This window comes from Trichoplax adhaerens, genomic scaffold (genome assembly GCF_000150275.1).
Source record: "Trichoplax adhaerens TRIADscaffold_9 genomic scaffold, whole genome shotgun sequence".
Taxonomy (NCBI): domain Eukaryota; kingdom Metazoa; phylum Placozoa; class Uniplacotomia; order Trichoplacea; family Trichoplacidae; genus Trichoplax; species Trichoplax adhaerens.
The window spans coordinates 2,339,919-2,445,188 of record NW_002060951.1 but is presented as its reverse complement, the minus strand read 5'-3'; the positions used below and the strand labels follow the sequence as shown (position 1 = coordinate 2,445,188).

Below are 105,270 nucleotides of genomic sequence, written 5' to 3'. Positions count from 1 at the left end.
ACACTGTAACAGAAATTAAATTTCAAATTGAAATTACTGTACTGTGCATGTTGAGTGACCACAGCATATTTTTAAATTTTCCGCCCTACGCGTGCGCGCTAACTGCCACTTTATTAAAAATCAAGAGCATAACATTTTTTTTTATCTACAGTATCTACAGTACAGTACTGTACTGTACAAATGATAAAAAAACGCCGGTAAGTGATACTGTATCACATGTTAGCTACGTACTGTACTGTATAGTAAATGAGGACAAGACCGAGTCACGCCTGAAGTATTATTTTAAAATAATATTCTAGAAGTACAGTATAATATTATAAGAACATAATCCGTTAGCAAAGCGACGGAAGTTTGTAATATTATAACAACGTAATCCGCCAGCATAGCGATGCAAGGCCGAGTCACTTTTGAAGTATTATTGTAAAATAATATTCTAGAAGTATAATATTATAAGAACATAATCCGTCAGCAAAGCGACGGGAGTTTGTAATATTATAACAACGTAATCCGCCAGCATAGCGATGCAAGGCCGAGTCACTTTTGAAGTATTATTGTAAAATAATATTCTAGAAGTATAATATTATAAGAACATAATCCGTCAGCAAAGCGACGGGAGTTTGTAATATTATAACAACGTAATCCGCCAGCATAGCGATGCAAGGCCGAGCCACTTTTGAAGTATTATTGTAAAATAATATTCTAGAAGTATAATATTATAAGAACATAATCCGTCAGCAAAGCGACGGGAGTTTGTAATATTATAACAAAGTAATCCGTCAGCATAGCGACGGGAGTTTGTACTAGTAAAACTTAAAACTAGTTAGTGTTCTACTGATAGTACGGTACTCCAGGCCAGGCTTCATACAGTACTGTACAGCGCTGTCACTATGTGTACAGTACAGTGACCTCTCAAGTAAAAAAATTTTAAATTATCAGTATGCGTAAATGGCTAGAGGTCCCTGGCTTGTTTTAGTTGATCAACTTGCAAAGTCCATGTAATATCAATCACTAATGATAAATGAATACTATATTATCTTAACTTAATATGGATATCTGACTATTTAGCAATCATTTTGATCGCTACAAAGTAAATCAGGATATCTTCTCGAAAATAAATGCTACAGTACTAGTTTTCATATCATTAATATCAAGTTTACACATACTGTACTGTAGTGTACTGTATCTTCATCTTTGATGTCATACTCTGCTGGCTATATAGTACAAATACTGTACAATAGACCAGTTAAGTTTCACTGGTTTACTGTACGTAAAGTAGATAGTATCACGGACTATTAAAAACTTCAAAAATCATTTTCTGGCAAGCCATGACAGCAATGACAGTCCATACTATCCCTACTGTACCGTACAATGTGTTCTGTACATTCTGTACATTTGATGTACAGTACTGTACAGTACAGTAGAATAGGCTAACTTAAAGGTGATACTATGTATTGTACGTAGACGAGTATTCTCTACTTCGATATGGTCAGGCGTTCTATCATTTGACTCCTTGAATCAGAGACGTTGTCAATTTAATACCGTACATCGTGCGGTGTTTATACATTTACTTCATTTATTTTCGCTCATAAACATAACACAATCAAGAAATATGTTATAAGTTCATACAAAAAACTAGCCATATAAAGTACAGTAATAAACCTTTGTTGGCACGGCGGATGGTGTCATATAAGCGATCATTGCAATCAAATATTTAATATCAGGTAAAATCGGTATATCACACCCTACCGAGTATTCTTGTAAAGCGATTTATACAGTATACCGGCATATGTATACACATAGTGATAGCTATTTGTATACAATGTACACTATATCTGAAGGATGTAACATAGAAATATCTAATAATTATGAAACTCTTTGCAGTGCATGTCCGAAGGGTGTCTTGTCAAATGAATGAGTTAACAGAAAGCAGTGTATACAGTTAGTATGTATTTAGAACAATACATTACAAATACCGCCATCAAATACCGTTCAGTTTAGGTGTCATCCGAGATAGCATTACGGTTTACTTCTTCTAAAAATTTATGGCATTTTTGCCTTAAGATTTTCACAGATTCACGAAAGATATCAGCAGGAGGGATGGAGCCCGTAGATTCAATACAAACTAAGAAATAATAAATCATGAAAATTAGCAAAGCGCGCAATTTAACATCGTTCAATTTATCAATTCGAATGTCATTGTAGCTTACATATGAAATGATCACGAATTTTATTCAATATTACATGTTCTTTTAATTCCGGATCACGTAATACCTGCCTACTGCAAGTATCGAGACGAGGTTTATCTATGTAGGCAGTCTTTATACCTTTTGTTTGAAGTAGAGAAGAAATAATGGCTGTTACGATGCAGACAATCCAAAATACTTATATGGATTTAAAATACGATAACTATAAATACATATGTTACCTTTGATTTCTTTAATTCCAATAACACCTTCAGGAAAACATTTTGCTAGTCTTTTAGCTCGCTTACCAGTAACTGCTTGTTTTAGGATAATCTCTGGCATTAACCTATATGAGGCCGTAGCTGAAAAGAGATAATTCTAGATGAGGTCCTGCAGTGCTTGGATACTATTATACATGCATTGCATACGATAAAAGTGAATAACTTGATCACCATACTAATAGATATAAATTATTACCAACTGGAGAAAATTTAGCATGATCGGCACCAGTTCCTTTAACACATATCATCTCCAAGTCAATTTCCTACATTGAATCACGAGTCATTAAAATTACTGATGAAATGCAGCATATGATCTAGGCACAACCAATTTCTATTACCTGACCAGGTCGTAATTTTGCTATGAGGATATCCTCATGGACGGGACGTATGTCCTTGTTAGGAATCTGTCATACAAAAAAACAAAATTTGTGTGAATAGATGTAACATCTATCTGTAACGTAGCTAGTAATATAATAACGTCCTCAATATTTTGACTTACCGCATTGTCTTGATCTTCATTGTATTTCAATTTTAAATCCTTGGTGGTTACTTATTGTAGTAAGAATAGCAGTTAAGTAAAGTAATAGAAATTTAAAGTAGCTAGTATGCACATTTTAACTGTGTGCTATAAGAACATATTCTGTATAGTAAGGTCAACCGAAAACGATGTAGACTTATTCATCATAGGATATAGACTACGTGATTGCTAATACTAGTATACCTTTAGAATTAATATATAATTCTTCTGGATCAGTTGCATCTGAATGTGCCGAGCGATTTCTGATACACTTAATTTGTAATGTGAAAGTTATACTGTTCTTGTTCGTCGGCGTATCCCCTGAAATATATAAACACTATTAATAAACCTTAATCATTACTCAGAAGCCATATTACAAAGTATGCTATTAACCTATGAATGCTCTATATGGTAGTAACTAAGTGCATAGGCATTGAATACATTCAAGTAATAATTTTTGTTATTTTCACTGAAAGGATGGTATAGGTATTAATTGATAGATTTTCATATGTAAGACTTGCCAAAAAAGAATATCAAATAGATATCAATATCCAATTCGTGTCTTAGAACAATAATTAAAGTTTCAATTTGAATTACTATCGCGCCCAATACGATAATGGGTGCAGTATGAAGGACTGCCGTTGATATTGATTAGTTAATTAATATATTTTAACCTAAATAGAAATAATCTGAACTGTAGAATTTATTTTTACTAATTTATTGTACCTGGATTAAAGTTATCAAATAGCTTTGGATCAGCTGCGATAGGAATCAGACCTAATCTATGGGCTAATACCTTAAAGATTGAAACAAATATTCAGAAATTGTTATACAACATGATGTTTATAAACATTATAAATTCGCTGCATACAATGCCATGTGATGACGAATTATATTAGATGTAAATTTTACAAAATTTTATTATTACACTTTTGTGACACGAATCGCTTTTTTGTAAACACATTTCATCTAATCACAGAACATGCCAAAAATGAAGAATTGAGAGCGTTATACCTCATCTTGTATAATTGATGTATTATTATGGATAACGACCTTTTCTATTGCCATTGCGGGAACCTAATATAAAGGTATGATTTAGAGCTCTAAAGCAATTTATTTTGTTCAGTATAAAAGTTAGATTTTAAGATTATCTTGGGGTACAGTGAGATTAAGTTACTTTTGAAACATGTACGTATGTAACTACCTCAGAAAGCATAATTCTTCTATAAGCATTGGCAATCGATGCATCAATGCCTATCATGTCAAATTCCATTTCTTCATTGTCTACCTTTATGATTTCAATCTTGAAGTTCTAATTATAATAATAGTTAATAATAATACGTAATTATATACACATATATATATTCATAGTTACACTGTATATAACTGATGAGAACTTTAACTGACAAGCTATCTGAAATAATAATTTCAGTAAAGTAACGTAAATAGGATTCTTATTAGTTTGTAGAACGCATATGCATACGATTTGGCTAGAAGTTTTCATCAAAATTATTTATTGATACGGACCTTTCTAAAGCTATTGAGACTCCAGGCATCGTCATAACCGTGAAATGCACCGGGAAAATCAACGGTGTGTGTCTAGAAAATTGGCATCCGTTAAATCAAATAAGTAGATTATTTAATTTATATAATACTCTAAATGTGTAAGCTAACCACTACAATCGAATGATAAGGTTCGTCGGAACAAGATGTAAACTACTCTGAATTCATTGACATCTACCATTTATTTCTTGCTATCTGTAAATTATTATTGAGCATTTGTAAACTAGAAATCATTGCATTCTGGTATGCATTGCCATTACTACATTCGCATATAATGTATGTGTTACAAGAACTATACACGTTATAAGTAGAAAGTGAAATAACGGTAACAAGTAATGAGAGGCGTAATAAATTACAGGAAATCTATTAATACACGTAGTTCCAGATACAAAGATGATCTTAATTAACACTTTGATATATAAGTTCAGTATCTAACATTTTTAACTTGGTATTCTTCCAATTGAACACGAGTCCGGAGCTGAGCTGTTTGCGTAGCCATACCACATGCAGTATATAGTAAGTAAAGACTATGAACTTAAAGTTGATTCGGCATCCGTACTGGCCAGTTTATTAACAAAAATTGTGCCTTTATACAGTACAGTATGTGTTCTGCACAGTTCGACTGGACCAGGTTTATTTACTGCAGTATGCAGCTGAAACAGTTTTAAAATCTTAGACTTCGATGATTTCAAGTCTATCAGATAAAAGTCACCGTATTATCATTAGAACTTGTATTGATGAAATTGTAATTTTATGGATCTTACTTTACCACCGGTGCTCTTCTACAGTGTACACTGTACAGTACAATAATTAATCACGCTAATGGAAATTTCAGGTGTACAGTACAGTACAGTACAGTACAGTACAGTACAGTACAGTACTGTAGGTTTTTTACGCTATGATGATCCAAGCAAGGATCAGGTAGCCATATCGAGTGCTGTACTGTACACTGTACATTGTACAGTACATTGTATTGTACTTATTGTACTGTACTGTACAGCTTACAGTACAGTATTGTACTTGTTGTACTGTACACTGTACTGTACAGCAATCTGTACAGTAATGGGCCACCGTAGTAATCTGCACGCCGAACAAGAGTACCGTAACGGGTAGGCAAAAGGCATACTGTGACTCATACAAACTGCAACGAGTGAGACTGTCGTATCGTGGCTACCGTCGATGACGATAATAGCGAATGCTTTTTTCAGTACTGTACTGTACAGTGTACAGTATGTACTGTAGTTAGTATTGTACTGTACACTGTACAGTATTCCGCAGTTTGACCATTCACAAAGTATTCCGCAGTTTGACATTCACAAATTTTTTTCAAGTTCATCCCTTGCTCTGATGTTAGAGATTTCTCCTTAAACACTCCAAATATCATCCAGTTACGCTATAGCAGACAGCATGGATATCATTATGTATCTGTAGAATGACATTATTAACTGATAATTAAGATTATGATCGTTTATTGTAAATCAGTACTATCCTGTAAAGATACGAGCCCAAATATTAGAGTGTTTATTATTATTTATAGTATATAGTAATAGCGTATTAGTGTGTGTACATCTCCAGAATCTGACCCACCGGCGTCATCACTGATGGCTCAAAACTGTGAAAAGGCCAGTAAGGAATTCCCATTACATTGGCTCATTTGGAATAATCGTGTAGCTGAATTACAAGAAATGTTATGCAAAGGAGAGGTTAGTAGTTAATACAGTACAGTAAATATAGTACACAATATTCAAATACCCTTAGTAGACGTACGAGTAGTACGGGACAGTACGCTTTACAGTACTGGACAGTACTACATTTATCTTTATCGTTAGCTGATAAATGATACGTTCACAGCTACTGACTGTTCTATTTGCTACTAATATACACAGCTGTAGCACAACCATAAACTTTTATTAAGGATCCTCCTTCCTTGGATCTAGCATTTTTTATACTGCTAAACTGATTTTATTACAGTATGATTTTCATCCGAGTTCATTTCTATGTAAATTTGCAAAGTAAAAACATGTCTAAATTTTGACTGTACGATTAGTGTAGTCCAATTTAATTTCTAGTTAATAATTCTATACACTAGTACAGTACAATCAGTCCTTATGATATAATTTTTAAATTGTAAGAAAGATGAACTAACATTATTATATTACTTAAGTTCAGAAAGAAGTCTATCATTATATTACATGATAAACCTACTGTAAGCCGCAATTTCTGCTTCTCTACATAAAAATTTTAGGCAGTGTTTGCTGCCATTTTTTGGTGCTGAACTGAGCCGTACTGTACTGTACTGTACAGTATTGTAAAAATGTGAAAATATTATACTGTACGTATGCTTGTATTTTCAAGGAATGACGTAATGGCGTGCAGACTTGGTGCTAAAGTCACTCAGCAGTCTGCACCATGCAGAATTTGTATTGTAATCAATTAATTTTACAAAATTGACATGCTGTATAAGTATATATGTAATGTATACTATACAGTACAGTATTGTACGTGCATAAGAATATTTAATTAAGTCAACGTTTTTCTTATTTGTTTTGGTCATTAGCATGAACATGAAAAACTCGACAAACATGGGCGAACACCATTACATCTTGCAATTGCATTAGGTCATGAAGATTGCGTGCGCGTATTACTCGAAGCTAATTGTAGCGCCAGTGCCCTCAATGCTATGAAATGGACGGGTAATATGTAATATTGCAGTCATAATATAATAGCACAGAAACAGATATTATCTAGTCTTAATTGACTATTTAAAAGGACCAGTAATTCAGCACAATTATCGTTTCTTTACGTTAGCACTACAAGAAGCGGTTTGTCTGGGTAAACCCAATATCTTGAAAATGGTGCTTAAGTACCGTGATCGACAACAAATTTCTAGTAGGGTAGCTGCAATCCCAGAGTTACTAGATATGTTGCAGACTGTAAGTATTATGTTTATAGTTTTATCTACTTTCATACTATATTAGACCGAATTAATCATTATATTTACAGTTGCTTTTAATTTAAATTAGACCAGAGATTTTTATATTGAGATGAAATGGGAATTTACAAGTTGGAGTCAGTTGAATATGATCTTTATTTATATAGTAGATAAAAGTTATGCAAACAAGTATTATACTGATACTTAACAGTATCTATTAATTTTAGTTCCCCTGATTTCTAGAGCCTTTCCAAACGATGTATGCAAGATTTGGAAAAAAGGTACTATCATGCAAAGACAGCGATCTACCTAAAACAAATGGTCACTTGTTACTGATACGTTAGACCGCGAAAGTTGTTCTTATATTCGTACTATTCATGCGCAGACTCTGATTACAAATTGATCATGTTTTTGTGTTTGTAACAGATCTAAAGATCTAATTAGTATCTGGTTTATCAGTTTTTCCTTAATAATGTAACAATAGTACCTAATTGTATTCTTTCCAGGTGCGTTTCTTCGAGTAGATACAACGTTGCTAAGCCTAGACGAAAATATTGGTAAAACAGGAAATAGAAGTATTATTTTTAAAGCCGCTGGTGAGTTTGTTTGATATTATCTTACAGAAGTGTATCATCATTTTATAAAGGAACTGTGACCAGTTGGAGAGAATTATTTACAGTAAATCACGAATACTAATCGATAGTATTATCTCAGATAATAATAATGCATTTTTGACAGATAATGGTGCTGAAATCATAGAAGTAGATCATGAAAAGCGTAAAGCTTGTTCGGAAACAATCAGTCTTGAGTACGTATGCCTTTTAGGATGTTTTTGATTTTCCTAAATATAATAATCTGAATTTTAAAATTTTGGAATTATTTCAATTATAGCGAAATTGGTAGACGTTTAGGATCGGAACCCTCATCGGAGCTAGTATTTGAACGATTGAGGATGCCTGTCACATCTACTATCATCAATATTGATAACATTGAATTCTCAAGGTAACTAGGCTATTACTGTATGTTGAATCTGTCATGGAATATTATAGCATATCTGAAAAACACATTCAATAGGCAAAAAAGTGGAATTTGGGGATGGAGAACGGACAGAACTGAAGCTGTTAACAATTATGAAGCAAAAGTAAGTATCTGTTGCTATAGAATAAAGTATACATACGCCAGGCATGACACAATTAAAGTAAGATGTTTTTCGTGTAAATTCAATAAAAGTTATCGCTATGCATAATGTAGTGATACTGATTTCTAATATTAGCCTAATATTTTAATTGTTTTATCATACGAGTATTGTCTCTTATTAGTATATTTTAGCATCAAGATATTGGATTGCATAAATACAAAGTTAATTTTTGTATCATTTGATAGGTATACAATGTTTCAAACGTAGTCGTTATCGCTAGGACCCGATATGAACACCTTTCTGAAGAAGATAAAGAACGCAATAAAACTGAAGGTTTGCTTCTTATTACTTGTCAAGGCAATAATAGATATTCGTCAAGTCGCAAGGAAAGGTAAACTCGAATGTTTTATTAATTCTGGTTGTATAAGGTCGATCGTTTTTTCATTCCTTGATGGGTGCCATTGAACAACACTCGAACGAGAAAGATAAGACTGATGCAGTTCCGGAAACGATTCAGGTTTAGAATAAGCTAATTTAATTGAATCATGATTTCTATTCAAAATATGTGCTGCATACGCATACACAATGTATATAGACCATACACTTAGTAACAGTAATTGTCTAATGCTGATATCTGTCAGCAAGATAAACGAGAGGATAGTTCTGAAATCGAACAGGCGGATCTGAAATCGTTATCATCTCAAGATTATTTTTACCCTACAGAAGAAACTAAAAAGCAAGGTTCATTAGCTTAAATCTCATTTTATTCCCATGTCCACCCTATATAGAAAGTCTTATGTAAATATCGTTACTCGTTGATTCACTGTAACCGCACTTCTTGTCAATGTATTAGTACGTAAAAATCTTGGTCAATTTCTCCCTAGATATTGGTCGTCCAAAGGAGATGTCTGTAAAAGAACAGCGACTTAAAGCATCTTTATGGCTTTGTGATGACTATTATTTATCATTACAAGAGCAAGTGTTACCAATTATAAATTTGATGGTAAACCTAACATTTATTACAATTCTGACAGCCTGTAATCTTTAAAATCTTTAACATAAAATTAAATACTACCTTCATATGAAATTCCTTTAAGATCTTCAACTATGGATTATCATGTCCATTTCGATTAATTATAACAGGCAATCAGTAATCCTCACTTTCAAAAATTACGCGATTTTATCTCTATGCAACTTCCATCTGGATTTCCTATCAAGATTGGTAATTATAAGAATTCTTACATATCCCAATTATAGTTAATATGTAATATTAATTAGTTTAAAAGTCCATTTTCCTAGAACAACAAAGTGGAATGTTTCTGAAAGTTAACTCTTCATGTTATTGATATTTAAAACAGAAATCCCTCTGTATCATATCCTTAATGCGCGCATAACTTTCGCGAACCTGAACGGCGAAAACGAGGCCGTCCAAGGACTATCTCCGTTGGAAGCTAAGCTAGACACTACCGATGACGTTAAGCAAAAGAACTATTTAATTGATGATTCTTGCTTTGACATTCCGAGCAGTTACTCTAAAGTACTGCAAAGAGAAAGCAATAACTTCGGAGCTGATGAGGAAGATATGCTATTGCAATATGCTTTGCAGAAAAGCTTAAGCGATCGGCAATTAGAAGAAAGCTCAGAAACTACAGTTAGTGTAAACAACTACCGTATTTATAAATAACTTACTATCAATAAATCTACTATGTAGCTACTCGTCTGATCCAATTAGTATTTCCTCAGTAGTCATTTTATCCGGACTTATAATAGGCAATAGGAGATGAGTTTGTATATAGACCGTATCGGTATGAAATGAACGAAAACAATGATGCTGAATTATCATGGTAATATTCTATTCTTTTTAATCTTGATGAAAGATACCTGTTAGACACCTATATCTAACTTAATTACCGTTGTAATGTATTGATAACAGGGCAATTGAAGAGAGTCTTCGAGCTACTCGAACCAACGATGCTAATGTTAATGTTCAAGATCCAGAAATGGCTGACCCAGTAATGGATACTTTTGTCACAGCTAACAATTTCGACGATCAATTGAAAATGGCTATGCAGCTATCTACTCAAGTAGCTAATGAAGATAGTAGTAGACGTATTAAAGAGGAAGAGGAATTGCGTGTTGCGTTAGAACTATCTTTATTAGAAAAGTGATCTCTAAGTAAAGACGAGACAGTTAAGGATTTTAACTGATTCGTCTCGGATGCTTATGTAATTGCAGGTTACGTTACGTATTTAAAGGTTGTTCCAGAAAACTACTCATACATGCACTTCATTTTAATATTTAATAATGTAAATTTAATAGATAAATCAGGGTGGATGAGATAGTGCTAGAGCTGTCTACAAGGCATTATTTAGCTATGTGATAATCAATATTCGAACAGTAATATTATTCACACTAAATTAAAATATTTAAATGAGATCTATGTGAACGGACTGTAAAATTAATGTTCTTTGAACTATTTAGTAAATCATTGAAATAAAGTAAGTTATATTGCTTAAAGCATACCTCTCCATTAAAGTATTATCGCAATAGATGTTTAAATCTCGATTGCTGATGAATGTTGTAACGTATCTCTTATACTGTAATCTGTGTTATACATTTTTAAAACGATAGCGATCATACGGTGATGCTAAGCACTAAACTTACGTTTGACTTCTTTATAATTTTTAGTTCCGTGTGACTCGATTTAAAGCTCGATATTCTAAGATTAAATTATAAACGGTATAATACAAAGACACAGTTTAGGCTATAAATTAATGTAAATTTTCGAATCTAAATTTCATATCCCAATCTGATAGCTGTCCCGCAGATGAACTATAAAATACAGCGTGAACGTACTCTATGTACTGTATTCATAATCATTTATGTATTTGCTCGTCGTACTTGAATTTTATGTCGTGCTATACCCCGTAATGAATGCTGCCACAGTATGAGTCTTAAAATTATTTTTTTATTATAGATGTAGGGCCTCCATAGGCTTCCGGATGATTTATACTACAACAGTTACGTACAATAACTAAACCACTCATAAATAGTACTAAGTACTGTACTTATCGACATTTAATTAGCGTATTATCATCTGCAATTCACGATAGGGTAAATTATTTTTAATGGAAATTTCTTGAATATACTTTTTAATACTTCATAAAACAGTTCTGTACAATAAAAAAACATAACTATACATTTTTTGACAGTTTAATACCAATGTAATACAGTACAACTTACTCATTTATGCTTTACTAATAGCTCAGTGCTAATCATTGCATAGAATAATTAAATAAGAAGCTACATTTGTAACTTAGTAGAAATTACAAATAGGTCGGTTGTAATAAATAACATGGACTAAATCAAGCTTGTTTTCTTTGCTGAAATTAAAAGTATAGAGAACAAATCGTATCGACAATATTGTTTTATACGACGGTAAAAGACGATAGAAATCTTAATTCAAACATAACCACATATTATTATGCATCAATCACAACGAATGCGATGGGCAGTACCCTAATTGCGTCGCAGTTGAATACAGGATGCCATAAACGTAGCACTATATATTTTTATACTCATAACTACAGTATAATCTTTCTGCTTATGGCCAATGCAACGTCAAGGTCGGTAATTTATAACCGATAGCGTAGAGTATAAAATACCGGAAGGTATACAGGAAGGGATAACTGCGGACCCAGGTGGATCAATGTCTTCGCATATGATCTATGTTTTCTTATATTATACAATTCAAATATTGATAATAAAATATTAAAAATTATTTTGTAAATATGCGCTACTGATCAAAGCATAAATAATTTCAAAGTACTTTTCGGATCAATTATTATTATTACTGAATATGACTTAATAAAGTTCGAAATTGATACTATAAATTATAGAAAGATTGTAATACATATACAATTGTGACAGGATTCAATATTGCCAATGGATGCCACAACAGAGCCATCCTTTAGTTCATCAAAAATGCTATTATGTCTACAAACCAATTGTTGAATTAATCAGTTAAACGTATCATCTTACTGACCATTGCTTCAATATGTAAGATAAAAATTAAGCTTTAGGGGCAATTGTCAAATTTCATCGCAAGAATCAAATCATACATCAGAATCTCCTGGTAATGCGCCTAATTAAAAAAAACTGTAACAGCTCAAAGATTTTAATCAGACAGATAACACTGTGATAGAGAACATAGTAAAAAGAAAGAATTTCTTGACTAAATTTTTAGAGTTGCAATAGAAAATATTTGAAGGTGAACTTAAGCAAAATTTATCTCTATTGTTTCCTTCTTAAAAACAGGCAACATATTTGATTTATAACAGTGTACAACATTGACATAGAGGCAGAATATAATCTGACAAATAGTATTAATTACTAATCAGATTTTTAACGTTGTATTTCCATATTTATGATAGTAAAATCTATATTTCTCTGATGAATAGTTTGCATAAAATTTCTGTGGTCATGATACAAGTATAACAAATTTTCTTTCAAAAATTTAATAATATTATATCTAACAGTACAATAACACCAGCATTAAAGTATTAAAATTCGGTTTGATCAGTTTCTGCTTAAATCATTCACAAATAGTAAATTAAACTTAAAAAAAATGATGCATCATACAGATATGCAGAAATTTTGCCAGATTTGTTTCCTTTAAGTAAACTATCTTGACAAAGTTAATTTAAATAAAAATTATGATGCACGTGACCGTTATGTTATAATTAAGTCAATACGGTAGCTGGACTATTCAATGAGAAATACTATTTAAATGTGGCATTTGAGACTGAGATAACACTGGTAAACTAGGGTTGTTACTAGTTTCGAACAAAGGCTGACTTTCTTCAGGTAAACATCCTTGCCGTAACTGTTCGTTGTTAACTTGTGATTTAATACTCGATAATGTATTCAATTGGCGATTATTAATTGCGGTGGCAAGATTAGAAGCAGTAATAATAGCTTCAGATCCTTCAGTTTGATTAATTGATAAGTCGTTCTTCCTTATATTTAATCTAAAATGTGATATTCCAGGCAGCATTACTTGCTGCATATTTGAGCTGTTAGGCTGTATATCAGTATCGTTCCTTTTCGTGTTATTCTGAGAAACTTGCATAAAATCGGAAGTTGCAAGATTTTGTTCTGGTATGCTCATACTGACTAAATTTCTACCCCTTGGAGGAATACGACTCATTGAAAGCGCGCAAGAAGTACCAGTAGGAGAACCAGTCAACCCCTGTAATTGCTGGGTAAATGCACTACCTCCGTTACACTCTAAAAGCGTAGAACCGTCGGTAGTGTTGTTATCTAGATGAGTCGATTCCATCGAAGGGTTAAGACTAGTTGGGTCTAATTAATCACACAAAGTAAAATATTTAGTAACGTCAAATAAATCATGTTCGCTAGTATTTCTATTTGAAAGTATGGTTTGGAGAATTATTATTATATTCTTCATACTTACTATTACGATATTTTATCTTGAAAGTATCCTCCTTGCGGCGGTTGGCAAACCAATTGTATACCCGAACTTCAGTAACCAAGCTAGAACCTAAAGCACTCTCATGATTTGGCAGCAAGCCGCGTTGAACACACTCAGCATGATTGCAAGCATCAACTAACATATCACGTTCCTCCTTTGAAGGATTTGTATTGTTAGCATAGGAATCATATAAAATACGTTTGCTAGCTGAACCCCATTTAAATCGACTACGGCGTTGTCGCTTGGGGGAAGGAGGGCTACTCGGTAGATCATCTATAGTTAAGTTTACTGTAGTATCATCTTCTATATCGCTTTCGTCTATTAACGATTTTATAAAGATAGACAATTCATTACCATACAGATATATACAAAACTAAACTATATGAATAGAAATAGAAGCCAAAATGAGAGAATATCAAAAAGTAAAGTGTAATAGTAACTTACGTCTTTGTAGTAACATAATTCTCTTCACATACCACAAGTAAAGCGCAGATCTTTTACGTGTTTTCATTGCTGTACCTCTGTTTAGATGTTGTGATAAATGACTTTGATTCAGCGATGTAGATTCAACGACTTCACGCTGAGATACGCTATGCTGCTGCATAAAAGTCTTGATCATTTTGGCAACTTTGTATGGGTCACTACTGTAAATTGTAATTAAACATTGTATTTTTGTCAATCCCTGCTGAAGTATGATATATTTTAAGTCAGTATAAAAATTGGCTTTTAGCCTTAACAGCTAATGTAGAGCAGATTATTGAAAATGACATGCTAATACTATCACAGAAGTAAGTACAGTATAACTAATAAACAACAACACCAAAGCACACTCAAATAATACCGTTATCATATTTACTTACAATCGAAATTAGGCAGTGGGCAGATAGCATAAAATTTAGATCATTACAGGATAACTGATACACAGTAACCTGAGTTTCAACTAAATTTTTAGCTGAGTGCAATAAATACTGATATGAATGGTTAAATTTCGTTGATATGAAGAATCAAAACTTTTAAGGATTTATCTCTATGTAATGCCTTACTAGCTATCAGAAGATAGAAAGCAGCTATATAATACAGGTTAATTTTGGTTATAGTTGTGCACTTTCGTATTTAATAACTCTCCATTATTTAAATGTCATAACAGAAAGATATTTGTTCCAATTTAATATGTACAATGATTTTAAAAATGTAGATTCCCTAAAAAAGTAAGATTTAACTAGAAATGTAGTTTCTGGCATATCTAATAAGACAATAGCTGTTATTAAGTATGCTCTTCGTTATAACTGATAATTGAAGCAATACAACTTCATCAACAAGCGTTCGGAATACCGCATAACTGTACCGTATAATTTTCGATACCGAATAAAAACTTGAGAGCTGACTAGAACAACACTGTGCAAAATATTGAAGTGGTGCAATGGTTAGGGACAGAGCGATAATTACAATCGAAACGGTCGGGGTGATTACAATAGTATTATTGTACATAATAGAACGCGCATTTAAATTAGAGAGCTTACAAATTATCTCACGATTACATAAGTCGAATTACTGTACGTTCTGCCGTGCCTATACCGGAAAAAGGTGTTTCATTATCAGCTTGGAGCATAAAAATATTATATCGCTTTACCTTAGTAAACGTTCAACAGCTGCCAGAGGTCCTCTATCCTTTAGAACTTTTACAATATCAGTCACGTTCGCATCAGTTATAAGATCTATGGCATCATTATTAGTCGGATACGTTGAATCTAACTGTAATATAAAAGGTAAGAGATGGATTAACGCTAAATACATCCAGTAATGAAAATTATAAAGCGATTGGGCTTTTATATAAGAGAAGATATCAAGCATTTCTGCTTTATTCGAGATCCACACGTTAGCAATCAAGCCGTCTGTGCTGTCTGCATTGTACGCGAACTCTACAATATCATAGAGTAAAGAGTAAATACAGTATCACCAGTACCGCAATTTTAAATTAAAGCATGCTTAATATGGATATAAAACAATTACAACACTGCGAACACCCTATAAACCGCAAATACTGTACATTAAATAGATTAATCGGGTCTTAAACAGTTCAACGCATGCAAACCTTCATTTGATATATAACTACAGAACTTTATTTATGAAAGACAATGTCGAAGTCATTCATGTTAATAAAATTCTATTCCTTCAGTATTTATGTAGATGCGCTCGTGTACAGAATATTAATCGTCACATTGTATAATATCGCCATATAATCGACATCATAACGTTGTATATATTATAATATTTTAATAACGTTTATCGCATGATCGAAATGAGTATAATGAACCAAGAAAATTATTGTATTTACATTTAATAAATTACGAATGATGATATTAGGTATCAATAGTTATATAATATAATTAAATAATAAATAACAGTAATTATATAAAACTCAAAGATGGCAATCTTAGTCATAAGCTCCGCTTAAGAACCATAACGGTAGATTTCGTAATAAGGAATTGTACAGTATTGCATTACTCCAAACAGCATGATTAGGGTCTACGCGTATTTTAAGTAATCCTGGTCTCCTGAATTCCTGGTCGCATCCATGTCTCGGCAGTCAACACAGACCTCCATCTACACGTATATCTGTGTAAATTAACTGGCTAATTATGGTTACATCCCAGCCGCTTTGTAATAGCCTTTCGTATCGAACTATTATTTTGTCAACATTAAAATAAGCTAATATATTCTGGATATGAACGAGAACAACATTTAAGGTAACTAGTTTTAAGATCGGCTATTTAAGCAGCTTTATAACCATTAATTAATTGTTCGTTATGGAATAATTATTATAGGCGTATATACTTATATATAATTATTAAATGTGTAGTATTTTCATTCTCTAGCACGGTCAAGTTTAGCTGTGTTACCGTACTGTACTGTACTGTATGTGTTCTCTAATGACAGTATGCTCTGTGATGTACAATCGACGTCGCACGCAAATTTTAATTGATGAACTACGGTTGTTTAGCTCTTTCTCTACCGATTGATGTATAATTTAAGCAGGATAAAAAGAAAGAATCATTGATTTTTCTTGTTCAAATATCTCAGAAATACAGTACTGTACAGTAGAGCAAGTCGCGATGTTTACAGTACTGTACTGTACAGTGTACACTGTAGGGTGTATCGCAAATTAACGATTTGCATACCATCTTTATTTTAAACCGCAAGGGACAGCTTTTAGCGGAAAGATACAGATGATTATAATTATTTACATATCTCTTGGTTTCAAGAGTTGGGGCATAGGTATTACTGATCACTCGGCCAAGAAATCTGTAGATAGCGATACACCCTACAGTGTGCTGTACAGTATGTACCAGTCTCCTGCATAAACAGTACTATAGACTCACAGTCGTCTCGTAGTACCGGTACTCCTTACGATTTTGTTCGCTTTTGCCACTATCTGCCATTGCATATTGCGGATAAGGCGGATCTCCTATGCAAGGGTTGCTACCGCCCTATACTACGCTTTTGTTTCGTATTACGATTGTGCACGTTTATATATTACCATGTGCCTTGCAAGCGTTTACGACCCTATACTAGAGACATTTCACAGCTGTTGACGCATTCAATTTTGTATATAAATATATGTTCAACTGACTCTAATTTTATTTGAAGAACTTGAAAGATATTTAATAGACTGATCTAGTATTATGTATTGATAAATTTTTAAAATACTGCGTGAGTTATTAGGAATATAAATGCAATAAACGTTGTAGGGATTACTATATGGGTTACGAACTATTTAAAACACGTTGAAACGATTCCAGCGCGCTCTTCAAAATGTGCAGCCACAGATTAATACTCGTTACCTGACACAAGCAGCAGCCTACGGTTAAGTATTGCACACTATTGTACAGTATGTACGTACATTGGCTGTGTTCGACTTCTCTGCTTGGATTGGTATTTCTGTGTTATACTGTCCGTGCTATACTTTACAGTATATTGAAATAGATGAAGTATTCCTTTGCAGCTTCGAGAGCTAGCAATCACATTCAAATGCATTATCGCACAATTCTGCCTTGACCCTACTAATATTGATATTAGTAACCAATATATCGACCCCGTTCCTTTACTATGGATTTTATCCGTATTACAACCATGTAAAACACTTTCCCGCCGAGCCGATGTGCTGTTTATAGTTACAGTACTGTAATAAGATCAAGTAGACTAGCCATAAATATTGACTGGAAGTAAAAATGGAATCCATAGTAGCATATTAAATAAATGATACCAGTACTACTGTATATACTTTGTATGTTATCAACTAATATAGTCGTGAAAACAAATATATACCACACGAATATTTCTACTGTGTCGTTGACGGCTGTGAAATGTGATCATGATCATTTCTATAGTGATGTTGTATTAATTAATTATACGTAGTGTAGTACTATAGTGCACCTTATGTATCATGTAATACAGCAAGACCAGCACTTAAGCGCATGAAAATTTAAAAAAACGCAAGTAAATAATAGGTCAGTATGGTTCAATGCTAATTTGCGAAACGAATAATTATTTATAATATATTGTATATGTTATACATATATAATTACAATTATTAACCAACTTGATGAAAGGTCCCAAAGGCAACATCACCATTTCCAATATATGAATAATCCCGTGAGATGCTATTCGAATGCTCTGGCATAGTCAGAACCTGTATCAACGTTGCTTTACTGACACCACTGTCGAGCAACGCAGTGAGCAATTCATGCTGTAGCTCTGTCAGTGCCATGATCTTGGAATTTCTTCTTACGATATCAGTTTTAAAAGCAGTGGAAAACTGCAATATAAATAAAACATGAACGAAAAGAACCCAAATGAGAACAAAAGAAAGGTTTGTGTAGCTGTACAATGCAGTGTAAACGAACAAAAAATGGTCAGCACCACAACTCACTCCTTGTTTAATAAGTCTAAAGCGCTAAATGAAATTATCTGCGCAAGTGTAATCTACGTAGTCCCTTCTGGCTCTTCTGGTTGCTGTTGCAGTACTGTAAACTTTAGTACTGTAGTCCATAAACTGTACCATTGGACTGTGGCCTATGGGCGTACTGTAAAGCAGCACTGTACAGTACAGTGTACAGTACAGTAAACCTACAGTACAGTACAGTACAGTATCGTAACTGTACAGTACAGTACAGTACTGTACTGTACTTGGACAGTGTTTCACTCTACCGGTGCATTTCGATCGCAAAAAGGAACGAGCAACTAACAAATCAAATATCTTTTTATGCTTGATCACAGTCATACCTAGTTGCAGAGGGGCCCTTACCATAATTGGATTACTAAATTTTGATCTGTAAAGAATTATAGAAATGGCTGTAACTAGACGAAAAGCAGCCAAATCAGATGACTCCAAAACTGATAAGATAGAGAAACCAGAAGAAACTAACCAAGAAAGTAATTCCAAAGGATCAAAATTAGTTCCTATCTTTATCTTAGCAGCAGCGATTGCTGCAGGTGTATTCGCTTATAAACAAGATGTTGATTTACTAGCGAATACAGCCGAAAGCTATCAAAATAAATATAAGGATGAATCTAAACGACCGGCTGTCGGAACTGGTTCTGGATCTAGTACAGATCTCAGCAATGTCATTGCGCCCGATGGTCAGATATTTACAGCTTCTGATCTAAAACAATATAACGGTGATGATCCACAGAAGCCAATCTATTTAGCTGTTTTGGGCCAAGTATTTGATGTAACCAAAGGAAAGGAACATTACGGTAAAGGTGGTGGATATAATTTTTTTTCCGGTCGTGATGGCACAAGAGCTTTCGTAACTGGAGATTTTAGTGAGAAAGGTAAAACTCATAAACCTATTCCATCTCCTATCGCAGTCATAACAGTATGAATACCTTACTATTTATTAATTATATATTTAGTAGAGTAATAATCGTAATTATTTCATCAATAAACACTCAATACCAGCTAACAGTGCGATATATTATCACGATCTACGGCTAAGTTGGCTAAATGTCGATATTGTATTGGCTACAATTCAAAGGAAATGCAGTGCTGTACCAGATTAATCTAGAATGCGGGTAAAATAGTATTTGTTTTTTCTTATATTTAAGTTATATAATTATTTTAGGTCTAAATGATGAAATTAAAGGGTTATCTCATGAGAACTTCATAGGTATTAAAGAATGGATCGATTTCTATCACAAAGGTAATATGTAGCAACTTATTTATTGATGCATTGCATTTAGTTTGTCATTAACCTGATACAAAGTCCTGGGCAGCACATGTCCTAGGCGTCGTCCTAGTATCTTAAAATGAAAAGCCGTAATTAAATTAATTATTAAAGGCCTGATTTCAACTAAGAATTATGTTTACTTTTCATAGATTATTCTTATGTCGGCAAATTGATAGGGAGATTTTATAATGCAAAAGGCGAACCTGCTCCAATTTTGTCTAAAATCAAAACCAGGCTAAGTAAAGCATACGCATTACGGAAAGAAGCCGAAAATGAGAATTTTAAAATGCCAGGATGTAATACACATTGGACTAAAGAAGAGGGGACAGTTTATTGGTGCGAAAAAAAGAGGTATAGACAAAGTTGTATCTATTTAGTAAAACTATACTAACATTCAGGATAGCCATGATACAGTTACGTATATATTCATTATATCTCATCCAGGTATACAAAAGTACATAATTATAGTCATTTATTAAAAATGCTTATATTAACTTTCTGTGTGATATGGATTCTTAAATTATCGTTACCCTCTCATTATGGCAATTTCATTTCTTAATATAGTGGGGGCATTGAAAGAGATTGGGTTGGTGTTCCGCGAAAACTGTTTTACGAGAATGGCAAATTTAAACGATGTGCCTGTATTCGAACCAAAGGCCCTTCAAGTTTCGAGTCTAGTAAAAATAGCAACAATGGAGATTTAGACTATCATCTACTTAAAGAGTATGATGGTTGTGCCTTTGCTTCCACAACTTGTTCAGCTAATGATGCTGAATGAACAGTTATAGCTAAAAGAATTAATAAAGGCGCTATGACAAAACTAACTAATAAATATAATTGTGCCTACTTGATACAGCTAGCCACAGGAACAACATTGTCACACTTTTAAATATTAACAAGATGTATATTTTTATAGCATATAATCGCGTAGGATACTGAGTTGGTGATAATTTGCAAATATAAAATTCATCTTAACAGTGATAAAGGATAATCCGTAGGTGATCTGAAGTAAATAAATAATTTTACTAATTAAAATGATCATAGGCCTATAGTCCTACTAATACATGGTTATCATGTGAATGTAAAACATACAAAATAAATACGTTCATATTTTTTATACTACTGCGGCTAATTCATTCTAGTATATTTACTCTGGTAGCTGTCATTAGGTATACCTATATCATTCTGATGCGCTTGCACCTTTCGCGACTGACCGGCCATATACTTATATTCGTATACATGCTACTTAATTAGGTTTATGCATAACACAGCTTCACCGATATACGGTGCCACGTTTTACCTCAACAAAATCGTTAAGCTATTTCCTTATACATGCAAAAGGCAACTTTAAAAGGATAAATTTATTAAATTAAATTGTAATAATAATATAAAAATCATTGTTCGTAACTTCTTAACCGTACCCTATATGCCTATTCAATTCACGTATGCCCTAATTAATTCTATGCCGATTAAAGTGCTAGCACCTTTAGAAGTGAATATTTTAAGAAATTTAACTGTGATTCAAAGATACCTCTCGCGTCATAGCATTATTACATAATCACGAGATTGTAGTAAGATCTTTCCTTAATACTCATATTCTATCTGCAATTATAAATGCATAACTAACAACACAATGGATAATTATTAGTACTTATTTTAAGACTTCATTTAATGTATAAGCTATATTAAATTTAATTTGATAAATTTTATTGCTTGCTTTATACGTCCCTTAATTCAGCGGCATCCTTTCGTTCATAGTTGAGAGTATCATGTGCAAAAAGTAGGCTTACATAGAGTTGATACCTAAATTAGAATCAGAAATTTTGCATATGTTAGTATGTATAGATGCAATTTAAGTTATTGCAGACGATAACTCTTGCCCCTCACTTCACGTATAATATATGTTTCTGTAAATTGTAATTTTTATAAATTTCAGAATGGAATTTCAAATCTAGGGAAATGATATCATAATAATTTTCTTTCAAGTCCAATTCTCAATATAATATGTGCAAAGATAGCCAGTTAAAATTTATCTACCTAAACAGATCGATTGTTTATTAAGATTTATCGAGTACCGTGAAAAAACTAAGCTGTTTCGTTTAGTTATGGTTTCATTGCAGCAGAATATAGTAATGCTAATATAATATTTCGTATGGACTGATAGAGACACATTTGTAGGGAAGTGATAAGTAAAATAAAAAATTTTACTACGTGAAGAGGTAGTGTCGTAAATTATTAACATGTTATACTCTAGCTTTACGTTATAAAATCGACCAGCTATAATTATGCGTTCGTAGGTGCATACGCACTATAAACATTTGAGAACACAACCGATTAAGGATATCCTTTATACTTTAACTTAATTAGAAATTGTATTTAAGGAGTCTTGGGAATTCACCACAAAATCTATTTTATATAAATCCATAATATTACGAATGATCCTACTGTATCTTTGCATACTAGTTTATATTTTGATGTACTTAATAAAAGGCAAGTAATAGACGAAACATAGTTGATATTCTTGATTTTATACCAGCGAATTAGATTACAAGTACTACAGACCACTAAAAATAACTCACACCTTTAACCTTACCTGTTGCTGTAATTTTCATGTACAAATAATAATCTTGTATTATACCGTATGTTGTCAAGTATAAATCTACTCGATTAACATATCGAGGTAGGGCTGCATAAGGAGAATATTAATTAGCATTAGCGTAGTTATAACGTTTACATTTAAATGTCGCATGATTGCCACCTTAATATTTTATACATTAAATAGCGAAGGTGACACGTATAAAAATATATAGTGTACAAGTGATAATATTAATTAAAACTTTAAAAATTACTTATCTTTCACAAGATAGAAATAACTGGCCATTAATATAATATCATGAAATGGTAGGGATGAATAACTTATTATCTATAAAATTTTTGTACGATCATTAATATTAAAGCGAACCAATTAAAATATCAGCTACGATCTTCCGAAATTACCAATTCAAATTAGCTCCTGATTTCAACTATTCTATCATTTGATCATGAATTTTATTACATATTATTCTTTTCGAGATTTTAGCCATTGGTTTTAAACAATCGAGGTCTGTGAATGTAATCATTGTTCGTATCACACCACTTATTGACACTGATTGTTAATCAAATGTTTTTGATCGTCACAATTTTAAAGAATTCGATAAATTATTTACATGATAATACCCTTTCAGTAGGATGTCTGAATATCTAAATGCATTGCATCAGATATGGTAAATTAGCAATCAATTAACGTTATACAAACAAGTAGCATAAAGTTGATATGATAAGTGATATTAGATTGTTAGTAAATGTACTTAGTCATCTTATTCAGCAGCTAAAGACATATTAGTTACGTTATTCATTATTGATTGAAACGAGTCTTACGGATATAAAATTTACGTACTATTCAAGGCAATAGACTACACTGCGCGCAGAAATGAATTGAGTTGTTTCAAATTATACCAGTACTTTAATAGTTTTAAATTTTAGTGCTTTCTAATTATTAATAGGATGCGTAGAATAGTGCACATTTGCATTTTTTAGTTTATTTTCTTAACACAATATAGGTACCTATAATAGTACATATTGTCATACGTTATAGCATAACACTAATATACCGCAAAGAGTCAACTAGAGGATATTAAATACTGTATGTTTTAAATAAAGATCTGCCTATATTTCTTCCTCACAAATCAAATCAAATAGCTTCATATGAATGCAGTTCAGATTGCCAGCGTTATTTCGATTCCGGTTGGCGTATATGTGATTTTAGGAGTTGTAGTTGGTGTTTTAGCCGATAAATTGGTCTGTAAATACTCTTTTGATATTTATCTAATTTGAAAATTATTGCGATTGAATTGAAATCAAACCCTAAAGGAAAATTGAAATTGTTTGCTATTTTTATAGGGACATAAACCATTTATAATTATAGGATTAATATTACTAGGGATATCATTGCAACTAATCGCTCCATCCCCATATTTTCACTTAAAATTGTAAGGAATTTGTCTCTAATGGCCTAGAAAGTTTATCAGATATAGCATATAACAGATTATTCTTTAGCTTTACTTAGATTACAGTTATAAAAGGGAGTAAGATTTACTATTTGAAGTGTTCCTAAATAGATCCATTAATTAATTAAATGCAATACCATGATTTTATGTATTCATTTATTATTTGGTAAGCGTATATTTATACCTTATTATGGTACCTGCTATGGTATTTTAATTTAGGAAACTGTCGATCATTATAGTCTCAATGATTATTCTTGGTACAGCTATGAATTTCGTTTATATTCCAGTTTTTGCGGATTTACTTTCTTCAGCCAGGTACAGCATTGTTTACCTAAAAGAAGATGTGAAAGATTATAAGATTATTTAATTGTAATTCAATCTTGAATTGATATGATATCACTGAAAATATAAGATATGGATGTGGGTATACTAAAATTTTCTTACAATACTATAGGTCATTGCTTATATCGTTACTATTTTCCGTCATTTTTTTTCTAGCTATTGAGTACAGTAATACGTGATAATCGTGGTATAGTAGACGAGGAAATCATCACTGCTAATATAGCCGCTAATGGTTAAGGTTGACTTAAGACATAATTTGCCATATAGTTAAAAATGAATAAAACACATTAGTTCATGAGTTCGTTATACATTGTTGTATCGTTGATTTAAAATTTTTTAAAACTGATTCAGAGACGAAAATGTTGGTGATAATATAGCTGTCTACTCGGTTGCATCTTCTTTGCTTACCTTATCACGTTGCATCGGGTAAGTTACTTGTTACACGCTATTTGTAATGAGAATGCTATTTATTAGTTAGTATGAGACATTAAATTGCACTAGTACAGTATCTGATTTGTCGTCTTATTATTTGGCTCGGATTTTACCAAAGTTGCCTAGTATTAATTACTGGACCTACATTCGGCAGTTTCTTAGCTTCTTTGTCATCTCTTAACTTTTGTTGGGATCATCGGTAGGTACCGTACTTGAAATAATTGATCCATTGAAGCTGTTTGCAATTACCGATCTAAAATAATACATTAAGACCTACAAGTATATTCTGTTACTTTAATCGATGTCAAAGTGCTTGAATCGGTGCTACCTTTTATGGTCCTTTATTATTCTTGTTAAGGAATTATTTTATTGGTGCTAAATACTTTTAAGGAAATTAAATGTACAACGATATTAATCTTTTTTTATTACAATTTTAATAGATTTTTAGGATTTATAGCTATTTCACATGTGAGTTATCAATTTCATTTAAATACAATTGTAAGGAACTTAATACGGGTCATTATCATTTTCGAGTTTGCGATTGATAATATCATTATGTTCTAAAGTCGAACTCTTGACTTACGATTTAATAGGCTCTGCTCCTAATTATTTATTTAATATACCGTAGTCGAAAAGAAACTGCTTGCTGTAAGGCATATCGAAAAGTTTACTGTTAGAATGAGTTGATTAATGCTTCAGCACTTTGTTCTATAATGTAACTGATATCACGGTATTCTCGTAATATTTGTATATGCTCTATTTTCATTATATTAGAGGATCTAATAATGAATATAGTACGTTGAACATGCATGATATCAGAGAAGATGAGGAAGATATTTCATTATATAAATTATTGGATAAGGATAAGAAAGACAAGAGCAATGAAAAAGATACGAGAGCGAAGTGTCCCTGATAGACTATTGAGCCATTAAGTTAATGCTCTAAAACGCAAACCTGATTTGTTGAAATTAAGATCACGGATTAAAAATGCTTGAGAAAGAGTAGATTTAATGGCTGAAATTACTTTTTACTTGCACTTGGTTTCTTATAGGTGCGATATTGATACTATTAATTTAATTTAATGTTTCTTAAGGACTTTATGGAAGTAGCGATAATGGCTTATGAAATACCGTGCTTCATAACAGCTTATTTGAGAAATACTTGGCTATTTGAAGTTGAGCTTATTCAATGCCGAACAATCATGCAATTATTCGTAATGATAATATCAGGTTTCGTCATTAACATTAATTTGATCTCACTTTCAAGAACACACCAGATCTTGGTCTTTGTGCAGTACAGTATACTGTAAAAATTTAAATTAGAACTCTTAAATTTTAAGCTGCAAAGGTTTACTGGAACTGTTGATAGTAAGGTTGTGTCCATCAGTAAATGTGATTTCGTTAATAAATTAATTTTTACAATGATATTGCATAATCACGGAGCCTAGAGTATGATTCGCAATCAAATAATAACGAGTAAAATTGTAGTCTAAGACGAAAACTAAGACAAAAGCGTCGTTGTCGAATTACATCTGTACGGTACTGGAGAGAGTGAATTTACTTACAGTAATGTCATGGATTACTAAAGGTATGTCTAGTAGATAGTATGGGACCATTTAGGGACTAAAATTTAAACTAAAGGGTATTTGTAGTACGCTTACTTAAAAGATCATGCATTCACTAATATTTCGTGTTATATTTTGGTCAAATTGCAGTGCTAAGGCATTTTTTATTCAGTAAATCATATCTAATTCTTTACTGGTATGATGGGGCTTAAAAATAAGAATGGATATAATTGATCTCTGCGTATCTAATTTTAATTTCGTATGATGGCATGTATTTAGAAGGTCGCTGTTTCATAGTCAGCTATTCGCACTGAATAATATTTAATTAATTAATTTGTTTACTGTTAGACACCTATTGATTGTAACAGAATAATAAGTTTTATGCATGGAGAACATTTAGCCGATACCAGAGACGATACCGATAAATTTTCGATCATATATACGAATACGTATTTACGACTTAAGAAGGGTTTCAGTAATTGCTGTTAATGGTAGATATTAGATCGACTGATTATAGTATATATATTATACATAATACACACTATGAATACTGTATACTGTATGATGCATTTTTAACATGAGTAGTTATTCTATAGTAAATACCTACAAAGAAATGATTCTTAGTTTTATTATACTTAGTGAAGAACCGAATATTTCATGTATAATAGTCAGGCGAATTTGCATACTGTGCTTTACAGTGAATCAGATAGCATATCTTATTTTATAGCCTTCTTTCTCAGACTCAGTGTAATTGCGGAAAGTATACAATATTAGGAAATATTATCCAAAATAGGAGTCCGTGATCATAAGTACGGGAGTAACAATGATACCGTAATATTCTATAAAACTGAAAAAAAAACTGATCTACTACTGGAATGTCCATATCCTTTATGTATGTCACGGTTACTTTAAGAAATATAGGGCTTTTACAAAGTAATTGGTTACTTTGTAAAATAACCAAAAAGAGAAGGTTTGTGTATATGACGGCTATAGAATCAAAGCTGAAAGGAATCATCAGCAAAAAATTGCTTTAATATAAGTAGATTCCCATGCGAGAAGTTTGCCATCGACTTTAAAACTGCCAAAGTCTTGATATTAAAAGTTTATTTTATGAAAATCTCTAAATTTCGATAGTAATTGATATGTAACAGTTGTTTATGCATTGACATAATTATTTATTATCTAACTAATAGCAGTAAATTCTATACAACGATATAGTTAGTATCCATAACATGTAGGGTTTCTTGTAATTAGCATCAATAGGGTGCAATAGATACGTGAATAATCTTATTATATCTAGAAAGATAAAACTCTCAACACTTAGAATTAAAGCTATTATGGAAAAGATTATATAAACACCCGAAACAAATAGTGAGGACACAATTAAAAGCTTCTAATCAATAATGCTATGGATTTTCGATAAATTACGTAATTTTTTTCCACAAAATGCATTTTACATACATTTAGTTTAGGAATAAATTAGATTGCTTAATATTATGTAGGATCAATAATCATAAATGTACAAGCCAGGTTATGGAGACGAATATGATAGGTTAAAATGATTTAATAATGCCAAATTGTTATAAAGCATACTCTACAGAGCTATTATTGAAGACCCGAATCTTTAGATCTGTTGGGATAAATAGCTTCCAATGCTCGGCTTATATTACCGTTTTTAGCCTCAAGTAATCGAGTAAGCCATCCTCCTTGATTGTCGAATCCCATGGCTTCCATTTGAGTTATGGCTTGTTGGATGTTCTCATTTATATCAGGATTATGATCTTGATTGATTTGCTGTGATGGTTTAGAATTTGCAGAAGATTCAGCAGTTGTAGCGCTTGCGCAAGCACCATCGGCTAATTTAGAATTCGTCTCTTCGTCCTTTCTGTCACAACCCTTATCACTTTCTCTATTTTGTTGATCCGGCTTACTCTCGTTTGATGTGTGACAAAATCCTGACAGATCAACGCCAAATGATCTTAGCATATTAGCAGCAAAAGAGTTAATAAATTCGGGGTTGATTTGTTGAGGACAAAACGCATTGAAAACGTTTCCAGAATTTTCATTCTCAGAAGATTCGTTAGTGTTTTCATTTAATGACGAATTCTGTTCTTTGTGATCTTTCCAACGTTGGGCTTCCTCCATCCATGATTGCCATCTACGAGAGCCATTACGCCATCTACAAGACCCTTCCGGCCTTCCACCACAGCGTGGTTTCTGACCAGGGTATCCCCACCACCAAGCCTTGCAATGAGGTGGATATTCTGCTTGAGGGAAAGGAGCTTTCGGCCTGTCTATATATTAAATTTAATATGATATTAATTAATTTTAAAAAGATTTATAACCGCTGAATCGTTACTGTTACGGCCGATCTTTAATCACTTGTATAAGATAATAAATAAGCCAAGTGCCTTCAGTGTTTACTGACAATGACGAAGGAATTTCGGACCAGACTAACATATCCGAAATTTCCATCCATTGTGTCTATGACTTATCATATAATTACTATAAAACAAGAAGTGTCACACTTAGGTTTACCTTTGATGTATACGCGGAAGATTTCATCATTCCTGTTACTTAGAGCATCAATCAATTCATCATCAGACGAAAAAGTGATAAGGTCGCCATCGGTATCTGCAATTGTAAATACGATTTTGAAACGAAATTACGATAAGTGACCGATGGAAGTGATTATCACCTATACAATGTATATGGTCCTTAAGAGCCAATTACTGCACGATGCAGCATAGCAAAGTAGATGTTGCTTTTACATTATAACTCTTTTAAGCGGATATATTTTGTAAGTACAGTAGAGTCCACACAAAGTGAGATAAGATAGTCAAGCAATCTTTACTGTGTCTAGAACCTAAATATGTGAAGGATTAAGGACTGTATCCTTGTCAAGAAAAATTCTTAACATCATTTTCAATTTTCAACTATCGGTTCCGTATCAATGAAGAGCGTAAAGGTATACGCAGAGCATGTAGCACAATACAATACATGAAGTAGCAAAAATTTTAAATTTCATATCCTGAGTTTGATTAATCGAATGATTAAAAATATTGTAAAGCTATGCTTAATCAGGCTAAATACGCTATAAGTGCTTACCACACCACTTTAGTACATAGGAATCTCTTAGTAAATTTGGAAAAAGAGTGCCAATCTTTTGATAAAGATAGTTGTAACTAGTTGTTACGTTCTGGTCCAATGCGAATCGACGGATTTCGTCGTCACTATAAGCTTTAACGATAAGAGACATTGCGGATGAACACGGGGATACTTGAAAAGCTTAAATTTGATGAATGAAAGTCTTTCCAGAGACCAAACAGGAAACGGAGTAAAATCGTAAGTGTAAATGTCAGCGCCGAGAGTTCAGTATATAAGCACTTCGCCCGATATTCTAGAAAGTTCTGGACAGTGGAGATTTCGCTGAATCAACGACAGTCAGCGGAAAGAACAAACGCTTTAGAAATATACATATACGTATCTGCTCTAGGATTTGAAGCTTCGATGCTTTAATGTCTTTAAGGTCTATGTTTTGCTGAATCAATTACAGTCAGCAAATATAGAAGTTATTATACAGCATATAATACAAACCGTCCATATTATACAGTACAGTAATGTTTATAAATAAATATACAGTATACAGTACTGTATTGTACAGTATGTCACGGTCCATACTGTACAGTACAGCACACTACAGTATAGTACTGCACGGTACTATACTGTACATTATGATGTAATACGTAAAAATATTAAGTGTTGCTAAATGTTTTACAGTTACAGTACGATACTGTGACTCATTGAATGAATCGTGTCTTTACGATCCCGGTGAAATTTGTGAGGTTTGAGCGCTACATCTTGTTTTTAATGGTATTGTAGAATGTACATTGTCGGAGTGGTCCGTTAGCTCAGTCGGCAGAGCGTCGTGCTGATAACGCGAAGGTCGTGGGTTCGAGCCCCATGCGGACCAGTCATAAATTTTTTTCAATTTTTCAATTACATACTGTACAGTGTACAGTACAAGACACTACTTTTCTGTACTGTACACTATAGTACTGTACAGCACGTTACTTGCATCATACGCAGTGCTCCATACAATCCTATTGTTCGTTGTAGCTTACTGTACTGTATTGTACAGTACAGTGAGTCTGTGAACTTAAATTATTGGGAAAAATTTTTACTAAATTTTTTTACTTTTGCAATATCTAGTGAGTTCTAAGATTTTATCCGTAGATGAAAGAGAGAAATATCTATAGTTTTATGTCCTTTTTTACTTTACATCATACTATACCTCATGCGATAAATAAGATCTAATGAAAATAGTGGTGTGCATTAAAAAAATTTTAATTTATTGCGTCAAAATTTAATGTTCAAGAATTTATGAACAGTCGCTTTAAATAGCATATTAACACATATGCAGAAAAATTATATAAACTGTATAGTAGTAGAATATTAAAAAGAAATGTACAGTAACATAATTGTAGACTATAGCAATACAAGGAGTTATTTATTCCTTGTGCCATATGCTGCACAGAGTGCATAGCATATTCAGAAAGAAGTATAGTACTGTATATCAAACAGATTCTAAAGCATACTGTACAATTTACATATGCGATTGCTACTTACTGTACAGAATAATATTAAAACACTTTACTCATGAAATAATACAGCTTATAACTTGTAACGATTCTCATTAGAGTTTCGTGTCACAATCTATAGTTTGTATATGACATATATATATACCGTTACATTTTAAGTAAAATTATTACGGATAGACGGACTATTTGAGCGCTATTTAGAATTAATAACTTAGTATAATTATAGTATATAAGAAAATTTACAGAGGATTTTCAGTGTTCGTTGCACTGTAAGATAAAAGAAGATACTCTGAATATTCTATACAAATACAATTCTAAATTTATAATTCCAACCATGGATGAGCTTCAATAGATTTTTTGCTATGATCACCATAATCATATAATAATTCTTCACCTATTCCAATATCCCTATACGCTATCAATACAAGGTGAGGGTTACCGTTTATAGGTATGAGCCTGCTGATAGAATTATAGTTCTTCCTGCTGTGGTTAACAAGGCGCCCTAGTCGATCAGTTTCTTTCGTTGCGTCGACACTAGAGAAATTTACCGTAATGATTAATATACGTACGTTTTCGAATGTTTCTATTGTAAACTTACACAAAATAGTATTATCTCAGAAATAGCATATTTATTAATTAGTTAGGTAGCTTTCGTTTCTTACCAAAAATCAGAACCTTTATATGAGAAAAAGTACATATAATTTCCAATGTTTGGATCTTTACCATAGCTAACTTCGCGTTGTAAAGCTTCTTTTCGAGAGATTAATTCTCCTGCATACTCACATAGGAAATCACCTTTCTTGAAGGGTTTTGTCGTTACAATACCCCTACCTTTGCCTTCAGTATAAATCATCTATATATTGTAAACGTGATTTGATCTATTATTACTAAATTTGAAATAATTTAAATAGAAAATTTGTCGCATCGTGCGACTAGATGACGCCTGCATCGATGAAACGCTACTTTTAAATTGCTTTAAGTATGTAATCAATTTAATGTACCTGTATTCCATCTTCTTTATTAGTGAGAATGTATTGTATCATGAAAGCTTCTTCTGCGTTCTTTAAATCCGATTTGCATTTTCTTGTACTACGTCGTACAGGAAATAAATCTGTGATTTTTGTTTGTAGTGGTGGAACTGATGGGTGACTTCTGCAAAATTGACAATAACAGTGTCTTTAAATTCATTTTGAAAGAAGCAGTACGTTATGATTTAAAGATTGCAAGTGCGAAAGGTTTCCTACATAGCTTAATGAAAGTACAGTAAGCTTTTAAAATCTGTTCTTCAAGTACTGTAGGTTTATAGTTTATTTAGTCCTGCTCGTGTCGGTAGCATTCTTTTATATTTGTTTACGTAAATTTTATTAGTATACCTGCCATAAGATACGAGAACCTAGTGTACTGTAATCTATTAAAGAGTACTATGACAAAGAGAGGATTTATTAAAACGATAAGACACGTACATATTGCAAGTATGAAAGATAAATCGATGACAGCGTGAGAACACAATAGTACAGTAGAAGCATAAACAGATTAGAAGATTCTTGTCATTTATGCAGCGTATGATTTAATATCCACGTCGATCGCTCATATACTCGCATAACCGAATTAATAATACAATAATATTTGACTTGATGTGATTAATTATTTTCAGAGTGATATAGCATTGCAAGATCATGTTAGTTAGTTATGATAGGTACAGTACTCTAAATCGCAGATATTATGGCACTGTCGAATAGAGGTAACAATTTCTTGAAATCTAATGTTTTTTACCATTATTCTAAAGGGAGAATTTACGTACGCGCCTTGCTTGAGTGGTATTGACAATATATAGCAGTGGATTACTAATTAATACAGAGAATGTTCTCAATGATCTTATTCTATCTATCAGTATATTGTAGAATAAAAATTTCCATTGAAGAGATAGCACAACGTTATTCAAGAAACTATTTAAAGCTAGTTTAGTGTCAACAGTAAATCTGCAGAGATGCGTATAAAATATCTCGGTACCTTTACAGTGGTGAATGTAGGGAATCAGCTGCTGTATACAACACGTCTAAAGTGCAGAACTGATGCATACTCGTTACTGAAAATCTACTTCCGTATGCGTCACGAACAAATATTGTACCTTTTAAGGGCTTCTCCGTTGGCTTTTAAAGGCAGTTTTTTATTTTCTAAATGAGTATGAGCAATTATAATTGTTACTGCAGATACTTATAAAAATTTCTAAGTTACATAAGCAAAATTGCAGTACAATAACCATCGGTACACTTTTAGAGAATACAAGATCTGCGTAGCCACTATTTACGTTTTGATTTATAGATATCCAGAACTGCAATATAGTAGAATATTAATCAATTACTTAACTACTGTTAGTAACTACCAGCATTAAAGTTACTGCGTCAAGAATTTCGTATTTCTTTAGCATCTTAAATTTGGGATCACTTCAGATGACTGTAACTTCCTAGTACTATGCAAGCGTACTACATTACAGTCTTCGTTTAAAAGAAGACCTTTTAAGTAGTTACTACTCGCGTTATTATGTACTGAAAAGTATACACACACACGGACAAAATTATCCTAACATAATAGATTTAAGCGGTCTGTACATTGACATTGTACACTTCAACACGCGTTTATAATACAAATTAATCGATCGGTGGCTTAACTTCCAGTCGCTTCGCAGACAAACTACCATGGTACTACTTTAAACTTTTAACCACTTTTTGATACAGTATAATGATTTGATACGAAGGCATCAAGCCCGAGCGAGCTACAGTTCTTAGCGATACTGAGATGTGTGCTGTTAACAGTTCATATACCGTGCAAATTGCAATGTAACACAAGTAATAAAAATATCCTAGATTTATACATCGAAAGATCTACGTAGATGCTTCGAAATAATTTAACTGAATAAGCCATAGAACTACAGAAGTATTAGCGCAATGATCGATACTTATGATTAGTAATTGTTACAGCGGATTATTGATTACAATTATAATTATAATAAGATACATCGTCATTAGGAGACTTTCAACCTACCAGATTTAAGTAGTTTTCGACCCATTGTGGATCCTGTTAACTTTGGATAGAATTGATCTAAGTTTCATAATTTCAAAATTTTAAGGTAAGTAGAAGTAGAAAACGGCAGAATAGCTATTATATACGATCCTAATAAAGTTGTGCTACAGCATTACTTTAGTATACTAAAAGCTACCCTAACATGGTTGAAAATTGGTGTAAATCATGATTACGAATACTGTACTGTACTTTTGGTGTTACGGTAAGAAATGTGGGATCGAGTTGATCTGAAAGGTGAAGTCGCTGCAACTATGGCGATTAACAATTATCATTAGTTACGTGTTATTTACAATAATTGCGTACTGTATTCGTAGGTCTTGCTAACCAAGGGTTCAATCTGCAAGTTCTAGCAAATCGAGGCTGTAAGAGTTATTCTGATATGATAGCAGGATCTAGTTTTAGAAGACCAGGTTAAGGTTAATAACACTGTACTTACAGTACGTATACGAAATTTTGAATTCATCTAGGAAAATAGAAGAGACAAGTGATAAGTACGTACATTCAGGTGGACACACGAACGTTTGGAGCACTTTTTTAGCCGTTATGTCAAATCTTGGAACGTTTTCAGAACCGAAGTTATGTGAGCTGCAACCGATAATAACATAACTTTTATATTACTATAAAAATTAAAGAAATTTTTCACACATTCTTTACGTTGCCACCCCCACTCTGGAAATATCGATCGTTGATTGGTTGCATTTGTTACACCAGCAAAACACATTTGTACACTGTATAGTATAGACTGTATAGTACTATACAGTACAGTACAGTATTACAGAGGGATGTACAGTACTGTACAGTACTGTAGACATGCAGACAAAATGAAAGCAATCCTAACACTAATGCTCACTAGTCAGAACTCTGCTATACGCTTTAATGTACAGTACTGTGCTGTATCGAGATTTCTTTTACAGTACAGTACAGTACAGTACTGTACAGTACTACGGAACGGTACTGAATAGTGAATACTGTACAGTACTGTACAGTACAGTATAAAGTACAGCACTGTACTGTACAGTACTGTAGGGTCTCTATTGAGCACTACAGTACAGTACAGTACAGTACAGTACGAAGATTACAGTATTTTAAAATTTTGTACGACGAACTGTACACTGTATACTGTAGCGTGTATGGCTATTTATAGATTTCTGGGCGTGTGGTCAGTAATATGCCCCCAACTCTTAAAATCAAGAGATATGTGAATAATTATCTGTATTTTTCCGCTAAAAACTGTTCCTTGCGGTTTAAAGATAGTGGGGTGGAAGAATTCGTATTCCTCCATGTCAGATTCGCTAGCAATTACGTACAGTAAATTCGTAACCACAGACGAACCAGCTGCAATCATACTCTTACCGTACAGACGGTACAGTAGAGTACAGTCGCACGGTAAAAGATATTTCAAGTGTACAGTATAGTACACACTATTACAATTACTACAGTACCGTATGTAATGCATCACTGGATCAGGTTCCGGTTTAATGTTAAACGATTTGAGTTAGTACAGAAGTAAAAATTCCTCAATAATAGAAATAATCTGTTAATAAATCAGAAAAAGATAATGCCCTGCCGGGCCACTGTCCAGTAAAATGTCCAATTTAAAAAATTTTTCAGTAAATTCTGGAGAATTACTGTTTAAGCTGAAAAGAAAGATTGACGACACTGAATGCTGTACAGTGTACAGTACAGTACAGTACAGTATGGATTTGGTTATTGCACTGTGTCGTAATACTGTACTGTATGCACGACGTGATCCGATGGATTCGATATTACAATTTCTGCATCAATTTGTACAAAAATGATCGCAAATGTATGATTTTAATATATAATAAGAGATCTATCTGTATAGGAAGGTTCATAACGATTAATCGTTTTTAAGCGTTTTACCTATAGTTTTTAGTTTTTACTATTCAAACGCATTGAAGAAATCGGATCCCAATGTACAGTACAGTACTGTGCGCTATACTGTACTGTGTATAGTACTACTGTATTGTATTATGATGTACAGTACAGTACTGTAGAGATCGTGCAAGGAGCATGCTGTACTGTACAGTAGTCTTTGATCTGGTAAAAAGATAAAAGTTTTTTCTTTCTTTTTTTATTATACTGTACAGTGTACAGTAGTGTACTGTTCAGTACAATACCTACTGTATATCAACTGAGTATGACGTCTTTCGAATGGTTGTTAGTCCGCGGTATCGTACTGTAATAATTATAGTAAGTACTGTACCGTATTAGCACAGACAGTACTGTATATTGTATAATTGATACAGTAAAAACAAAACCGTGTCGAAATAAGCAGCTTGCAAATCATTAATGATAATTATAATCAGGATATTGTGTTGTATGTTGTGTGACTTGCTGCCGTTACTGGTGAATGGTGGAATAACAGTTTGACAGTATTAATATAAGAAAGTAATGAGTAATTTTGGACAATTGCTGTACCCTTCAAATACATTGTAAAAGATGCTTTGGTCTTACGGTAACTTAATTAACTAACCAATCATTCTACGTAGTACTGTACGATACCTTGCTTTACTGAGTAATAATTTAGTGAATGGTTTAGAGGGCAGATACTTTACGTATACGAGTAAATTAGACTGAAATCGCCTTATATCCGGCGTTCTAGAAGCCATCAACTCTTATGATTAAGTGGATGAAACTATAAAGTAGAGGATATATCTACTACTGTACGTACTACGATATCTGCCTAACATAAGAGAGAGATTACCATTTCATGTCATCGGACATCCATGGCGATCATACCTCAGTGTAACGAATGGGTTCAGGCAATAATCGACCGATTTGATAAACAGGTAAAGACTGGATTGTGCATTTATTTCGGAATATTTTTATTGATTAATGATACTATCATATTTTATCAGTAATAATTGATGAATTACGGTGTAGAAAGTCATATTTTGCACTGTATGGCATAGTTAAATGAAATGCTATTCAATACAGTTACAGTTACTGGATGATTTAATCAGTTCAATTCTGCTGACTAAGAAAGTTTTGTTATATACGTATATATTATAGATATATATATATATATAACATATACTGTATATCATTACGAATATTCGAAACAGTATCCTATGTTTATCTATTCCTACAATTTTGCCTAATCCTTAAATCTAGCTTATCAAAACAATCCCCAAAAGGTACACTACTACTGTACACTAACCGTTCTTGTTCATGTATGACCGATATTAAGCATTAATTATTATTTTATTATAATCAGACATTCAGGATTTTAACTAACTTAAGCTACCTATGGTTGGGTTTTGCAGAAATAACAGATTAATTAACAGATTAAGATTGGATAATTTACATTATCACAGTTAATTTACTATTACTGCAAGATAATTAGTTTGTTTTTCCCTCATCCGAGGTAAAGTGGTCTTCCCTGTTAGTTTTAGAGGTGATAAACTTACATTTAATTAATTTAAACTTTGATACCGTATGGAACTCTAGATTCACTTTGTGCTTGTATATTTCGGTGTGCATGTTACTATGCATCGTACAACAACAATAATATAATTATTACCTCACAAACTGTGAAGCTTTGAATTGCTTACAGAGTGAATGTGTGATTGGCTGAATTTACTTCATCTAAAAAGATATCGAACATCCACTGACAAAGTAGAGTTGCAGGATTACGAACTTGCTGGCTATTATTATGTTGTAATTACGGTATTATTGTCTACCGTACAGTACAGTGTTTGATAGAATAACATCGTGCTCTGCATGCCGTTTCTGTTATAAAAATTAAATTCGTTTACAAATGTGTACATAAGGGATGTGAGTGTCAATCCTCATTTTTTAGTTACTGTATATGATGTTATAGTTATGAGGTAAATGAGTGAGTGTGTTGCAGTACCTTATGCCGCAAGTGAATGTACAAACTTAGCTTTTAAGAAAAAAAAATTTATTAGTACCCCTTATAGCCTGTACTACTACTACTTTACGATGCTAAAACTCTCACAATATGTAATATTATAATAAATCAGATGATGTCTTTGGAGTGTCGAGAGAATTTTCGCTATACTGTATTACGTTTTTGTAATGCACGTACTTTCTTCTACTTTGTTCAAAGAGCAAAACTACTCAATTTTATGCTTTCGTAAGTGATACACCATTGACGCATGGTCTTGTAATAGTGTCGCCAACTTGCTGCAGTAGATTGGCCTCTAGATACCGCAGTGTTGATAAATAGGTTTTATTGTGAGCAGTTATGCCTAGTTTACGGTTGCACACAAATCGACTAATACTAACAATAAAAATTTTAAGAAAAACTCGAATTCATGTTCAATGTACTTTCACTGACAATGCTCAACTTGGTGTGCAGGATCTGTTTAATATTACGGTTACAAGATTAATTTCAATTACTAGAAATTTAAGTTTTCATTCACTTTGCACTTCTACATTTTGACATTGGGGTGCTGGTGAACTCATTATAAAGTACGATTGAAATACTATGTATAAGTGCATAGGTAAGTAATATTCTGTACGGTGACGCTATTCAAGTGCCGTTTAACGTTGCCAAATCAGATCAGACAATCAGTTTTAGAAGCAAGTTTTTGTCATCATAATTTATCTATTGTAACTACTGGCACGTTGACTCATCCATATTCTAATGTGCGTTTGTACCTTTAACTATAAAGGCATAAAACTATTCTATCATCATTGTCATGTTACTAAATCAACCAAAAATATTCTTTATTTAATTATTTTTTTTTAATCTGTTTCCGAATAGAGTAGCAGAGTTGCTTAAATCTGTGTCGGTAATACGAGTATATTTTTATATCCATACTATTGTTAAGTAACAATAAATGAATTACCCTTACTCATCAATAATAGTGCAGTACATTATTTCTACGTACGTTATTATTTCATTGGGCTTAACTAAAGACCCTATAAGATAGTTAACTTTTATAATCAATTTATTTAAGAGCTATTATTTAGTGTTACACGTTTAGACTTTATTTAATAATGTGCTTTCCTGACACTATGTCGATTGAAGAAATACGCGTATAGCGTACAGTACTGTATAGTGTATAGTAGATATTTACGATTATGAGTAATATGTAATATTGATTCTTAGGTGTTTTATCATTCTCATTTAGTTCATTGTGCATCTCGTTGTCGATGACAAAGTACAGCACAGTACAGTCATCAATGTACTGTACTCGTCTATTACGCTTAACGATTGCATGACTACGCGCTACAGGAATCATTGCGTATGTGTATTAACATTCAGCGGACTACCAATGTCCAGTAGAGTACGTACATCAGTCATTTGAGCATCCGGCACAGGTGAATATCCTTTGTATGATAATATATATCTATCCCACGGGATTGTATAACTATAATAATTTTTATTTATGTAAGTCGTATTAGTTGGGTGAAACCCTAGAGACAAAACAGTACCTCTATCAATCAAATACGCGTATTGCTCGGTCTTGATGTTGTCTAGATCCTAAAATTGACTCATTTTCCCCCGTTACATTATGCAACAAAGGATTACAATACAAACACATCTCAAAGCAAATATTGCAATATCTAATTCACGAACACTAGCTGCGAAGCATTTTGACCAGCATTATCATAAAGAACTTGCTATTCAAGTAATATACGTATATGTTTATTAATTACTGTAGGTCTCTGGTACGTAGTATTTACAAACATATTTATAATAAATACGTATTACAAGACCGATTTGATCAAATTTAGGATATATGTTTCTGTCTTTATTAAGTGCAAAATTGCTATACATACATGTTAGTGTGTCGGTCAATTGCAATGGGTGTTATTCCGAAGCGATAGCTATAATCCATGGTATATTATATCTTAAGAATGCAACGATTCAATTTATGGGTAGTTCACTCAGAAATGGTATAAAATACGTCACTATACATTCAAATTCCGATTTGCTACTTTTCACTAATGCATAGGATCCGTATACAGTGAACGCATACACATTCATATAAAATGTATTGATTTATCTTTCTGAACTAATTTAATGGCTATGATATTTTTTAGTTGCCTTACAACGTTGGTAAGGTGAACAGTCAAGCTAAAATAAGCGCTGAGCAAAATAGGCGATGCTTGCTGACTGTAAGCCGTAATGAACTAAAGCGTGTAATATCAGGTTTAACAACAACCCTACGGAATATATTGCTTAATAGCGAGATAGTGGTAAGTCTATTAAATCCTAAAATCGCATATTTTACGTGTTATACACGTATTTAAATCGGTTACTGATGCCTTATAGAATATCATTATAATACTATTACGCTATGATTCTGCGTTGGAATCAAGTCCTGTTAAGTTATAATATAACTAGATTGCAGATTACGAAAACATAAATATTGTATAGTAGCTGATGCATCATAGAGTGTTTTGAGCATAAATGAACCGAATATTTATAAAAATTTATAAGAATTTACAAATAGTTAATTTTCTCTAAATGTTACTAATTTAAAGAAAGAGAATCCTAACAGTAACATTGACTTAGAAGATATTAATGAATCTAAATCGATAACTCTCAATACATTGGAAGAATGCTTCAAAGTGGTGAGAAGACTGTCGAACTTAAATAAAATTTATTTTAGATACAGTAAGATAGTCTAAGTTATGAAAAATGCTCTACGATAAATATAATAATCGGCTTAGTATATACAGTTGTGCTATAAATTGCTGGATTTCTTAAATGAATTTCTGACATAAAATAGAATCAAGATTCAACTCTTGACAGGGAACTTATCGAAGCATTATTACAAACTCTTGCTCAGGTACTTGTTGTTACAGGTTTATTGAGACATCAAGCAGTGTTTTACAAGTAACTGGTCAATAATTTAATCTCTTATTACTTCGAAAGTTCAAGTGGATATTGATATCTGAGCCTTCATACTTATTTGCCAATACTATTTAAAATTACATAGATTACGGCGAGATCGCGAGATTCCAAGCCAAGTTCCCGCGAGGCTGCAGGTCGCATTATTTTACAAATAAGCAACAAATATTGGACAACGGTTTTTAAACACGTTTCTTCCAGGTATGATATTGTTGTAGTGTTTCGTTCCATATGCTTTAATTTAGTTAATTTCGCATTAATGTCTTATCGATCGTTTTTTAGTATCCAATGGCTATCACGAGGAACAGACGATCATGCAGACACTTGTGGAATCGAATTAACACAATATTTATCTCTTTCGATTACTAGAATAATTTTACTTTTTAAAGGTTTGATTTTTACCGACTGCCATAGCTTTATTGTTTATCATACAAGGTAGCTTGTTAGTATAAATTTTAGGTCTGCAATATATGTTTATTGTAGAGTCTCGCTGTTTTATGTCATTGAAAAGAACTCCACAGCAAGTGTTATCGGACTCCATTAGTAAGGTACTGAAAGTCATTTGGTTGTTTACTGCACGGTCTATCAAAAAATTATTTGTAATGAAGGACTAGTAGTTTTATTAGATGTCTAAGTAAATTCATATTCGCTTGTAAAGGTCATGTAAACTATGCATCTCTGCTGAAGTGCTATAAACCATTACTCGTTTTGGTATCATCTGAAACATACTATTTTACAAGTGAGGATACTAAATCACTTAATTAATTTAGGGCGTCTGGAATTGGCTGAGAAATAATCCGAAAGAATTTTCACAGTTGTACCGAGATAGAAATCCGGAACTTGCAGGTACAATAACATTTATGATTATCAAAATATAGAGAATGAATTTTTTTCGAATAAATCTACTCTATCTTGTAGATGTATCTTTAGTTCTATTTGATAAAATGGAGGAATATGCTGACAGTATAAAGAAAAAAATAGTTGTTTGGCCGCTACAGACCTTACTCTTGGCACTTGCCCCTGTATGTACAGTATACAGTATGATGCAAACTGTTATAGTAATCTACCTATCAGTAAGCTTTTCCGAATTGAAAAGGCTCAGTATGTATTTCACATTGTAGAGAATCTTTATATCTCAATCGTTAATATTACTTCTTCTTCAAATTGATTTAGGACGCCGTAATAGAAAATACAAAATTGAAAGCTAGTAGAAAATACGTACGTGGATTTAAATACAAATCATGAAAGTGTTGTAGTTCATGTTGTTCAAGGAATGAATGAAATTATCATTTTATTCTTGTACAAATATACCCACATTTCCAATTGAGTAGTTTTTATTATTTGACTATATAGGTCTCATTTTTCTCAAACTTACAGAAGTCCTTGGCTGGAAACAAACAGTTAGCGGAAGGGGCAGCTATTGCTTGTGCTGATTTGTGTAAAATTGTAAATTATTTAGATGCTGATGTCAAAGCTAATATAATTCTTGCTGCTGCAAAGATTATCACTGATCTAAAGGTTTTTCTCTGTCATTTATTTTAATTTGCACTACATTTCATGATATAGCTGACAGCGACACACTCAATTACAAATAATTATTAATTTTATTCCTTTAGCAAATGTTTCTTAATCCACAAAAACCCTTTGGACGAATTATTGGAAGTAGTACTGGAAGTGCAAGTACTCTGGAAATACAAATTATTAGCGATGTCTTTTTGGCTAGTTTCCGCACAAAGAGCTTGAGTATACAATATATTGAGCAATGTTTGCTGCCAACAGCGCCTACAAACTTGCATTTGGCAATTGTCAGGGGTCTCAAGGCTATTGTTACGGAAGTATGATTGATATTTCCAATACAGTGTTATAACGTTACGTACAGCATTTGTTTTTCTTTAGTAATTTAAGGCGGAACGGAAGATTCAATATACATTTTATTCGGTAAAAATTGTTTGCCATTTTAAATTCATACGTACATCATTTAGAATTCCATGGCTTGGTGGCCTCCTGCTTCTTCTCTCTATGTACTTGCTTCAGATTTAAGAATAGTATTTAGGGTAAGAGACTTTGTGTTACTTATGCAAATAATGGGTTAATTTAGGGGTGCTATAATGTGGCATCGATATGATGTATTCTAATAATTTAAAAATAATTAGGAAGCGTTGACTAGAATGCTTCAAACGGAAAGGCGTAAACAGGTATAGTGAATTATTATCATCTAATATATAATATATAATTTTTTGGAAGTTGAGCTAGATATCTACTATTTACTATCAGAGGGATATAACTGAATATATTGTAGAAGTATGAAATAATTTCATGTAAAAAATTTGAAATCCCTGTGTTTAAAAGTGTAAGGTTGCATTAATATAGCTAAAATTCGTTACAGACTTTTAGCAAGAATAAGGATAAGAAACAAAAGATCGAAGAATCTAACCGAGATAGAGACTTAGTTTTATCGCTAATATTACTATTTGACGATGATCCTGCATTGGCATTAAATGTAAGTATACGGTTAGAATAGTTGATTTCTCTGATTGCAACCTTTAATATTGGTATTTGTGTTCGTATATGTACTCGCTGAAGAATTCTAAGAAAAGTGAGGATTACTATCAGGAACTCCAAGAATTAATTCGTGGTCTACTTTTGATAATTACTTCGATTGACTTGTTGGAATTATCTCAATCTGCTTTCCAAGTATTTTCTATTTTACTAGATCTAATCTGTAATTAGCTAAATAATGATTGTCGAAACTTTTTAATAGACCTTGCGACACTTTCATCAGTTGGAAAATGTATTGTACTTAGATACAGCAAACTGGACATCTACTTTATGGAATTTCAAGTAAAATCCCGTTTGATTGCTTCAAATTCAGGCGACGATTTTACGATTACAGTGCTAACTCAATTTTATTTCTATCAGCTCGTTAGTTGTTTTAACACTGTCAGGAAAATTGGTTGAGAGAGTACTGGAATGTGATGTTTTACAGCTAGCTATGTGGTTAAGAGAAATTCTTACTTTTCGTGGTCGTTTATTGGGAAAATATAAGGTTGTTTTAGTCTGTTCACAACTTTCAAAATACGAAACAATTTAACGCTTTTTGCCATAGAATTACCAAACCTCATCTTAGGCTAAATTTCTTTAGCTTATGTAAATTTATCATTTCTCAATATGATCTTTAGGATGACAGAATGATTGTTAAGTCGTCGATGTTTACAGTTACGCTACAGAAGTTGGAGGTTTGCTGTGTCAATTTACAATATAGTATCTAGATATAGATAAGCCTATTATTGATTCTATTTACGTAATTTTTTTGTAGACTGCACTACTGTCATGCCTATGGAATTCCAATATTGAGACTGTACTTACTGCTTTATCCTGCCTTCGATATTTGCATAAAGAAGCAGAATATCAACTGTCAACGTTGGATGATAGTAATCAATTGCCGCTTTGCTTTGTAAATTATCAAGAATTAGCTAGCTTAGCTGATGAGCTAATAACAGGTTGGATAGATTTATTAACGAAGATATTGTATAAAAACGGTATTTCTGTTATTTACTTTGATCATTGTTTGCATAATGTTGTTGACATTAAAGTAGTAAAATAATGAAGACGTGTAGTAATATATTGTATCGTAACTGTATGTCGATAAATATATACTGCGTAGGGTTAAGCATGATCAGTTAATGACATATTCATCATCGGAATATTCTTTGCATATGCTATATTATTGGTTTGTGAATAATCACGATTTGTTTTAGTCTTAATCAGATATGAGATTTACTGCATTATTGATATGTTGACGTTCTATATCTTGTATGATGTATCAATTATACTGATTTCTTGTCCGAATTTAACAAGTATATGTGTTAACTGTAAAAAGTATACGGTACAATGGTAGACATTGTTTGTAATGATTGCATACCAGACTAACTGTAACTGGTAATATTAATAAATGGTCGAATGTATTGAAGCACGTATGGTGTTAGATTTGGTATAATCATGTAGTGTTCCTTTTATCAATAAATTTCACCTTATATATTAAAGGACGAGCTGCCATTCAAAAACGAATAGGTGCCATTCTGATCAAAGTTGAGGATCATACTGAGGGAAACTTTCAGGTTAGTAGATTGTGACTATTGTAGTTATATAAAACTTGGCTATTAAGATGACAGTATTTGATATTAGATCAACACCTTTGTTGATAATATATATAATGAAAGTTAAGGAAGCGATTTCTGAAGATGCAAGCGTACTTATACTGGAAATATATATATTTAGGCATGGAAAGAAGCTCTTAAATGCTGGCAAAAGTCAACTAATCATCTTTTAAGACAACTAAAAGAAGAGTCGGGACTGTACGATTTTCTTGCTATGAAAAGAAGGTCAGGTAGTTCTTATGCTCCTACTCAGGTAATTACACAGTATTTTTCCTTTTAAGTACAATTTTTGTTATTTCTTTTAACAATTTATTGATTTATCATAACTCGTTCGTAATTTATACAGGATGACTTTAACGAGTGGGCTAATGTGACAGGTTTCTTGTGTTCTTTTGGGGGTATTGTTGTTAGTAACGCTAATCAGATTCTGTTAAGGTATTTTGTTTATCCGTAAAATGTTATATTAGTTAATATGTTCCTACAGTAAGTTTGGTTATGATTGAAAATAGATCTGGAAATAAACAGAAAGAACGCGAAAGGGATAGTTTAGCTTATGCTAGAAAGTATGCATTATATCCTCAGCATATTTATTTTCAATGATATATCACATAACAATTACAATAGGCTTTAATTAAATTAAAATTAAAAATTTTTGAGTTAACGTTCGATTTTAATATTTCACAGATTCATAATTGCGTTGCTAAACTTACTTGATTGCAACAACGATCAGTTTGGAGCGCAGGTTTAGCTCTAATGCAGAAACTTTTATTAAATGTAGGTGTTTCTGAGATGAATTAGACTACTAATTTATACTGATCTTAAAATAGATTCGCGGTACTTTGAAAGAAATTATCGGACAAAATATGAGTCCACTATTGCATCCAATCCTATTCGAACAAATAGAAGAATTACTTTCTACATTTTTTCCGCAAAATAAGCAGGTTATTATTATATTATTAAGTTATATCGCGATATGTAAAAGAAATATCTAATTTGCATACTTGATGATTTTTATACGATCCTAGGCGATTATTTTAGAGTCGAATACATTATTTGCTGATCAGGTAATGACCATGTTGTTTAAAGGACGGTTCATTATACGTTTACGTAAAATTTCACGGTATTACCCGTTATTTGTAACTATATGCCAGATAATATCGATTATCCGAGGAATATTAAATAAAGGATCCGACGAGCAGCTTTATAGCTACTTAAGAAATATAAATATTGAAACTATTATGTTATATTTAATCAGGTGAAACCCGATCGTAACTTTTGAATATTGTTATGCTTATCTAGACATCGAAAAAATTACAATGACTCATATTATTTGACTTATAGGTATATAAGAAATTTGCCGATGACAGCCCATACAGTTCCTATTAAAAAGAGGCTTTGCCAACTCGTGCAAAACGTTATGAAAAGAAAGGACGCCTTAACATTTACACAACAAATAAAATTTCGTAATAAATTAGTTAGTTACCTAACGGAGTGGGTTATGAATGTATCTGGATCATCCTCAGATGTTTCAAGTGAAATTAAAGGAATGCTAAGGTATTTCTACGCCATTTTTTTTGTATGAACCTAATCAGATTGCATCTCTTATTTTCATATGGCTTATTGGCAAAGAAATCGTACTGCATGTTAGGATTACCGGCATTGTGCTGATCTCAGTTTTGTGATTCTATGCGCATATCATGCAGAGATTTAGATTTAGCCTGCATGCAGGCGATAGCAGTCCTTCTGGCAGATTTACCCTTACAACCGGATGAAACTGAACCAAATACTAATGACACAAAAATAAAAATTTATCTAAAGTATGATAAAATATATAATATTAGAATTATTGTCGCTTTACTAAATATTAAACTGACTGATACGTGTAAATTTAATTTTTCCTTAGATATTTCACCTTATTTATGAACCTTTTAAATGAGTGTAGCTTGCTACACCAAGGGTCTCCTAGGAAGCAAGAACGCCTCTTATCCGATTATTATTTGCTATTACATGATTGCACTGTAGCTGCAATGTCGAATTTATTGCAAGCTAATATCGATTATGGCCTCACGTTATCGTTAGGTTGATGGATATAATTGGAATAAAATTACTGTTACTGTTAAGAAATATTTACTTTTGATCATTTATTTGTAGGGCTCGGCTATCATTCTGACTTGCAAACAAGAACAATTTTTACCGAAATACTTACAAAAATATTGCGAGAGGTCTATTACCTACGCTGCCAGCGAGATTGTATTATATTTTATTTGCATAATTTTTTAAATAAGTTAGCCTTTATATTGAGTATTATTCCTGAAGAATTTATTGAAATTTTAAATTGTATAGGGCACTGAATTTGATACCCTAGCGGAAACCGCATCGAGTGATAGATTTGAAAAGTTCATAAATCTTTTTATGACCACCCTGAAAGATTCCAAGTTACCTCTTGTTCTCGCTCTGATAAATGGGGTTTCACATTCGCAACTCGTTAGTTTCGATAAAGTTTATAAGAAATAAATACTCAATTACGTTGGTGGTCATCTGTAGTAAACAGAAATGTAATTTATACTTAGGATGAACTATGTCAAGCTTTGATTCCTTTGTCAGAAGCAAAAAGTGAACTAGATACCCTTCTTTTGAATGTGTTTGGCAGAGAGGTAACAGCGTTTAAAATCTCTAAATTGATATGGCTTAATGCATGTAGCAAAATGTGAATAAGGGTGTCATTAATTCTAGGTTACTTCTTCTGATGACGTAAACACTTTGTTTCGTGGTAATACTGTTGCTAGTAAGATGATGACTTTTTGCTGCAATACGTTTGGTAAAGAATACTTGGTCAGTATCATAGACAAAGTCCTAGATTATATTTGCAGCAGCGATAGAGTCGATCATTCATACGAAGTGGATCCAACTCGGTTAGTCATTGATGCAAGATGATAAGTTTAATAATACAAAAATTGTGATTTAGGGATTATTAATAGCATCCGCAAGCGAAATATGCTGTACCGCTCTTTAGTAATCATCGCTTACTTCAAGAGATTAATTCAATGAATTAATATAAATTTCATTAACATTTTAGGATTAACGGCGAAGAAAATGTTGAAACTAACAGCGTCAACTTAATCAATTTAGCTAAGAATGTTCTAAATATTATTCTAAGCTCAGCGCATATGTAAGTATTTAATCGTACTTTCAAGTATATGGAAATACTTTGGAACGTAAAGGTTACTAATAGATATACCTAATTTCACTGACTGTAAACGAATAAAAATTATGTTTACACTATAGGCTGCCTAGTCAACTCAAGAGTGCATGTCATTGTCTATATGAGGTCAGTGCTATATTCTCTAGAAACTTGATGGAAATAACATTGCAAACAACGATAAATAGTGTTATTTAAGACTGTTAAAGAATTAGTAATTTATCAATTTTTCAATTTTGGACTGTAGGTAGCTGAATCGCGCTTTCCTCAGAGTGGTCTTAGTGCCGTTAGTAATGCAATTTTCTTACGATTCCTAAATCCAGCTATTGGTAAGCAAAAGTTACAGCATCAGGCAGCGATGCGTTATATGCGATTTCTGTCAGCATAGGTGTTATATTTAACATATATATTAGTAGTAAGTTTTATTTCCATCTTAGTTTCTCCGTTAAGCATTGGTTCTAAGAAAAGGGAAATATCATTAAAGTCTGTCAGAGGATTAAAGCTCGCATCCAAGGTTAGCAATAGATGTAGCTATAAAAATGCTACGCTGTAGTCAAGCCCTCTTAGTAAATTTGCTGGACGTCAAATCCAATATGATATTCTAATTGTTTCGAATTATTTACATTTAATTTATTTTTGATGCATACGATGTTAAGATATTACAAAATTGTGCAAATCAAGTCTTATTCGCGAAAGAACACCATATGTTACCTTTCAATGATTTTCTTACAAATCATTTCAATGCTATTAAGGAGTAAGAAAATAATTTTAGTCTCGATATTATTCTAGTGTTATCAATTTATTGATTAGATATGCATTATATCCAATACCAAATTTCTAGATTTCTTTTAAATATATCATCAGAGAAGGGAAATAAAGTTGGAGACAAAGCGGACTTAGCCTTCGTAAATGATAGTCTGATATATTCTCTTTATTCAATTGTATTTGACAACCAGGAACAAATAACTCAATATTTTGCAGCAAATAGGTATGCCTCCGGTAGTACGCATATGCTATTTCAATACCGGTTTGGCTTAGCGTTAAGGACAATAACCTTTTCTGATTTCTTTGATATAGAGGATCACGGTGTAATAAGTCTCGTGAGCTACTAGATCAATTATCTATTTTATTAGCACAACTTGGTCCTCCAAAGAAACAATTTAAGCAATCTTATGAAATACAGTAAGTTCAGTATAGCCATATAAAGTTTGTATATAGGACATCAAGTGCAACATTTTGGTGTTAATTTTTGACACTTTTTAGACGAACTCAAAGTACCGAAACTGAAAGTGGTTCTTTATTCTACGAATTTATGGCGAAGCATAAACATTATAACGAACAGGAAATGGAAATTATCAAAGATGCTAATTTTTTTTACTTGGTGATTTCCGTTATAGTTATATATATTTAATATCATAGACCTGAAATTGTGTAAATCTAAAATTGAAAACTTTTTTGGATAGGAGGGAAAGTCTCGGAAAAAGTATCCAGTATTTTACTATATTTGCAATAACTTGTGGTAGGGCTTGATTTTTGTTGTAAAGCTGGAATAAATTTAGGTCTTACTTTACTTTTTAACTGTTTGGCTGAAATTCTTATAGCTGCGAACAAATGAATGAAGAATTAGTAATTTATTATATCATGTCATCATTGGCACCTTATATGAATAAGCCGTGGGAACTTGTAATTGATTGCACAAAATTCGGTCCACCGAATCAGTTAAAAGTAATTCTAACCACAGCATATATTGATATAAATTCGTGATAAAATTATTGATTAATATTGACCTGCCATCACATATTGCAATTTTAATTTATCTTTTTTGAAGGGAAATTTCATTTCAAAATGGTTTCATGTCTTTCCTAACCAAGCGACTGATAACTTACAAGCAGTATATATTTATAACTGTAACAAATGGGTTAGAAATTATGTAAAATATCACGAAAGAGTATTTCAAAGAGTTAAGGTACCCTTCCTACTAAACAAGTTCTTTAAATTTTGTATGAATACGAACCTGGTAATTGTAACTTCTCTGCATGTAGGGAAATGAAAAAATAATAGTTATCGATGAATTAACGAAAATATATGAGTACATTGAAGAAAATGAGTTAAAATTGCCTTCAGCTACAACTTCATTGCAAAAAGATAACAAAGTATCGTAATTTTGTTGATATTATGTTTAGATTGTAAATTTTCAATCGAAGGCATTGCGAATTACTACTGTGATGAAAATTTTTTATTTTCTAATTGTATTAGTTATTTAGTAATATTGCTCAAAAGGTTAGAGTTCCAAGTCTTTACTTACCGTCCTTAGCTTTCTTGGTAAGAGCACTGTCGTATATTGGCATGTATTCTTTTTAGCCCTGAGCAGTGTTTGAGTTATTTTTTGTGCTCGTCTTTAAAAATCAATATATTCTTCGACTTCCTGTAATCAGTATTTTTTCTCGATCATATTAATAGATAGGGCCATCTTCATTACAAATACGCAGTGCTGAGAAAGTAAAATTATTAGGTTTTGCAACTACTCTAAATGATGTCTTTCTGGCGTCAGAAATTGAAGAAATATCGCTTCGTAATGAAAATACCTTCACATTAAAATGTACCAATTATGGTTTAAATATGGCCTTTATTAGTGGAGAAGCAGAACAAATAGTTAATGCGATATCACTGATCAAGCATAGATGGCAGTTATCCCAGCCGGTAGGTATTTAATAACGAGATTGTTAACAAGTTATAATATTCTTGCACCTACAATTTTCGAATCATTTCTTATCGGTTGTAGTGAAGCTTATAATATTTACTTCTAAATTAATCATACTTTCCAGAATTCAATTAACGTATATAAAAAAATTACACCAAATGAAGTACCTGGGACCTTACTTAACATGGTAAAGTGAAATTTTATATCGTTTCTATATATTCTTTGTAGCTTGTTCTAGGATTGATGTATTACATTATGGAATATTACAGGCTTTACTAAATCTTGGAAATAACGATTCAAAATTACGTTCCTCAGCGTATAATTTATTATGTGCATTGGCGACCGCCTTTAACTTACCACTAGAAGGGCAACTTCTCGAAACCAGGGGTTTGTCGAATAATGCTACTTTACACAAAAATTTATCAAATTATACTCATTACATTACTGAACATTAAATGTTATGGAAATTTACTAAAATGATGTTATTCGCTCTTTACTATTTTTGTCATATAGGTTTGCGTATTCCTGCAAACAATTTAATCTTTATTGTTAGCATAAGCCAGCATTTAGCTAAGTGCGAACCTTTCCTCACGCTTCAGGTTTGATGTTTATGATCTCAGCGGAAACCGTTCAAACGATCAAACTTTAAATTATTATTTCAATACGTATAAAACTTTCAATAGTTCCTCGAAGAAAGCATTGATAGCTTTGCCAAATCTAAAATTGAGTTGAAGCACTTGTGCTTACAATACATGTCACCCTGGCTTCCCAATCTGGCAAGGTAAGTAGTTTTGTTCTTACGGATTACTAAAGAAGCTTATACAGGATATGACTTTATAAAATTGCTATTCGGTTTCTCACTTAAGGTAGTATGTTTTTTGGTATTTTACTGGATATTTTTGTTTATCGTCAAAGGTTTATAACTACAGGAATAACTGAAAGACAGAAAGTTATTGTTATTATAGAAAAACTGATTGATCTAACAATAAAAGAGAAAGAGGTACTATAATGATTGAATTAATTAGTTAATTATGTGTAACTACACATTTTATAAATGCTACTGCAATGCATGAATTCTAGATGAACTCTTCCGTACAAGCTGCCATCTGGGAAAAAATGGGTCAAGTTAGAGAGCTAATAGATTTAGTTCTTGATTGCTTTATTCAGGTAACAGAAATTTATATAATGCATATCTTAGCGCGTGGTCGCTTAATTATTTTATCAATTCGTTATTCCTATCAGGCTAGCGGTCAAAGAGGCCTAGATTCTCCAAACGCGGAAGTCATGGCTAATGCTACTGTTGCTCTAGCTGCAGCCAATCTAGAAATTGTTTCTAATAAGATTATTGAGCGTATTAGCCAAGTTAGTTTGATATTCTAAGAGATAAAACCGACATAGAACTATAAGTATTAAAGCATAGTGTTTTTTGACAGTATTTAGACAGAACATTTATTTCTCCTGCACCGAGCCTGGATTGCCATATATTATGGGATGATATAGCTACACTAACCAAGTATTTGTTGACGTTATCTTTTAACAATGTATTAAATGGTTAGTGTTTGCTTAACGTATGGAATATTAAATGTTGATCAATTGGATATTTCATAAATGTAAATTGTTTCTAGTAATTCGTAATGCTACAAAAGTGTCATAGCGTGCGAATGTAAGTACTAATAAGTGAAAATCGGTCTGTTTTTATTGATAATTAGTGGTTAGTAATTTTCCACATATTTGCAACGTTATGGTACTCTTGGTCGGCACTGGATCAATATCTGTAAGATCTACGATACATGGTTTTGCTATAAATATTTTACAGTCGTTATGCACCTGTCGAAATTTGACCCTCACTGGTGAGTACTTACTAAAATTTACTAGATTTTAAGTTGTTGATGTGCATACTGTATTATCTATTCTCACATAATGATCATCTGCAACAAACAGATGAAACATTGGAATTACTTCGTCATCGATTAGAAGAATTGTCATCTGCAAGGCACTGTCATCTTTTCGGTATTAGCCTAAGAGTAAGAATTTTTGGTGCTTATGAAACAGAACTAACATAATTATTGACTTTATTAGGGTTATCAAGAGGCAAAGCCGATTCGCTACTTTCTCTAAAACTTTCTAAAACTTCTCAAAAATCTATATCGTCATCATCTTCTTCACAGTCCGAAGAAAGAATGTCACTTAACGCGTTAGAATCAATAACAGATCTTTTGGTTGAGGTCATGAACGCTTGCAATCGCGATTTACCTAACTTGAGCTGGCTTGACACATGGATAACATTGGCATCAAAGTTTGTCGTCTATCATAAATCTTATTCTTGGACGCGTAGAGATTTACTGGGTTTATTTATTTTCCGTAAATTAGGTTTGCATACGACTATAATCCGGCTCTTCAGCCCCGTGCGCTGGTCGTGATAGGATGCCTTGTTAGGAATGTTACTGATGAAACTGTTTTGAGATTAATTAAACTTTTAGTTGATGTACGTATTTCTAGAAGTTACCTATTTTGTTTTACTTTCCGTAATATCCATTCTATAACTATTGACGTACTCGCTAACATCGGATTAGTGGTATTCGTTAGTAATTTGAGCTTATTTCACATCTAAGGTCACGCAGAAATGCAATGATATCATTATAATGGAAGCTACGATGATATCCCTAAAAAAGCTACAGTCCCGCCTTGATAAGGTTATTGCTTCCTAAGTGAAGGACATAGTTTTTATTTTATGTGAATGGCGTGATTATGGCAATTTAATTGTACTGATCCTAACTTAAGCTTACATGCCTTACTGTTACATATTTATAGAACTCGAGACTACACCAGCTATTATTTTGGCTCGCAATTTCAGTACTACAGGTAAGTATGCATTACGAGTTAAGAAATATACATGTGCTGTTAATAATCAATGCCTTACCTTATCGATAATTCGTAGTTAGGGGAATCATCGTTGTATGCCTCAGGATTAGGACTGCTAGAAGAAAGTATTTATGCATTGGATAGCCAGGAGATTTTTACAAATCAGGTGTGTGGCATTTTTAAGCTGTTCCTTCTTATGTGCTTATGATAACTCATTGATGATGATTTTATTTCGAAGGTCCTACATATTCCTGTGTTAAAAATGCGTTTACCGATATTGGAGGAATGCGGACGCTTTGATAACTTTACGAAATGCAATTTCGAAAGTAACTTTCACTTTGCCATGGTTGCAATTCTGCTAAAAGGTACGGCTAATACAAGCCAGTGAATTAACTACTGTGGATCTTGAAGTTAATAAATGATCTGTATTATTTAATAGGACGTCATCATCCGTCTCCTGAAACCTGTGCTCAGAGTATTAGGCTGTTAGATACATTACTCCATCTAATTAATCGTAGCAAAGAATGTGGCAAGTATGATGTAAACGAGGAAAGCACTGCTTACCTTGCAGGTAGACTTCGCTTGACTTGTGATAATTAATGTTCGACACTTTAAAGTTATTATTTGTAATTTATCAGGCATAAATCTGTCTTTATAGCTTTATATCCACTAGTGGATGAAATACCTCAGAAACTTGCTCGCAAATCTCTCGATGCGAGCTCCACTTCGCTCTTTAGCGCTGATAATTCAGGTGGTTTCCTTTGGAATAAATTGCTGGATCCATCGCTGTCAGAAAAGACTAAAGTGTTGTTACTCTGCACTCTTGTTAGTAGGCTGCGATACTATGTATTAATGTATATACGAGTATATATCAGTACAATGCACAATTTTCAGTTAACTTTTTCGTTTTTGGGTATGAAGTATTAAGCTTATTGAATTACTTTGAAATAGGGTATACATTTCCATTATATACATGATGAGCCTAAGCTTAGGATCCTTAGTGAAATTATCGAAGAAGCGTCAAGAGTTATGCCGTTATCTTTTCCTATATTGTTAGTAATCACATTGATAGTCCGTCAAGTATTTAGTTATATTATCAGGGAATAAGTAGATAAAATTTATAAAATATTCATCATCGCTCTGAATTTCTTTATGTAGGGGCCATATCATAGATCAAAAAGTTGGTTCAATTTTAGCTCATAATCGAGATTTATACATATTGGGTTATGTGCAGTCTATTGTACAATTTATGTTAACTACTAAAGCAGACTATCGTAACATTATTAGTAGTGATTACTTGCAAGGTTTGTGTTCCGCGGTATTTTATTTAATGTATTTTAAGTGTGATTTCTTTCATGCCTACATTGTGATAATTCTTACCGATATCTTGCTCATGAAAAATGTTTTTAATAGAAATTGGATTTGACGGATATTTTAAATTCGCCGGTCCTTTTGATCAGGTAGTTCAAGACCTTCATGATTTGTGATTTTATTTTAAGCCTTTAAATTCATGATCGATTGATTATTACTATAGTCAAGTAATTATGGCTATTTTGGTTTTAAGTTAATGATATTATACAAATCTGCATTCGTTCTAGGATGAAGATATCGATAGACAGACAAATTGGTTTCATCTGTTTACAAAACTGTGTCAAGCTTTTCTGCGTACTTACGAAGGTTTAAATGATTTAACTGAAGAGAGAAAACAGGATAATTCATCTACTATGCATAACCCACAGATACGTAGGACTTCCAGTCAAACAATTGTATGATTTAAAAGTCTTTCATGCAGATGTATTTGCAGATCTGCAAATATTTATATGTGCATACGTGTATAATGGTGCCCAGCTGCAAGTATTGACTGTCATTCATCTAATATGTAATTCTTTAAAGTTTGTATACAGTATATACAGTAGCAGATTGTTAAAATCGAAAGTATTATTTTCTAAAAATGTAGCTTATATTGTGATGTTAGCTAGACTTTCTTTCAAGTCGTCCCAGTAAACATCCTAGGGCTACCTTTGCACATTGATATAAAAGCCTTAAGTTGAGGTTACCAAATTGTGTTACCATGAAATAGATATTGTACAATTGATACAAGTTCAGAGCGTATATGCTATTATTTTGTTTTATTTTATAAACCTTACTGTAGTATGTATTTATTTAAGAGCTGTGTCCTAGAGCATGGTCTATATACATACTATGTTTGATGTATGTGTACTACTATGAATGAAAAAATTTAGATATTCTCCTTTTTGGGCTGTTTGAAAATGAGAAAATGCAGCAGAAATTATACTTCATTTTATTATTTGTGAATATTATACAGTAGTTCGTTTGCTTCGGTCATGATACACGGTCTTCTTATATTGTACATATATGGGAGTAAAATTGTGTTTGTGTACTAGTTTTGTTTGGTACGACAACGAACAGCATTCGAATAAATGACACTAAGACCACTTGTAGCGCTGTGAACATTATTGCAAAGTTATCTTAAATGCTGTACACACAAGTACTGTTGATATTGTTCGAATTTATAAGGTCAGACGATTTCAAGTTTAGATCAATTAACCATCGAGCCGACTAGTCCAAAATACATTCTGTCCAATGCCTTGATTAAATGGCCAGTTCAATTAGCTTTCAATGCTCGTTAATGACCTCATCCATGTCATCGAGCTCTGTAGAACACTGATCTACGGTATGGCTTGGCCGCCGGTAAAGCCGTTGCCGTTCATCTGTACAAATACAGTACCTGTCACCCATCGGGTAAAAACTTAACGTTCAGTAACAATCGCATAACAACCTCTCAACGTCCTATATTAAAAACCATGTTACGAATTTAGTGTATTCGTATTGTACTGTGGGAGTAATACAGTAATTTAGACTACAATTTTGATCCTAAAATAGCAACGTGTAACGATTATGTCGGGGCATCATTACAAGAAAACAAGAAACGCTTCCTCATTGGCATAGCTAGGAAAATCGTGGGGATTAAGCCATTGAACAAGCGTTTTCTTGCTTTCTTGTAATGATGCCTCGTCATGAATGTCAGGCCAATGAGCAAACGTTTCCAGTTTCCTTGTAATGTTCCGACATAATAACGATAGTACAGTACGGTATTACTTTTCAAAATTTAATAATATCGATGTTACCGTACAGGTGTTTATAAAGGCATGATACCCGGAGTCAACTTCGAGTCAAGGCGTGGGGATAGGCGAGCTACTCAAAAGTCAGGGACAAGTAATCCAGCATTTGTTACAGTTTTCATCGAATACCCTTCCCATGGCCAATGAAATTAGCTTGTAATGATGCTAAAACATACAGTACACTACATAATAATATATAGCTGTTGTATCATTAGTACTGTACTGTACTGTACATCTACTCTTATCGTCCTATGTAAAATTAGCTTGTAATTTGATGCTAAAACATACACTACATAATAATATATAGCTGTTATATCATTAATTCATTAGTACTGTACATCTACTCTTATCATCCTATGTAGTACTCTCTTGAATACAGTAGTTGTGAACTATTGATTTGCAGCCCTTGTACATAATCAGGGTTAAATTAGATTCAATTCAATGAAATAAACATTTTACACAACGATAGGCGATAAAATAGAACGAGCGAGAGTTCTACTCCCAATACTGTACAGTACAATACTGTACTGTACTGTACTGTATAGTACTGTATGACTTTACAGTGTACAGTGTACAGTACATTATCCACACTGTACAGTACGTACAGTACAGTACAGTACAGTACAGTACAGTACTGTACAGTACAGGATGAGTTTCTTCAAATGGTCTTGATAGAACGCGATACAGTCCATCATACTGTACTCTGTACAGTACGTACTGTACGTACGTACCGGGACTTTCTTTTGGCAAGTCCTTCGCGACATTAGACAGATGGTAGTAAAAGACGCATCTCGGCTTGTGTATACTGTATATAGTCATATACAGTAGAATCACTGCAATGATTTGTAATCCGATGATTGTATTATCAGTCAAGCCTTTACAATATCCTCGTCCTTTAATTTAGGTTAAGTGAACTAAACTGATTATCCCATCCCTTTAATGATTGATTACACTGTATAGTATTCTCTACTTTGTGATAAAGTGTTAAAAAAAGGGGTGAATTAATTGTAAGATAAAAGGTATTGGCTAAACGAGGCGAGCCAAGCTGAGAATACATTTCAAGAAATCCTAGTATCGTATTTAATGAAAACTTACATACGCATTATTGGAGGCTGTATGGCATATCACATTTATTGTTAATTCACAATGAAGAGATTATTTAAAAGTAAGGCAGGTAGGAACAGTTCTAAGAATATCTGTTGTTAGGTTAGCATGAGATTATGATCACGTTTAATGTTACTTATCATTTGCAATGCTTGGCGTCGTTGCAGTGCTGTGCTGCAAGCGGTAAACAGATTATGCACTACAGCACAATACTGTACACGATAGTCTACGGCAGTATTTTTACTGTTTGTGAACTTCCTTCTTATTCACTCTGTACTTGCCTTCACCAAAAATTGATCGTGTGCAGGAAGAATGTACCCAGAAGTTTTGTCTTACAGCTGTTCGTATTTGTGCTTCGTCCCTCTTTATCTACGATGTAAACTACGTTCTGATTTCGTAGTCATGAATTCATATCATGCTTTTAATGGTGAAGAGTTCTCTCAGTTAATCTAAATTCATTTAGCAAAGGACTAATACAGGATTACTCTTACTGTGGACTTTTTACTTAGTAAACCAATCAGTTTATTATCGAGGCTTTTAAATGCTTTTTATATATATTTATTTACAGTAATTATAAATAATGATTATTATCTTCAGGTATTGAAAGAGTGCTATAGTCATAACAAATGGCTAACAGACTAACAGATTATATAATCAAAGAAAAAATTAGTTATCCAATAATAGAAGCAATGCAGCGCGAAGCTACTATAAAATAAAATAGAATATATTGTGCGAGTATTGCAATTACGATTGCTACTGTAATTTCTACTTACTGTTAACTGCAGTATGCTGTACTGCGAATTTGCCTCAGTGCCTGAGTGATTGATTCGGTAACGTAACTTTAGTCAATAGTTTAAGTGGCCACATGTACACTGTACAGGTACAGTAACATAACCTTAACCTTCTCGTTAATGTCATAATCATGTCATCATGCATTGATATGACAGATTTCACCGTGTTGATGCTACGGTCTCGTATGTCATAAATCGGTACTTTGAAAGAATTATTAAATGCCTTATTAGATTTGTTACCAAACTGTTCTACAATGTGACCTGTTTATGGAATACTGTAGTTGCTATTGATAAATCGTATTTACTTCATGAAATATTAGCTATCTTATCCTTGATAGGTTTACCTATATGATCAGTTTCATTTACTGTCTTAAAATAAGTCTTGTTTAAATGCTCGGATTATCTAATTGTTTTAGACAAAACTACCGATGGCGTTAATACAGGACATAGAAGGCGAAATAGTGAAGGGCATAGCTTCGACTGGCTCGAAGGTAGCCCGTCAGCGGAAGTAGTTAGAATTAGTAAACAAGATGATTTAAGGAGAAATGGTAAAAGTAAAAGTAGAAATAGACCTAAGGATCATAATAGTAAGTCTCCCAAAAAGGATAACCGCGCCAACCACAGTAACGTATCCGCGTCCGCTATTAGCAATGACAGTGCGGTCTTTGACAACACTGGATCCCAATTATTGAACGTTAATGACAAGAAATCTCCAATTATGAGAAGCAAATCGACAAGTTTTGAGCCAGATGTTAAATTACTTGACCAGAATGAAGACGAAAGCATTACGCAGACTGTAACGCGTTCTTTGATGTCTGCTATTTCCAGAGAGGTCTGTTTATGTTTCCATTCCACTTCAGCCTACTAAAATGTGCTTAATTATACCATAATTAGCATATATCTGTAATAAAATACTTTTAACTGAGGTATATTATAGTTATGTCTGAATATTAAAATTTTTCGTTGTCAAATAGGATAACAGTGGCAAAATAGACACAGCTTGGGTTACTTTTTCTCGCCTGAACAAAACTCTAACCGAAGTACTTCATGATAAAAATTCTCTACCGTATTTTATTGAATTTATGGATAGTATAAGAGCTGTTAGTTTACTACGTTTTTGGCTTGCTGTCGAGAGCTTTGTTTCTTCCCATCCTCTGGTTAATAGTCAAGCAATAGATGAAGATTGTAATAACCATGAACAAGTCGACAAAAATTCGATATTCAAGTGTAAGACAAATCTTTATCTCTTTTCAGATTTAATACGATTAGTCGTATATATATTTATGATGGTATCATTAGAAGATCTTCTATTCATAATTTCTCATTCATAGCCATCCAAAACGATGCTATAAGCTTATACGATAAATATATTTCCCTTGAGGCTACTGAGAAAATTCGATTAAGTGAAGATATAAGAGTAAGAATAGAAGGTGAATACAAACTTTTTAAAAGATTATAGTTCGATATTAAGATCTACTTATTAACAAAATTATGCCTGCATTCAATTAGAGGTTTAAAAACATAAATGGACTTGTTAATTTCATTATTGAATATACATTTGATTATCATTCTCCAGGCAATATATGTTCCGAGGACGGACGAATTTTGCCTGATTGTTTTAAAGAAGCCCAAGAATTTTCCTTTAATAAAATGGAACGGTATATTACAAACGTATTTATGATAGTGATGTATTGAAGTACTATTGCTCTTCTAATTTATATTTAAAAGTTAAAATTTTAATTATCAAAATCCTTTCACTAGACTGAATGCATATTTCTCTATATTTATTATTAGGATTTTTCCATATTTTTTATGCAGTGAAATGTATAGTAATTATCAAGTAGATATATTAACTAGTACGCGAATTAGCGTTGCAGACATATTATATAATGAGATGGCAATGTTCTACTTCATGGAGGTATATGCTGATTGAGTAATCTTAAATAAAATAATGATAATAGCTTATTCAAAGTTTAAGGATTTGTATGTGTTTAACACAACACACCAATGAATATTGTGCTGTTTTCTTATTTTGTATGCCTAGTTCATGGAGCAAGAAAATGCTTTAAACTATCTACAGTTTTGGCAAACATCGGAAAATTTTCGACAGCAATTAGTAACGGCAAAAGAGACTGGCAAGTACTGTGCGAGTGAAGCCCAAGATGATGCAATGATAATATATAATAAGTAAGCAAAAGCGTTCATATTTCAAGTGCAGCGGCTCACCAATTTCTGAAACACTTCGAAAGAGAAGCCATAATATTATCTTTATTTTTCTTCAGATATTTTTCTTTGCAAGCTACGAAATCTCTTGGCATTGATGATATTGTACGCTTTGAAATAGAAAATAACATTTGTCAGGAATCTGGGCCTACAGTAGATTGTTTTAAAACACCTCAGAAATATACTTACTTCATGATTGAGGAGGTATGTAGTTTATTTACAGAATTATCAAGTAACTATTAATATTTTAAATATTTACATCTTACTAGTATTTTATCTTCACTTTTATTTAAGGTTTTTTTACCAAGCTTTTTGCATAGTAGCCTTTATTTCAAGTACTTATCGGAATTGGTTAATTCATCACAACGAATGAGTGATATCATAGCGGGTGTCAAATTGATTATAATGGAAGGTAGTGACGAAGATGATGAGGAACTGGAAGCAATTAGTTTGCAAGCCATTGGACGTAGGGTTGCTGATATTTCTGACGTTGCGCCGAACTTGGTAGAGAATAATAAGAATAATGCAGTGGAAGGTTCTGCAAAAATTGAACCATCTGCAGCAGAAGCTACGCTTCACAGGTATATTTTTGATCAGTTACTTTCCTTTAGCTATTCTCTGGTCCTAAGTCTACTGTTATCTTTGAGGCCTCTATCTTTTGGTTATGTTGACGAGTATGGTAGATTTGTCACTGAAGCTGAGCCTGAACCTGGGCTAAAGAAGAAACCTGGTTGGGGATGTTAAATTATTCGAAATAAACTTTTTAATCTACATCAATAGCCGGCTAACGCCTTTATTTCTTGATAGGTTCACGATTAACACGGGCGATGCAAAAGATTACTCGAGCACCAGACCAACAGGTTATAATATTGCAATCTGATTGTAAATTTTTAATATGAAATCGTTCGACATTGCTGTTTTAAAATTACTAATTGCAAGTATTTAAGACCGAATAATCACTTCGTTTTTACAGAGTGAAGACGAAATGGCTTGGAAGGTTGCGATGATGATTCTACGTGATGTGCAAAGCGAACAGCGTATCGGCGAAAAATGGTTACTACAAAGCACAGAAAACGAAGGAGACGAGAAAACGAATCTGAAATGAATATCTCACGGTTATTCTGAACACAGTTATTTTAAATTTACGAGTTCATCAACATTTTGTACCATGTAAATGTTATAGTTGTTCATGAATTATTGTTACAAAGCTAACGTTAGTAGAGATAAGATCACAGTACTGCAAATTACTACTGATTGGAATTAAAAATTTTTGAAAAGCACAATACGTATAGTAGATTAGTGATGTATTGGTCACAAATATTTTTTGACAATGTAGATAAGCGAGAATCCATTACTCAAACTTTCGGATGAAAAGTGATATTTTCATATGTGTACAATATGATAGCGAAGTAGGAACTAACCAAATAAATTCTGTTTTCATGCTCGTATGTATCGCAGGAATAATACTATGCGATGCTGGATTTATTAACTTAAATTCGCACTTTTTATATGTATTTCATCAACAGACTAAAGTTTTTATTAGATTTTTGTAAAATATATACATTTTATATATTAAATAAATTTTTAATACCAATGATGTCGAACGAACATGTATCAGTTACTATGTTGACGACTTGAACGTGATTAGTTATTATACAACTTATATTAAAAGATCGTTAATTTTGGCCCTATTCAGAGAGAGGGGCAGGTTATAGCATAATAACGATTATTTTTATCACTAGAAATGAATCTGCGTTATAATTCGGTAGCTACTTCACAAATTACGTTTGGTATTGTAAACGTTAATCATAAAGCAGACCTCTTTTCTTCAATCTACATGAGGTTATTAGATAAACTGTCAAGTACCCAATTATTATGATCAGAGAGGTATTTTAAGATTATAGTAAATATTAAGTAATTTTTATAAAATCTTCGTATATGCGTATATATTCAGTATCACTGTACATCAAACTTTTAAGTCATGATCCTTACTTGTCCAAAGTTACTCTTACCAGTTGCTTACACATATCAAAGGTAAAAGAAAATTCTAACTCTGCACCCGCTCACCAGTGGGAGTCATGTATGTTTAAGCCAAAGTTGCGTGGTTCAACGATATTTTATGAAACGTGGTTCGCGTTCCAGGCGTATATTTGCAAAAATGGAAACGCGTTTTATGGTTTTGGAACATGTTTTGAGGATTTTTGAAACGCGGTTCACGGTTTCCTACAGTGTGTGCACTTGTACTAATTATGAACAATTAACACTGGTCTAAGCTTATTCGAATTCATGAAGTCAATCAGGCTACTACATCGTTTCGAAGAAAAAAACTTCGTATTTGACTTTATTTTGTTACAGATGATGACATTGCATACAGACAGGAGTGTACCTGTATTAGAACGGTAGTTTACCGCCGCTCATCGCTTTGCGACATTGTTAACAATAACACTAATCAGTAAGTATCATAGATTTATGTTTAGTTCATACAGCTTCATAGATTCTGCACTTATCCGAATCCAATGATGTCTACAGCATATCATTCAGCAATTTCAGTCCAATCTTACCTTGAATCAAGAGCTTTTTTTAAATCACTTTAGGCTGTTGCAGAGTAAAATAAAACTAATTCGATTTCCATTATCATCAAAAATTTTATTATCCTATTTTTTGTGATTTTACACATCTTAAGCTCCTTCAGGGGTCATGCACAACGCAGACTCACAGCTTGGCATGCTGCATGTCTACGCATATGCCATCCATTTCATAGAGAGCGGTCTCAGAGAAAGCCTAGATAGATATAAAGGAAAAGATTAAATAGATTAACGATGTTGTGCGACAAGCAGTGGATTACAGTAACAAAACGGAAATGCTTAAAGTTTACGCTATTTCTAAAATGAAGAATTGCTGATTATTATTATCAGCTGAGCAAAAAGAGTTAATAAATATCAACACGAACTTGCCATAGAATACTAAATGATTTTCACTGATTAACTTAAAAGAAGTCACGATGCCCATCAGGTCCGATTACAGATATTTATGCATCATTTACTGTAAGTTCAGATGACCGTCGTGATTTTCATCATGTGGAACATCCATGACTCCTTAAATTATATATTATAGCTTACACTAATCATTTGCTTCATGCAACTTCAAAGAAAGAGTTTACGTCAGTAGCCAATATTGGCAGATAAATCATACCTTTTACAGTTGTTGTTGCGATGATCTCAGAGTAAACGATTGGAGGTCCATTTATAAACTTTTAACTTGAAATGCTTATTAATTAATGCTACAACATCTTTACGTTGTTGTAAAAATCTCTGAGACTAATAATTATTATTATTATTACAATGAGAGAGGATTTGGATATATTTTGTACCGTATATTGTAATCGGATCAATCTACAGTAGAACAAAAATCTTCGTCGTGTGATGCATCATTTGTATAGTACTGTATATTAATATCAAATACAGTAAATGTTAACAAATTTAGGTCAAAAACATCACTTTTATCTCGATGTAGTTGTCGACATGACAACATACGCGGATTTTTTGTAGATACATATGTATATGTATATGTAGACTGTACTTTTCAATAATAAATTGTAATTAATTGTACAGTGGTTCACGAATTTTCGAATCCGATCGCGGCCACGTTGCCCACTGCCCAGCTCCTGCAAGCTACCATGCATTCTGAACTGTTGCAAAGTGTTTTATTTCGGTTGTAAGCTGAAAAAGACGAGGCTTGACTATTTAGAAAAGTCAGAAGAAATCAAACTGGAAATATGCTCAAAGTCGAAATATGTCGATTTACGATTTAATTAACCTAATAGTTAGCAACGTACCATTTTCACTGCCAGACTCCATTATTGTAGCCATGTGCCAAGGTGGCGTGCCTGAAACTGGTGCTGTACTGTAGCAATGTTGGTGTTTTTCTTTCTTTTACTCGAGTAGTTACCGTATCAGATCTACAGGCTGTAGCAGTAGTACGTACTGGACTGTACTGTACGGTACAGTCCTTTTTAGTTCTTACAGTTACAGTACAGTACAGTATACTGTACAGAACGTACTGTACAAGATACCTGGTAACAACGAATATAACGGTACTCGTAGTTTCGTGCTCAAGCTCAGGAGTACACGAGCGAGGGATCTACAGTAACTAGTAGTTAATAAGGCAACGAGGATAGGATGGCATTATCAACGGTACTACATTTCTACTAGCAGTGCACCGATTGATAAATTTTACACATGACCTACTCTATACTGTATACTAGTATTACTATAGAGTGGATCGTCTTGTTAGAAAATGTTTTTAAGTTTTTAATTACTACAAAATCGAACCTAGGTTTTCAATATCACAGCCAACGTGAACGATTACATATCATTTAACATGTAGTTACCGTATTATTTATTAGACGAATGTTTGTATTAATGTCAATGATACATTCAATTGTAATCGTTATTTTCTCGTATATAATATAAAATAACTACTGTCTGTAAGCCATACTTATAAATTATTCATTTATTTATGAACATAATTGGTCTGGATAGTAACAAGACATCGGCATTATCTTAGACCAAACACAACTTAGTGTTAATATTCGAAGTAATCACATCAGTTACAGTATAATAAACTGAACAGATTTAAAGGAATTATACGATTTCAAAAGTAATTCTAGGTACGAGTCAATAATTAAAATTAATGATTGTCAGTAACTGAGCTATCTGGCATCATATACATTTACAAGCTAATAATATCATTAACTATAATAACTTTTAACTGTTATTAATTAAGCAAATATACTAAATGATAATACGTACAGTACAGTATAAATCAACAGCTATTCGTTGCAGAGTACTTCCGTAGTTCTGTGCAAATTAAAAGAAAAAATGTACGAAATTTTATACGAGATACGGAAGAAATTTATAGACCCTATATTCATAGTTACCAGTGAAAATGCATAAAATGTAAAAAATTAGTGATGTAATCATTTGTCAAAGAGCGGCCATTTGATTTGATCAAGAATAAATAACGACCATGTTAGTACTGAATAGTTTGGATATTACTCGTGTCCAAATGATCATATTCTAATTCTCAAGTCCTGTTAACAGTATACTTTTAAAATGTTAACCCTAACATCATACGTGTAAGTGGATATTCCACTTATATTATTGACTGCGAAGAATATATCTAAGAGAGTCCCGTCCCATAAAACAATGACGTATACCAAGGGATTACAATACATTTACATTATATACGCATTGGTGCAGATTGTAATCGCAACTAACAATAACAATCGCCAATATATAAGAAATTGCTGTCAATAGATCGATTCAAGAATCATTATCTTTAAACCGTTCTAGAGGACTGGTAACAGAATATAAATGAGATTATAGCCGTAGTTAATCAAGTTACGATACAGTTGTCTTAGTCATAACTAGAAGTAGCTGACTGTAATAAAAAATTCTTACATTCATTTGTGGTATTACATTACTTCTACGAGTGCCACAATTTATTTATTACAAGGTGAAGCACCGACGTTTTAGCCGTACTGTAATATAAATAATAATAATACAGCTTAACACTTAAAATAAATACAGTATAATAAGGAAATACATTATTTCTATCGAAGTCAACGAATATATTTCAGAGGTTCGCAATTATTGTTTAACCATGTCGATATGGAGAACATATGAACTATGTCAAATGCCACGGTATTCTCTTACATTTTAAGTGATGGTCATTCCATACTTTCTCCTAAAATAATATAAAAAGAATCTATCAGGAAATCGACTGTAAGACTATTGTAATAGATATTTATAGACTGAATCTTAGTAATTAAGAAAAACGTAGAAATATGATCGGAAAAATAAGATATTTTTACTTCATGTATTTTATGCTAAAAGAAGGCATAATATTACCTCATAAGCATTATTATAGCTACTATAAAGCATTACCAGGTAGTAGAGAAATGCTGATGCGTACGTAAAGTTAATTACACATGTGCGCTAACATACAATAGATTCAAGAATTTAACTTGCGCTTAGGCTAGATGATTTGCGAAAGAATTATTGAATTTACTCGCCTGGCACCGTTGACTGCAATACCATGTGGTTTTACAGCCGGAACAGAGAAAGAAGGCGGGTTGATTACAATTATCACACATACGATGGGGCTCTACATCTACATTAAGGGGTCGTACAGTGTCACCACTACAAGGAGTAGACTTTATGTTATCCAATGCACCACGAGCATTAGTTTCAGGATCTGTCAATATACGACCTGTTATTAATGTACCACACTAACCATATTTACAGTATGTCTTACACCTATCAGATATTTCAAAAAATAATACGTACTATCCGTATTTTCATATATTAAGGCCGCACTACCTACTCCTTCTGAATTTCACTTTGCCAGATTTTTAAATTAAGTATTGATAGTACTAGTATAATAGGTTATTATTTCGTATCTACCAACGTATAACATCTACGTGTATATCTACACCTTTTACAAGTATTATACCATACATCTTATAAGCTTTATAAAAATTTTCTGCTATTACCTCTATGAATATCCTTATCGTAATTGTTTGACTTATTATCTACTTCTTCCAGGTTTCGCTGTTCTTTGGCATGCTTTAAGCCATCTTTAGAATCTTTCGTGGAATCACAAATTTGTTGATTAGGTTCATTTGTTGCTGACTTATCACTAGAATTTGCTGTGTCGTTCATTTTATTTCTTTTAGAGGAAGCGTCCGCTTCTATTTTAGATTTAATTTCATCGGCATTGCTTTCGTTTTTAGATTTTTCGTTCTTACTAATGCCATCATCGGACTTAAATGAATCGTCTTTCCCATCTTTCTTCACTTTGGTTTTCGGACATATTTGATTTTCTTCCAGATTAATCTGCAATTACATGAGATGTAAAAAGGATACTTTATCAGCTTTGATCAGTCTAGTTTAGATTTTATGATGAAAGGTCTTTATGTAGATGAAGAATCCTTCTATTTTCTATGAACTAAGAAATCATATTACAGCAATAGAACTGCAAAAATTTATTTATGTTTACGAGTCTTAAATGCATCTTAATTAACGAAGCTAGTAAGTTTATTCACAAACACAGATGAATAAATTATAGGTAGTTTTAATAAGCTAAGATATCAATGCCATATCGGAAGGCCAGGTTGTGTTCTAATGTTCGAAGCCGAATAATTTATCAACGCAAGATTTCTTACCGACGTTTTGTCAGTCTGATTCGGATTGCTAATAGGGTTGTCCGATGATTCCTTAATGACAGAGTTTCTATTACCTTTAAGATTATAATCCAATTTAGAAAAAGAAATTCTTAATGGATTTTGCTAAACACCAAACCAATATAAGTGTAAATTATCCAGTGAAAACTACATCAGAAATACAATAAAAATACTCCCATTTAAATACCTTCAGTAGCGTTAGATAAGTTCCCAGATGTCTGCTTCTGAAATATTTCGGTATTTAAGTGTGATACATCTTTATCGCGTTCTTCTCTATATCTCACTGAATTTGATTCTTGTAGATGGTGAAATTCAACTGAGTTATGGTTATCATTCTGTTTATTTTTTGGGATATCATATGCTTTAACTTGAGATTTTAAAGTTTCGGCTGTTTCAAACTGTTCTCCTGTAGTAACCTTGGTAACTGTTTCCTTTTCAATACTACTATCAGTATCTGATTTCTTACTTTGACCTCGTATAGTCGGCGTCTTGGTGGCAACGTCTAAAATACTGGCTTCAGTTGATATTGACAGTACTTCCTTAGTGTTCAATTTATCTATGTTATCTTTTGTTTCATTGCAAATTGCAAAAGAATTGCTTGCATTAAAATTTGTAACATTAGGTAGGTTATTCGTTGATAATTGGTGGTCAGTACTATGCGACAATTTTTGTGATGGTGCTTGTTCAGGCTGTCCTATAGAGAACTGCTGATTGGCAGGTCCAGTCATACCAAGACTGCCGCTTACGGATTGTATCGGTGACACCGCATACTGAGATGATGGCATGTGCTGTATTGTCTGGGGCTGCTGTGGATGACCTAACCAATGGTACTGATTATACTGAGAGACACCATACGGAGCTACTTCTTGTGATGGCATATTGTGAAAGTTAGGAAAATGTTGATAATGAGGGTCTTGACTATGAATCATTGAAGGCACGTGATGAGAATGATGTTGAGAATAAACGTGTGAAGGATTTGGGTACTGTGGGGTCATCTGAGGTGATAGTTGCATATGCGATGGATTTGTAAAATTTTGGGCAGATGAATTGTAACCAGATAAAGGCTGTGATTGATAATCTATATTGTTAATCGCTTGCGGCTGAGGCTGATAGTACGATGGTTGGTTTACATTACTGCATGACTGAAAGCTTTCATTAACAAAGGTAGGTGATGTCTGCATATCATTACCCATGGGTGAGGTTAAAGTTCCTAAAGTTGGTGAATGAACAGGAGGCGATTTCATAAGGCCATTAGCCATATTAAATATTTGATTCGGATTATTATGTATGGCATGATCGCTTATCATGCTATTCATTTGAGGCATCATAACAGGAGATTGAATTCGTACTCCGCTCATACTATAGTTATTATTTAAGCTAAGATTTGGAGAAGTTCCAAAACCGCCAGATGATGCCATAGGAAAACTACTTGAAATCCTATTCTCGGTTAATAGTCCTATCCCTACACTACCGTGTGTATTAACAGAATTTATATTAAAATCGGCATCGTTGTTTTTCTTGCTGGCATTTGCATTCTCAGTATCAGTATCGCTAGCGACTCCAGTTTCATTCATGTATTTTTGGACACGTTTCCTGGCTACTACTGCAGCTCGCCTTCTCTTTCGGAATGTATCTTGATAATCAACATCTCCATCTTCCTCTTCGTCTTCATCTTCAGCAGTCTCTTGTTCAGATTCATCCGTGTCTAGATCTCCTATACAGAGTTTGCCAATCGAATAAAGACAATTTAGAAAAATTGATAAGAACTATATTTCCGAAGAAGTCCTGATTTAATACGGTGCATTTATACAACGTTAACTATTATATATAGTTGTATACTGTACGATAACCAATATGCCCTTAAATACATACGCAGCAAGTAGACAATATTTATATACACTTACGCTTCCGTTTACTAATGGTTTTTCGTATGGACACTCTTGTATTCTTAGTAGCGCTTTTCTTCGGGTCAATCACAGCATCTTTAGGTGAGGTTAAAGTAGGATCTGGAAATGGATTCTTTCGTAGCTTTTTATCTATTGGCTTTTTCTGATTGTTACAAAAATATCATATAAATCCCGTCGCTCGCTAATTATAAGTGAAATATAGGATAATTTTGTACTTATACTGTAATTTTAATTTACCTACAGTAATGTGCGTTATCTTGAGGTTAATTATTGAATATAACATCGATGCATATATGATACGTTACCTTATTATTAAAATTTCCTCCTTTATCGTCAGTAAAAGGATTTTTTACAAAATATGGGCAAATTTCACTCGACTGACAATAATGGCATAACCACGGAACGTCCGGCTTCAAAACCGATTCTGGTATCTGTGGTGAATGGCACTGTTGATGATATCCTAAATAGAAAAAATGACCAAATTGTCGTAATGTCATCTGTGACATATCATCCACTACAACTCAATCACTCAGCTATACTGTATTTAAAAATTTAAATTAATGTTTTTATCTATTAGATTTTATTTATTAGAACAAAGTCTACGACTTTACGTATTGATGGTAAATAAAAAAATTATTACCTGTATGCAACAGGTAACTAACTAATGTACTGTACTAATTCTGATACCACCTTACGCTAGAACTTATAAAAGATATCATGCAGTATAATTTTATAATGTGATACCATAATATACGCGCATGTACGTATTCCCATCAGCACCAGTACTGTTACTTAATTAATTAAGATTAATGAAATTTTTGACTACACTAACAGTAAATACTTTTACATTGACGTTGTAATAGGCTAAAATTGATTGCCATAGGATTAATTGATACTTTCTTGTTTATTAAACGTTTAAACATGTAATGATTTCAAACTCTTTTGCGCTGCATGCATGAAGACTTCAATAGAATATAGCACTAAAATTTTAATTAATCATTATTACTTACCAATACTGCATCGATCACATAAGACAATCTCGTTAGGTGATTCAGAAGAGCCACTCTTACAAACGATGCAGACGATTTCCGTAGTGGTATCGCCAACTTGAGTAAATAGAAAATCCGAACAACAACAGCCCCAACATTAAAAATTTATAGAAGTAACGGCAAAAATTGGAGTTAATTGCCCTTCTAAAAATTCTAGCTTTAATGAATGAACACCGATGCTAAGTGGATTCATTGTAATACTGTACATCGCATTCAGTTAATAGTAATATTTATTCCTAATAGTACAATGGATGATGGAATCAGTCACTCGCAAGCTCACAACTCCGGCAGTCAAGGATAAAGAAGTTGATGTGTGTGATGCGTTATTTTATTACTGATACTAACGTTAGTTTGTTATTAAGCGGTGCTGATTGATACTGGAACAGATACAATTCACACTATCACTATGAGCTAGCTTTACGTTACAGTAAAATCCAAAATACAGTATATCAATAAAATGTACAGTACTGTAGACGGTCGTCCAGAAGTAACCGAGAAGGAATACTGTACTGTACAGTGCACAGTACTGTACTGTATGGTGTACTGTACTGTACACTTTGCACAATTAATATACTGTACAGTACAGTACTGTACTGTATTTTCTACACTACTGTAAGTTATCAACTTGGCAGTTCTTCCAAGCTGAGTAATGTGATAGCACACAAACGCTTTTAAGATCTTCAACTTCATAGAATAATTTCAGGTATATATTATATATTTATGGTATATACTTTTTTTACTTTTTAATAAATAAAGAAATAAAATTAGCCAAGTCTACAAGCACGCTGCATTTTACGTCTATTGTTTAGCAAGCAATAGTGCAAAGACAAAAAAGATGTGCTGCACTCAAGGCTAAAGGCTGTAGTTATACTAGGTAATGCATATAACGCATCTACTCTTATAATACAGCCACACATCTACAGAACAAAACCGTATAGTACCGTACAGTACGTACGGTGTGTACAGTGAACATTGAACAACTCTTTCTCTTTGAATCAATGCGAGCACAAAGGCTATCGATGACCTGTACTGTACTGAACGTACAGTACAGTATACAGTATACCTGTGCACTGTGCAGCATGTCCACTGAAGTACTGTAAAAGATTGTACAGTATCAGTATGGAGCCGTGCAGTACCGTACGACACTCTTTTTTACAAAGGTGGTTTTATGTACTCACAATCTGTATAGTAAAATTAAATAAAATAAATGTCTAATTGTCTGATTCGAAGTAGTTTCATGAACATTGGTAAAAACGACATATCCTATATTTACTGTTACTCTACCAGTATTATACACACTTATTCGGTATTCATTACATGTTGAAAAGCATACAGTAGAAAAGGAAAATGAGATACTAACGGTATTACAGAATGCGTATGTCTAATTATATATTGTAAACTCGAAAGATACTGATAGAAATGACAAAGACAATAGAGAGTAAAGACTAGACTTGCAGCTGTACAGTACTGTAATTATTGGTATCCACTCACTGCTAACGTAAAGTAATACTGTATGTCACCAATCGATGGAATTACATTGAAAATATTGCACATAATAGTACAGTAGAGCAATATCACACCATTCAAGAGATGCTTTATAATGATCCACCATTAATAGAAAATAATCTCAATTTGAAATGTAATACAGTGCTAAGGTACTTTCTACATGCGACGCTGCAAAATATTCTCGAGTAAAAAGAGACACAATTTCTGAGAACATTGGATTTAGTGGTAACTTTTATAACAAATTATTTGGAGTCGGCGATGAAGTGAGTGAGCACATATAATATGAGGCAATATTGCAGTTAAATGAAGAACTTACCGCTGTAGATATCACTAAAGGGTAGATCATCTGTAGACTTGTCATCAAATAAGACCTTACACTTGCGACGTCGTTTGTCGATGCTTTTTATTTTCGCATAATAGTAATTGTTCTGGCATTTGACGATAATAACATCATTGATAGCATGTGGAAATTTCTTGTTGAGGTTCATATCATCTTACTACGGTGTTAACAAAACCTGAAATATGGCGCGATGCTAAAAGGTCTTCGTCCTGTTTTAGTAAAGCTCTTGAGATATAATGTTCACAATTAGATAAAATATAGATATTAGCGATTAGTTGATAGCTGATGCTGAGTCTGATGACTGTTTTACTGATATTTAATGTTCTTGATGGACAGGACCACTGATAATAGTGATAGTGTCGAGTTAAATAAGGAATAAAATGCGATGCGCATTCGCTCTACAGTACTAAACTCAGTGTAATGTACTGTACTGTACTGTACAGTACTGTACAGTATTCAAAATTAGTGTACTGTACAGTGTACAGTACAGTACTGTATACTGCATTATGGGCTAGCCTAGAGGTAAGAAAAAAACCTCTACAGTATACAGTACTGTAACCATGTAGTACTGTACTGTACAGTATTGTAGACTACAGTACTGTACAGTACAGTACAGGCAGTAATTTTCTTTTACAGTACTGTACTGTACAGTGTACAGTGTACAGTACAGTACAGTAGTAAGGATCACCACCTTATTCAGTACCGTAAACAGAAAATAAGGTGTTGTTTCAGCCATGTTTACGCTGTAATGTACTGTACAGTACAGTACAGTATGCTAGTACATACTGTACTGTACAGTATGTACGGTCAGTGACAGAAAATGAATCGGAATTTAAAGTTTGCGCTATCCGTCTCTTTAGATCTGATATGGTCTCTCATTTCTTGTTAGTGTCACAGTTACTCCTGTTCACGGTTTAATATAGGACTAGATGGATTATATTAATTATAGTTAGTAACTGTGCTGCATTTAGAATATATACTGTGAGTACTGTATACTGTATAGTACAGTCTCGCATTTGTATTTCAGCAGTAATAAAATGTTTCTTTGAACTTTGCGTGGTACTGCAATTTTGCATTATAATCATTTAGCTGCCTATATCTCTGTCGGCGAAGCGACAGGATGTTTAGCTAGTATGTTTCAAAAAGCAAGTATTTTGTATACTTCGCGTACTGCTGTTTATTTGTACTGTACCTTTTGCTTTACATTATTTGACTGTCGCTTATTATATTTATTTACATTTGCTCATTGTCTGTCTGAGCTCACTGCAACATTTCAATGTGTCAGAATTATTGTTACCCCGTCTAAACAAGTACAGTACCAACACCAACAGCACAATATTATTAAAATGTCTGTCTAGAGTACTGTACTGACCAGATATCGCAACAGGCCTATGATTATAATTATAATAACTGATGATTTACAACCAAGCTGTAATCAGTTTTGTTAATAAAGAATGAAAATATTTTAGGAATAATAATTATAACAACCCATATTTTAACTGACTGTTGAAGATTAATCACATACAGTGCAGAATCTAGGAGATTGCTCAAATTTCTGGCTCTAAAGCAGTTGTATCTCTTCGCTTACCAGTTTAATAATATTGGAGTATAAAGTTTTAGTGAGCTATGGCTAGGGCATATTATGATATGCCAATCGCGATACCATAAAGAAGTGAGAATTCGTAGCACAACAGAAATAGAGTATATTCAGTGTTAGTATATAATTAAATAATGACTGAGATTTTAGATTAAGTTGACAGTACCTGCGTATTTGACGCTATTGATGATTTCGAAGTTAATATAATATTTTATAGGTTACCAATTAATTTATCAACTATCTCAAGAGCAAAGATTATCAGCTATAAGAAGTATAAGTTTGCACATGTTCAAAGATTCGAGAACTTTAAACATTTTCTTATTTTTTTAAAGGGTTTTGTAAGAGGTTTGATTGTAAAATTTTGTGATATATCTCAATTATCTTTGTAATTTTACTTTCTGTCGTGTTAATTTCCGGTCTTAAAGATAAACAATGAAAATCCATTGTTCTATGGACATATTTTTTAATGCATCAATGCAGCATCGACGAGTGTTGGCAATTTGCGATCCTACACGTTTTAAAGTAAAATTGAATCTCTCTCAAAAATCTATTTTTACATATTGTAGCTGTTGAAGTGATGATTAGTTAAAATAAAAACTAATCCAAGGTCTCTATTTTAAACTAAGTTCCTAGTTAGGCTGGTTGTTATTTAACCATTGTCAATTTCAATCAAATTAATATTATTAACAAAATTAACATACGTAATTATCTACCAGTGATGATATTAATTTTGTGGTTATGCAATAAATTATTAATCTTAGGTTACATATCTGGTCTGAATATAATCAGCGACGGAAGTTTCGTTTAATATTTATCAATAACTTATTTTTCACTACTTTTAAAATATATTGTCGGTATGGTATTTGGACTTTGGAGACTGCCAGAGCGGTACTGTACTGTACAGTATGGTCATCATTGCTACAGCTGTATGTATGACAGACCTGTAACGTCTAGGAATTAGTGCAGATAAACTGCATACAGCACAGTAGCTGCAGGGCTTAAAACAATGATATTAACTTAATACCGTAATTACAGTACATATTGACTCGTTCACTAGCAATTCACTAAAGTTGACTAGTAACAGTAAATACAACACAAACCACATAACATTCGATAGCTAAGTTTATACTGGTTACAAGTTTAATCTTGGCCCTAGTAGCCGTTACTATATTCTTGACTGTGTCCTGATTATCCTTACTGAGTAATGGAGGAATAATTAGTTTGGTAGTTCAACTATTTGAATTAACGTAAAAGTTTTTTTATTCTGCAAAACAAGTGTATAGCTCACAAATAATGTAAGCAATAACTTGTACTATTCAGATTAATAACTGAAACTAACTGGATGGCTAAACTCATGCGTATCGCTCACAAATACTGTGAGCAATAAAGCTTGTGCAGTTTCAATTAACTAGTGAAACTAACTGTTAGCCCATAAGCACTATAAGCAATAAGCTTGTACTGTTCTGATTAAGAACTGAAACTGTCAAACTCCTTTGTGATCATTCAGATTCAGTTACATTAGTTACACTAGTTCATACACTGTCTGTCATATTTTCTCCGTAACGTTTTGGTGATGAATAATACTGTATACTGTACGAGTATTTCAATTTAGATCCAGGTTTATCATTCGCTCGTCCTATAATGTTAGAAATGCTATAAAATATCATAGATATTGTGCAATTTAACTTGTAAAGTATAATTTACGGCCTAGAATGGAATCAACATTAATGTTGTCATTATTTTAACAATACAATACAGTATAGGGCATTTTTGAACTTATGATCAATGTGGAAGTTAGTTAGCTATACTAATGGATAGATCTACTGACTCAAAATATTATCACTACCATACATCGTTTACGTATATGTGTACGTGTGATCCGCGAGAAAAGTCATTGATGTTCTCATACGAACATACTGTACACTATGTGCATTGCTGACATGGCAATGTGGCTTGCAGTTTAAAGACTAAAGATTTTATTATATTAGCTTTGTTACAAAATTGTAAACATAACATCCTATTAAGACAGCTCACGGAAATTTACAAATTCAGGTACCATCATAATGCAATCATTATGGCTTTTAAAAGAATATACCTTAAATAAGTACACACGTATGTCGAAGTATTTCATAATTCAGCATCTTGCACTGATGATGCTTTTGCTGTATGGTGTACGTCGATTGGATACCAAGATAAACTTAAGCTAGTTTGAATGCGCACAAGTAGACTAAATATTGCAAGCAATATCTAGTACTATATTGAGTAAAAATTTTTGCCCAATATTCTTTCGGAGGATCAATTCATTTACTTTCGGGTTTCTTTTTTAATGTTTCCTTCGTGGTGGTATCGTTACGGATGATATAGAAAGGTTTGACTTCATACTTTGAAGCTCGCTGTCTAACGTCTTCCTCTATACTTTTGTTAATGTTTTTTTGCAAAGTCTGTGTTGATGGAAATGCAAGATCATACGCAGTTAGAAGGATACACGTAAGTTGATTTTAATGAATAAGTGAATAAGTACTGTATTTGTAAATTGGTATTCGGATCCGATATATTACACTAAATTTATTTGATCTCTTACATAAATTGATATACTGTAATGGACTGAGTAGAGAATTTCAGTATAGAAATTCTGCATCACCTGTTCTCACTTACAGTTGTTACTATAAAATACGCGTATTCTTACATTACAACTGCATCCACTTGCAGTGCATCAAGTTTTATGCCATATTATTGGCAAGTTTGCAGTATTGGAATAATCTTATCAAGTCATCCCAATAACTATATTATTAGCTTGTTGCAGTAATGTACATTTGTTGAATAAGCATCCAATAATGTAGGACGTGTATCATATTAAGGATACGAGCTTTACTGATCATGCAGAAATTTTAAGAATTAATTGATTTCTAGCTTCATTCAGGAATATTATCTCCCAATTTTTCAATTCATATACCTTCCTTAATTTGTCAGCACCAGTTACTTTCGTACCCTTCCTAGGCTGCTTTGCATTCCCTAAAAACAGCCATGATCAATAAATACGGAGTGAAATAGGCATAAAGATACAGGTATACGCCTCAGTCCATAGTAAAACTACTCCTTGCATTTACTATACAGCACTGTCAAAAAATGAAAGCAGTAGAGCGTCAAATTGTGATTAGATAGAACTCACTTTTTATCGATGTTTTAGTTAATCTTTTGACTTTTTTACTATTATTCGCTTTGGATAATTTCCTAACAGGACCTTGTGGCATTTTTGTAATTTCGTCTTCTAATCTCCTTTTGTGCTTGCAAGTTGTGATGGCAGTAGCACTGCTGCCGCTGTGCTACTGTCTTCAGTGTCCTACAGTACTGAGCATACCGTGTACAGTGTATAGTACTGTACTGGACATACCCGTACTGTACCCGTATACAGTACAGTACTGTACAGTGTCACCATTTACTATATTAAAGTCCTGTACTGTATTGTACGGTGTACTGTAACTGTACAGTAGAGACCCTACTATAAAGATTTGATTTAACTCACTTTACAGATATTGCTGCTACTAAACCGAGCTTCTTTTTATCTGCTGCTGTACCTTTCAAATTTTATTAGCCAAAATTTTTCAAAGTTTTACGCCTATCAATGGACGAACAACTAAAAGATGCTCGAGAACAAATGGATGGTGTTCCTAGAGAAGTTCGTAATCTAAGGGCTTGTTTGGTTTGCTCTCTCGTGAAGGCAAGTGTACAATAATACTGTACGTGCTTCTTTCATCCTGATTTTCTAGTGGGCCATGTATTCGTGTGTTAGTGAGAGACTAAGAGCAGCATTTCAAGTATTGAAATTATTTAAATTTGTTGATAGATCCATCACTACTACAATATATATATATATATAAATAGACTTACAAAAACAGCATACTGTGATTTAAAATGATAATATCAGCTCAATTTTGTAATACGCACACTATAGGATTATCAAGTTCTATTACTTCATGTCTAGATTTCTACCTTAATATCTTTTGCAATACGTACGCATATCTTGGACTAACACTGTACTTCTTTTCATGTAGCTTTATTACTTTTCGCCTATTTTAACTTTTTGTTGTATTATAATGAATACGTAAAATTATCAGACCATAGATCAATTTGAGTTGGATGGATGTGAAAACTGTGATAAGTACCTGCATCTCAAAGGGGATAGACAGAGTGTTTACGAATGCACAAGTCCAAACTTTAGTGGGTAAGTCAGTAAGATTTTTTTGTTAAGATCATATACGTGTACGTATGAACAGCATAATTAAAGTAAATGGATAAAACTGTATAGGCGTATGTACAGTGTTGGTTGGTGTTATGCCTGAGTAAGTGCTGTCGTCTAGAGTAAAACACTTATCAAGCGTGCTATAGTCTTGCAAGACGACGCTAGAAAGATATTAAGCAATGTGATAGCAGTTAATGCGATTATGATCATAATTTGCACGTCTTCTTTATTCTGGTACTAGACAAGGTACATACGATGGGAAATGTCATTAATTCGCTTCTTTACCTCTATATTTATAATAAATGTTTACTTTTTGATCCTTTAAGTGGCTCTTAACGTCGTGATCAATGGAAATGTTTTATCAATGTTCAGCCGTACAAAGCTTATTTACATAAGCTTGCTAAATTTTTGGATGTTTCATCTCAAAAACTTAGTATTGCGTACTAAGAGATATTTACTACCCTTGTAGCTTACTGTAACTATACTAGGATTAGAGTTTGTGCGGAAACCGTTGCAAATTGTTATCTGCAGTACAGTATGCAGTAGAAGACGTTAATGCTCTCATCTTGTAGATGAGTAGCTACGTAGTATTGCAAGTATAATACGCTTTTTTTTGCTATGAAACAAGCCATAAAAATATTAGAATATCAATATTCGATATACGAATTCAATAGTAAATTTATTGTTATTGCCCTATGTTGATTAAGGCTTTAATTAATTGTGTATAATTAATCATAGATTATTCAGTAAAAGGATTATGAGGTAGATGCTACTGTTGCCCATATACATAAATATTCTTACTTTGTCCTTTTTCGTAGAATGATTTCACTGACTGATCCAAAAAATAGCTGGGTAGCAAGGTGGCAAGGAATAGGTTAGTAATGACTTGTTGATCTTTAGATAGTATCTATAAGAGCAATTCGTTTGTGTAACTATTATACCATGAGAATATGTTAGCTCTATGTCAAAAATTCAATTTTGCGTTTATTAGTGGTTTAAACTAGATCTAATACAGTTTTTGGGTACAGTATATACCGTACAGTATAGATTATAACGTATTGAAGTCTCTAACAACATACGCGGTTTTTGCTTTTGCGCAAAATGGTTCTTAAATGCTATATTAATTCGTAGATTCTTTCACGAGAGGATGTTACGCAATATCTGTCACAGGACGATTGCCTCAACATGTTTTGGAAGAATTACAAGACGCGAATATTACGTATCGATCGCGAGATATAAGTATAAATAGCTATTCATAAAAGACTACAAATACATGCGAATGCTATACTTACGACTTAAATTTCGTAAACAACCGAATATAACAAGTAGTCTGATCCTTTATGCAATTACGACTGCTAGTTCGGGCTCTGGTTTTTAATGTGTGGTTGATTATGATTGTTATTTAAGATGTGGATGTGAATGATTTGTACAGTATTAGTGTATCGATACGCATATCTATCTGTCTATATATAGTATACTCAGCATATTTTTTGGCGAACTTACGTTAAATATGCCTGCTAACCTTATTAAAAAAGTTGACTCTATCAGCAATATCCTTACTGAAGATTTCGTACTTATTTGTGCATTTTATACATGCTGCATGGGATAACTGCAGCTGATATACCCTTGCAGTACTGTACTTTAATTTTATATTATGTACTACACTGTATCAATATCTATTACCTTAATTGTAAGTTTATTAATTTATGGATTGAGTTTTTATATTGAGTACCGATATGACAGTTCAACTTTAGCATCTAGTAACATGAGGTTAATTTTATTGTACTAAAAACAGTATCATTTTAATAGTTTTAATCAATTGACAGTGAGCAACAAAACTGCTGAAAGTTATTGTACAATGTACAATGCAAGCATTGACGCTTAGTGCTAAAGGCTACTAAAGGGACAGGCCTTAGACCCTTTTCATCTATTTTAACAATCAATTTATATATCCAGACGCCTAATTATTTAGCGGGCAACGATAGATTCCGATTATAAAATTTCTTCAATGATTAAACTATCCTAAATATCATGGTGCTTGCTTCTAAATACTCGAAGTAAATCTTTATCAAATGTGTACTGACAAAGTTATTACACTTTTCTTACAAAACAAAGAATTTCATTAAATTATTAGGTACTGGCTGACTTAGTAACATAAGCTAGATAAATCGAACCTTCTTTATAACCGATTCGGCAACTACCACAATATATCAACAAAAGCAATCAGTTCTATATACGCATTGTGCTGATCGCCCCAACAATCGGGCAAGCAGTTAAATTATCTTGCTCTAATTAAATTATTATTTCTAACAATTACAAAATACCACTAATAGATTTATCTCATCCCCATTGTGCATTCAAATCAATTTATACATTAATATATATATAATTGTATGTGATTATTAAACTATTCGAGACCGTGTTCAAATAAGATATCAGCTTCCGTAGATTGGATAGATATGTAGCATGCGTGGTCGTACGCTAGATTGAGAATTAGATGCGATCACTGTCGAATACGATGCGGAAGAAATTCAGAATTAGGATAGTCTCTATTGCAATCTTGCATAAATATCGGAGAGATCTAGATAGATCTTAAGGGATGGCCCAAACATATATCATCTTAATGCAGCAATTACCGAGTGCAGTACTTTGTATTGCGCACTTATCAACTCATTCTACTGTACTTTACATATAATGTCACAAGATTCTTACATCTAGAATCAGTCTTGTTCAGATGATTGTGTATATCAGGTAATTCCTTTCGCCAAAAAAAAGATGAGAAGCCATCTAGAAGCAAAGCCCTAAGAAAGGCTACTTTCGATGTTGTCTAAGTTATGCAATTTACTTCAATTTGGTGATGTTAGTAGCAAAGTACTCTGATGTACAGTATACGTACATTAAGAAAGGAAATGTAGAATTATACTAAAATTATTTCCTTACCGCGTTGGCCTACTACAAGTATAAATTTCATATTGTATCTATGCAAACATGCAGCGGATGGATTTTAGATAACAGAATTTCGGAGTTTATAATAAACAACTCGGATACAATTCTCTAATAGATGCGGTAAGCATTACAATTTATGAAGCTTTCGTGAAGTGTAAAGAAAAACGAATGATCACGGTATTATATAAATTTATAGTAGGTTCTAGAGTAACGATATATTAACCGCAAGTTATAACTGAAAATCAATTAGATTATGTAAAACCTTAAGTTCTAAAAAACTTTGACAGATTTCATGGCATTCTAGCTGAAGCCTACAGTAAATACCTCCTCTTATACGTATTCAATTATATTTCGAAATCTGAAGATACAATTGTACGATCCTACATTGTTAACTTTACATTAGTATGCACACAGTACTATTATAATATTAAATTATTGTCTACGTTAAGCATGTTTTATATATAGTATTGCGACCCAACCGTTTGCCGAACGATAAAAGAAAGAATTTATTGTAAATCTTGTAACATAAATACAGCATACGTATATATACGCGTATACAGCCACGATGCTATAATAGGGTGAGGATGCGTGCATATCAATTGTGTAATACCGTATGCATACTGAATTCGAAAGTTACTTTTAAATATCTACTATCGATTTCATTGTAAACGCTTTGTGAATATTATCATGCATAGCGACTTGACCGACTAACTCTAGTTATTAAAAATACGAACAACCACTTTAAGCGGCAAGTAACTGACTATAACGTTTATATGTACCAGTTATCTAGTACATATACAGTACATATATTTTTATATATACAATCTTTTACTTGTTGTCCATTTGGTACACTAGTTATATTAAATCAATTTTTGTATCTTAATAATTAACACAAAAGAGATAGAATTAAAAAAATTAAAAGCTGCAACACACAATTGATGTTATTGATATTTACATGAATATATAATATTAAATTAATTAGAACACCGGTTTGAATCATCCAGATAATAGTCTAGACTGTTGTGGCAAAGCTATATGAATACAAGTTACTCGTAAAAATTAATCCCAAATTAAATTTAAATTTACTTTGTGATTAATTTTCAACTAATAATTTTTTTGCAGCTTCTACAGCCTGAACAGGAACTAATGATGGATTCGATAGTATATCCGTATCGGTACTTAGCTGACAAAGCGCGGCCATGACAACTGAAATGAAAGGAAACAGATTAGTTCTTGCATTAATCTTTATGTTAAACAGATAGCAATTACCTGGTCATGCAATCATACCTGGTCTCAATTGAACAAGAGTGCAGTGCTGATCCATCCATGCTTGCATTGTTCGGTAGAATTCATCATAGCTTGATGTTACAGCAGTGTTGCTATATGACTCGAACAACGGCCTAATAATGATGCTAAACTGTAGCAGTTTTATATCGTTAAAGAATCACAGATTGCATTTGAGAGTAAACATAAAATATATAAACAAACAGAAGAAAGTAAATTCTGAGGGATTGCCACTCGAAAGATGTATAATCCTAAGCGAAAAGGATACAATCCAGAATTTATAATTGCTTAAAGTCCTTTTTTTAACGTATTCGTCAAATTTTTGCCGTAATTGATCAGCTCGCTGCTGGGTAACAGTAGCACCAGTCACAGGTAATTGTTGATGACATTTACTATACATGTAACGTATATAAATTGGTATGAGTAATAGTATCTCCGTTAAAACATTACGCTATTACAACATAGAATTTTACGTACTTTATACCCTCATTTAACTCTAAAATTCTACTTTTAAGTCTCTGAATTTCAGCTTGCATCGCTTGTTTTTCTTGGGTTAAGGTTTTACAATAATCAATTGCTAATTTAGGCGACAGAAAATAGAAAAAAACTAGGATTACCATTACTTAGCCATATTTCATCTAAGAATACTCATAAATTAATCTTACTGACATTTTTGAAGAATAGTTGCTTTACTGTTTCTTGCATTGTGCACTGAAGTTAACGATGGTACTAGAGACTGCAGTTTCTCAAATCTTAGCTAATAAATTAATAGTAATCATTAGTTACGTCATCGAGATTTATATTGTGCTAGTGATTTCATCATAAAAAAGGCCGAAAACCTTAATATTGCCACGGCGTTTCTGCTCGGAAGACTGATGCGATCTCCTTCGATATTCCTAAATGAGAAATGTTTATAACTATCTAAGATTTTACCCATATAGTCTAAAAACAACACTCTTATCCTGCAGCTTGTCATTTTCGCTATTATAAACTCAAGGTTTAATTAAACAACCTCATTAGTAACTGACGGCTTAGTCTGGCTTTCCGACGATGTATTCATATTAGCTTTGCTGGTCATCTGAATACTATTCATATAGCCACTATGCGATTCAATCTTAGCGAATCCAGTCGGCTCCACAACTAAGGGACAATAATAAAAGATTACATGGGTGCAAGATGGTGAATAGTTAAGTTTACAGCGTTGCTTACTTACCGTGTGCTATGGAGCCAGTATGAGTAGGGCTAACCGGCAAAGACGTAGATTCATTCTTAATATTAAGCAAATCGTAAATTAGTAAGTGATGAAGCCTTATGGGTGTAATACAACCAAAAATGGCAAAGCATTCAGTAGATATAGTTACATTATCTAAGGTTTTCGATGATTCTCGCGTCTGATTCCAGTCATACTGTAAATTTCCCAACGAAGGCGAGTTGTTCATCTGTACCTTATTTTGAGCAGGCGCAATTGGTACTGGCTTAGCTACGTAGTGTCTCTCGATTGAATGACGTTGATATTGTCTCGATTCTTGAGTAAAATTTGAATTCGTAAGCAATCGAGCTAGGAAAGAATTATCAGTAGCGGTGTTGGCGACAATTCTTTCCTGACTGGCGGCGGCTGGCCGTTGCGATAAAAATTTATCACTAGAATCTTGAGTTTGTTCATTCCAAAAGGTATAACTTGATTGACTGGGAATAGGCTGATTTTCTTTACTAAATCCGCGGCCAGGAGATTCTGGAACAGCGCCTTCAGAAACCATTGCTTGCTGATTATTTACAGGATTGTACAAAATATGGGCAGGAGTTGATGGAGATTTCGAAGATTGATCTGGAGCTCTAGGTCTAAATCTCGTTTGAATTTCTGAAATATTGTTTAATTTAGGTGGATGATTATTATGATTGGTAGTTCCGGCTCCTAGGTTTGGATGACGTTGCCTGTTGTCGACGTTTGGGTATACATGAAAGGAATCCTGGGGTAACTGATTCTCTAATTCCGATAGCTGATTGTTAGATGTCTTAATAAAAGTAGCTGTAGATTCCATACTTATGTTATGTAATTGATAGGATTGCTGGTTAAAGCGGTTCTGATGCATAGCTAAATGAACATTATCAGCACGCGGTACATTCTGGATAGAGTTGGATGATCCAGTAGCATTAGTGTCGATGGCGGAGCAGTTATAGTTACTAACATTCATAAGCCCTAATTCTTGATGACCATGGTTTGCAACATTTTGATTAATTTCAACATTTGCTGGCACTACATGTTTGTAATGCTGCTCGTCAATTGGATGATATGAAATTGGTGCTTTATTTTTTTGGGATTGTGTCAGATTTTGAGTAGCTGCTAAACCTTGAGGCTGAGCGGTAAAGGAAAACGGAGGAGTTTCGTCCAATTTTTTTAAGAAGTAGTTATCTGTTTTTGTCGTAAAGACATGGTTATATGGAAAGAAATTTAGCTAACTGCAATTCGCATTAAATAGTCAATTGTTAAAGCATGCATTTTTTAATATCGAAATAATGCTCTCACCGTTATCTTCCATCGTAGCCAATAAATCTGCAACAGACGGCTGTAATTGATCAAGGGTTGGTTGGATTAAATCTGCTGTATCTATATTAAAGAACAACGTAATCTATTATTATTCTTTTGCTACGTCTTCATGATAATAACTACCGAAGACTTTCTTACCCATAAGTCTTTCGTCGGTAGAATTGAAGTCGTCTACAGGTGCTAGACTGGAAAAGAGCGTATCTGGTAACATGAAAACTGTAATGAAAGATTCGAAATCAGTACTCGACTTACAACTCAATACGAAAAAAAATCTAAAAATTACAATAACTAGCAGTGAATACCCGTTACGATAAATTACTGCTGTTATACTACCTCTAATCTGCAGCTGTGACACTTACCATCTGCTGAATTTTGGAATATTTCGCTATCATTCCCTGGCCTAATTAAGATTATCAATGAAAATACTGAAATGATTATTCTCAGCAGTAACGGGGGTATTCAAGTTATGAAGCAGCTTCAAGACCTATTGCTTACAAAATAATATCTTAGTTGACTAACCCTGTCAATTGTTCTTTGATCAATTTATTGGATGCATCATTCAGTTGTTGCGATAATTCATCATCCTATAGAAGCACATAAAACGTAGCAATAAGGTAAAAATCTATAAAACGATATCGATTTAACGTTATATGATGATGTAGACAAAATATAACAGACATTTCCCAGAATGACTTGTGTCTCTGTTTCAGGAGGTGTAACAGTCTAAATTTCGAAAAGATCAAAAATTACAATTAGCTAATAAAGACAAAAATCTCATTTTTAGAGGTAAGATTCGTAATCTAGCGACTAGATCATACAAGTACCTGCCCAAAATAACATCTCCATCGTTTATATTCTGACGCAATGGCATCAAGCCTTCGACGCCAATGTTCACCTTCTACTACGATTGCCTTCATGTAGAAAAATATTTAAGAATATTTATGATACGCTCCTGTCATTGCTTGATGTAATACAGTGATCAATTATTAAAATTAGGATAGATTGGTAGTCATGGCTATCCATACAACGGTTTACTTTAATTCTTTAAATATAGAGCTTTTTATTACGTCAATACCTGAGGTTTATTGTGCATATTTTCAAGGAAAGGGATGGCAAATTTACAGAATGGCAAGTTACGATGCTTTTGAACTGTTAAATAGGAAGACCTTGTTAGTCGTAATGTCGAACGTAGCACATCAAAACCGCAACGATAGATACGTTTCTGATAGTATACTGTGCTCTTCTCTTCCGTCCCAACATAAAAACTGTTATCAAGATTATGTAATACCGCACAGATTGTGGCTTTTTACTAAAGATTCTACAATTAAACAGGTTCAACAACTTCATGTACATTATCCAAAAGATCAATAAGATCATTGGCAGCTTCTAATTATATTTATAAACTGTTGGATACGATTCACGAAGCGCAGCATATATGGCAGCTTAGTACTATAAGGTACTTCTTTATCTTTTATCGGTTGGCATGTCTTGAATCTACCACTTCGTATACTACTTGGAACTTAATAGTATATTGGATATTTCACACATTGCTAACGACATTTTTTTACATAAAGATAAGTTACGGCAAAAGTGACTAATACGCGTAAAAAATGAAGCAGTATAGCGCAATAAATCTATCTAACGATTGCAGCATAAATAGTGAATAACCTCGGGTTATGATACAATCGTACTGTAATTATGTAGTCATAAAATTTTGAATATTTATTGAAAATTGTATAGCATGAAACAAGAACATTATTGCAAGAACTTTGCGCTGTTGTAAGTATCAGAGGGTTAACTTTAATACAACTTACATTGCATGTGCCAGGCTCTCCAAATGATGTTGTTTAATCTCCGTTTTTGTTCCCATTTTAGATTTTGACTTTTGAAGTTCTTCCATCTCGGAGTTAGCAAGGTGTCACTAATATAAGAAAAAAGGGGTTTCAAACCAGTCGATAATAGTCCATAATAAAGATTTCATGATATGTTAATATTTTGTGTTTATAAATGTGCTACACGACAACGTTAACTTAACTTAATTAATGTACCACGAATGTAGACTGTACATTGTACAGTCTACATTAACTAGTCTAAATATCACTAAATATAGGAGAACTGGGGATTTGCGATATACTGTAGAAGGGGCTAATGTCAGAAACAAGCCATCGTATATTTTAATGATAATAATTCATTGCAATTTTAGGCTAGTAATTCATTTTGTGACAGCAAATTGCGTATTAATAATTTTGAAATACTTAGTGTATGGCAATTACTGTACTTAACTATAAGGAAAACACTTGCAGTTTATGACATGGCAACCAACTAGTGCATTGAATACGTGATCATAAGGTGAACACTGTACTGTACAATACGGTACAGCAGGAAGCACAGTATGATACAGTTCGCGTGCTGGTTAAAATACAGCTATACTGTGCAGTGTACACTGTACTGTACTGTACAGTTCTAGTGAATGCGTTCAGACATCAAATTTGCCTAAATAATAACTAAAATGAAAAGAGTTGTAGGTTTAATAATTAACTAAAAAATTAGGAAATTATTAATTGGTCGATGTTATATTTCTATGAATTTTTCGAGCTGAATAAATTAACCGGTCGGTCCACGGTATAGAATACAGTACAGTAAATTATGAAACTGTGCCCCTTTGTAAGTACTGAACATGCTGAAGTTTTCGGGACATACGTACAGTATACAGTACTGTCTAAACTACAAAAATTGCTTATTACTACACGTACAGTACCGCAAATTATGTACTGAGGCGCTGTCCTTGAAATCTTTTTAATACCTTATACTGTATTTGAAATGGTATAATTTGGATTAGAATATACATCACAATATACCTATATTCCAATCTCAAACAGTCGAGTAATTGAGCTAAAGAATCACCATCGGCAACCTTATCGGACAGAGTATAGCGATTGAAAAAGTTGTATTGCTTCGGCATTTGTCCAAAACGTGCAAAATTGTAGCCAGAAGATAAGTTGCCATTATTAGAGTTTACTGGTCGCAAATTTGTATTAAAAATTCGTTCCATCTGTAAGATTTTCGTATTCCTACTAACGGATTTGCTAATCAAATTTATTTCTGTTTTCGCGATAAAAACAGAAAGAATAAACTACATACTGTACAACGACATAAATAAATAGTGAAAGATTAGATTTCGCCGTTTACCTTGAGACCTAAACTGATGACTGAATCGGATATGTACTGTACAGTACATGGTACAGTCACTACAGTGTACACTACTTCAGTAGTATCGTATTCTACTGTACAACAGTGGACACCTTTTTTTACTGTGCGGTACAGTACAAAAATTTCACTAGCCTGGGAGTCACGTCTACAGTACAGTACAGTACAGTACTGTACGCCTAGGCGGCCTAGCACAATAAAACCTACAGTACTGTACTGTAGATGCAGGCGCGGTCTTTGGTCTCTTGTACTGTACACTGTACAGTACAGTACTGAAGGCCGGCCGAATGTCCCTCCGTCTCGAACCAAGCTAGTGCTAGTTACACCTGTCGAAGGTTTGTACATTGAGGCAGCAGCAGGCTAGAACTTGTCAAGCTGCAAATACGCTTATTATGTACTATACTTTTTATTATCACCTTGGCATAGTGGGCAGAGCTCCAAACAATGATTTTCCACCCAATATGTACAGATTAAGATTTAAACTACTATACAGTACAGTAGTTTAAATCTTAATCAAACTTTATGAAACTTGGTATTAGGTTCAGTAGAGGCAAGAGAATAGATAGAGCTGCTTCAGCGATGAATATTGTACAGTGTACTGTACAGTAGTACCAGGTTTTTGCAAGCTGGGTTGGCCTGGCCTACTGTACTGTACTGAATATTCGACTAAAATTAGTGGTTATAGATTTTTAAGTAGACAAGAACTTTAATCAACATAATATAGTATAATTACGAATATATAATAGCTGCGGGAAGATTATAACTACTGTAAATTAAAACGACTTACTGCACAGTACAGTACAGTATGCCTTTGAAACGGAATACTGTACTGTACTGTACAGTATACCGTAGTTGTAAAGATAACAATAAAATAAGACTTTAAGACTTGTTTGTGTTACTAAGGGCTACTGTTCTTATAGTAAAACACAGACTTTTATGGTAAGAGATTTTCTTCGTACGTGCAGATTTGATCTTTGATACTCAGCGATAGGTGAAAAATACTACTAGCTCCATTTAGCCGGATAAAAAACCCGGATAGGTATCCCCGGGTGCAATCACTAGCTTTAACTGACGCCATAATGTAAATGATATGCAATTACCATAATCAGATGGTTATTGGTATAAGATTTGCTATTGAAAGCTTTAACATCAGAAATATTTTAAAATCAAATATATCATAAAACCTTCTACATGGTTATTACAAAAGGTCCTTTTATAATTATGATAGATTCGTATCTGCTAATTATATATTAAGCACAGCACATTATCTTCTAATAGAGATCGCACTTTTTCTTACGTTACTATGTAATGAAGAATAAAGAAATCATCTTATTTAGCTACATCATTTAAAGTATACTGACTATTGGCGAAAAGGCGTTTTAAAATGTATATACGTATAGAGAATAATTGAGGGAATAAAGTAGCATTCTAATGCTGTACTGTACTAGCAGTGACATAAATTCCATTAAGGTTTGATAATACAAATAAAATATTTAGATTAACCAGTCAAGGTCTAAACGCCGAAGGCCAATTTAATGAGTAGTCAAGATGAAGAGTAGATTCACAATGGCGAATCGAACTATTTCCAACGAAATTACTGACTTTGTATTTCCAATAATTTTTAGTGCTACTGTAGCTTTTCTCGCTTTAGTGGCGGTTCAACTGCACCGATTAATCCAGATGCAGTGTTAAAAAGGTTAATTGGGTTAGAACCATCAGTAATCAGAGTCGATTGTATTCCAAGAGACTGCAGAAGCTTAACCTATGAAAGAGGGTAGGAAAATTAAAGACATTAAATTAAAAATCTAATAATCCTGTAAAGTACCTGATTTTCTGGCCCAGCAACTGCAATTGCACGTAGAGTTTCAGAGCCAATACTTTTAACCATATTTCCGAATTTTTCGACTTCGATAATAGCAGTTTGTTTGGATTTTGAAATTTCCAATTCATTTTGCTCTCTAACGTATTTAATTTCGGCTTCGCGAGCGTGAGTCAAACGTTCGAGTTCAGCTGTCTGTAGTTTTAATCCCAGAAAAATTATGGTCATTTTGATATCTAATTCTAGGTGAAGTATTCGCTTTACAGTATACGCGTATATTCACATTACTAGTGGTATATCGCATTATGCTATAAGTACCGTTTCGATATTTAGGGCTTCGGCTTTGAGTTTTGCTTGTTCAACTGCGGCTTCGCCCTCAATTCTAGCTGCTTCAGCTCTAGACTGAGCCTCGGCTTTCGCTTGACCACTAGACTCTACAGCAGCGCTATAGTAAAGTGTGTGTTAGATTTTGTAACATTCTACTAATGGTTAGTAGTATTTTCAATACCTTTGAGCCTGTAATTCTAAGAGATTTTTCCTAGATCTCTCAGCTTCCGCCTCATCGCTTATCTTCTGCCGCTCCAAACGACCCTTCGCTTCCTGCTCGAGTCTTTGAGCTTCATGCCTGATATAGACGAGATTTTAATCAGTTTCTTCTAAATAAGTTACAAAGTTTGGCCGTTACTGAGGATACCTAGCTGCAGCCTCCTGGGAATTTGTTGTAATTTCAATAGCTAACTGTACAGATTTTTGAAGGGCATCTCTGGTTCTTTGATCTACTGGTTCTGCAGACTGTATATCTATGCTTGTAATTGCTAAGTTATTAGCAGGAAAGATAAAACGACTACCAAGCTTCCGATCGCTATCGTATCCAAAAACTGCAGCACAGATGATTTTTGCCGAATTCTATAACATTTCGTTATTGCTTACAATTACTATCACGTATCACGAGTCATTAAATCTTAATTTCTTAAAAATTTTGATAACGTTTTACGTTCACCCATGCAAAAAAATTACCTTATGGAAATCATCAAATTGTACACTGGCAACTGCCCCTCGAATTCTTGATGCAATCGCTTTACAAGCATCTCCAATAAAGTCCGGGACTGCAAAAAGCTTTGCTAAACTAGTTTGAGTTTTATCAGATATTTCAAAATGCCTACAATCGTTGTTAAATCTTTAGTAACGCGTTCTCTAAACGTGTAACATAATGAATCAGAAAATTTAACTGATTTACCAATTATAAGCCAACTGTAATTGCAGCCTGGCGTGATCTGCTGTTTCAATAGTAAGCACATCAGTACAGAAATCCGGCCCCAGTAAAAGACATAAGGATTTAATCTGGTTAGGTCTTTTCGGTTTACCACCAGATAAGCTAATCTGCGTAAACTGTTCGTCGGGGCGGAGCATGACCAAGTCTGGTCCAAGAACTACCCTAAATATACAACAAGAAATTACGTAATAAAGAATGCAATTGCTTTAATTGGCGGAAGTTAATATCAATATAAATACGAAGCATTACGGTACCTCGCTTTTTTTTCCTTATAATCATAAATTTGTACCGCCGCATTATGTGGCACTCTGAACGTGACAACCTTAGTTTTGTCACGTTTAGCTGAAGAAGTTTTGGTTGCATAGTTTCCTCTGTCGGCAAGTGGGTCTTTATTGCTAATTAACAACTCTTCGACAGTTGGTGGTAATTCTTTAGACCATAATTCCTCATCTTGAGAAAGCATATAAGTTTTGCCGCATATAGACCTAACCTAACATTTTTCGAGCAAGCGAAATAAGTGTAGGATATTTAAACTAAATTACTCTAAGCGTAATACGAGAATTTGCTACCAAATCGCAGCGACGTTCAAAGATATTTATATAACGAATACAAGAATGATATAAAAATATGTAGTCTATGCTAATATTACCTTGCCTGATTTTACGTCGCGGACATAAATACCTTCATTTTCATCCAGAGGAATAGCTTTCCTTTTCGATACAACGTCAACCTCAACTGGTGGTACATATTCCATAGGACCACGGATCATCCACCTATCACCAGGCTTACGAGGGGTCTTATTATCTTCTGTATCAAGAAATTCTTCTTTAGCCTTAAGTATCAATCCTTCATCTTCACCAAGAACATACACATTTTGAATTCCACTCTCAAGGCGTTCATTTGGTTGTAAGAAAAACGACTTTTCACCCTAAAAAGCAAATACGCGTATTAATATAAAGTTAAATAACTATGCCGATCGTTTGCTTTGCATTATGATCTTACATGCAATATTAATTAAGTTACTAACTTTGATTAGCTTTTTTTGACCAAGTTGTGGTTTCCCGTTGGCGCCGACGGGATCTAGGATAACTGCATACTGTCGATTGGTTAAGGTAGTGATATCTACCACTCCTACAACCTAATGAATAAGAAATTTTCCGTTATTTAAATAGCCAATAGAGGTGAAGAATTTAAAAAATAAATATCAACTCCGTATGAATCAAAGTAAGTACGACCTCTTCGTAAACATCAGGTATATAAGCTTCAGATTCAACCATGGTAACAAGCCATTCCTCACCATTTTTTCTTTCTATGTCGAAGCAATCACGGAAAGTGCGCATAGCACGCAGGTGAAGTGCTTTCTAGTAATGTATAAATAATAATCATGAACAGTGGTAACGAATTTAAGATTTGTTCTCTATCCACTACAGTTTGCTTGATCTAGGCCTCAATTATAATTATACAGTAGAGTAGCCAGAATGTTGCATTTTTAAAGCGTCATAGTTTAACTGTATCGAGCACCTTTTCAGTCAAGACGTAGGCATCTAATGTTCCCATTACTTCTTCATATGCACCGGGTAAGTAAGCACCCACTTTTTTAACCGTCCATTCTTCACCGGTGACGCGCTCGACACCGTTTCGATCCTGACGATTAATCAATTACGTATATCTTATTAATTAGCTAAAATATAGTTCTCTTTACAATGTAAGATATTCTATCAAGTATAAACACGTTACCGTAGTTTGTTTACGAGCTCTCAGCTTGATTGCCTGATTCGGCTGAATTATAGTAGCACGAACGGGTTCGATTACTTCTACTTCCTTTCTTGGCATATAAGTCCCTGAGTGTCAATAGAAGTCCATTCTCATTAACAGTGCAGTCATGTAAAAATCAATATTTTCATGACAATGCATCCAAAAAAATACCTGGCCCTTCAAATAGCCATTCGTCCCCGGCTACACGGTTCACTTTTGTTCCCTCTTCTTCAAAATCTAAAATAGCTTTAAGTCTAATAGCAGAGTTCGCAGCGACAACCATAAGCGGTTTGGGAGCTTGTTTATAAACTTCTCCAGGGTAAAGCGGAAATGGTTCTTGAGAAAAGCGAATTTCAAGATCTGCGTGTCGTAGCTTAGCTTGCCCGTAGGTATCAAAAACCACATTGCCATCTTTATTACGTACGACAGGGCTCTCGACAATGCAGTAATGACGTGGAGGTACTGTGACCATCTTTTCCGGTCCAAAAATTACTTTCTCATTATCCTGTCGTATGTAAGTCTTTGGTCCGTTTACTACTCGCGTCACGTTGGTATTCAGATCCATGACGTGAATATAGTAATACGGTGCAATACGAAAGATGTTCATTTCCTCAGAGGAGCGTGAAGATCCTTTCGAACTCATTTTGCTACAACCCAGAATCATATAGATGCATCTTCAATTATAGTGCCAATTTATTACTGATAAATATAATCAATTTACTCATGAATACTCATAAATACACCGCTGTTAGCAAAAGATTTACAAATAACTCCTTAATCAGTACTCATTTTACTTTTAAGCGTGTTCTACGTCGTCCACAATTACCTATTAATTACCGTACCTAAATGCTGCAATGCAACTTACGGTGCGTGCGTATACAGTATATAGGAGCTTATACCGTAGCTGGCAACAAAGAACAAATTGCTTAAATTCAGACGTAGTGTAACAGCCTAACTACAGTACGTCATATCCTGTAGATACGTACAAATCAATCATTTCTTGAAATAATGCAATTAAAACAACGCCGACTACTAGTACAGTATATCACCTACTTCATTACGCTGTATATTAACAGATTCCTGTCGTATCAATGCATTACAATGTCCCTGCCGCTGAGACTATAACTTAGCAACGGTGGTTTTGTTCTACTGTATAGTAACAGTAATACTGTATTCTGTTCTGTACTGTACAGTGGTACAGCACTGTATCTTTTTCGGACGCGGATCATGGCGTCTCATTTTTTAGCTAATTTTGATCTGATGGGCCTAACTAGTCCATAGCGAAATAGTCTAACTAGTTACTATTATGTATGCAACTTGCTACATGGATGATTCTGTATATCTATATCACGAACGGCAATGTAATCCAGAATAAAAAGACGATTTTGCGTTTATTAAGGCCACTTTGACGTGTCTAACCTTGTCTAGCGTGATTGACCTAGTGTCGCAATATAACACGAATAATACATAACAGATACTAGACTGTTATAGTAATAATGACTACGCAATGTAAAGAACTGTAGAGTATTAAAATTAGGCGGATGATGTCAAACTTCTATCGATCGACTTCAAATTCATAAGCTTTCGTACGGCCTGACATTAAAGTGATATCGAAAGAAAGAAAGCTGCACTTCCGCAATCAAAGATTCTGGATGCGTATTCGATACTACGGTTTTTATCGTAATTTAGGTGAAGTATTATACTATTATTTAAAAAACGGAAACGATGAGATTAGGCTTATCTTACTTATGGTATTACAAGCTAACTCACAGGGTTGATTTATTACCTAAATTAAAGATTTTTCCTGCAGTCACCAACTTGTAAAGTGTTCTCGCAAAATGTATAGAGCAAAGAAAGAAATATTTGAGGGCTTTTACTGGTTGATATACCGTATAGTACTGTTCAGTACAGTACAGTAGCAATGTCTGCTATAAGGCAGCTCCTCTTGCTACACAACAGACACGCCCATTATTGCATCCTACCTACGCGCATGTACAGTACTGTAGATTGTAGAGTAGGACTAGATTATGTAATGTTTTATTTTTATACTAGAATTCGTATAAAATTCAGAGGATGCGCACATACGTATGACGCAGCATAGCCATTTTCTCATAGAGGGTAGACAAATCGTTGCTACTGTACAGTGTACAGTACAACATTAAGAATGCACTGTTACTGGTGTACTGTACTGTACAGTACATTACCCTGTAAATGAAATCAATCAACCAATCAAATTCAAACACGATGCAAAAAATAAAAATAGAATTCAGTACAATACTGTGTATGGAAGTAAACATACGATATGCCAATGATGCCATTCTCTTTACTATTTACTTCTGCGTACATTTTATATAACTTGTAACTTGCATGACGCAATAGAACCTTTTTGGGGCTGGATAAAAACACTTAAATAGAAGCTGCAACACCGAAATTTCTCAAAGACTGTCTAAGTACTTTGTAGAGCTTAACAACTTAATAGCCAGTATTTCGGTTTTATACACAATCAGTTAAACTCATTACCGACAGCACTCCTTATGAACTTTGTTAGTTAATGGAAAGCTGCTTTTAAGAAGAATCAATATGGAAGATTCAGGATTTTCAGATAGTAACACATGTAATTCGTCATGCAACTCTGAAGATATACCTTCACCAGTACGTAGGAAAAGAAAGCGCAATCCAAACCTGACACCCGAAGAAAGAAGATTTAATCGGTAAAATTGAATTTTCTATCTTGAAGTATATATTCAGGCAATGTATTGTAGTATTGGACGCTGTAGTTATAGTGCATCTTAGTGATGTAACGATCATGCAGTACTGTACTGTACAGTATAGTAAGATATTAGACCGCTAGATTTCTGTATCATTTTAGGCGCATTTAGTAACCAGTACAGTTACAGGTCATGTATTATAATAATTATCATTTCTACTGTACAGTATAGTCTTCATTGGCGTTCATCAAATTAAAATATTGTATCTACTATACAATTAAAGCTGTTAAAACCTAATTACTCTGCACTATATAATACGCTAATTAAGTTATTGAACTAAAAGTTAAACATTGCCGTTGTAGAAAAAAATCAAACAGCAGCCAGGAGCTGCTCTTGTTGTGCTGTGGTATATAACTTTTAACTAAAATCTCATTGTTGTATGGGAAACGATTTCATATTTTATTGAATCTTTTTTGTTTGCAGAAAAATTAAAAATCGTATAGCAGCTCAGGCAGCTAGAGATAAAAAGAAGGAGCTAATGAATTATTTGGAATCGAATGTAGATGTTTTACGAAATGAGGTAATGTATAGTACTGTACATACATTACAAGATGATAGTCATCATTAAGATACTATCCATGTTTAGAGGTTAATACCGTAGCATAAGTCTTAACATTAAAATCTAATGTGCATATATCATATTGAAAAGTTAAACAATTACTTTCTTATAGTACACCTGATATGAGATCTGCATGGAGATGTACATTACATACTGCATCATAATTGCTTAGATTAGTTACGCGTATGTGTGCTATACGAAATACAGTTACTATAACGAATTATTGACAGGACCCACTTGGCAGTTTACTAAATTACAATTAACTATTTCTAGAATCAAAAACTAAGAAATGAAAATGATATGCTTAAAATTAAAATTGAACAACTGTCGCAAGAAAACTCATCTTTAAAGAGCGAGTCTGAAATAGTCCTCGCAACTATGCAAGAATATATAGAACAATGTGACCTTATTGACACGAAAGATTTATCAGGTCCTGTTGAAATGCCTGCTGAGCCAGCAGTGCTCTACGTTTCTCCGCAGCAGAAAAGGGCATTACTTCTGTACCTGTATCTTGTGTCAGTTATAATGAATTTGAGGTACGTTGTAATTTGCATATCTTCTTATGGCAATCTGTGATTAACTGTATAAAAGTAAACTAGAATACTTTACAAATTTTTTAATTATATTTATACTAATTGACGATAACACACTTATCAGAACTATATTATAGTTATTAGTTTATCGTCCTCGATATTACGTATGTAGAAGATTTCTATCACACTCAATCGTCTTGCTGTATCCTGAACGAGAAACTATTGTAATATTTCATAAAGTAAAAATTCTGGCAGTGTTATACATTCATAAACAAACAAGCTCGCATATGCAACTGATATGATTTGCACTTACATTTTAACGATAGGCTAAAACAATTCTATAGAATATAATTGCCAAATGTGCAATGTATTTCAAATTTTTACCAATAACCAACATCTGCAACGATTGTAATAGTTCATACTCACTTATTCGAGGTTTTATTCTATTTATAGTTTGGATTGGATAATAATGAATATCTACAAGACGATACTTTCGCAGACGATTTCACATCACTATTTCACACTGAAGACCAACAGAGTTTTAACAGTAAAAATGACGTACCGAGGGAACATATTACTAGCGATGGTTACCTGAATAAGTTTTCGATGGAATTGGAAGCCGTTATGCAAGATTTAGCTCAAAATGATTATGACTATACAACCTTTATAGCTCCTAACAGTCATGAGTCCATTGGGTTACAAAAGTTAAATTACGATGGATCTGTAAATATAATTCGCTAATATCGACCCGTGATATTAGAAATACCTGGTGATAATTTCAATATAGAAACGGAATTCGTCAGGAATATGGCAACTAATACTACAAAAGTTGAATATTAACAATTTAACTATAAAATACTATATGCTTACTAATTTACTGTTTGCCAAATGTACAGTACTAAAGAGTTATTACAATATTCATTCCATGTGTTACTTCAGTAAAAATGACAAGAATAGTACATTATATTTAATCTACACATTAGCCGATTAGATGCTCTGGCGTAGTTAAATCTGGATTGCAGATATATCACCAATTGTACATTCATAATTCTATCTATAATCTGTACTGTGGTCTGTAGTTACTTTAACTGATAAATTGAAATAATAAATATTCGTATACATTACACAATACGCGTATATGGAAAATGGAAATTGAGTGTAATTGTAGCGTAGACGTTAGTAAATTTTTAAATAATGCTTGTTGGATAAATTAAAGAAAACAAATTCAATAATACCGTGAATCATAAATATTACAAAATGTGCAAACGCACTCTATGTGATGCGCTATAAAACATGGGAATACAGGTTGTAGTTATTATCAGGAGCAGTACAGCTAGAGTTTATAGTAATGGCGCTCAACTGGGTGTGTAGTAGTTGGTTAGTAACCAAAAATTATTATTATAATAAGAAAATACGCGTTAACACTGTATGGTATACAATATTATAGTATGAGTTATATTAGAATATTTAGACGAAGCTTTACGACGGACAGGCACCACCTTATGCTATTGCTTCAGTAACCATGGCTTACGTTACTGGTATATTCGTATACGAATTACAATACAGTACCTAGTAAAAAGTTATTCGATCAACGATCAATAGTTTTCAATTACGAATTTCGTCGAATGATTAATGCATAAAGTAGACATTGATCATTAGGCTTGCTATACTGTACATTTATACGAGTACCTATAATATTGGGTGGTATCAGGTACACTTGCCCTAAAGAGTAACTGCATGACCTCATTTAAGACTATTTTAAACCTCAAACAACTCTTACCAAAAGTGAAAACTCTACATTAATAATATTAAAATAACATCACTACTAATATTTAGTATAATATTACGTTTAATTTTCCTTTCATGACTAATAACTCACTGTATATTACTATAGTCAGATTGAATGGCATGCGTATATCGCTGTAGTGCAACATGACCTCAATTATTACGAAATAACTTAGTTTGTACCGCAGATTCCTGCTGTTACTTATTTACCGTCAGTTTTAGAATCCTGTTGCACAGTGATTTAAGAGAAAAAGTAAATATTATACCTATTATCCAAAATATTTTAAGAATTAAATAACTAAATTATGACCATCTGTTGCAATAATACGCTATATTACTAGTGATTGATAGATTTTCGAAATTAGTACCTGTAAAGTATTAATTACCTATACATAGATATATACTGTACTCATATACTCGTTTACTGTAGACATAAAGATACAAAACAGGATGATTTCATAATTCTTGGTAATCTTCAATGCGTTATTTTTAGAATTAGAAATTTCAATCAATCAGATCTGATCATACGATTAAAGGAAATGTTAATAGGGACTTTATTCTCGATAAATAAAAACACCTATGATACTATATCCCACGCAGTATTTGCATAGTAAATGATAAGACCAAACAGGCTCAAGCTGAAATCGATAAATTACATGAAGATGTTATAGATGGAGCGAAAACTTTTACTAACACAGGATATGTTGGTTCTGTTAAGACAGTATGGAGAATATTTCATTTTCCTTTACACGGTCGTATAATAAAAGTATCTCACAATATTTGTCTTAGTCAAGAGAGAATTTAAGAAAAGGCTTTTATTACAAAGTTTAAGAATAGTAGAGCAATAATTAACTGCTAGCAAGAATCTACTCTAAGGTATTCCGAACTCAAAGTCAAGTCTCTAAAATGTAAGAATTGCTGTCAGTAAATAAAACTTGTCTGATCAGACGTATTGCGGTACTATACTGAATTAGCATGTATGTGATCGTTCACAATATTGCATTAGCAATTAGCTCACACCGCTCACAGTGCAAATAGTTTTTGAAAGTAAATACCGCTCAGGATAGATTGGAGTACGTAGCTACTACAATTTTATAAGTAATACTGATATTTAAAGCGTTAACATCATTAAAGCTATTAAAAATTATGGCTATCACGCCTACTGTTTACTATATCGTAAGAGCAGACGTCTTCATTATATAAATTTTTAGGTCGTCAATATTTAAAATTGTATATTTATGGACTGCTATCAGACTGCTGTGGTTCACAGATATTTACTCCAATTGAACTTTCCAGTTTGATCGAAAATCTTACGGTTGAATAAGATGACGTTAATGTACATTTTATTTTTAGCCGCTGTAAGAATTACAACTAATACAATTATAATTATCAATAAAATTCGTATCGGATATTTTTTGAATTTGTACGCATAGTATGAGAAATGGAATAATTAAGAACACTACACATATGCACTAGCATTTAATAATATAAAGGTTATACATATGATACGATGAAAGTCACAAACATATCAGTATATTGGAAACTGTTATAAAATAAGATAACACGTAACAATCGCTATTGGAAAATACTAACCCCCTTGGCAACTGAATAATGGAAACTTAAATAAATTTAATCAATCATTAAGATCACTAGCAACGTTTACTGAAGAGGGGATGAAAATTAAAGTCTACTATTCAACATTAAACAGTCACATCCAAAAACAGTACCTATGATAAATTGTCCTATTTACACATTGGTTGCAACGATTTCAATTTTTGGCTAGTTCAGCAAATTTATAATATAATAATCCAAGATAAACGTAACTTAAGCAAACATACCTTTTCCTTGATACTTTGCTTTCATCTCTTGATAGTGGTCTTTTTGTATTTCATCTATTAGTTGTAATTCTTTATTTACAGCTCCTTGTAGAGTTGGATCTAATTCGGTTGCTTTACTGAAATCGCTTCGAGATTCTTCCATCTTCCATAGCTTTCTATTAGCCTTGCCTCGTCTGTAATATGCCTTAACATTATTGGGATCAATCTCCATCACCGTCGATAAATGCTCGGCTGCTTCATAATATTCACCCAAGCACAATTTACATTGAGAGTAATTCAAAAGGAACGGCAATTTTTTTAATTCTAATGCTTTGAACTCAGGTTCACCAGGTTTCTCTTTCAATAATAGTTGTTCTATGCAACCTAAAGCAACAGCGTATTTATCTGCCGCTTTAGAATATTTTCTTTCTTGATAATACTTGTTGCCTTCAAGCTTGTAACCAGGCAACGCAGCTAATTTCTCCTCAGGAGTCATTTGCCAGACTTCGCTTTTGTATTCTCCATGCTTTTCTACCTTAAGCAATTCAATTTCGAACACTAAACCTATTAAATCATATCAGTATGCAATGTTAATGGCTGTTAAAGATATTATGTTATATTGACCCATTTAATATGCTAACCAAGTCTATCTGTGGATAATTTATCTAGATCTGCATATCCGTAGCCGGAGGAAGAAGCGCAACATCTGCTACCATCAACTATTTCAGCTCCTGGATCCTTCTTTTTCTTTATGTGATCTCGTATACTTTTTGATACAAGAGGATAGCTGAGTACCAGCTAGTAAAATTAAAATCATATTAATTGCTGTTTTTCATGACAATAAGACTACATAAACGTAGTCCTTCATAATCCTAGCACTCGAACGTACGTGAAATTTATGTGATATCGATAGAAAAGTAACGACATGACTTCATAGCAGCATTATGACGTGGTATCAAGGATTTCCAAATAATTACGTGCAATTTAATTAGAGGATCAGTTAAGAGACTATAAAATTACTTTTATACTATTACAAAAGTAAACCATGAACACGTCATACATTGACGACTACTGTTTGTGAAATAAGTGAACATCGGAATGCTTCTTGGTTTCACCTCTTTATCGCAAGCAAATGATGACAGTTCATTAACAGTCATTTCTGGAATCACTTGTTCCCATATATCCAATTTAAATTGCCGGCCGTACAACAATTCAAATGGTTCTCCCATCTGTCGACTATCATCGATAACAGTTCTGCTTTCATCTAAGGTGATTGTCTTAAAATGGAAAGTCACCTACAATTATAAAATACGTAGTCATATGTATCAGGGCAAACTTGTATTTCGTAAATGCATTTATTGAGCATAATATAGTGTTCATCTCAACAGTTGTAATAGACCTACAATAATTGCTAATTTCATCTGAGAAATTTAATATAAAGTATTGCAACTGCTGGTTGTCACCTATGTGGGGTCAGTAGGGAATCGTATAAACTTAAAAAGTCTCAATGTGATATAATGTTAGTATCTCTACTCTGATAGATGAAAGCAAAATAATATTCTTTTGTCATTTCGATATTATGGCAATCTTGCATTTTAAAGTACAGAGAATAACTATCTTCGGGCATGATATTAACATGCTGTATTATTATACTGTATGTAGCAATCTCTTACTAATGGTAGTGCATTTGATAGAAATGAATCGGTAAGGTAGTTGTGTAGTTTATACACCAGCGAAAACTAGTACAGTATACACTACATTAGGTAGTGAATGTACTCGAGTAATAGCATGTTACTGACACAGTATATCAATTATCGAGCAATTCTTAGTCTGATATTTTAACTTCGTCCGTAGTTAGTGTGGTTGTAAAATACCGTTAATAGTAAAATTGATGTTAAAAGGAAGATACAGTATAAAGATACGTTCGTTGTACGAATATTTTACTGCTAAGACTTATCATACTTCGATATGCGATCATTATACGAGTATATGTGTACTTATTTTACAATACGTGCATATCTGCATATGTCATCGGAACTATGAATAGACAGTTACTATGCATAATGATAGTCATTAGACATGTTACCTATACTAGTTGGTTATGCATAATTCCAACGACACATGTCATACGAGTACACATACCGAGTTGTAGATGATTGCTCGTCTTAATATAACCGTAAAATAATAATATAAAGTGTAAAGCTATCCTATCTAATTCTTTCTTTCTCTATTGCTTTCCAAATTCGGTATCAATATCTAATTGGTTTTGTACCTTACTACCGGTGAATAACTCCAATGGAATACCATTGCCAGGTCTTATTACGGATTTCCTTACACCTTTAATATCTGGCATACCGATTGAAATTATTAATCGTTAATCACGAAGTCTAAGGCAAAATAAATTAATGGCAGATAATGTTCGAGAATATTCGTAAGGAAATTTGAACCGTCTACAGTAGTACGTCATGGACTACCGGTATACTGTACTGTACAGTGTACGGTGTACCCGAAAAAATCCATTACGACTCCAGTCCGATCGATGCAGTACAGTGTGTACTATAGTACGCTATACAGTACAATACAGTACAATACGGTACAGTACTAACTGTACACAGTGTACAGTCTATGTACTGTACAGCAATCAGCTCCTCATTTTGGGCAACAAACAGCCGTTGACTTTAGTATGACAGTGTGTACTAAAGTACACTATCTGTATGTATAGAATTTGAGGCAAATTTTGCAGCTTTACTACAATTTATTTTGCCTAATAGCACTCTAAATAGAACTGGCTCACATCAGTGTGAACCAGTTGGAATTAGAGTAAGAGTACTGTAATCTAATATAAAATTTGAAGCAAATTTTGCAGCTTTACTACAATTTATTTTGCCTAATAGCACTCTAAATAGAACTGGCTCACATCAGTGTGAACCAGTTGGAATTAGAGTAAGAGTACTGTAATCTAATATAAAATTTGAAGCAAATTTTGCAGCTTTACTACAATTTATTTTGCCTAATAGCACTCTAAATAGAACTGGCTCACATCAGTGTGAACCAGTTGGAATTAGAGTAAGAGTACTGTAAGCTAATATAAAATTTGAAGCAAATTTTGCAGCTTTACTACAATTTATTTTGCCTAATAGCACTCTAAATAGAACTGGCTCACATCAGTGTGAACCAGTTGGAATTAGAGTAAGAGTACTGTAAGCTAATATAAAATTTGAGGCAAATTTTGCAGCTTTACTACGATTTATTTTGCCTAATAGCACTGGCTCACATCGTACAGTACAGTACAATACGGTACAGTACTAACTGTACAGTCCAGCAATCAGCTCCTCATTTTGGGCAACAAACAGCCGTTGACTTTAGTATGACAGTGTGTACTAAAGTACACTATCTGTATGTATAGAATTTGAGGCAAACTTTTGCAGCTTTACTACAATTTATTTTGCCTAATAGCACTCTAAATAGAACTGGCTCACATCAGTGTGAACCAGTTGGAATTAGAGTAAGAGTACTGTAAGCTAATATAAAATTTGAGGCAAATTTTGCAGCTTTACTACAATTTATATTGCCTAATAGCACTGGCTCACATCGTACAGTACAGTACAGTACAATACGGTACAGTACTAACTGTACGGTGTACAGTCCATGTAC

The 105,270-nt window shown here is 33.2% G+C and overlaps 14 protein-coding genes across 14 annotated transcripts; 6 read left to right on the top strand and 8 right to left on the bottom strand.

Annotated features, from left to right (window-relative positions):
* Positions 1–1,994: 1,994 nt before the first annotated feature.
* Positions 1,995–5,043, bottom strand: TRIADDRAFT_59063 (uncharacterized protein; the record flags this gene model as incomplete). Its single annotated transcript, XM_002114959.1, has 12 exons — positions 1,995–2,122; positions 2,208–2,324; positions 2,426–2,529; positions 2,636–2,727; positions 2,803–2,868; positions 2,964–3,013; positions 3,186–3,302; positions 3,708–3,777; positions 3,996–4,058; positions 4,186–4,293; positions 4,509–4,580; positions 4,981–5,043. The coding sequence occupies 12 exons, from the start codon at positions 5,041–5,043 to the stop codon at positions 1,995–1,997; spliced, it is 1,050 nt and encodes a 349-aa protein (XP_002114995.1).
* A 1,102-nt stretch (positions 5,044–6,145) lies between these two features.
* On the top strand, positions 6,146–10,782 carry TRIADDRAFT_59062 (uncharacterized protein; the record flags this gene model as incomplete). The annotated part of the gene is made up of 16 exons (XM_002115136.1): positions 6,146–6,247; positions 7,102–7,237; positions 7,314–7,477; positions 7,688–7,757; positions 7,983–8,072; positions 8,215–8,284; positions 8,368–8,478; positions 8,551–8,617; positions 8,860–8,947; positions 9,043–9,131; positions 9,256–9,355; positions 9,499–9,617; positions 9,758–9,836; positions 9,973–10,265; positions 10,385–10,458; positions 10,548–10,782. The coding sequence occupies 16 exons, from the start codon at positions 6,146–6,148 to the stop codon at positions 10,780–10,782; spliced, it is 1,887 nt and encodes a 628-aa protein (XP_002115172.1).
* A 3,258-nt stretch (positions 10,783–14,040) lies between these two features.
* TRIADDRAFT_28952 (uncharacterized protein) lies at positions 14,041–14,763 on the bottom strand (the record flags this gene model as incomplete). Its single annotated transcript, XM_002114958.1, has 2 exons — positions 14,041–14,419; positions 14,567–14,763. Coding segments are annotated over 2 exons (576 nt in total), but the record flags the coding sequence as incomplete, so codon positions are not given.
* Positions 14,764–19,741: 4,978 nt separating this feature from the next.
* TRIADDRAFT_16260 (uncharacterized protein) lies at positions 19,742–21,098 on the top strand (the record flags this gene model as incomplete). The annotated part of the gene is made up of 4 exons (XM_002115135.1): positions 19,742–19,943; positions 20,234–20,311; positions 20,488–20,689; positions 20,903–21,098. Coding segments are annotated over 4 exons (678 nt in total), but the record flags the coding sequence as incomplete, so codon positions are not given.
* Positions 21,099–28,067: 6,969 nt separating this feature from the next.
* TRIADDRAFT_64162 (expressed hypothetical protein) lies at positions 28,068–29,981 on the bottom strand (the record flags this gene model as incomplete). Its single annotated transcript, XM_002114957.1, has 3 exons — positions 28,068–29,016; positions 29,261–29,356; positions 29,831–29,981. The coding sequence occupies 3 exons, from the start codon at positions 29,979–29,981 to the stop codon at positions 28,328–28,330; spliced, it is 936 nt and encodes a 311-aa protein (XP_002114993.1). The 3' UTR covers positions 28,068–28,327.
* Positions 29,982–31,643: 1,662 nt separating this feature from the next.
* On the bottom strand, positions 31,644–34,390 carry TRIADDRAFT_59058 (uncharacterized protein; the record flags this gene model as incomplete). The annotated part of the gene is made up of 5 exons (XM_002114956.1): positions 31,644–31,857; positions 31,986–32,176; positions 32,325–32,475; positions 33,452–33,497; positions 34,366–34,390. The coding sequence occupies 5 exons, from the start codon at positions 34,388–34,390 to the stop codon at positions 31,644–31,646; spliced, it is 627 nt and encodes a 208-aa protein (XP_002114992.1).
* A 2,764-nt stretch (positions 34,391–37,154) lies between these two features.
* On the top strand, positions 37,155–57,469 carry TRIADDRAFT_59057 (uncharacterized protein; the record flags this gene model as incomplete). Its single annotated transcript, XM_002115134.1, has 68 exons — positions 37,155–37,217; positions 40,447–40,602; positions 40,891–40,980; positions 41,139–41,198; positions 41,349–41,461; positions 41,543–41,649; positions 41,744–41,808; positions 42,031–42,106; positions 42,179–42,282; positions 42,434–42,478; positions 42,638–42,778; positions 42,877–43,095; positions 43,243–43,314; positions 43,414–43,455; positions 43,647–43,760; positions 44,022–44,101; positions 44,180–44,306; positions 44,440–44,496; positions 44,577–44,760; positions 45,305–45,378; positions 45,539–45,670; positions 45,764–45,852; positions 45,927–45,980; positions 46,102–46,159; positions 46,245–46,358; positions 46,443–46,481; positions 46,569–46,672; positions 46,759–46,971; positions 47,121–47,234; positions 47,321–47,496; positions 47,569–47,639; positions 47,761–47,901; positions 47,988–48,071; positions 48,151–48,329; positions 48,494–48,586; positions 48,703–48,745; positions 48,864–48,945; positions 49,054–49,130; positions 49,273–49,370; positions 49,458–49,604; positions 49,694–49,798; positions 49,880–49,997; positions 50,080–50,135; positions 50,218–50,341; positions 50,445–50,582; positions 50,659–50,769; positions 50,873–50,938; positions 51,077–51,316; positions 51,442–51,504; positions 51,587–51,704; positions 51,831–51,916; positions 52,001–52,098; positions 52,233–52,317; positions 52,398–52,484; positions 52,560–52,679; positions 53,134–53,167; positions 53,259–53,341; positions 53,486–53,687; positions 54,129–54,179; positions 54,260–54,345; positions 54,418–54,544; positions 54,619–54,750; positions 54,838–55,004; positions 55,131–55,231; positions 55,338–55,483; positions 55,593–55,639; positions 55,778–55,856; positions 57,336–57,469. 68 exons carry the CDS (start codon positions 37,155–37,157, stop codon positions 57,467–57,469), a joined length of 7,101 nt encoding a protein of 2,366 aa, XP_002115170.1.
* A 3,078-nt stretch (positions 57,470–60,547) lies between these two features.
* On the top strand, positions 60,548–62,184 carry TRIADDRAFT_28528 (uncharacterized protein; the record flags this gene model as incomplete). The annotated part of the gene is made up of 7 exons (XM_002115133.1): positions 60,548–60,647; positions 60,794–60,875; positions 61,012–61,135; positions 61,262–61,404; positions 61,500–61,644; positions 61,735–62,021; positions 62,088–62,184. Coding segments are annotated over 7 exons (978 nt in total), but the record flags the coding sequence as incomplete, so codon positions are not given.
* Positions 62,185–66,950: 4,766 nt separating this feature from the next.
* TRIADDRAFT_64161 (uncharacterized protein) lies at positions 66,951–73,636 on the bottom strand (the record flags this gene model as incomplete). The annotated part of the gene is made up of 11 exons (XM_002114955.1): positions 66,951–66,982; positions 67,158–67,188; positions 67,353–67,439; positions 67,634–67,713; positions 67,997–68,339; positions 68,669–68,742; positions 68,874–70,400; positions 70,591–70,735; positions 70,899–71,053; positions 71,604–71,699; positions 73,465–73,636. The coding sequence occupies 11 exons, from the start codon at positions 73,634–73,636 to the stop codon at positions 66,951–66,953; spliced, it is 2,742 nt and encodes a 913-aa protein (XP_002114991.1).
* Positions 73,637–78,740: 5,104 nt separating this feature from the next.
* TRIADDRAFT_28457 (uncharacterized protein) lies at positions 78,741–80,584 on the top strand (the record flags this gene model as incomplete). The annotated part of the gene is made up of 4 exons (XM_002115132.1): positions 78,741–78,809; positions 79,201–79,307; positions 80,144–80,199; positions 80,457–80,584. The coding sequence occupies 4 exons, from the start codon at positions 78,741–78,743 to the stop codon at positions 80,582–80,584; spliced, it is 360 nt and encodes a 119-aa protein (XP_002115168.1).
* Positions 80,585–83,364: 2,780 nt separating this feature from the next.
* Positions 83,365–84,175, bottom strand: TRIADDRAFT_28773 (uncharacterized protein; the record flags this gene model as incomplete). The annotated part of the gene is made up of 4 exons (XM_002114954.1): positions 83,365–83,477; positions 83,559–83,688; positions 83,824–83,947; positions 84,033–84,175. The coding sequence occupies 4 exons, from the start codon at positions 84,173–84,175 to the stop codon at positions 83,365–83,367; spliced, it is 510 nt and encodes a 169-aa protein (XP_002114990.1).
* A 6,759-nt stretch (positions 84,176–90,934) lies between these two features.
* TRIADDRAFT_64160 (uncharacterized protein) lies at positions 90,935–94,797 on the bottom strand (the record flags this gene model as incomplete). The annotated part of the gene is made up of 14 exons (XM_002114953.1): positions 90,935–91,069; positions 91,133–91,321; positions 91,445–91,571; positions 91,635–91,751; positions 91,821–92,032; positions 92,144–92,285; positions 92,364–92,561; positions 92,654–92,889; positions 93,049–93,327; positions 93,427–93,537; positions 93,635–93,760; positions 93,921–94,043; positions 94,137–94,240; positions 94,326–94,797. 14 exons carry the CDS (start codon positions 94,795–94,797, stop codon positions 90,935–90,937), a joined length of 2,571 nt encoding a protein of 856 aa, XP_002114989.1.
* Positions 94,798–96,734: 1,937 nt separating this feature from the next.
* On the top strand, positions 96,735–98,755 carry TRIADDRAFT_64159 (uncharacterized protein; the record flags this gene model as incomplete). Its single annotated transcript, XM_002115131.1, has 5 exons — positions 96,735–96,865; positions 97,346–97,442; positions 97,755–98,017; positions 98,187–98,253; positions 98,468–98,755. 5 exons carry the CDS (start codon positions 96,735–96,737, stop codon positions 98,753–98,755), a joined length of 846 nt encoding a protein of 281 aa, XP_002115167.1.
* Positions 98,756–101,623: 2,868 nt separating this feature from the next.
* Positions 101,624–103,969, bottom strand: TRIADDRAFT_59051 (uncharacterized protein; the record flags this gene model as incomplete). Its single annotated transcript, XM_002114952.1, has 4 exons — positions 101,624–102,180; positions 102,258–102,414; positions 102,732–102,911; positions 103,889–103,969. 4 exons carry the CDS (start codon positions 103,967–103,969, stop codon positions 101,624–101,626), a joined length of 975 nt encoding a protein of 324 aa, XP_002114988.1.
* Between the last annotated feature and the right edge of the window lie 1,301 nt (positions 103,970–105,270).